Here is a 114,300-nt window from a genome sequence, read left to right on the forward strand (position 1 = left end):
TTAATAACTATGTTTATATCATCATCCAAATCAACATTGGCAAACATATCACACTTATTTAACGTTTTGCCTAAAATGAACCAAAATAAAATTCTTCAAAAACATAAAAGATCAAAATAAACCTTAAGTTAAAATGAAAAATATTAAAACATAAATGACCCAAACTCACATTTAGCTAAACGACCTTTTAAGTCATGTTTATGATATTATCTAATTAGTTTAAAATATAAAAGCATTTACACTAATGTATTCAGATTAAAATCTTAGAATAATCACCAAATGCATTTCTGTTTATTTTTAGAAAGAAAAATATAAGTAGCATACTCTTTATAACAAAGGCATTTTTGTAGTACTATGTGAAATTCGTGTGGAATCTATCAAATGATGTGAGCCATATTTTTTATTTATTGAATGTTATTTTTATTTAAATTTAACATATTTTAATTGATATTAAAAACTAAAATGTATGTTATTAACCTTTATGTATGTTTCTGGAAATACTAGTCTTTCTAGTAATGTAGGACCAATCTCAGGCTCAAATGGATATCAATCCAGTTGGATCTAAAAGGATGGCAGGGCATTCTGAAAGTACTTGTTGTTTACAGCCCCTATTTTTACGAAGTACATCCCTCCTTTCTCTTTATATTTTTAACTATCAATTATACCTTTTTTATTTGTTAAAACATAGTTCCAAAATTAATTTTTGGAACAATATATATTAATTTAGGAAAATAATTTCTAGATTTACTTTCCAGAACTGATATATGTTGTTCGTAAAGTGATTTTTGGTAGTCAATAAACAAAATATGAAATATCAAAAGTACCTTTCCTTCATAAGCTACAATAGTTGTTAATCTATAATTGCTGAACAAATACTTATTTCAATTTTAATTTAGAGACAAATAACCCATATATGAAATTTCCAATGGACAAAACATTCAGACACACTTAGGATGTGTCAGCTTTGTTATTGATAAATTTTAGTTTTTTATTAGCCGAGAGAATTAAACCCACGACTTTTCCAGTATTATGTGAACAAGGTTTAAAGAATAAAAAATAAGAATGAAGATTGAGGTTTAAAACTAGAGTTTAAACAATAACAAATGTAGGATGAAAAAAAAATAGATTTAAAAAATAACAAACTTGGGACTCATAAGTTGTTCTAGAAAGTAGTTCATGGAATTATGCATTTTGTTAAAACATAGTTCCAGAAATTACATTCCAAAATTGATATATTTTGTTCAAAAAATTAATTTTCAAAATCTATGTTTTAAGAATTAAGAGAGTATAATAGGCAATAAAAATATAAAGAGAATGGAGGGTGTACTTAGCATGTATGGGTGTAAATAGCAAGCAACTTACATGAATAACAGCCACTGAAAATTAAAGCTCTGAGTTCGGCCAACTGGAGAGAAAAAAAAATCATTTTGAGTTTTCATTTTTGGTAAAATCCAAAAATAACTGAATTACCTTTCGGTCAAGGAAAAACAAGTAATTATTTTCACAAACCAACTTAAAAGGGATGAAGGCATACAGTTGATTACGTTGGGACTTTCTTTAATAAATCTAATTACCAATTTACTATAATAAGTTTTGAAACCATTTAGTCATTTACCTTTCTTTCTTTTTTTTTTTTTTACAGAGAAAGATCTTATTTCATTTCATTCAAAGTAGGACAGATGATACAATTTGGAATATGATCGAACACATGGGTGCAAGCATATATAAGACAAGGATGTTCTTGCTAACGAATGAGCAACATTATTTACTTGTTTCCTTACAAAATTCACCAACGAGTTTGGAATAAGTTAGAACAAAGATTTACACTTTGAGATAATGATGTTGAAATCCGTTGTGCTATTCAAAGTGCCTGAAAGTCCATCAACAACGAGTTTGCAATCTGATTCCACCACTATATTTTGAAAGCCAAGATGTTTATAGTTGTTGCTCTCTTTATAAAGTGTGCTGAATAGAGAAACTCCAGTCCTTGGCCTTCAAGTTTCTGATGTAATTTATTAAAGTAGCATGATGTAACGAATTGACTCAGAAGAGATCATCTGCATTACAAGCATAGAGTCAAATTCACAAATTAAACCATTTAAATTTGATTAGTAAAGTGATTCAAAGTCAACAAATCCAAAAGGGCTTTGATTTTACTCCTAATCAAGCATAATGGCCAGACTTCAACTTCACCTCGATTAATCTCAGCATTCCTCAGCTCGAGTTCCAAATAAACCAACAAGTATACAGCGGCAAATCCCTGGTTATGTGCACTTTTATATTGTCAATGAGGCCATGAGTCACTTTTTTTTTTTATCGATAAATATTAATTGTTAGTTTTTATATGAACATATCTAAACTCACACATCTATCATCTTTTCTTCTGACTTTCACTCATACACCAATCTTATATCTCCAATGAGCCGCTCTTTGATATCCTGAGAAAAGAAATCATTTTGCAAATTATCAAACAATACTAACCAGACCCTTCTAGCTTTGATATAATCTCGAAGGGCATACAGCGGAGACTCTTCAGCAATACCACATCTATGAGGCTGTGACAACAACAAAATCCAAAGAAATGTGACGGTTAAAACGAAGGTTATATTGGTTTGCACCAATAATTACCTAAGGAAGTGTTTAATATTCTCTATGGGATTTGTAATTTCTAGACATGGGACCAAGGTTCATGACAAGCAAGTTGGGTGGTAAGCTATTAAAAATCGTAAGAGTTATGTAAGTTATGACAATATAAAACAACTCATCATCTACTTTTGTTTTGATATAAAAGTTCAGAAGACATGTGCTACAAAATATAAACAACTGAATTATAAGGAGAGACATTAAGTTATGTGAATTCTCGAAATATAATTACTCAAGTTTATTACAGAAATCATTAAACAAAAGCTTATTACAAAAAGAATGAATATAATATAACTTATTCAAATTATGTCATTTCTCTTCCCTTAATGAAGTACGTAAAATCACTTTAAAAAAATGAAGTATGTAAAACCAATATTTGAAGCATTTTATTCAAAATTATTATGCTACGATAAAGTCATTTTATATAACAAATTAATTCAAGTATTATAGCTAGAGAATTATTCAAAAGACAAAACATTTATAATATAGCATTTTGATCCATTCAATTAGCGAGAACAAGGGATTAAGATTTATTATTATATTATTAAGTATTTGTTGATTTTGTCTATGGTTAATATTTATTAATAAACATGTCTAATCACTTTTAATGAGTTTTTTTAGTTACATTCACAAAGTTAGAATATGAAATTTTGTTTAAAAAATTTAAACTAAGTTCTACTTAAACCAACACAATGTTGGTAAGTCAAGCAGTTAATATTTAAAACTATTTAATTTATAAATCAATTCAACAAAAAAAAAAAGAAAAATCAAGTATAAAAACTAAATATATTGGAAAACATCGATATTAGATTAAATTGATTTTTAGTTTTAATTTTAAAAATCATTTCAGTCCAAACTAAACAAAATTTATGCATGTTTATTGTAAAACTACATATATACTTATGAGTGACTTACCAACATTGTGTTGGTTTAAAATAATCCTAGCAGGTGATAAAAAAATCTACCCAATATCGACTTAAAAAATTCTAGTAGGTATTGACAAAAATTAGTGGAGATATATTCCCGACATTGACCATGACTATTTTTAGCCAACGCCGGCTTAAAAAATCCTAGCAGGCGTTAACAAAAAAATCTACCCAATATCATCTAAAAAATAGCTTGGTTGATGTCGACTAATAGAACCTATCCGATGTCGGCTGAAAAACATCATTAGTTAACATTGCCTGAAAAATCCCTAGTCAAAGTTGGCTAAAAAATAACTCTGACCAATGTCGGACAAAAAACTCTATCCAACATCGGCTATAAAATAGTCTTGGCCGATGTTGGCTAAAAAATAACTCTGACCGATGTCGACCGAAAAAACTCTAGTGGATGTCGACTGTAAGAACCTAGTCGATGTCGACTAAAAATAGTCATGCCTGATGTTGGTCAAAAATACCTAACTGGTGTTAGTAGAAAAAACCCTAGCCAACATCAACCAAAAAACCTAGCTAATGTGGTTAAGAAATAGCTCTGGTAGATGTCAACCGAAAAACCCTAGTCAATGTCAGCAAAAAAATCCTAATCGGCGTCAGCTAAGAAAATCTAGTTGACATCAGCCAAAACACCCTAGCTAACATCGACTAAAAAATAACCCTAGCCGATATTGGCTATAAAATAACTTTGGTTGATGTTGGCTGGAAAAACCTAGTTGACGTCAGCTGAAAAACCCTAATAGGTGTATACTCAAAAGTTAGTCATGCTTGATGTCAGTAGAAAAAAAAATCATTGGTCAACATCAACTGAAAAAATCTGGATGACAACGACAAAAAAAATCCTTGATCGACGCTAGCAAAAATTTTCCATGACTAACGTGAGTGAGAAAATAACCCTAACTAACATCATCTAAAAAAAATCTTAGCTGATATCGGGAAAAAATAGCTTTGGTTGACATCATACAAAAAAATTCTGACCGAAAAAACCTTGGCCAACGTTAGTGAAAAATAACTTATGTCGATATCGGTCGTAAAAACTTTGGTCACTTGTAATTGTGAGTGTTGAACGAGAAAGATTCGCAAGTAAGAACGTGAGTTAGAGTGAACATCTCCAAAAAAAGAATTTCAAATTCTATATTTTTTTAGAGAATTTAAAATTTCATTATTTTAGTCAATCAAAATTATTCATAAAAATACCAAAAATTAAATCTCCTTTCAAATACTCTATCTAAACAAGCTATTTTATCATAAATCATTTTAAATTCCTTAAAAAAATGAATTCTCCTATTTAATTGTTCCATCCAAACACACTATAAATGAAAATGGAACTAAGCACTGACACCTTGCTACATACAAACATAGAAGCAAGGGGTGGATTAAATCCTAAGTGATTCCATTGTCTAATGGGATGAAACCAAGAACTAACTTAGGGTGTGTTTGGTTTGCATTTTCATTTTCTGAAAACTATTTTCATTTTCAAAATATTAGAATTCTGAAGACATGTTTGGTTTGACTTCTTATTTTCTGCTTTCAAGAAATAAAAACACTGAAAAGTGTTTTCGAAATGAAATGTATTTTTAGATTAACGTTTTCATTTTACCCAAAATGAGGTTTCTGGTTTCAACTGAAAACGAGATTTTATTATTTTCAGTTTTTGGTTCATTTAAGAAAATATTTTCACTGAAAATGAAAACAGAAATCTAACCAAACGTATTTTCATCATCATTTTCTATTTTCAGTGAAAATGAAAACAAAAAACAGCCAAACCAAGTACCCCCTTAACTTCTCCATGGAATCAGTCTTGTGTATCTTTAAGCATTTTTTATGAGTGTAGTCGAGAAAACATTTCATTTTTTTATTTTAATTAGAAGAAACAAATATAATAATAATCAATGTTCATTTTTAACAATTAATGGTTTTGATTTTATCAGAAAGCCAAAAATCACTATTTTTTTAAAAATTAAATATTTCAATTTTAAAATAAAAAATTAAAATTACAAATTAACAAAAATAAAAAAACTAAAATTCTATTTTAGCCTAATAAAAACTCAACAAATCGGACAACCCTTAAAACTTTTCCATCATAAGAAACATATTTAACTTTCCCACACTTCAACAAGTCAGAAGAGGGGATATATGGCTATTACAACTCATTACGTTGATGGTTGTTGGAACTTACAAAGTCAAATTTTGAGGTAATTAATAAAATGATTTGAACTTTTTATATTATTAGGCCTTTTATTTTATAAAATGATTGAATATGATTATATTATATCTCTTTTTTTGGTTGTTTTTATATTATATCTCTATTTTTATGTTAGGTTCATCTATGTTCCTGCTCCTCATACAAGTGATAGACTTTGCAATGTATTGACTGACTGTTTGATGGATTGGAATATTGACACAAAACTGTCCACTATCATCCTAGATAATTGTATCACAAATGATGCTATGATTGATAAAATTAAGGATAAATTACACTTAGGTAGTTTGCTTAGGGATGGATCTTTACTTCACATGCGTTGTTGTGCTCACATCCTTAATTTGATAGTAAAAGATGGGTTGGAAGTGGTGAAAGAAGGTGTAGAAAATATTCGGGATAGTGTGGCATATTGGACAACAACACCCAAGAGGAAGGAAAAATTTGAGGAAACGAATAAACAATTGAGAATCCCTTACACTAAGAATTTGGCATTAGACTGTCCAACTAGATAGAACTCAACTTATAAAATGCTTGAAATTGCCATAGGATACGAGGATTTATTTTGTCGATTAAAGCAACGAGAGTCTCAATATACTTGTTTGCCAAGTACTTTACAATGGCAATTTGCAAAGGATATTTGTGGGAGATTGAAGTTGTTCAATACTATCACTGAATTATTTTCTTCTACTAAACATCCAACTGCTAATTTGTATTTTCCAAATATATGTGAGATTAAGTTGGCAATCAAACAATGGATTACCTCTCCTAACCCAATGATTCAACAAATGGCAAAAAATATGATGATCAAATTTGATAAATATTGGGGTGTGATTCATAATGTGATGGGAGTTGCCACTGTTTTAGATCCTAGATACAAGATGGAGTTGCTTGAGTATTATTATGAAAAATTGTATGAGCATGACTCTTTTACTCAAGTGAGGGGCATTCAACAATTGTGTTATGACTTAGTTTCTGATTACCAAATGAAAATGAACAAAGGCTCTTTTGGTAGTAATGTTGGTGATGTTACTGGTAGTGAAGTTGTTGGTGATGCATTATCTGAGTATGATAGATTTATAATAAGAAAAAAAAGGGCTAGAAATTTTTATGTTAAATCAGAGTTAGACCACTATTTAGAAGAAGATGTTTTACCAAGAGCTGTTGACTTTGATATTTTGATGTGGTGGAAGTTTAATGGTGTCAAGTATCCAACACTTCACGCAATTGCTAAGGATATATTAGCTATTCCAGTATCTATCGTAGCTTCAGAATCTGCATTTAGCACTGGTGGTCAAGTATTAAGCCCACATTGTAGTAGACTTCAATGGACTACTTTAGAGGCTTTAATGTGCGCTAGAAGTTGGTTGTGGAGTGCTGAAAATACGGGTAAAGTTTTATTCATATATGTTGTTAAATTGATATTTGTGTTTATTCAAGAACTGATACTAGTAATGTATTTTTATAGGTTCTACGAGCTATAAAGTTGTTGCTGAATGCGCTAATGTAATGAATGAAATGGTTTCAGATGATGAAGGTAAATAATGTTCTAAATTTCATTTTTTGTTATTATATAATATAAGCTTTTGTTCTAATTTTTTTATTTCTTTTATGCAGGTGAAATGATGGGTGTTGCTAGTGTCACTAATTTGGAGGAATGATTAACATTTATTTGTTGAACAATTTAAGTTGTTTCTTTTTTTTTATTATGTAATTTGAAAGAATGAAATATGTTTAAGTTGCTAAACAAAATGAAACATGTTGAAAGACAACCAACATAGTATATTAATATCTCCTTTTTTGCTAAATAGAATCATATGCTACTTATTGTTGGAAAAACATATATTTAGATGGTAATGTTTTTTTTTGTGGGAAAATAAATATGCATGTCTTAATTCCTCATGCAATACCCAAATTTTATGATTTTAATTGAATAGATTGATTTGTTTTAGTAATTTTTTAAATTATGATAATGATCCTATATTTTGAATTTGGCTTTGTTATTGTTTTTTTGTTATGAAACTATTTTTTAGCCTTTTTTTTCAATAAGTTTCAATATTTTTTCTCTTTTTTAAATTTTTTTAATCAATTCTAGCGGGGGCGGGGCGAGACGGGAAAACTCAACCTCCAACGGGGACAGGGTGGGTATGAATTTTTTAACCCTGACGAGGTCGGGGATTAGTCAAGAAGTCAGGGGCGAGGGTGGGAAATGTAATACCCGTCCCCGTTTCAACCTGTTGCCATGCCTAGTTGTAGTCCATATATTCAACTCTAAAACTATATATTGTTCACTCTTTCAATTTGTGATGCATAAATTAATAGTAAAAACGAATAATAAAAAATAAATAACAGAGAAGAGAAATATATCTTCTTTATTAATCTTGATATTTTAATAAATTCATAATTTATTATACATGTGCATTGGTTTTTCATCAACGGTTATCTTACCGCGATAGGCAAATCCTAAATTATTAATTTAATATATATTTTAAAAAATACGTGATGAAATTAGATTAAACTAAATAATAATTAGGAAAATTGAGATACCAAAGCCCAGCCTCTTTTTTTTTTCTCTCCATTGTGTGCACACATCAAAATATTGAGAGAGCGAAGTGAAAAAAGATTTGGAATACGTTTTGAACTCGCCGTCAAAAACCCATTCCAGTAGCCACTGATCGGTTTCGCCGATTCCACCGCTTCTTGTTATTTATCAGATTGTGGGGTTAAAGCCGAAGAATTTAAATTTTTTAATTTTAATGCAAGTAATGATTTTTATTCTGGTTTATACGCTCCTCCATCAATGAAGGGTTGTATCATGGCATGATCACTGCGCAAATAATCGCCTTTCCCTTCTGGGTTTTCGAGGATTTCGCGTTTGTTTCGTTGGGTCGGCGTTTCCTTTCTATTTTTTATTTTTTTTATTATTTGGGTTTTCTTTTGTTCTTTTTCTTGCCACTATTTTTTTTTTTTTTGGGGGGGGGGGGGGGGGGGGGTGATTGAAGTGATGCTAGACTTCAGGGAAGGTTTCAATGTGAAAAAATAACATTTTTGGGTTCTGGGGTTAGGCCTAGGGCTAGAAAGTTTTGGTGGGTGGTGGAGATGAAGGAGAATACTGATATTGAGGAAGGAGAGGCTTGCTATTATAATGTTGATGATGAAGCCAACATTGACCCCGATTCTTTCTCGTACATTGTAAGGGCTTGCTTCAATCTATTTTGAAAATTTCCCATTTGAATTTGCTTGGTTTATGCATGGTTTGGATGATCAATAAAATTTGTTAATTTGCCAATGTATTTGGTTCCTGGGGGAAGAAAATAGGAATGAAGAGTTGTAGAATTTCTAATTATTAAACTTCTGTCTGGAGGGACTAAATCAGTATGATACATGCTGAACACCACTATTGGCTGTTGGGCTTCATAATCATACATACATTGGGCTTCATAATCATACATACATTGTTTGTTAATGACAAAGAAATAACATAATAGAGGAGTGTCTTGAGTTTCTTGTGTGCTGACAAGCATAGTGAATCTATCTATCCTAGAATTCTGCCAATAAATATCACGAATTGATTTTGTTTGCCTAATGATGCTTTAGATGTGTATTCTGCTACTTTGTGACTGAGAAACACAATTTAATATTTACCAACATCACACACATCATCAATTACTAGGAAATAGATTTATTTGCTAAACTGTTTGTTTTTCTTGTGCAAAATGGCCTTGATGCAAGTTAAGCTTCTAGATGCTTCTTAGATTGTTGATGCTATGTCAATGTGCATTTGTATTTTTTCATCTGAGAAGGTTAGTACCTACTAATCAAATAACAGAATTAAAGATAATTGTTAAATGCTTGTTGATCTTTATGGTGCCTTCTATTGTTATGCTTCATATACCTACTGATTATTGTTGATTAATGCCATTTGCCTTTAAAGTCCTTTGTTAAAATTTTATCACAAAAATATTAGGACTAATAAATTGTTTTCTGAAGGATGAGAAGATTCAACATTTTCTTGGTCATTTTCAAAAGGACTTTGAAGGTGGTGTATCTGCTGAGAATTTGGGTAAGTGGAATAATAAAAGTCGAAGCTTGTACTGAGAAATGAAAGAGCAGTCTTTGCGTCCATGAAGTGATGTTATCAGATATGAATAATATTTTTCAGGTGCAAAATTTGGTGGCTATGGTTCCTTTTTACCTACCCAGGAGCGCTCTCCTTGTTTGTGTTCTCATCCAAGGACTCCACAAAGAAACCACAGCTCACCAGAACTTAGTATCAATCTCCACATGGAGGTATAGGCATATAGCAATATTTTTGTTTGTTTATTTTACTATTTGATACTTGATAGGAAGGTAAGATATGCTGCCAGCATATTTCAGCATAAAAATAATACAGATTGATTGAGGACAGTCAGTTATATTGTTATACAGGCTGTGTCTCATAACACAAAAGCATCTTCAAATGGGCTTCCTGCAAGGCCTGAAAATGCTTCTCATAGTTCTTATTCATTTCGTGATTTAAAAGAAGCTTCAGTAAATGATTCAGTGAAGAAAGAACAAGGAATTTCTTCCAGTGATATAGCTGAGAGGTGCACTTCGAAAGATGATAGTACAAAAAAGACAGGAAATTCAACTGACCAAAGGCCACTGAAGTTTCGAATTAAAATGAAATCTAATATCTTAGCACCAAACAATGCAGAGATATATAGTGGCCTTGGGCTTGATAACTCTCCCTCTTCCTCAATGGGGAACAGCCCTGTGGAAAGTGAAGGCATGCCACCAGTATCTCAAGAGAATGCTGAAGATTCTCCAAATGGCATTATTCAGGTAGAGGTCCTTCTCTATTTCTACGCTGTTCAATTCCATTAGAAAGATTGATGTATTTACTTCTTATTTGATGACATAGGTTATGACTTCCTTTCCTATCTCTGGGGGTGTTCTAATATCTCCTCTGCATGATAGTTTGCTCTACATGATAAAGAATGAAAAAGTTATCAGAGACAGCAAATACTTGTCTTCTCTTAAAGGTCATCAAGATACTTGTTCCATGTCTACTGACGAATCAGATTCTTTTGTGGGGGATGAACATTTGAAGAAGAAAACAGTGAGAATAATGAGAGAAAGTGAAAAACAGTTGGAATTGAAGCATACAAATGGCACCTTTTCTGAGAAGGATTTGACATTGCATACAAAGAAAAGATTAGGAAATAGAACACCGGATTGTAAAGATTTCCTCTCTAATGACTTGAAACGTACACCTCTGTCAAGTTCAATTTGTGATGCTGGTGAAACAGCTGAAGTCACTGCTAAAGCTTTTGAAGCCTCCAAGGACTTTAATGAGAGTGGAGTGCAAGGCAGAATGGTTCCCGTAGAAGCTTTGAAGGAGGAGTCATTGGAGTCAATATCTGGTCAGGATTTTGAGAAGACTGAAAAGCAAAATGCAGGAAATGGGTTTATGAAAAATGCTTTAGAGCATAAACTGGAAAATTCCCGCAAGGATAATTTTACAGACCCTATGAATAATAACATGCGTAATACTTTCATGAATAAGTTTGAATCTGATGCAGTAAAACACAAGGTAGATCATAAGTATGAGAACCATCAGAAAGTAAAGGCCGTGTCTGAGCGGAAGACTAAGTCAAAGGGTGATCTGAGTCCTGGAAAAGCTGAGGCTGTTGGAAGAAAAGATAGCTTTGGTGGTACTAATAATGCAATGGTAATTGATAAAGGGATTGCTGGCTTTGACAATACTTGTAAAAGTAAAATGAATAAGTCAATGTCACTGAAGGGCAAAAAGTTCAGTAATAGTAACGGGGATTCATTGAAAGAAAAAAAATCAGAACAGAAAGTTGCCAGTGTTGCCAGTATTGGTGCTATAAAAAACGGTAACATCGGTAATGGAAAAAAGAGTGCATTTGGGACTAAGGTAAAGGAAAGACTGAGTGGCCATAAAGTGGCCAACCAGTTGCTAGCTGGGCCATGCATCAAAGATACTTCAGCTGCACTTCCTATTGCTGAAAACAACCTTGCTCCAGAGATGATTTCATCAGCAGTAGGAGTGCCTCAAGTTATTGCGGAAGATTGGGTATGTTGTGACAGTTGCCAGAAATGGCGGCTACTGCCTAATGGTATGAAGCCAGAGCATCTTCCAGAGAAGTGGCTGTGTAGCATGCTAAATTGGCTGTAAGTTGATTGCTCATTTTGGTTGGAATTATGCATGACCATATTATGCCGGGTATATGCTTAGGCTATGATTGGATTGGTAGTAGAAAATGGAATGGAGTGGACTGGAATATAATGGAATGTGATGGATCGGAATGGAATGAAATAAAAATGATGTTCCATTGTTTGGATATTTTATAATTGAAAGGAACAAAAATTTCATTCCATTATTTGGAAAAAGGATGGAATGAAATGAGTTATTAACTTTTTAATTCCTATATTATCCTTATTATAAATGTATTATCTTTAAGAGACAAATCTCAGGACAAAATTTATAAAAGATAAAATAGTTATTTTACAATCTAAAAGCTTTGTTCCATCAAGTACACCCCAAATTTGGGGGGAAGAAAATTAGGGTGAAACAATGGAATGGAATGGATCATGATCCATCATTATGTTCCATTTCAATTTTTACAAACTAAACATTGGAACAACTTCCCCGCCCACTGCATACCATCCTTTACCACCAATCCAAACATGCCCTTAGTATGATGTTGTATTGTAAGCAACAATCAAAGACTATCTTGAATTTTGAACGTTATACAGATTATTTTACATTTTTAAAATTTATCCACATATGCATTTGTTTTTTGCTTTTCGTATTATTGCCTGCTCATTGTTCTCTGAATTTGTTGCTAGGCCTGGAATGAATTCATGTGACTTCAGTGAGGATGAGACAACAAAAGCACTTTATGCCTCATATCAAATACCAATTTCCGATGGTCAAAATAACATGCAAAGCCATGGCACTGAAACTGCAATTGGAGTGAGCTGTACTTTGCAATATGGCCTGAATCACAAAATGTCCACTTTTGATATGTTGTCTGATCGAGAAAAGAAGAAACATGTTATTAAGGAAAAGACAATGTCAGGAAGTAATAATGATGTTCTTCAGTTCCCAAATTCTGCAAAGATCAATGTTCAAGTATCTGGAAAAAATAGAAGCTTGAATGCCATGAATCATCATCCTGCTGACTTAAACCCAATGAAGAAGACAAGTTCTTCTAAACATCTTAGCAGGCTTGACAACATGATAGAAGAGAAAAACGTGCCTAAAGAGAAAGAAAAGCAAGTAAATGAAGGTACCTCATTCATTTCGGAGTTGATATGCTGTTATTTATTTTTGTGAGTAAGAAATTATAGGTATTCTAAATTAATAATTTCAATGTTATTTTCACACGTGGGCAGGTGATAGAAAGCATGCTAAGTTGAAACGTAAGATGGATGCTGATCAATATAAATTGGGAACTCCTAAGAAACCAAAAGTCGAAAATGTTTTCTATACTGATAAGCAATTGAATCCTGGCATGGACCTTGAGAAGGTGTCTCTATATTCAAGAAATGGTTTGCCAACAAAAGCTAGTGGGAAGGAAATGAGGAAGTATGATGAATATTGTTTATCTGATGACATACAGGACAGATTACCAGTCACTGTCAAGAATGAGGGAGATCATGCTCAGGTCTCGTCTGGTGGTGGGTCCTTGGATGTGAAAAACAGAAGTAAAAGTGGTTTAATGAAGAAAAGGAAATTGAAGGAGCATATGGATGATGAAAAGCATAACAACTCATACTCCTCGCATGGTGAAAAGCAGTATGGTGAAGAAGGCAATGCAAGTGAAATTAGGAAGCAAAAGAAATACAGAATTTTGAGTAAAGAGGCAAAATTAGTAACTGAAGGTGATGATAAATTGAGTAAAGATGGGATGAGGCAAGTTTGCTTGTCAGGCAATAGGGACCAAATGGCTGTTGGGACAGAAGTAAGATTTGTTGATAAAGGCAACCAGCCAAGGAAGCATAGGAAAAATGTTGCATCTCTTCATGCTTCGGACAGTATTGATCAATTGGGCAAGGGTTTGGGCTCTAGACCGCTTTCATTGGCAGCAACTTCAAGCTCTTCTAAAATTTCAGGGTCTCATAAAGCTAAAACCAACTTTGAAGATGTGAGAGGTTCACCTGTTGAATCTGTCACCTCGTCACCTCTGAGGGCCTTCAACTTGGATAAGAATATTTTGGCAATAGGAGACACTTCAGTGAAAGATGATGCTACAAAAGGTTACCTCTCTTCAGTAGGTTCAAGGAGAAGTGTTGATAATAGGGAGGGAAAGCTATCAGTAAAATTGAAGGCGGGTAGAATTTCGCATGACTTACATCCTGCATCCCACAAATTATCTTCAATAGAGGCTCGGTTTGAGGATGCTAAAGACACAGCCAGGGTCCAAGCTAAAAAATCTTCTGAACTAAAGAATAATCATTTGCTTGAAGCTGGTGTTCATGTTGAACAGCCTGGTTATTGTGCTAATGGTATACGTTATGAGGAGAAAGTAAACAAGGACAACCAGGAAAGTGAACTTTCTTGGCAGAAATCTGGTAAGGTTTCATCATTGCACCGCAAGGAGAAGGGCAGAAAGTCTGGTTCTCATGTTGGTATGAATAAGATGAAGATTTCAGTTTCAGACATTGGTGGTTATTCAAAAACAAGTGGGAAGCATGATTCAGCAGTTAATCCCAGTAATCATGCATCTGGTGCTGAGGCAAAAAATAATGCTAAATATATTTCTTTGAAGTCTAAAAGTGAAATTGACTGTATTATTCAGAAAAGTGCTTTAAGACATGGGCCAAATGAAACTGGAAAACAAACTGAGATAAAAGAAAGAGACTTTGAGAATTCAATTCTGAAGATGAATGCTCAATGTAGCACTGATAATAAGACTATCTCCCGGCAAAACCTGACTCAGGATTTTAAGGGAGAAAACAAAGCTAATCTCACTGAATCCAGAGTTGGGGAATCCAAAGTTCTCCCATCTGCAGTGGATGAAGTAAAAAGGGAAGCATTGAATGTGAGTTCTAGAACTGTACCTCAGTATCAAAAGGGAGGCATGTCTAATGAGCGTCCTGTCCATGTTTCTGGCAATGATGATTTGGCCAAGTCAATGAGAAATTATGCCGATGTTAGTAACAATGCTGGAGTTAATTATAGTTCTGGAAATTTTGCACCTGATCAGCAACTTACTTTGTCAAGTCCTTTGAGAACTAATTCCAGCCAAACTGCTACTGGCACCCTGGAAGAAGCCGCAAAACTAAAAGATAGAGCAGATAATTATAAGGTTAGTTGATCAATTCAAGATTTTTCTTAATATATAGTTTGTTGAATCTAGCATCTTTCTTTTTTGTAACTGATGGTGTAAAATACTGTTTATTTACAGAACTCCGGGTTTGACTTTGAAAGCAATGAGACATACTTTCAAGCTGGTTTGAAGTTTCTGCATGGAGCCTCTCTTTTAGAAAATTGTCATAATGAGAGTAGCAAGCATGGGGAAATGAGTCAAATGAAAATTTTTGCTACTGCAGCAAAACTTTTCAAGTAAGTAAAAATTCTGAAGCTCTAAGTAAATTGATTACTTTTTATGATCTTAGATTTCTTCCTTTATTCAGTTATTGGTCGAATGCGATTTTGGTTGTTAAAAATAAGACTGAAGTGAGTGTCAGCTCATGGCATCTTGGTTCATTAAATATTGGAATAAACACAAGTCCCACATTGGCTAGATAGTGCAAAGATAGAATATACAAGTGGGGGGTAATCCTCACCCTATGAGCTAACTTTTGGGGTTGAGTTAGTGTCAAACCCACATTCTAAGGATTAATAGCATAATGAGCTGAAAATTTTGGCTGGTTCATAAATAAGCCTAGATTAGGCTTTGATGTTCAACTCATTAGCTCATATTCCGGCCCAATAATACAAACATTTTTTTAGTAATGACAATGAGGCCTTTTAATTTGTAAATAATTAAATATAGGTCTTGTAATGACATTTTAATTGTAATTTGTAATGCTTTCAATGAATTCAAACAATGACATTAGTATAAAAATTGTTCCATTAAATGACATTTAGAAGTTTGCACTATTGTCTTTCTCACGCTATGGATGTTAGCTGGCCTTTAATTGTACAATTGAAATGTTTTCAGATGCTGTGCCCATGAATATGAAACTCACCAAGAAATGGCAGCTGCTGCTTTGGCATATAAATGCATGGAGGTGGCATACATGAGAGTGGTTTACTGTAAAAATTCTAGTACTAACAGAGATCGACATGAGTTGCAATCAACTCTTCAACTGGTTTTTCAAGGTATTGGAACGTAGTTTTCATAAAAGTGTTTATGTCTTCAGGCTTGTCAGGTATTGTTGTATGTTGATTTTGCATTCTTCTAATAAAATGTGAATTCCTGCAAAAATTAATATGGGCCTAGCCTTATTCAACCCCACCACTGAAGGGCTCTTATGCCAACCAAGGGGCCTGTTAGATATAACCATTCATGATCTTTCTTCTGATCTGACTGTGTAGCCTTGTCTTTAACATTAGTTGTCTGATGGATGTATCCATGCCTTATTAAGTGATCCAAGTCAATGATATACCACTGTTTTTTTTTTTTTACTTCAATGTTTAGGCGAATCTCCTTCATCTTCTGCATCCGATGTTGATAACCTTAACAATCAGACAGCAGCGGATAAGGCTACTTTGCCCAGGGGTACTAATACTCATGTTGCTATCAACCAAGTCATATCTGCTCGAACTCGTCCAAATTTAGTCAGGCTTCTTGATTTTGTAAGTTTTAATTGTTGATAAACCATACATTTTATTTGGAAGTTTATCTTGGCATGTTAATGTTGAAGTACCAAGGGATTGCTGTTAAGGGATCTAAGGGTTAATTGTTAGGAAATAATAATTGGAAATGTGGTTCTGTATTTAGATATAAAGTTTGACAGAAAATCAGGATGGATGTCAGCTGTTTTTGCCATGCAAGGGAAGTTCAGGTTTCAATCCATAGACAATTTCTATTGCATATCAGAGTGATTCTGTTATGTAACAAGCATTTTGTGTTGTCATACCTCATACGGGCCGTTGTCACTGACTCAGTTATAACTTTTTAATGCAATTCATGTTTTAGATTTCGATGGACAGGTGGTGGTAAAATTTCAAGGTTATACAGTATTCTTTTCCTGTCACCCTATTAATAAGCAGTTAGCTTATATGGTTATTGAGTTTCATTGTAGGCTATGAATACCGAATCTTAAGGATTTATTATGTATGTTGATAAAAAAAAAAATTTATGGAAAGTTGGGTAAAAGTTTTTGTGATTTTGCAGACTCAGGACATACATTTTGCAATGGAGGCTTCTAGAAAATGTCAGAGCACTTTTGTGCTTGCTAATGTGATCATGCAAGAAGCATGGAAGAAGGACTGTATAGCTTCTATTAGAAGCGCTATTGATTTCAGCTTCCAGGATGTAGATGAGCTTGTACGTCTGGTTTGGACTGCCACAAAAGCCATAAGTCACGCTGGTCTTGGTGGTACTAGATTATCTTGATCCTGTATATAATTTATTTTTTTGGTTTTACTTCTCAACTGAAATGGATGGCATTGTGAAAGGAAGAGGCTAAAAGATATCTACCAAGACTAGCACTTGGAAACCTGCTAAGGCGGCAGGTTGAAGGCGATTTGCTACCCTTGTGTACATTTGTACAAAATGTGATTGATTAGAAAATTTTGTAACACTTTTTCAGTTAAGGTTTTTCTTAATGTGGATATAGGGGTACAACACACACCCTTAAATTTTATGGGTTAGAAAGAGGGAAGAGGATTCCTGGCTGTCAAGTGATGCCGGATGGATATCATATATGTTAGTTCAGTGCTACATTCTTTGCTCCACTTAACTGGAGCCCCGGGAACAAGAATTTAGAGTCTGGAAAGATTAGGGAACCATTTTTGAGGGCTTTGAACACTTATATAGTAGTTATAATAGGTCCATTGTTAATGACAAACTCTCCTTTTATGTTATCATATCAAAGTTTTGAATGAATAGAAATCCTTGCAGAAACTTTCCTTGTGTGTGTTACTAAGCAATGCTAGACTTCTGTTTCCAATTCTTTGCTTTATGTTCAAGTGTTTGTCATCTTCCTCCATATATGTTATGTATAGGTTATATTGTTAGTAATTGGGATCTGGTTAACTGTTTATAGCATGGATTATTTGTAGCAACTTGAGGTGTCATTGGTATTAGTGCATGTTATCATGTGAAGAAATATTAGCCTGTAGTGAGTTACCATGCTTAAGTAAGGTTAGCAAAATTTTCCTGTTTTGACTCCTTTTGAGAATTTATTCATTTAGTTTTGATTCATGTTAGTGGAGGAGTATACAGTATCATTGGATCGCATATGGGTATATACTGAAATTTTGATTTTAACTGCCTGAGAAGTCAAAACTCTCCAATAAAATGACAACACGTGATTGAATGATAGTTTAAAAGACTGGATCATAACTAAGCTTTTATTTTATATTGTCCTGTTCCCTCTTTATTGTTGGTAGGGATGGTTTAATCTGGAATTTGTTAATCATTTCCTTAGCCTATGTCTGAAATGTTGAAAATTCCTAAGTTTTGTGTGGTCTATTTTGTATCTCGATATTCAAAAGTAAATTTTGACTTGTAAACTTTTCTCTATCATAACATGACCTAATAATGGTAATTGTAGTGGCTGATTTTGTGGTGGAGTCTGCCTCACGAGAAAGAATTTCCATCGATATAGCACATTACAGCCATACTCCTTGAGTTTTTATCAAATTACACATACATTTAACTTTTTATTTTTTCTGCACTTCGTATTTAAGTTTGAAAACAATGACTCATTTTTTTCCTTTATTATTATTATATTTTGTTCAGGTTAACCCCCTCTTTCTTTGTCGCACTGCCATTGTTTTCTTTCATATATCCCCTACAAATAAACATTGAGGGTTGAGTGCTTGAAGAGTGACACTAACTAGATAAGCTGTTTTAGCTATGCTTACCCAGCTTGCAAGACTGGTGGGATAGAAAGTAGGTGTTTGTTAGAGATAATTTTTTCCTTTGGAGAAATTGGATCTGGTTTGGAATTTGCATATATAGAGAAGAAAAAAAATGAAAAGAGGTAAAAAGAGAAAGGGGTATGCGAAACCTCATAGGAAAAAAACAAACGAAGCATCAAATTGTCTCTGATGACGACATGGTGGTCCATGACAGGTGTAAGGAGGAAAACCAAATCCAACTCCGTTTGTATGTGGTGATGGCTTTGAAGGGTGCCAAAAAAATGTTGAACTTCCTTTAAAAATCAATATATCTAATATTTAATATGTTTCCCATGGTGAGAGACATCATACACACTTACACTGTAGTCTTGACTGTCTTTTATTCTGAATTAGTGTGTGTTTGCTTTGGCTTCAACTTAATGTTGATTCTTGTCCTTTAAAAGCTTATTATTGTAGCTTCTATGTCATTTGAGTTATTTGATGTGATTTTGGTGTTGGATTTAATCAGAACTCAAATGATGTTGCAAACATGATTTTTGCGTTGGATGTAGTTGGAAGGTGTTGTTCCAACTCCCAAACACGCTCTCCGTATGTAGTTTTGTTGTTTTTGAATATTGAAGATGTTGTTCCAAAAACACTTTTGGTGTTGGATGTAGTCGGAAGATGCTATTCCAAACATGCTCTTCATATGAAGTTTTGTTGTTTTTAATTGAAGATGTTCTAAACACGATTCTGGCGTTAGATGTTGTCGGAAGATGCTCTTTCAAACATGCTCTTTGTATGTAGTTGTTATTTTTGAATAATGGTTTAGTAGATATGTCACGCGAATCTTTCATTTGTTATGGAACTCGAAGCAAGTTCCCTTTGGCCAGAATTTTTAGGTCGCTAGTTTTCCCCAATAATTGTCTTGGAATAAGTGGTCATGCTGAAATAGTTGTGTTGTTATTCTTACTATGTAATGTTGGGTACTCTATGTTCTTTGTTGGCTCAAGTGTGTTATAAAAAAAAAAAAGAAAGAAAATTCCGTGATACACATGATGTGTACCATTCCGCCTGTGCATGCATTAGGAATAAAAGTTGACAATGTATTCAAACTTGTAGATTTGAATGTTAGATGCTAGATTTTCTTGATCCAATATTATATTCCTATCACAATGGAACAAATTCAATACCTCACGTCTTTTCAAAATTAACTCTGCATTCCTCTTTTGTTCATTCTTTCTCATTCAAAATACTATTGTTTATATTTTCATTTTACCACCTTATCTTCTCTTTTGACCTGCGCGCATGTGTGTATTTATATTTGTTATTATATAGCTAGTTTTCTAGAAAGAATATTTTAACAAGTTACATGCTTGGATTTTTATTTTTTTTGAAAAAGTTGAAGCTACATCTTATTATAAAGTATTTCTTTGAAAAGATATGAGTGTTTTGTTGATGCATACTCTTTCAAAAAATATTTCAGCAAGTTATACTTTAACTGTATTTAAAGAAAATTTTAGTTATAATTTGTTAAAATACTCCTTTAAGATAAGTAGATGAATGTTTGCAATTTTCTATTATATATCTAGTTTTCTAGAAAGAATATTTTAACAAGTTACATACTTGATGTTTCTTTCTTCTTTTTTTTTTGAAAAAGTTGAAGCTACATCTTATTAAATTATTTCTTTGAAAAAATATGACTTTTTTGTTGATGCATACTCTTTTAAAAAATATTCTTTAAGATAAGTAGATAAATGTTAGCAATTTTTTTTTTGATGATTTAGAAAATTCTTTTGTATACGCACCTATCCTCACTTTTTATTTTCTTTTGATTTTCTTTTGATTTAAGGATTAAATAGAGTTACTCATTGGATGAGAACTAAAGAGTGAAGATAAAAAGTAACTCTTATGAAATTTTGATCCCTCCTCTCTCTCTTGATTTCCTTGTATTATCTTTCATGTTTATCTATCATTACTTGGATGTGATAATACCTAGTTTTGTTCATTACTGGCGCATTACACAACAGCTAGGATGCAATAATTTTTGTTATTTTCTATTCTAACTGTAGAATGCAATTTTAGTTCTTTGATTTTACTTGTACAGAAAGAACAATTTTTTTTTTTTTGAAAAAAGAGAAAATTTTTGGGGGTTCTTTCCTTGTAATTTAACCTCGGTGGGGAGAACTCTTGAACATCACGTTTGGTAAGGATGTAAACTTTTGGTTTGACTCATGACACCCTTTTGTGTGGTTCTATTTGTCTATCAATAATTTTGGTTATTTTATTTTAAAAAATTCATAATTTTAATAAAATTCTTAATTTTGCATACATTTTTTTTTATCCGATTGAACCATGGATCTAATATATTCATTTAAGGTATTATCATTAATTAATTAAAATGTCTGAAATAAAAAAATTAGGCAAAATGGAGGATTAAACTTGGGAATTTTTTAAAATATGAGGGTTAAACATTTTTATTTTAAAATAAAGAGACTAAAATCACATATTTGAAAAGATAAAAATATCAAAATTATATTTAAGAATATGGGACTAAAAGGTAAAGTGTGATAGAGATCAAAACATAAAAATAGTATAAATATAAAGATTACAATGTAAACACAACATACATTAACGTCATGTCAACGCTCGTTAGCAACATTTTTTTCAATGGCCGGGACCAAAAGGAAATTGAAAATGTTTGGATATAAGGACTAAAACAAATAATTTTTTAAGTGTAAGGACTAAAAAATAAAATTTACACAACTATAAAAATCAAATAAATAATTAAGCATATTAAAAAATTATAGAATTTGGGAAAAGCCGCCCACTTCATTCAATAGAGCTTTTGTGAAAGAGATAATAGGATTAGGAATCAGCATTTCTTGTAAATGAACATAAAGCTTACATAGTCTAAGTGTGCTATGAGGAATAGTCTTACTCCTAAGAATCTTGTAGTGGCTAGAAATAATGGTAGCAATAAACTAAATGATTCGTACATAAAGCCACAACAGGTTGCTGGAATTTCAAACCCTTTCCTTAGCAGGATAAGCACTCATTCTCTAGAATAGTATAAATGATTAATTTGTTTAGGAATAAAACAAACAGAAAGCTTCATTTTTTTGAAAGTTCGGATTTTATAATACATTTACCTAAATCTGATATTCCTTAAAAAATGAGTAAAAGAAAAATTCAAAGATGAGTTATATGTAATATGTAAAAGAATTGAATGAAGAATCTCATTTCATATACTTCAGTATTTTATTTTATTAAAAAGATACTGAATATTAGCATGATATCATTCAAATTCCAGATTGAAGTATCTTTTTGAATGCTAGCCCGAAGAGACTATCATAATAGAGGATTTTCTCATAGTGAAGTTTAAACTTAACAGATTCGACAACCACTTGTGTGATTAAGAATCTTTTATTGTTTTTAAAGCGAGCTAATGGCATATATTGGTGAAAAGTTCTTTGAAGTAATTTTCTTTAACTATTGGTCATGGCTTAATTTTTCCTAGTTTCCAATGGTTACAGTTGTATAATAGAATTTGAGAGTAGACTTAAAGGGGTCAACAGTGGATTACAACAGGTAACTGTCAAAGTAGAGATAACTAAATTTCTCACTAAAGTTGATTTTAACGTATTTAGATTTTAAAAATTAGATTTAACATACTATGAAGATTTTGTATTATATTTTAGAGTTTTCTTAATTTGAATCAACGTGTATATTCTTTTAAAATTATATTTTTTTAATAATTATATATATATATATATATATATATATATATATATATATCAATGATAAGACTTTTAACTTCATAACTAGTGTTTTACATAAAATGTGTTTAATAACAATTATGTATATTAATAACTTTTTAAATTAGATCTTATTGTGAATATAATTTCTCTTCATACTTTTAATACTCGGCAAATCTGTTTCTTTTGTGGTACATGTTATATTTCTTTTGGTACATGGCAAAGGTGTTTGACATGACTAAAAATATTCTAAAAAAAAAATAAAAATAAAAATTGTGTAACTAAAAAAATAATCCTTATAAGGACCACTAGAAGAAGTTTGCTCATATATATATATATATATATTAAATATGAAGTATTTCTACTTCCCCAAATCAGTCACTCATGGTTTTTGTATATAAAAGCTAATAAAGAGTGTTTTAAAAATAAAAATAAAAAGTACATTGTTAACATTCCTAAGAGGTTGTGGATTCCAGCTTAGCAAAGATGCATGACTTTGGAGTTTGGATGATCCATTGGCTTATATTGGAGGGAATGCAGAGCCAGTAGATATATACAAGGAAAGTTTTGCCTTAGGCCTTAAATGAATTTGTCTTTATGCCCCACTTTCTTAAAAGTCTGTTGTTCTTTTATGTGAATGTCTAACATGAGTGGCTGTTTGAAGGATGAATGGTCATTAGCCAACATGCGTGTGCTTGTTTTTTAAGCACATTATTACTAATTCACAAATTTAAATTTTTACCTAATAATCATCATTTTAACAATTTATTAAACCCTTAAAAAACTATTTGTTAAAAAAATTAATATTTTTCTCTCAACTTTCTTACCTTCCTATTTGTTAAAAAAATTGATTTTTTTTAAAGGCAAACAATTTTATTTTTTAAAAACACTCAAATTCTTCACAAGAAAAGCCGAAGCCAAGTCCAAAAGGCCCCAATGCAGTGCCAGCCTAAAAAAATGTTAGCAATAAGAGACACATATTAGTTGAAGATGACTTTTATATTAATTATTTTTTATACATATTGGACCAATTTGTTTTATTTATCAAGACTTATTTCAAATAATTTTTACAATATAAAATTATTTTATTTTAATCCTAAAAATTTAAAACTTAAGAGGAAAATGAGTTATAAAATTTTAATATGAATTTTGAAAATTTGAAGTTTTAGTGAATGTTTTGGCATAAACGGTTTTAATTAATTTTCAAAATTAAAGGTTTTGGGAGAAGTGTTAATAGAATAAATTAATACTTCTATAGAAGTATTAAACTTAAAAGATTGATTATATGTTTGGATATACACCAATTAGTCACGTCTAATATGAAATTCAAGTCAATTTGACAAAATTAATGTGAAAGCTAGTATTTGTTGCTTCTATATTAACATGAATTTGTGTAAAAATATAATAAAATTGACATGAATATTTTCGTAACAAACAGGCTACCAAACATACTGATTTATTTTTTGAATGGATGCATTGTTTACAAAATATTATAAACAATAAGTCCCTTTGGGGATATTCAATAAAAATTGTAGATAATAACAATATATCTATAAGGTTTATTATAATAAAAAAAAATCAAGTACCTACATCCTATTTGAGATAATTATTACAAAATAGATTAATCATATTCTCTATTTTAAATCAAATGAACTACTTGATCATAAAACTTTGACTTTACTAGAAAGATCATGAGAACAAAGAAAAGGTTGATAATTTGCATTATATTAGGCACCACTAAAATTTCTGCATCTCCAAAATTTCGGCATCAGAGAAATGAAAAATGCGAGTAAATGGTTAATTTAAGAAGAGAAAGCTAGAAACCTCTATTATTAGTCTACTGTGTCCACAAGCAATGGACTTATATTATTATTGCACCACCAAATTGTAGAAAAATGGGTAAGACAGTGGAAAAGTAAGGTAAACAATTGCTTGTAATTTGTTGTGTGTCATCTTTCAATGATTCCAAGACCTTTGTACTTTTTGTGAAGATATTTCCATTTCAGTAGACACTAGACAGTAGCATGCGCTTAGTAAGTATATCCTATAGTGGCAGTGTCCACCCATAAGGTTTTGTTTGTTTTTGTTTGTATCATTGCCAAGATTAGAAAACTTGTGGGACTAAAACTCCGCAAGTTATGGATGTCTGTAGCAGCTTATACGTGCTATAGTCATTTTATTAACAGTGAGCAATGAGACATGTGGGGAGAAAAAGTAGGGGAGGACTTAAGCATATGTGTGAGGGTGGACAAAGGCACCATGACAAATTACACTAGATTTGGTCTGCAGAATGGGGGCATTATTTTGGGACAATTCAGAATGGCCCTACTAGTAGCAGTCTTATATCACTCGCATAAATCTTCTTTAGCTTTGTAGGGTATTATGTACCACTAATATTGTCTAATATCACCCACATAATTCCATTGTTCTTTTTTTTACGAAAAAGTTTAAGTGGAACCTCTATGAGAGTCTATGATGGTCAGAACAAATCTCAATGCTCAAAAATCATCTAAAAAAATATTTAGGGTGTGTTTGTATTAATGTTAGGTTGAACCAACACACATTTCAATGTATTATTTTTAGAAGTAAGAATTTGGAGTTTGAATTGAACGTCCCTTTGAGGTCCTTTCAACGGAAAAATAAAAATACACTTAAATATTACTCACCAACAAGATCATTACATGACTATTAGAATTAAATTCACATATGAATTTGAACCTTACCAATTGAATTGACCTTTATTTACTCCATTATTGTTAATAAATTATAATACACAACGCCCTAATTTTATTTACATGTCACTTTTTATGTTATGGTTGATAATATCATGCATATAAGTTAATTAAGAACCGGAAAGGGGGTAAAGAGATGCAAAGTTGATGCTATGATTTTGTGGCTATAATATGATGTAGCAGAACTAGGAACTCAGTTATGGGATTCGAAGTTCTTGGACAGACAAGGGAACTCAATGAAACGAATGAATTCCGATGAGCATGGTGGTCATGCTTTTCATTATTAGAAGAAGAAATTACAAGGAGGAGGTTGATTACAGATTCTATTCAAAATATTCCCTTACTTGCCAATTACTACTTATAGTTCTCAACCACTAATTGCCTAACTTTTTTCTAACTAACAGCAGTTAACAGAATTAAGTTTGACTAACTAATTACCTTCCTAAGCCTATATCAATTCCTCCCACCCAAAAGAATCCTTGCCCTCAAGGATTAAAGTGAGGAAACTTCTGTTTCAAGTCATAAAAGAATTCCCAAGTTGCATCTTCAGGTAGCTGATGCTTCCATTGAACCAAAACTTTGGTTATAGCACGATTGCCTCTCTTGACTGTCATTCTGTCAATGATAGCTGCAGGTTCCTTCTGAGAAGTATCCAATAAAGGTGAAGGACTAAAGTTCCCAGCAGTAGCAGTACCATTAAACTTCTTTAACTGAGAAACATGGAAGACATTATGAACCATTGATCCAAGAGGCAATTTAAGCTTGTATGCAACAGCACCAATCTTGTCTTCTACTGGAAATGGATCATAGTACTTAGGGGCCAACTTTGCATTGGGTCTGGCCTGCACTGAAACTTGGCGATAAGCATGTAATTTTACATAAACCAAGTCACCAATCTGAAAACTCCTATCAGATCTGCCTCTATCTGCAAGTTGCTTCATTCTGTCCTGGGCTCTTTTCATGTGGAATTTGAGTAACTTTAACATTTCCTCACGTTTCTGCAAACTTCTATCAACCAAAGCAATCTTAGATTCCCTCAGAAGATAAGGTAAATGAACAGGAGGAGCTTGGCCATACACAATCTCATAAGGGCTTGCTTTAATAATGCTATGGTAAGTGGAATTGTACCACCATTCAGCAAGAGGCAACCACTTAAACCACTGTGCTGGAGAGTCACTACACATGCACCTAAGATATGTTTCAAGGCATTTATTCACCACTTCTGATTGACCATCAGTTTGTGGGTGATAAGCTGTAGAGAGTTGTATCTGAATCCCTTGCAAGGACATAAATTCCTTCCAAAAGTGGCTAACAAAAATAGAATCCCTATCACTGGTAATGGTGTCAGGAAACCCATGCAATTTAAAGACATTATCCAGGAAGCATTGGGCCACATTCGCAGCAGTATAAGGATGTGATAAGGCCATGAAATGAGCTGCCTTACTAAACCTATCTACTACTATAAAAATGACTTGTTTACCAAAAGAAAAAGGAAGACCTTCAATGAAGTCCATGGTGATGTGCTGCCATACATGCTCAGGAATAGGTAAGGGCTAAAGCAGGCCTGGAGATGCAGTTGTGTCATATTTACTCCTTTGGCAAATGGCACATTGAAACACAAAAAACTTGACAGCCTTGGACATGCCTCTCCAATAAACCACATTTTCCATCTTTTTCAAGGTAGCATCTCTACCTGAATGGCCCCCACAAGTTGAAGTATGAATCCAAGAGAGAATGTCCTGTCTTAGTTGGGAGTCTGAGCCAATGACTAATCTGCCTTTCCTCCTCAACTCATTCCAGACCCAAGTATAATGTTTGTGAGAAGAGGGATTGTTTTTTAAGTCACTAACAAGTTGTTGTAAGATAGGATCTTTCTGCCAGGACTATTGGATCCTAGAGAGCATGCTAGAATCAAGCTGATGAACCTGTAATGCCATGATCTTAGGGGAATCAAGTCTAGATAAAGCATCTGTCGCCACATTTTCTCGACCCTCTTTATACTCTATGTTGAAATCAAATTCCATCAACTTTACTAACCATTTTTGCTGGAATGCTGTGGACAATATCTGCTCTAGGATGTATGTCAAACTTCTATGATCAGTTCTAATGATGAACTTCTTGGGGAGTAAGTAGTGCCTCCATTTTTGGACTGCAAACACAACTGCCAATAATTCCTTCTCATATTGTGAGTTCAAACTTCTACTGATGAAGGCAATTGGGTGGCAATTCTACATTAACACAACACCTAAGCCTAGGCCAGAAGCATCCACCTCCACCACAAATTCCTTAGAAAAATCTGGTAGGGCCAAAACTGATGATGCTACTAGCCTTTGCTTCAATTCCTGAAATGCTTCTTTTGCTGTAGAAGACCAACTAAAATTTTCCTTTTTCAACATATCAGTCAAGGGTTTTGCAATAGCACCATATTGACTTACAAATCTTCTGTAATAACCTGCAAGACCCAAGAAACTCCTTAATTGCTTCAAGTTTTATGGTAGGGCCCAATCTTGTACTACTGCAATTTTTTAAGGATTCGTGGAAACTCCTTCTTTAGCAATAAAATGGCCCAAATATTCTACCTTGTCAACAACAAAATAGCATTTGGATTTCTTAGCATACAAGCAATAAGTTCTCATAGTATGAAGAACCTGATATAGATGAGAAAGGTGGTCCTCCGTACTTCTACTGTAGATGAGTATATCATCAAATAAAACAAGTAAGAACCTTCTCAAGTAATGCTGAAAAATTGAATTGATCAGCCCTTGAAATGTGGTAGGAGCATTGGTAAGCCCAAAGGGCATCACCAAGTATTCAAAGTGGCCCGCATGAGTTCTGAAAGCAGTTTTGTGAATATCAGCTGCATCCATTCGAACTTGATTGTAACCAGCTCTTAAGTCAATTTTGGAAAAAATGGTTGACCCATGCAACTCATCCAGAAGGTCTTCTACTAATGGTATAGGGAATTTGTTCTTGATAGTTGCCTTATTGAGATCCCTATAATCCACACAAAGCCTCCAGGCCCCATTTTTCTTTCCCACCAATACCATTGGACTTGCATAAGGACTGTCACTCTTCTGTATAATTCCTGACTTTAAATAGTCTTGAATCAATCCATCAATAACTTTTTGTTGTTGTTTAGCATACCTATAAGGCCTCTTGTTGGTAGGGTTAGCTCCTTGCATTAAAGGAATCTTGTGATCATGGTCAACTCGACAAGGGGGAAGACCAGATGGTTCCTGAAAAACATATGTGAATTCGAGTAACAAACTATTAATATCAGGTGGCAGTACCTGTTGACTAGTATGAGTAGTCAAAGAGTGGAGTAGGGAGCCTTCAACTGCAGATTGCAAACTAATCAGAGAGAGGTGGACACCATAAGAGATAGTTTTATGAAGATGTTGTTTTCGGGCAGTGGCCAGATTGGTAGGAGTAGCTCCTCTCAGGACATGTCTTTTTCCATGGACAAAAATTTTCATTGTTAATTTGTTGAAATTCCATGTGATGTCCCCTAATGTTACTAGCCATTCAATTCCCAATACTAAATCACAACAACCAAGAGGTAACAACATCATATCAGAAGTAAAGTTGGTATTTTGAATTGACCAAGAAAATTTTGGAACCTTTGAAGAAATCTAGACTTTATTTCCATCTGCTATAGTGACAGAAACAATGTCCATAGCTTCTGTTTGACAGCCCATATTCTGAGCTATGTGTAAGCCCAAAAATTTATGAGTGCTTCCACTATCTATTAAAATATGGAGAGGTTTCTTTCCACAATAACCAGTGAATCTCATGGTTCAAAAATTAGCTACTCCAGTTAATGCATTCACATAAATTAAAGGTTCTGAATCAGGTTCAGTAACCACATTAGCATCAGGTTGTTGAGGTCTAGGGCCCTCTTCTTCATCTTCAATTTCCAACACATGGATCTGCAATCTCTTATGTGTAAGGCCATGTTCAGGTGTAAATGGTTCATCACAAAAGTAGCATAGGCCCTTCGATCTTCTTTCAGCCATGTATGTGGGAGTTAGGTGCTTAGGTGTTTGTGGTTTGGTAGAGGGATTGATGGTTAAAGGATTGGTTGATCTAGGAGGGTTTGGAAGTAGGGGTGATTTAGGAACAAAGAAAGATTTCTGGTTCTTGACAAATGGTTTGGCTTGTGTATTGGAGAAGGAAGATTCATACATCTTTGCAAGGGAATAAGCCTTTCGAACAGAATTTGGCTGAAACATTCGAACAATCATTTGAACCTCTTGTTTTAATCCTCCTAAAAAGCAGCTAAGTTGACGCTCATCAGAAAGATCCACTCTTAATACAATTGAGTCAAACTCCTCATGATACTCTATGATGGATCCTGTCTGCCTGAGCTTCATTAAATCCGCCATGGGATCTTCATAAACATGTCCAAAACAATCAAGTAACAAGATCTGATATTCATTCCAAGAAGGCAAATTCTCCAATCCTACAGATTTTATGTAAGCACTATGCCACTACAGTGCTTTTCCTTCGAAATGAACTACTTCTAAACATACCTTGAATTCATCAGGTGTATTATCAATCGAAAAAAAAGTTTCACACTGGATCAACCACTGTTTTATTCCTTCACCATTGAATCTTGGAAAGTCCAACCTAGCCAATCAAGTCCCACAAGAATAGGGGTTGGATCTCTCACCTCTAGGTGGATTGCTTGCTGCTGGAGAATCTTGTTGCCTCTGCTGAAACATTCCGTGTATTGTTTGTTGCATGGAAGCACCGAGCTCGACAAATCTTGATTTCATTCTGCTGCTGAGACGTTCTTCCATTTCATGAAGGGAAGCTTGACAACGTGTGTTCTCTGCCATTGCTTGATCACCAAGGAAGGAACAGGCTCGATGATACCAATTGATGTAGTAGAACTAGGAACTCAGCTATGGGATTCGAAGTTCTTGGACAGACAAGGGAACTCAATGAAACGAATGAATTCCAATTAGCATGGTGGTCATGCTTTTCATTATTAGAAGAAGAAATTACAAGGAGGAGGTTGATTACATATTCTATTCAAAATGTTCCCTTACTTGCCAATTACTACTTATAGTTCTCAACCACTAACTGCCTAACTACTTTTTTAACTAACAGCAGTTAACATAATTAAGTCTAAGTAACTACCTACCTTCTTAAGCCTGTATCATAATATTACTCAAGTAAAGTTTCATGTCATTCATTTGATTGATTAATTATTTCAAAGATCAATAGCATGGAAACAGAGTTAGCTTTTAAAATTGTTTAATGGTGGCACTAGCATAAGGAAAAGAGGTGTTTGTTATTGTTACACCACTTACCATGTGGCATGTGCACTTGATAGATATTTTCTTCCTTTTTTTATAGAAAAAAAGGCATTAGCAAAGAGGTCTGTATGTGACTCTTAAACTGCATTAATTGGCGAATAATTATACTGGTGTCACAACTGATAGAGTCACAAAAATGCATCAAATGCCATGATAATGATAATGATTTGAAAGCCAATCAATCATCCATAATGGCATTGGTAGTTTGCTATGGTATATTTTTGGTAGCACTAGAAATCTCACTTCTCCAACTTGCAAATCAGCCCAGCTTTCTTGTCTTCTTGCTTCCAAACTGTTCCAAATGGAGTTTTTCCATTCTAAGGTTTAAGTATGTCACGGGCTTTAAAGAGAGTTTGGATTGGTATTTATAGATCAGTTAATAAGGACTGATTGCAATGAGAATTGAATTAAGCTTTTAATAAAGCAAAGTACTTCAATTTAGCTATGTTTGTACTTTAATTGATTGATGAAATAGAAAATGTTAGTTTTAGTGAGTGTTTTATTCCCTTTTAACAGGAAAAAAAGAGAAAGAAAAAGAATAGGCAAAGGTTATGGATGAGGTGCTCATTTTTTTTCACCTAATCCATGATACTGTTTAGTTATTAATTTAATTAGGAGGTGAGAATTAAATCTTTGACATAGTAAAAATAATTTTAATGAGGTTGATATGTAAATTTTATAACTCACACTTTAAATTTATTAAGATTTAATTATTATCTATAATATAATTTTTTCTCTCAATCATATTTTTTTTTCACTAGACAATTAAAATCTTAAAAATATTAAATCAAGTTCCGCTCAAGCAACGATATGTTAATAAAATCTTTACATAGTTTGGACATGTATAGAATACTGTTATTATATAAAAAAAAAATAGATGTGCCTGATATCTGTGGGTCCATGTGAACAACTCTTTCAAACTTTGTTAATGTAATGCTATTGACGCCGCATTTCAATCAATACTGCACATAATTCTCACACGGTTTCATCTAACCTTTTCCAAAAGGTAAAAAAGAAAAAGAAAGAAAGAAAAACATATTCACTTAACCTCATGGATTCATGTGCCAATTATGCATACTTATGACTTAGCATTACATAGGTACCAATTTTTTTAATATGTAACGTCATCAAGCTCTAAATTCCACTATAAATACAAGCATGGTTGAGAGGGTTTGGCATATAGAGTAACCAGTAGTGTGCAAAAGAAAACTCAAGCTCCCAGATTCTGTTCCAATGCCTCCCGTACCAATTTCCCCCATCAAAGTTGGGCACATTGATGATGTCCAAGAGCTAAGAAAAACCAAGCCAAGGACAATTCCTCAAAGATTTGTACGAGACTTGACAGAAAGACCAACACTCACTACACCTCTTCCCCCACCACATAGTGACATGCCAGTCATTGATTTCTCTAAGCTTAGCAAAGGGAACAAAGAGGAAGTCCTCACTGAACTTTTCAATCTTGCAACTGCTTGTGAAGAGTGGGGATTTTTTCAGGTAAATATTTATATAGTATTTGGTTCTTACTAAAACTATTACTGTTTGATAACTATTCAGACTATCATTAACTTACCGAAGTGACATTTTTTTTATCTGTGAAAATGGAAGATAGTGTCAGGAGTATATAATAATTCATACACTCTACTCAACCAATTAAGTTAGACCCCTTCACATCAAAGTTACATATATATAATTATGTGTATTTTTTTAAAACATATTCTATCATGGAAACTAATGTTTAGTACGGTCATTAGGTAATTAATCATGAAATTGACCTCAATCTGCTGGAGAGCATCGAGAACCTGAGCAGGGAGTTTTTCATGCTACCTTTGGAAGAGAAACAGAAATACCCTATGGCTCCAGGAACAGTCCAAGGGTATGGACAAGCTTTTGTTTTCTCAGAGGACCAAAAACTGGACTGGTGCAACATGTTTGCTCTTGGAATTGAACCTCAATATGTTAGGAACCCAAATCTATGGCCAAAGAAACCAGAAAAATTCAGGTAACATATATAGTACTTCCATATATTTTTAGGACGAAGCGTGGTTCCTTAGGTGGTTTAGTGTTGTTCTCGAATCAAAATTGGAGTTTTACTTCAGAAACATATGCTAACCTTAAATGTAAATATTTATTACACGAATTATCAAGATGAAACTCCAGCTTTGATTGGAAAACAACACTAAAAGTACTTAAGTATCTAAGGAACCATATCTAAGTTTTGTTGATATTTGTATTCATTTAGTCCAATGTTTTTTTATGTTAGTTAAAGAAACTTTAAAATGCTTAAACATTCATGCAGCGAAACTGTGGAAGAATACTCAGGAGAAATAAGGAAACTCTGCTATAATCTGTTAACATACATAGCTTTAGGCCTTGGTTTGAAAGGGGATGAGTTTGAGGAGATGTTTGGCGTATCGGTGCAAGCCGTGAGGATGAACTACTACCCTCCATGTTCAAGACCTGACCTTGTTTTGGGTCTGAGTCCCCATTCAGATGGAAGTGCCCTCACTGTTCTGCAGCAAGCAAAGGGAGGCCCAGTGGGACTTCAGATACTCAAGGACAATACATGGGTTCCTATTCAACCAATTCCAAATGCTCTTGTCATCAACATTGGAGACACAATAGAAGTAAGGCCGCCACTACACTTTTTCTCCTTTTTTTATTCTGTCTATAAAACTTTTAGTTACATAACATAACATAACATAACAGGTAGCTTCATTGACTTGTCTCTTTTTTTTAATGTTTTGAGTTCTTTTTCTCTCATGGATTTGATTATTGATACTAATTTGCGTTATGTATAGGTTCTTACAAATGGGAAATACAGGAGTGTGGAGCATAGAGCTGTGGCTCATGAGGAGAAAGCTAGACTCTCAATTGTGACATTTTTTGCTCCTAGCTATGAAGTGGAGCTTGGTCCAATGCCTGAGTTTGTGGATGAAAACCACCCATGCAAGTATAAAATATACAATCATGGAGAGTACAGTAAACACTATGTAACAAACAAGTTACAAGGTAAAAAGACCCTGGAATTTGCCAAGATCCAAACCAAGAACACAAACTAGGAAGTTCCCTAACTAGTTAGGAGAACTATAATTAGACTGACTAATGACTGTGTGTGTAGAATTAATTATCTACCACATAAAAGCATCATGGTCAAATCTCTCGATTCTATTTTTGTTGAAAAAGTAGGCAAAGTAATTAGTTGGAGTGATGTAGGAGGGTGTGATTGTGGGTCACATACAGAAGACTCACTGTTTCTTATTCCAAATATGTATATGCTATATATCTCTCAATGGAAACTAGTGGCATCTTATTTTATAAGCTTTATTTCCAAACTGTCTTGATATGTGGACATTAATGGTCTAAAGCACAAAAAAAGAAACCAAGAATAAAGTAGAATTAAATGACAGTACCACTTCTCTCTCCATAATATTTCTTATAAGGAAAGAAGCAGGCAATCATGTGGAGCACTTCCACACAAATATTTTATGAAAGAATCAAACAGGAAGGGGACAAAATCATTGGTTGTCTTATTGTTCTTAAGGGGAGAGCCTTTTTCTTTGTGATCAGAGAGAAAGGAGCCCCGCAAGTAATTTGTGAATGTGTTAGCTATTCATATAATTGGAGGGAAGCACCAACCAAGGAAGTTGTGATGGTTCATAGTGATGATTCTCGGCTGAAATGACATTTAGGTGCTTTAATTTAACAATCAATTAAGAGTTTAATTCTTATGTGTATCAATTAATCACAAAATCAACAAACTTATTATAAATAGTCATTTCTGACTATCAATATATTATTAGTTTGAGTAAAATTGAACTTGGATCACTTAAAAAAGATTTTGAATTAGTTTTGTGAAGAAAAAAAATATGGTTGAAAAGAGACATTCCACCATAGTTGTACAATCAGATTTTTGAAAGAAATTAGTCATTAACAAAACTTATAGACACATCACACAAATATCATAATGATAAAAAATAGTTTTTTCTAATTAAACGAGAGTGAGACAGATAATGTGAGACTTCTTAACACCCCTCTATATATGTTTGTCAAAACAAGCAAACTTACTCGAATAGGCAAGAATCAAAATAGACTATATACTCTCATACCGTGTTAAATTTATTTTAAAATCAACTAATATTAAGTGAAGTTGTTCAAAAGATATATAAGTTATATTTCGAGAATTGAAGAGGCGATGTGAAGCTTCTTTAACAATTAAGAGCATGTTTGGGAAAAATTATAATCTGTCATTTCAGCTGTTTTTACGATAGAAAAGCTGTCTGCAAAATAAATTAGCCAGCTTGAGAGCAAACCACGTTTTTCTCATGTCTATATAAGTGAGGCATACAGGGAAAAAGGATGTACCTATGTACTTTGATAGGTGGTGGCAAGACAGTAGTAGTTCAGTCAAAAATATACGAAGGTGGAGTTGGGTGGGATGGTACCTTAAGCCCATGCGTGGTTTGGTCACACTCACTAGTGAACTAAGCAACTTACACACAACACAATGTGTTGTTGTAGAGCAAAGGTTTAAGGCATAAAATGCTGCCTAATAAAGTTGCAACATGAATATGCTGCTTAACTAAGTGGGAAGTAAAAATATCAACAAAAGTACAGCATCGAGACTGTTTGACGGTGACATATTTACTCAGTACCACGATTAAACAAAGAGGCAAGTTACCTTAGTGGATCCTACTTAATCAGGCCACGAATCCACAAAATCGTCTTCCACTATAGCAATATAGTAGTCACAGTCATATAATTCAACTTACCTGAATAAAAGTTATACCCCATTTTTTGTTTGATCTAGAGACTAGTATTCAAACCAATTGATTACTTTGAATGGGGATTTGTTTTTTTAATAAAAAAATGGGGTTAGGAGGAGATTGTCATGATTTGTCTGATTGTGTGTTACATAACGCGTTTTAGTTCTATCAGCTAAGCCTAAGCCTGCTAATTTGTTCTGTAAAATTATGCATCTTTTTGAAGAATATTTTCAGATATTTAATGAGTCCTTCTAATCAAAGGACTCAACCCATCATCTCCCATCATTTTCTGATTCTCTAATTACAAAATAACACATCACCAAGAAAAATTGGGTCACGTTTGATTTGAGGATATATTTTTTGTTTTCATTTACTGTAATAGTTTTAATTTTCACATTTTCAAGGTAGAGAATTTTATTTTTAATTAAAAGTTATTTGTTTTTCAATTAAAGTAAAACGGAAAGTACAATGATATCAATCCATAAATAACATGCATGGCTCAAAGAAGAGCATACAGAAATACTACCGATACATTCTAATCCTCATTTTTCATACACTTTATGTGACATCCTTTATCTCGATATATATATTTATATAATTAAATACATGAAAATTTAGAATTACATAAAATGATTTTATTCAATAAACATAAAGGAGTTCACGTGGGTAAAATGTTCACATTCATGTTAATCATCAAATAAAAAACTTATCAAATAAGGGTATGAAAACATCTCCGGCCTAAAACAAACTCATCCAATTTTTTTTTACAAAAGAAAAACAAGTTAAACAGCAGAATAACATAAATCAACATATTCAGAACATTATGCAAATATTATAAAAACTCATGCCCCAATGTCACATCTTATCAGAGTGTTGTGTCGCAGCGTCCTCTAGCACGAGATTCTTTAAATGCATGATTCAAGCACAAACAGCATACAGAGAGTGAGTTATTACATTCCTAAATAGGTATAGATAAACGAAAACACATATATATAATATAAGTATAACAAGTTCAACTTAGCACAATTCACATCATTTTACCACTCATTGTGTAGCATCGTTTGTCCCAAGGATTTAATCACAAAATCACATTTCACACATTCACATTAATCACATGTTCAAAACAACACATCTTAAGTACAACACAACATCTTACACTCACATAATTCATTACCCACCATCACGTAACATGTCACAATTATCATTGCACGTGTGTTATGCAACAAATATACTAAGACTCAATCTTATATGCAATGTGCTACCATGTCAACGAAAAATCTCATCGGACACTTAGGAGTACATGATAAGACAGACCACACGCTAGTAAATCAGGTCACTCTCACTAGGTAAAATCATAGGAAGACCAGTCAGGGTCACTCTGAAGAGTCCGTTAGGGCCTCTCTCTTTTGAACCCAAAAAACATTTTAACACACAGACTCTATCTATGAACTATACAAAACACACGAATCCTCAATTGTTCTCAAAATAATTTTAACTCTTCATGTTTCAAAGTGATTCAACTCGTCGGGTTCTCACAGTGGATCTCATCACAATATTCGTCGTGCATTAGCTTGCTGCTCTTAAAGGGTCTTACAGTCGTTTGATTGTACGGTTCATAACTCATAACTAAATTCACACAACATCTCAATGCACATGTGATCTCATAATTTAACACATTTTTAATTTGTCACTTACACACAGTTCATCACACTTTCATAATTCCAAGACATCATGTTATCACACCTCATGCATCATATACATATCATACAATAATAATATTAATATGTTATGTTCATATGACTAATCATATCATTAAAATAGACATTTAAAATCATACATGTGTCACTAGAGTTTGAACTATGCAATACACACAACTACTCAACTATTTTCAAAATCGTTTTAACTCATTGAACCTCAAAGTGATTAGACTCATCGGGTTCTTACAGTGGAGATTATCATAAAACTCGTCGTGCATTAACTCGTCGCCCTTAAAGGGTCTTACAGTTGTGTAATTGTACATGTCATAACTCACAACTCAATGTGTAAAAAATCTCAATACACATGTATTTTATAATTCAACACATACTCAATTTATCACATACATTTAATCTTAATCACAATGTTATAATCTCAAAGCAACATATTATCACACGTCATGAATCATATACACATCACACAGTATTAATATTTACATGGCACAAAACATGTATCTATTAAGTCGAACTATATTATTTTCAATTAAAAAGAGTTAATAAATAATTAAACTAAAAATACATTAAAAGTATTTATCGTTGAATCTAATATATTAATTTCCTTCAATTTAATTTTATTATTTGAACTATTAATTCCTAATTTATTTTAACAATTCATATACATATATATGTGTTATAATCAACATGTAATAAGCTTATGAGACCAAAACATGACAAAGAACGTTCCAACATTCTAATTTACACGCTAATCTAGTAAATCTTGTTCAAAACACAAACGAGTTATACAAAAATACTTCTCACAACATAGGGAGTAAAACCTCTCAAACAATTCACATAATCATATCAAAATCATACGTTCAAAAACATGAAAACATCAAGGGCAGTCAATTTTATTAACCAATTCCCATCAGGGCATCAATTGGTCTGTCAAACATAACAATCTCGTGATTATAATCATAAAGGCAAAATTATAATACAATAAACATCCTAAAACAAATCCCAATTTGATCCTCTAAGGATCCCTACACATGCTCATTTTAATCTCAATTTTGATAAATTCATCTTTTACCTTTAAGCAAGTTCACATGTGTAGTTTGGCAGCAATAAGGCATCTCTAACGGTTCCTTAAGATTCCTCAAGCTTTTCCTCTGGTTGTTCTGTTAGGGTTTCTAATCGTTAGAGAAAAGAAGAAGGGATTGAAACCTCAATTTTAGTATCTCTGTATGAGGGACATTTCTCTCTCTATAGACATTATTTCATAAATCCCAACGGTGGGAATGTGTGATAATTAGTTCCCAAGGTTGTGTGCAAATTTTAGGACAATCCAATGGTTAATGAGTCAAGGATCATAGTTTTACTAGAACAAGTTCGGATATATAAGAAAAAAAAAGGTTTTGAAAAAGAAAGAAGAGATAACGAAATTGGATGGTAGAGAGAGGGTAGAAACATATCGTAAATATAAAAGCTGATCAAATATGACTTTATTTATAGCTAAGGTAATTTACTCTATTTTTTTATTTTATAAAAATGAACTCTATTTTATTCCCTATCAAATGAATAAATAAAATATTTTTTTATTTTCTAAAAATATATTTATTTTATTTATCTTAAAATCATTATTTTAATTGATAAAAATATTTATTTACTTTTTTAATTACAAAAGCCTTATTATTTTTCTAAAATTGTATTTATTTTTAAATAAAACTCTTTAATTTATTTTACGAAAAATAGGGTGTTACACTTTCTATCATTATATAAAAATTATTGAAAATTCTAAAATTTTGTAAATATTATTTCTTATTTAATTAATCTTATTCATAATTTTAAATTTTTCAATAATTTTTAATCAATATTCAATAATAAAGTGTTTCAATCCTTTTTTAATAATGTTAGGTTGTCATTTATAATCTAAATTTATTAGACAAAAAGAAAAATTCTAAGATAATTTTTATAATTGGACTTGGACATAATCTTCATGAGTTCTCTCATGCTCAAATTTTGTGTAGATCCAAAGTCATAAGTGTTGACCAAAGTCAACATAACAAGTTAGCTCAAGCGTAAGATCAACAAATCACATCTTTTGTGGAGATTTCTCATGCTCAAATTTTGTGAAGATCCAAAGTCATAAGTGTTGACCAAAGTCAACATAACAAGTTAACTCACACGTAAGATCAACAAATCACATCTTTCTTAAGAATAAAGTTACTTCACAAAAAAAAATATGAAATTATTTACAAGACATGCCTTGGATCATATACCAATAAAGTTAGCTCAATGTTGATGCCCAGATATATTGTTATTCTCACTATAATATATCTTGTCACTCAAGTAAAATTATTATTGATTTAGGATTAGAGTGTATTTTTCAAATACTTGATCTCTAGGGCAACTTAGTGTGTTTTTGGTTAAAATTTAAGAGTGTGTATAGTCACATCCAATTCACAAGTACTCGAGGTAGCTTCCACACCATTAAATACGCAAGTCTAAGGGAGAAGACACGGAACCAAACATGCACTTAGCTGTGCCAAAATCTTAGCCGACTTCATGAAATCCAGACCTTAGTCTTTCAACATATTAGGACAAGTCAATTTGAACGAACCAAACAGTCCACTTCGAAAAAACACCATCACTTGATTTCAAATTTGTCATTCACATTCATTTCCAACACATCAACCTCGTTTTTAAAATCAATATGTTATTGCATATTTCAGCTAAACCGGGTAAGTGGATCGTAACCAACTTACTGATCGAACAATTTTACGAAACGTGGAAACCAACACCGATTTTTTTTGTCATTTTTTGAACCCCTAAAGCTGCAATGAGGAATCATTCATTTTGACCAAGTTATCACCCATGTATGAGGAACGTGAAAATAATACCCGGGCCTGTAGTTGCAACCATTAAGTTACTAGATACTACCCACTATAAAATAATTGAGTGCTTACGCATGTTTTTTTTCTTCTTATTCCTAGATTCGATCACAACGTGCTATTACTACCATGATGTTTCATTTCCATCACTACTTTGAGCAAGAGTGGACATTGAAACCTGAAGTTTGAGGAAGGTGACCTCTACAACTACAAGTGGACGGGTCCCATTGTCCAATTTGAGGAATGTTCTACGTCACATGACCCAACAATGATTAAATAATTTGTAGCATTGGAAATTTTAGACCAAGTTTAACCGTTGGGAGGAAAAAGTGCTTTTAGCCCCAGAAGGAACATTCACATTTATCAAAGAAAATTGCTTGGTTTTTTCTTTTCCTGTTTAGTTAGGCAAGCAAATGCAGCCGTTTATTTTGCTTCATTCACTAGAATTTGGCACCAAATATCATTCGACAAGTTTGCTCAAGTTCAAAATATCACTTGAATTTAGCCATAAAAGAAAATATCAGTTTAATTTGAACCACTTTCTAGACATATTCACCGTCACTAAAAAACAAGTGGTTCTTTACGATCTCTTACCCACCTCTTTGTATTCCCTACGATTTTTCTCTAGTAATTATGGCTTCTCGAAATAAAATTGTGGGCATTAAGAATTACGGTTTTGATAGAAACATCTTTAATCAAGAGATTTTCTTTTCTTTCGTAAATGTCAGATACAGCATAGTACCACGTTAAATCTATTATAACCTTTCATATTTTACACAACTTCTATACAAAATATAATAACAACAATTATTAATTATATATGACACATTAGTATCACTGATATCAATTAAACATTTCAATTAAAAATATTAAGCTAAGACTTTAAAGTAGACTTTTTGCAACTATATAATCTCGTATAATTGTAGCACCCTAAGAACAATAGCCTTTTTTTATGCTTTATGCAACTTTTACAATAAAAAAAAAATAAAAGTTCAATGGTCAAATTCAAATATGGATGATGCTTCGTTAATATCAATTGAATGTCATATAAAAACAACAAGCATATCAAACTTTAGAGTGGTTTACGAGTATGATAACAAGTTTACAAATATCTCATTAATTAACATTGTATTTTTTACCACATTAGTAATAAACAACGAAAAATGACATTCAGTCTAATTAAAGTTTAACGAAATTACATATCATTTTTTGTTGCCTGAAAATAAATATATTTTTTTTCCTCTTCACATACCTCTTTAATTTATATAATAACATAATATCATGTTCCTTTCTATTTCATAAGCCAATTATTTTTTGTATTTTTTAAATATTTAAGTCAGGTCGGTCATCTAGTTCCATGGTCAGTATCTCTTCTATACCTGTAAAATTTTGTAAACCTAATAGCATTTCATAAGAACTTGAATTTAACCTTCATGTTAGCAATCATTTTAAAAATAAAAATAAAAAACAAAAGACGTAGCTAAAACTTGGTGTCACTTGTTGTCAATTTTTTAAAAAATTAAAAATTAATACTACCACGCCGATCGTGTTAAGTGCCTCATAGAGTGCAACCTTACATGAACACTAATCTAATTTAGTTTCCAAAAACCCAAAATTACCAATTTAATTTCCAAAATTACGATGACAAGCCATGATCGTTATAATTTCAGTAGTTAAATTTATAAGTGATATTTCCTGTCCTAATTTGATGTATTGTTCGAATTCAGAGACTTATAAATTTTCACCCAAAATAACTTTGCATTGCCACATAACCCCCCGGGCTATAATTTTGAGTTTTGCATGGGAAAAAAAAAACTTATTGAGTATAATCTCATTTCGTCACGCCTTAGTGTGAAACATCCAAATATCCAGAGATGTGAAAGTATAGATCCATTCTCTCGGCATTATCACAGAAAGCATTCACCGGAAGAACATAGAAAAGTCGACCATGACGACATGCACAATCTTGAAATCCTTGAGATACCCATTCACTTGATGGTTTTGAAGACGACAATCAAACTACAATTTAACTGAAACTAGGGTTACACGATTTCTATTTCCTTTATGGGGGTTGGGTGAAATAATTAACACAGGCATCAACTAAGTTGTCATCATATGGAACTGCAGCAATCAAAATGAAAAGGAAGTGAAGGTACCAGTGAGCTGGTCCTACTTATGGAATTCATTACAACTTCTCCAGGGGCACACATCTACAGTAGTAATCCATACCTGGATATGGAGGCAAAATGTACAAGCACTCGCAGACCCTCCTTCCAAGGAAACTATGGAGAAACTGATAATTTGCATGTTCAAATATGATGCTCTTGTTTTGCTGTTTGTGGCAACTGCAGTAACCACCACTTTAGCAAAATCGTCAAGACCACATCACGCCAAGTACCTGAACAAATTTGCATTATCTTTGTCTCTCTCCAAGTAGTCTCGAGAGATCAAATCTTCAATCCGCTTCTTAATTGCCTTGACATCAGGCTGTGCAAATGCAAATTCATTATTCCATATCAAATATTCAGGATTTTGAGCATCGGGTACAAACAGAGTGAATTATGGGGTGGAATACAAACCTTGAACATGCGACCTAACTGCTCAACACACTCCATTACTAACTGTTGGTAATTTAACACCTTTCGACTCTTCATAATACGCACAATTGAGGCATCAATGGCATATCTTCTGTCTTTGTCAACATCCTCAATTACTTTTTTCTTCTCATCAACAGGAGGAAGAGGAATCTGCATGATGAATTACATGTTAGTCTCACTCAAAAGTCAGTAAACTGAATAGAAAAATCAAGATAAGTACACAATTAGACAACATTTTTAAAGATAACTGCACCTTGATTCTCCTCATTTTGTCTGTAAATTTTGAATTAAATTCAAAATAGTCGGTAGAAGATATTGTTTTCGTGCTCGGTTCCTTGTTAAGAATCTTGTACTTGGCACATGACAAGGAGTGGAGCAGTCTAATAACATCGTCATCAGATAAGTTTAACTGAGACATTATCTCCGAATAACTCAGTCTATCTGAGGAATTAAATAGAAGCAATGCCGAAGCCTATCAAAAAGCAAGAAACAACATTGGGTAAGTAGAAAGAAATCTATACAAATATCTGTAGACGTACAAAATGAACAATTAAGCAATGACGATATAAAAATACACTTCAACATATAAGAACAGTATCAAAAATAACCTGGTAAGTTGTTACAATCAGCTCCACAGTTTTTGGATCGAATTTCCCACTAATGTTGCAGGTTCCCAAGGAATAAATCCAAGTAAGTTTCCTGTGCTTAGTTTTTGTTTGATAAAATTCCTTGAAAACTTCAACACATCTAACCTAAAATATGTAAGAGGTGTTAATCGTAAACCAAATTGAACTAATCTAGTTAAGTTGAATTAAAAACACTGGGCCAATAAATTCTGAACAGTTATTATCAACAACCAAATACCATTTCTGCTGGAAGATTGAGGTCAAAAGATTTGTAACTGGGCCAGAAGCCAGTCGTCAAAACTGTAACTGTCAAGTCTATTCCAGGGTCTGCATTAGGATTATTGCTTAAATACTCCTCAAAGCTTGTTTGATTCTCCTTTGCCAATGTCAAATCTGTAACCTGGTTAAAGCCACACAACCAAATGAGTTTTCTTTTGTCATTCTACTTATGTAATTGAATATAGTATACCAGCTCCATCTACAAAGACTTGAAAAGACTAACCATTCCTTCCATCTTCGAGGTAAATTGACCACCACATTGTTGCTTCAGTTTTGTCAAAATACTTCTCTCATGATCATCATTGGCACTCTTGTCAAAAAGGAGCCTTCGAGCAAGCTTCTTCCTACAAGCAATCACACAAGCACATGTTTGACTATTCTTTTACAAGCATCTTACAGTAGAGGAAAAAAGGTAATGATGACACCCAAGTTAGCCACAGAAAACAGAACTTCAATGACGCCACCGTATCATCAATCATGTCACAAAGATGCAACAAAGTTTTGTTTATCATAAAAATAATACAATGAGAACTGTAAGGCATGAAAAGCAATCAAATCCCAAAACACCAAAACCAAAGAGGATATTGTCTGGCATCCATACTATTAATTTATAGAACAAGAAGACATTTTTTATCTTCAGTTCTTGTCCCAAAAACTACAAAATGTTTGAAAGATAAGCTAATATAAAGGTATATGGTTGTAAAGGTAACTATAGAAGTAAAATTTCCAAATAGTTGCAATCCACTCTCTTCATTTTCCATATACCACCCCACTACTATCTATAAGTTTCCATCTTAACTATATTTTTATCTAGAGTTTTTCACAAAAAAAATAATCAGCCGCTTTTCTGTTACATGCAAGAAGAAATAATAAAAAGCTTTGGGACAACATCAAGTTTGGTTCTTAAAAACAATTCAGAAGTAAAATAGCAAACAACTTGAGAAACATTTCCAAAATGATCATTTTTCTATTCTAAGCTGTTTTACCTATAAAATTCAGCAAACAAATCTTTGTCGCTAATATAGGCAAGCAACTTGACAACCTGCAAATGAAACAGAAGAAATCTCAATCTCAAAACCACAGGCATCATGTTTATTAAAGTATATGGTACACATTGACTGATGTATTGCAGACCTTTTCAAGAGTTTCTTCAATTGCTTCATCACTCAATTTTTCACTTCCTCCTTTCTTAAGAATATTGTCACAGAAAGTGGCAAGCAGTTCTGCACTTGAGCTTCCAGCAACACCCTTGTTGCAAAAGATCTCAAAAGCCTCCTTAAGAGCCTATAGGATAAAAACTTTTTAGATAACATATTAATTCAACGTAACAATTTCAAAGTTATTTTATGATCATAACCTTGTGGAAAAGTGTATGATTTTGGAAACAATCATTCACATATGCCAGGTACTTGTCATGCAGCTCAATCACCTTCCGAACAAAAACCTGAAAAAAAGAGATCAATTTCAGTGTTCAAAAATGAACAAAACAACAGTTATACTATACAATTAGAAAACTAGGAGATTACCTGCTCTTGTAAACCAACAATATCCTTTTTCTCCGCCTGTAGACAATTTCATTTAAAGGGTAACAGAAGGGTCAATACTGAGACTTAGGATTTAAAAATCAAGCATATCACTCTTTTCAAGATGATTGCCAGAGAGGACAACCCTACCAACAAAAAATAAAGAAAACTACACAACAAATAAGGAATAATACCTTCTTGGTACTCACTGCATCTTCAGCCAACTTCACTAATGCCATGCCTTCAGCGGTCACATGCTGTGTTGTGGAACGCGAGAAACCATATTATAAAAAAAAACATCAACAGCAAAAGGAGAAAAGGACAAGACCTCAATTTTAGCTGATATACAGAAGGGAAGAAAATAGTAAATCTAGGTTCCATATCACAACCTGCTTAAATATACTGGAAACAGGATCTAAACCTCGGGGTATTTTAGAAAAGAGCCTGAACATCCTTGACAAGTCTTCAACCTAACCATTAAAAAAAACCATGAGATTATGATAAATTAAAATAGTGGGATAATTTCAAAATACTTATGAATATCATGAGTAGGAGAAGTTTAAATTGACCTTGTCATCTCTTAGTAATGCATGACATCCAGAATGCTCCTTTTCAAGGAGTTGGTTTGCATATACAGATAACAGTTCATGTTGAACTTTCTAAAATAGAAAACAGACAGAAGAGTTCAGAAACTAAAAAATGGAAGCATAAAAAATCATCATAAACATAAATAATTGTTTTCTTCAAGTTGCCAAACATTACTCCATTCAACACAGTAGAAGACCAAATAGCAGAAATAAGGGCAAACCACACCTCTAATAACTTTGGCTCACTGCTAGAGTGCAAATAATGGGCAACCCTATCTTTCTCCCGTTTTAAGCACTCCTCAGCCTGTAATGAAAGACACAATATCAAACAGAAGCCATACAAATACAATATTGTAAATGAATAAACCAATTAATGTAATCACCACAAAGAAATAATACCTTGAGCATATAGTCAGGACAAGAATCTTCTAGGATCCAGTTTGAAGCTTTTCGAGAATAATAAGCAGAAGTGTCTTTGAGCATGGCAGCTTCAAAGTCATTCTCATAGTGATCCATTTGCCCCATTCCAATTTCAACAAATATATCTAATACATTCTTCAATAAAGCTCGGTCAATCTGCTCTCCTTCACGTTCTTGATCAATCTTTGAACAAAAAAGATAGGTTAATAATTAATCTACATTTTTAAACATTGAAATTCTAGTATAAAAGAAAGGAAAAACATACAAGGGAAATCACTGCATCTCTCACTTTCCCGTTTAGTTCCTTGTAAACCTGGAAATATAAAACCCATACATTTATCTTGTAATGAAGCGGCAATAAAATGAAACAAAAACATATGAAAGCAATCTGGTTAGCAGTAACACAACAAATCTAGTATGTATTTATGAGTTCTGACATGAACAAGAATAACTATTAAAAAAAATTGACATAGCATTATCTATGGTTCAGCTGTAAATTTGTAATACTACACCATTTAAGGTATATAGTAAAATTACCAAATCACGGAAGCAAGTCAACCCAACTTCATTAAGTGGCGGAAGTGACCTTCGAGCAATAAAGTAGCGGTCCAAGTAGTGAAAGAAACGAGAAAGCCACCTAACCATAATTTTATGGTTTGCCCACCTTTTTACAAGTTCTCTTAACATAAATTCATCATGCTTCTCTCTCAAAGATGGTAATACCTGGACCAAAAAAGTGATACTAATTTATGAAAAGTTGAGAACAAAACTATTAACAGTAAAAGATAAAACTGTAAAAAAATAGAAAACAGACTTTTAAAAATTTAGTGACTAAAATTTACTAGAAATTAAATGTCACATGACAACTCCCCCAATCCAAAAAAAGAAATCAATTCATCATGGAATATGTCAGCTATCAGAATTGTTGATTTTGAAAGTGTCAAGTGTCAACCAGATATTGCTTTTAGGGTGTTAAAAAAAGGGTATCTTTATAAGACAAAAGACCAATCAAACTTTGGGATTAGGCTTTTTAAAGTGAGAGATTCACATAAGAGGAAAAAGTGATGAGTTATAAGCACTAAATTGAAAAATTAGTGGTTGATATTGTAATGAAAATGCATGCAGATGTATAGCAAACTATGAAAAATGAAGTTGTTTAAAATACCCTTGATTTTATTTTTTTCAAAAACAGATATAATTCCTTACCTTTACTTTTACAGTGAATTGCTCACTTTTACAGAAGTCAAATCCCCAACTTGCTCATCTCCCTCAGTCTAAATCTGATACCATTGTCGGTGGATCTGACTCTAAGCCTGCCCACCAGTGCAACTACCTACCACTTATTATTCTTTAGAAAATAAGTCCTTTTTTTATCAGCAAAAATATGTAATATATATATATATATCAGTAGTACAACTGTACAAGTAGTACTAATATTAGGACATCCCAGTATGCATGTTATCTATGTAAGATTATGGTATGGAAATATGCTTAAGATATTAGAATACCATAAACCCCATCCCTGGGTACACTGGAATACCCATTACAAAAGAGTATCTATGGTCTAATCCCTCCCTTGTACAAGAATCCAGATTTAATATTACTGGCCTAAAAGTGGAATGGCAGCTCAAAATTGTTATCTAAATATCTAAGCCGCATCTAGCAAAAGAAAATAGCATCCTTAATCAATTCTGTCCATTAAAATCCTTATTTGAGAATACATTTTTGTTTCTGTGATTCCAAATCCACCATCTGTTTTGGACTATTCCTGATGCCTTGCAGTAAGAATGTTGTAAAAAGTGTTCCTTGGGTGATGCAGGGAACACAGTTACAACTTCTGTCCATGCAAGGCTCTCCCACCATAAAGGCATAATTCTTTGGCAACCAAAAAATGTGTGGGACGCTTCCTCCTCCTGACTCAAACAAAACGGGCAGTTGTAATCATCTAGCTGCACATTCCTTCTCCTTAGGTTTGCTCTTGTTGGTAGTTTATCCCTCACCAACCTCCAAACAAAGTGTGCTACCTTGCTTGGAATTTTCATTTTCCAGATAAGTGTGAATGCCCTGTCTTCTTTCTCATCCGACACAACTTCACTAAGCAAACGATATTCACTTCCCACTGAGTACACAACCCACTCACATCCCTCTTCCAAATCCATTTGTCTTGTTGGTTAGGCTGAACCCTAAACTCTTCAATATCCTCAATAAAGCTAACTACTAGTTTCATCTCCCCTTCCAACATCATTCTCCACCACTCAAAATTCCATTCCGACAATTCTCCCACCTCAACGCCCATCTGTTGAATATTGTGATGTTGTTGTTGAGATATGCAATATAGTCTTTGGTACTTCTCCATCGAAGATAACCCTTCCTCCCTCCACCTATCTTCCCAAAACTTCACTCGCAACCCACATCCTATTTTCCACTTCACACATTCATTGAGCCACCCACCTTCCTCCTCCGAACCCCACACAAAACACAAGTCCCTCCACCATATTTACTCATTGTGGTTCCTTCTTGCCTCATCTAGGTTTCACCATCCCCCATACTTCGACTCCAAAACCTTGTCCCAAAGAAACGATTGTTGGAGAGGCACCAGCTTATCCACCACCTTAGGTACCCTGACAAAGGAAAAGAAAAAAATAGGTATTGAGTTAAGGATTGACTTTATCAAAGTCACCCTTTCCCCAAAAGATAAGTTTCTCTGTTTCCACTCACACTTATAGAGGTAATCGAATCCCATATCTCACTATGCCTTGGGTTTGCCCCAATGATTCCTTGGTAAGAAAAAGGCAATGACAAGAATCTATAGATAAGGTATCCCGCGACGGACCTGACCCACTGATCTGATCTCCCAAATGCCCCAAAACTGCTCTTAGCGAAATTTATTTTCAAATCCGACACCAACTCAAAGCTCCTTAGCATTGCTTTGATTGCCTTCACATTGGGCATGGTTGCTTCACCAAAAAATATCGTGTCGTCAGCATATTGGAGTATGTTGATTTCCACCCCATCTCTACCTGCCAGGAAGCCTTTGAACAAATTTTTCTTATGTGCCTCCCTCATCAAACCTGTTAGACCTTCAGCAACAATGTTGAATAAAAAAGGGGCTAGTGGATCCCCCTACCTGAGTCCTCTTTGAGGAGAGAACTCGTCAGTGGGAAATCCATTCACCAGGGCTGAGACAAAAGAAAACTTCAAACACCCATCAATCCATATCACATTTCTCGCAAAACCACATCCGCCTCAGCATATAGATGAGGAAATCTCAGCATACAGAATCATATGTTTCTCATAGTCAACTTTAAATACTAGACAGCTTTTCCTCCCCCTTTTTGCTTCATCAGAAACCTCATTAGCAATCACCACAATGTGCAAAAGATGTCTCCCCTCTATAAAGGCGCTTTGCCATTCATCAATAATGGTAGCCATGACCTTTTTTAGTCTTTTAGTTAGGATTTTCGCAACAATCTTGTAAATACAGCCTATCAGAGAAATAGCTATATAATCATTTAAATTTTGTGGATCCTGAACCTTTGGAATCAAAGCCAAGAAGGATGCTTTACTGCCTTTCGGAAAGTGTCCATTTGCATGAAATTCGTCCAAGAAACGCAAGACATCCATTTTCATTACATCCCAGAATTCCTTAATGAACTTAAAATTTAGTCCATCAAGTCCTGGACTCTTGGAACTCCCACAATCCCACACCGCTGCCCTTACCTCATCCTCCTCAAATCTGGCCACCAATTTTGCATTTGCCTCCTGATTAATGATCTTGAATTCTACACCATCCAGCCTTGGTCTCTCAAACGATGATTCTTCAAACCTTCTCATAAAGAATTGTTTAACTTTCTCCCTTACTCTATTCGACTCCTCTACCCAACACCTGCCAATAAAAATCCCCCTCAACATGTTTTTGTGGTGTTTCCAATTGATAGTCATATGGTAGAATCTAGAATTGCAATCCCCCTCCTTTAACCACTTTATTCTTGTTTTTTTCCACATAAAGGATTCTTTTGAGTGCGCTACCACCCACACTTCTTCCTGCAGCTCCTTCCTCAACCTGATTTCCTCCTCAATTAGGTCTCTATCCTCCCCTTTCTTTTCTAGCTCATTGAGTTTTTGCTCTGCCCTCTTTAGCTTTGGCTGAATATCCCCAAACTATTCTTTGTTCCACACTTAATCTCTATTACAGCAACTTCAATTTTTCTTTTAATACAAAACCTCCCCACCCTTGTACTGAGTTGTCTCCAACAACCCCGAACTATCTTCCTAAACGATTTAACTTGAAACCAGCAGTCTAGAGTCTTTAAAGGCTTCAGGCCCCAGTTAGCAATGATTGATTTCAGCAGGATTGGACAATGGTCTGAATAACTGCTATACAATATGAATTGAGTACTTCCACTCCATTTAGAAAATACCTCTTGTCCCTTTATTGTCTATGTTATGTTCTTTGTTTCGAGCTGCCTCCTTCACTTCCAAAACATTCACTCTTTGTTTCTATTTAAAAGTCAAAACTATTGTTATCTAGTCACATTGGGGTTTGAATGTTCCAGAACATGATTTTATCTCTGAAAACCACCTAATTGAGGATACACATTTTCCTAAAAGGAAGAGAAGATGTCACTGGTATCATGCCCTACTGTTTCTGGAATCTTGTGTTGCACACTGCACAATGAAAACAAATTACATTGTGCTCATCACTAAATCTATGCACTGCCTAGCAAAGTTTGCTAATGCTCTTACTTTGGGTCTCCATGTTTGGGATGAATCTAAAGCAACTTATAATAAGCTTCTTTAGCAGGAACTTATAGGGGCTTCTTTCCCCTGTAGGATGTGTTTGTAGCTGGGCCTTGCCCTCCTATTCAGCCACCCCACCCCACCCCCACCCCCCACCCCCACAAAAAAAAAAAAAAAAGAAGATAAGGCCAAGAATATTAAACATGACTAAATGACACTGGTAGTTTAACCAAGTATGCCCCAGAAGGAAATTATCAAACCCAGTTATCACTAAATCACGTACCCAAAAGAAAAATTCAAATTTATCAATCGGATAATCATATCATATCAATAATTGCAATAACTCACCGTTGATACGATGTACTCTTCAAATGATTCCCTGTACTTGTCATACAGTTGTTGGGAATAGTCATGAGGAGGCTTCTGAGTGCACATATTGTATATGGTCCTGCAATACAATGTAAAGAGAACCAACTTACAAAAGGAAACATCCATTCAAATCAAGCAAAACAAATTTACTTGGGACACATAAAACACTCAGTGCAGCAGTGTTTGGATTATCTAATTTTGAGGTCAAAAAGGCTTTTAACAAAAAGAATCCTAAGAAAGATTTAAAAAAGTAAAGTCAATCAAACATGCACTTAGTACTGAACAAAGAATCACAGAGAGATAGATACGTGTAGAGCATCATATAGTCCTCCGAGCTGAACTGAGGCTCGGGAAGCCCTTCTAGAATGTTCTTCAGCTTCAAAATGCCCTTCTGCATAAAATCCCATCCTTGATCTAGGTCAATAGTCTTGCGCTCACTCATGGACATGCCGGCAAAACTAAACTCCAAGCTTCGACCCCAAAATCTGCAACCAAATATTCATAAACCCTCGTCAGAAAGAAAAAATCCCCAAACCTCAACCAAAAAACACTAAAAAAATTCCAAATTCAAACCAAAAACAATTTCAGCTCTCGTAAAAGGAAATCACAATAAGCAGCAACAATTCCCCCTGAACTAAAACCTAAACCTGTTCCCAAACAAGGTAAATTTCAAAATCATTCGCAGATTTCCCCAATCCTATTTCACGCAAACAACGCAATCCATTCTCAGCATCCGAATTGTGAAATCCGCGGATGACGAATCGAAGCGACGTTGCGGCGGTGGGAAAATAGGAGCAGAGAAAGATCGAGGAAGCAAGATTGAGAGGAGAAGAAAGGGCGTTTTACCGTGAAGAGAAGAGAAACCACAGACGCGCTTTGGTGAACGAATCGAAACCCTAGAAAAGGTCGAAGAAGAGGAAAATCGAGAAGGAAGAAGAAGATTATGTGCGAGTTCTGAACGACAACACAAAACCAAGAGAAAGGAAATCAAGAACCAAAAAAATTGATTATGCACCGAGTTGTATTATAGGTCCATTAAAGAAAAAAAACAAATCTATTTTACACTATATAATATAATAAGGTGGATTTTTTATTAGTCTAATAAAGGTAAATTTGTTAAAATTTATTTTTTGATAAAATAAATATTTTTTATTTTTTTATTTGTCTAAATTGCGTTTATTTAAAAAATATATTTTTTATCTGCATATTAAAAAATCTTTTTTAAAAATATTTATTTTAAAATTTAAACAAACAGCTCATTATTATTTGATTTATTTCTTTTTTCTATCTTTTATGAACTTGCTCATAATTACTACTGTTTTAACTTTTTATTAGTAATAAATTAGTACATGTTTATTTTTTATAATTAAAATTAAAATTTATGCTAAATTAAATATTCTGAATATATAAAATATATCCTAGAGTTTTAGATAGGATAAATAATTAAAATAGTTATATAAAATCATGTTTTAAGTATCTATAAAATAAAATTAAAAATTGAAATTCAATTTAAAGATAAATATAAAAATAATAGATTGAAAATGATGGGTGATTAAGAAAATAAAGATAAAAGGATGATAGTTTAAGATTGTTAAAAGGGAGAAAAAAATGATTAATTACGGGAATGATATATGGGAAATATTTAAGATTTCTATTTGAGAGAGTCGGTGAAAGAGAGGCTCATTTTTTCAAATTTTTTAATATAAGGAGACATTTTGTATAAGTTAAAATTAAAGATTTTTAGCATTATGAACAGACATGTTTGTTTTTCATTTAAAAAAAACAAGAACATTTTCAAGAAACATGTTTTTGAATCAAATATGGGATCTTTACAAAAACTGCATGCCATAATCTTTATGAAAAAATCAAAACCATAAATGCTTCATGCATTGAATTTTTTATTTTTGAGATAATCATGCATTGAATTTTTTATTTTTGAGATAATCATGCATTGAATATTACATTTGCCATTAATGAACTTTTTTTTGAAATAGTATACTTTTTTAAAAATTTTAAGATTTTATGCATTACCTTCGTGATTGGTTTTTATTTAAATTGAAATTTTTTTTGTTTATACGTATTTTTTATTAGAAATAATTTTGTTCGAGTAAGTAGGATAAATATTTTTTTTCTATGTAATCTTTCAATCCACAAAATTAAAGAAAATACTCTTAACTTATCTACCTTATGGTTCTGTATCGAAAGTTTTTCCATAGTTTTCTTATCTAATTATATATTGAGATTAAATTTATAATTTATAAAAAAATATTATTTGAAATATTGGGTATATGTATGTATCTTAAATAACTTATTCAAAACATATGCTTTTTTATCTAAGAAAGCATAAGCTTTTATTGCAACAACAAGATTATTTTGGCTTAAATTTAAGAAATCTCCACTTACATCTACATCATTTTAATTAGTTGAGTAAAAAATTAGGTGAAGGCCGAATTCGTTTTTTAAAAAACAAAAAGTAGACGCTAACTTAGAAGTTAGATAGATAGTATGGAATTGTTGTTGAAATGTTTTTTCTTTATTAAATAAAACATTTTACCCCAAATTTTGATATCCAAGTCCACTTTCCTTTTTATTCCTCATTTTTTTTGTCCAACACCAATAAAATTTGGTCTTAGTTGTTTTGTGTACAGTTTTTACTGGTTTTATAATGTTTAATATTAGCATATTTAGTATTCAAATAAAAGAAAGTACAATTATTTTTTCCATTTCATTCCTATCCCATTTTCTTCTTATTTTCCCGATATTTTTCATTATATTGTCTGTTACATCTTTTACTTTCCCCCGTGATTTTTTTATCTCTCTTCTTTCAATTTACACACTCCAAAAAAAGGAGTATAAGTTGAACATTTTCCTTTGCATACAATGGGTCAATACGTTATATAAGATATGTGTTATAATTTATCTATAAATAAATAAAATGGCATATCAAAGTGGTTATCATGGCTTAAGTTGGGACTTACTCTTTTCGTCTCGTCGTCTCTGGTTATAAAATTCTTTTAAAAAAATTATTTGTTTTTTTATAAAATTATTTTCTAATTTTTAGATATATTAATTATATTTTCTCTACATATTCTCACTTAATTATTATCTTTCCAAATGTTAATGGAAAATAATTAAGTGGATAGAGAAATAAAAAATAATAATTTTGGAATGATAGACAAATTTAGAGTAATAAATTAAATTAACTACTTAAGGAAGGCAAATTAATTAAAAGAGTGTTGTAATTAAAAATAGAAAGAAAAAAAGTAACACTTAAATCATTATTAATTTAAGTCTTTTTCACACCTTACATTAAATATTCTTTAAAAAATGATAAGTAAATACTCTTAGCAAAATGACCAAAAGACAAAATATTCATTATATATACAATTAGACAATTATTCTATCTCGGTATCACTTTTTAGATTATTAGACATAGTTTATTTTAAATATGATATCAAAGTCTCATAGATTCTTGTGTTGACTATAATTAATTTTTATGTTAAGTCACTCATAATAAACATGTAGTTTTACAATTTTATGTCTCAGTGTTTAATTCTAGGCATAAGTTACAGATGTTAAGACATCACATTAATTATGAATATAGGTATAATTTCTATAAGGTAAAAAAATGTTCTCCATAAATTAGAAACTATGTTAAGTATAATTTTTAAGAAAATAACTCTATAAGATAACAAATTTATGTTCCACCCACATGGGCATATAATGTAAGAGGTTAAATTATTGATTATATGATACCTTAACTTTATTTTAGGTCGTAAATTAGTTTAAGTATTACAAGTGGCAAAAGCACGTTCGTACGTAGTTTAAAATGCGCAGAAGCTATGGTGATTAGCTTCTCGTTCTCGTGAATCGATTTTGTAGAAACAGGAAAACAAATATGTTATTAGTGATTTCGTTAGGCAATTTTCTTGGGGGAAGGTTTTTGTTCCTTAATAAGTTAATATAGATTATAAGTCAACTCTAAAAAGCTTATTGGTATTAGCATAGTATATTAAAGTTGTATTATGTTGGTCTGAGCGAAAAACAAAAAAAAATATTATAGTAAATGATTGCAATGTAAAGAAAAAATTGTAAACATTGAATTTAAAAGAAAGGGTGTAAACAACTGAAATGTAAATAAAGCCATAAAAGAAAATGAATGATTGGAAAAATATATTGGTCAGGGACCTATTTTAAATATGAATTTCTAATATAGATACTTTCCATTTGAAGCGCGAAAACTAGCACACTTTCCTTAAGTCATAAAAACTCACATTTTATTTCAGCTGATTAAAAAAAAATAAAAGCTCACAAACAATTTGTGCAACCATTCCACCGATACAACTAATTTGGCCCAAAAATTAAAATGTATAAAGTCTTACATGATTCAACACTCTTACTTGTGTACCAAGATGTAAATTGATCCAATTAATTTTAGTGTCAATAAATAAATAAATAAATATATATATATATATTAAGTTGAAAAAGATATTTTTGTTAATTTTTAATTTTTTTAATTGTCTAAAAAAATTCATTTGGATATTTGATGAATAAGTTTTTTTCAGTATTTTTTCAAATACTACTTGAAGTAATATTTTTTAAAAATATTAATTTTTAACTTTTTATATGTTTTTATCTTTAATATATTTATCAAATTTTTTTTCTTATCATTTTAGATGAATTATGATTTTATCATTTTTCAATAATTTTATATTTTTTAATTATTTTAATAATTAATTTTATCAAACACTTATAATTTAATAAAATAACTTTTTAACTTTCGACTATTATTTGTCAACTATTTTTCAGTTTTGAGCTAACTTTCGAGTTAGTCTTATCAAATATAATCATACTTTAATCCAAATTTCCTAGCATGAGTTTAATAATATGCTTGACAACCCCTTTAATTTTTTTAACTTGTTTATGTTATTAATTATTATTTGCGTTAATAAAATTATTTGCTTTGTGAAAATAAAAATTATTTTGATAATTAGATAATTATTCAATATTATTTTGATAACTAACTTATAGAAATAAGTTACTTGAGGTATCGTGTGAAAAATAAGTTTGTATAGATGTGTATCAAATAAATTTATTTTGGTCAAAATAACTTATAAGATAGTCAAAGAGCTTATAGGGTGATCAAAATCCTTATCAAACATAGAGCAATGATTGTTATACCCATTTATTAATTTTTCAATCAAATATTGGATCTTTACAAAATCGCAATTTCTTAATACTTGTGGAAAAAAAAATCTAAATCATAAATGCTTCATGCATCGAATCTAACATTTGCCATTAATAAATTCTTACTTTTTTGGAAAAAAAAAATATTTTATTGTAAACTTTAATATTTTATCTAGCATTTTTATGATTTGATTTTTATTTAAAAAATGAGCATTGATGAATAATTTTTTTTTGCTTTTTTGTTCACAATCTTTCATTCCAAGGAAGATGCACTTAATTTATCCACTTTATAGTTCTTTATTGAAACTTTTTTCCATATATAGGCTTCTTGTACGCATTAAAGCCTTAATTATATGTTGAGAATAAATTTGTAAGAATTTTTTTAGATGTGTATTATAGATTATAGATGTGTTATAATTTATCTAAAATTAAAAAAAAAAGTTTATTTTTTAGAAAAATAACAAATCAAATTAGTTACAATGGTTTAAGTCGGGACTTAACACACACAAGTTTTATCAACTCTAATCATTATTGATCTATGTCTTTTTTTTATAAAAGTATAGGTGAGTTGAGTATTAAAAGCTTGTTTTTGAGGGTTAAAACATGTCTCAAGGTTCAATAAATACTTATATAAATACTTACATTAAATATTATTAGCAATATGGAAAAAAAAAACCATATACTATTTGGATAATTTTTTTCTTCCCTCCATATCATTGTTGAGATTAAGCTGGGCTTAGTGGAATCGATGCATGGGTTTGTAAATCCAAATTTAGGTTATACATAAATATTAAAGGTCACCATCAACTATCATATTTAAGCAATAGTGACAAATTGATGTTTGAAAATGTAAATATGTAAATATTTGAATATTTTTTAAGGAGGCTGATACTTTAGTCAATAAAAACATAAAAGTTAAATTCAAATGGCAGCCTAAAACACATAATTATAATTATAGCTAATTATAATAAATATAGCCAATGAAAACGATCCCATAGCACTCTTGATTAATGTATGTTTCATTCTTCAATTTCTTTGTCATTCCAAGGTTTGTATTTATTCTCTTATCATCAATCAAGATACATTTAGTAAAAAAAAAATCAATCATCAATCAACATACCTCAAATCATAGTTTTCATGATGATGCAATAATATCTGACAATATTTTGAGGGTAACTAATTTGCTTATAATTTATGTAATATTATGTAGTGCACTACATAATATTAAGAAAAGATTTATCGATTTAAATGAGAAAGCAATATGTTAGATCTTTCTTTACAAACATGTTTCACCTTTTTCATTTTATAAAAACTAATAAAAAATATAATTTTTGCTGATAGGTCTAAAACTTAAGTTTTAATTGTTTAACCCATAGCCGACCTTGGTATCATGGCATATTATGTACAATATATTTTTAAGGTTCAAAGTTTGTGATATATTGTTTATTACCTAAAAAAACAGTCATGTATTATTATGTATTAACACCAATTTATGCTATTAGTTATTTTTTTTTCATGACTACTTTAAAATGATTATGCCCTACTAAAAAAAACTGGTTTTAGCCAAGAAATTGATATTGCCTATTGTGGTTAAACATTTTCAAAAAATCATGAAGTCATAGATGCAATAAGACTCCACGAGTGGCAGGGCGCGATTTTATCGTGGCAAAAAGTTTTAAATTCACACAATAATATTATATTATAGAAAAAATAAGTTTCTTAAGTCATAAATATTCAAAACAATAATATTATACTTTAGAGTTAACTTATAAATGTAAATATAAATAATTTAAAATATTGAGTGAAAGAAAGAAAACAAACATATAGATCTTATGTTTAGAATTTTGTTTGAAAAAGTTGTTACATACAAGTAAAGTAATAAAAAATAATATCTTAAATGGCTTAAAAGATAAGATACCATGAGTAGTGGTTTTGAATTTATTGGAAATTTATTTTTTCTACGGTGTGCTATAAATACAATTCTAAGCTACTCGTTGATGCACACAATTATCACTTTTCTTCTCATTTTCGTAAAATACCAATATTTTAAAATTATTATTTCATCCGTCAAAGTTGTTGACAAACAAAGATCATTTTTGAAATGAATATCCATATAATCTACACACTATTGAATAATTTTTTTTATGTTTCAAGAATTCATCAATAGGTACACATTCAATATAATGTATGTTTCAATATAATTTAGATACAAAATAAATCTTTTTTTTATGTCGATTTGTGTTTTGAACACTCTTTTTTTTTCCTTTACACCTCACCATCAACCATCCACCATATCTTGAATTTGAATTGGTGTTATGAGTAGCAAATGACTTCTACTCATTGAAATTATCCTTAAACTAACACAGTTTATGAGTAGCTATCTCAAAAAAAGAAAAAGAAAAAACTAATGGACCGGTACGAACCCTTTATTCTAAACTTGCATAATTCTTTATTCCCAAAGTTGCATGATTGAGTTAACTTATATGTAGACTTATTGCACACCAAATCTGCGTTAGAGAGCCAGAATGTATCAGAAATACAAAGGAATGACATTTTAGATGACAAAGACGGTTTCCACACTAAAAGTTAGAAACATAATATTCAAATAACAACAGAAGTCTTATTTCACAATAACATAATGTTCAAACATATAAAGAAAATGAAACATATGGGACCAATATTAATTTATTAAGTCTCACTGTTTCATAAGTAATTGTAAAGAAGCAGAATTGAGATATTAATATACTCAGATAGACCACAAAACCAACCTGTCTAGATTGAAAATGCCTCATTTTTTTTTAAAACAATAAGATAACACATATCTTCCTCCTCAGCTTCAAAACCTTTATACAGCTCTGCATGCACAGTTAATGCAGTGGCTATACCTGCAAACATTGTGCCTAAAACAGATTATGTTTACTAATCATAATACAACTTGTAGCGTTTGGAGTAGGGATCATTTCATCACGAATTAGCGAGACAAAAGTAAAATACATCAGTAATGTTAGAAATGATCATGTCTAAGTTAATTATGAACTCAATTGCTGCAAATATAAGGCAATATTCCTACTCTGTAATTTCAATAATTAAGCCACTAAGTTAACTTAAATAGCCAGAATAAGTACAATGCCTTTAATTATTTTCCCTTTTTTTGTTAGCAAGCCTATTATTCTTAATTGTGTCACTCCAAGTAAAGTAGTTATAACATTCATGGATTTAATTTGGCACAATTTTTTTAATTATAAATGTTGAAGGGGCGTCATGTTTCTTTAATATTTTTGTAATTCTCCTTTTATGCATAATAAAATTGAGAAATATTATTGTAAACAGGCAAATTATCTAAACTACATGTAAAAAAGGAACTGAGATTACCAAAAACCAGAATTGTAATTAAGACCACTAAAAGAACCATAATGTTATTTTTCTGCACATCCAATATTTGCTACTAATGATTCGAGTAATTATGCTTCTAGCATACAAAATACCAACCACAAAAACCCAAACAAATTGTCTCACTCTAAATCTAAGTTGAATTTCGAAACCTCTTTCACCTATCAATCAAGTGATATTTATCTTGACTCTGTTATCATTTGCTGCATAATTTGGTTCCTACAATTAACACCAATAATATGTAACATAATAAAAAAAATCAATTTAATAGTAAAAAATATTTTAATTAGCAAAACATTTTAATAAGTAAATGAAATATACTCAATGTCAAATTGTAATCATAAAAAATAAGTTCACACAAGAAGATATAAAATACTTTCTCTTCTGTTTTTAAAAAACTCAGGTTGGTTTTGATGCTCTTAAACCTATTTGTTGTAGCAAGATTCCCAAATAGCAACTCACCAACATGAGGGATTAAAAACCCAAACATTGATTGAGATCAAGCATCCGTGAATCTAATTTGGAAACAAGCCTATTGAAATCTTGGTTCTGGTTTGCTACGAACATAATTGTGTCATCGTGGAGTGACCAGAACGTGTTGGAGGATTTAATTTGCACCTTCGATGTGATGCGAGAGTTCCATATGTACGAACACTTTACAGGAAAAAAAGAAACAAAGAAAACAAATTAGCCAATAAAGAATCTTGAGGAAAGGTTCATGAGGGCTCGAGGTGTTTGTGCGATTTCTGGTTTTAGTTTTTCTTTATCAAAGTAAGGATAATCTTCCATTTGATATTATTATGCAGAAAAACATGATCAGAACAATGAAACTAATGCCATGTCCATGAAAAATTACGACACGTAATAATAATAAAAAAAGTGGTTAGTAAAATAGATGAAAGCAATGAGGCTGAACAAAAAAAAGAAGCAAGGTTACTTACCATGCACCTGTAATATGGGTTCGATAATGGAAACGATGAAATGATATGAATGTGAATTTTATTTAAAGAATTTGGAAGGAGAAAGAAATGGAAATTCAGGAACAATTTGGTTGACGAAAGATTATGAGTTTTCGAATTTTACATGTCGTTTGCATTATGAGCATCATTAATATCAAAGAGGGTACATCAGGAGCATATTTATGCCTGCAATGAAAATTGTAGGGTTGGCAACGGAATGAGGAAAGACAAAAATGCTGCTTTAATTTGATGGAATGATGTTTAGGTGGGAAGATATGAAGAGTCAAAACCTTAATAGTGTGTTTGGATTAGGAGAATTCATTTTTTTAAGGAATTTAAAATGATTTATGATAAAATAGCTTGTTCGGATAGAGTATTTGAAAGGAAATTTAATTTTTGGTATTTTTATGAATCATTTTGATTGACTAAAATAGTGGGATTTCAAATTCTCTAAAAAAATATAGAATTTGAAATTCTTTTTTTAGAGATGCTCACTCTAACTCACGTTCTTGTTCGCGACTCTTTCTTGTTCAGCACTCACAACTACAGGTGACCAAAGTTTTTACGGCCGATATCGACAGACGTTGACCGAGGTTTTTTCGGTCAGAATTTTTTTGTATGATGTCAACCAAAGCTATTTTTTGCCGATATTGGCTAAGATTTTTTTTAGATGATGTTGGTTAGGGTTATTTTCTCACTCACGTTAGTCATGGGAAATTTTTGCTAGCGTCAACCAATGATTTTTTTGTCGTTGTCATCCAAGTTTTTTCAGTTGATGTTGACCAATGATTTTTTTCTACTGACATCGGTCATGACTAACTTTTGAGTAGACACCTATTAGGGTTTTTCAGCCGACGTCACTAGGTTTTTCCAGCCAACATCAGCCAAAGCTATTTTTTAGCCAATATCGGCTAGGGTTATTTTTTAGCCGATGTTAGCTAGGGTGTTTTGGCTGATGTCAACTAGATTTTCTTAGCTGACTCCGGTTAGGATTTTTTTGTTGACATTGACTAGGGTTTTTCGGTTGACATCTACTAGAGTTATTTCTTAACCACATTAGCTAGGTTTTTTGGTTGATGTTGGCTAGGATTTTTTCTGCTAACACCAGCTAGGTATTTTTGACCGACATCGGGCATGACTATTTTTAGTCGACATCGATCAGAGCTATTTTTTAGCCAACATCAGCCAAGACTATTTTATAGCCGATGTTGGGTAGGATTTTTTGTCCGACATTGGTCAGGGCTATTTTTTAGCCAACTTTGACTAGGGATTTTTCGGCCAATGTTGACCAATGATATTTTTCAGCCGACATCAGGTAGGTTTTATTGGTCGACATCGACCAAGCTATTTTTTAGATGATATTAGGTAGATTTTTTTGTCAACGCCTGCTAGGATTTTTTGGGCCGACGTTGGCTAAAAATAGTTTTGGTCAATGTTGTTCGAAAAGATCCTAGCCGATGTCAGCCAAACAAACCCTAGCCAACATCGGCTGAAAAATAGATTCAACCAACGTTAGTCAAAAAATAGTCCCAACTGACGTCAGCTGACAAATATTTCTGACATACTTTGACCAAAAAAAACTATTTGATGTCAACCGAAAAATAGCCTTGGTTGATGTCGGTTTAAAAACATCGTTGGTTGTGATCAGACAAAACAACCCTAGTTAAAATTATCAATATTTTGTATTTATAAATTATTAAAAATTGAAAATATTTTTTAATTAATATTTCAAAATTAGATTTTGTTTATTTTTTATAAAGTTTAATATTAAAATTTCATCTATTTAAAATATAAAATTGAAATTTTGCATATGGAGGAAATTGAATTGCCCTATCCAAACAAAGAATTTAAAATGAAAGAAATTTGAATTGATTTATCCAAACAAAGCATAAAAAATGAAGGAAATTAAGATTAAAGATATTCAAATTATAGGCATTTCAAATTCTTTGAAATTTTGAAATTCTTGATCTAAACACAAGGTTAATGTTTTTTCCTTGTAAACTGGAAACACACACAATCAGATAACCACAAAACTCACAAAGAACATAAGTAAACAAATAAATCCTAAAAGCAATAAAAATGAAGGACTTTTCGACTTCTCATGATGAAATTGAAACCTATCCTTCAACGACAACATCCATGCCCCGCACTTGACGCGTGAATCATGAGGAGCGATTTGAAAAACTGGTATTATCAACAAGTCTAAGCCTGAGGTCGGCATAGCGCGACAACATGATGGAGATCTGGTGGTCAAAGTGGAAAAGGTGACAAAAGGGAGCGGAGAGGAGCAAATGAGGGTTAGCGACCGAAGATGCACACAATGACGTAAATGACTGTGATTTCTTTTAATTTTTTAATTAAAATACATCTCATTCATTTAAAAAACAAATATTGTAATTTATAAAAGTCAATGTTAACTTTTTAACAATTTACTATTTGATTTGAACATGAGGACCAAAATAATTGATTTTTAAAAGAGGAGGGCTGAATGTCTAAATTTTAAAATAGGAGGACCAAAATTACAGATCGATAAAAATAGAAGGACCAAAATTATATTTTAGTCTTTTTATTATGCGGTCAGGATTGTTAAAGACTTGGTTACAATCATAAAATTTTGTGCCTTTACTAGAAAGTGGGCAACATGATCGGCTTGTTTCCTCGTAAAACTTACTTTAGACTTTGAAAAGGACAATATATTTGCTCTACACTTAGCTAATATAACACAGAGATCTGAAAATCCAGTAGCATTATTGTTTAGACTATTGGCAATTGTCTTGTTACCAGGCTCAAAGAGAACTTGCTCGAATCAAGTGTTGTTGTCCATTCGGTGGTGGCCTGGAAGAGAGCTTCTGCTTCTACCGGTGATGGGATTCTCGTTGAGAGTGTTGGTTTTTGCTTTTAAAAATTTGTCATGTGATCCACGAATAACAATGTCAACACCAACGGAATAGGAATCTTTGAAAAATGTTAAAAATCCTAAACAAAGTTTTCATGTCCCTAATGCTCTTCGGCCACATTGTTGATGTTGCACTTAATTTATTCTTTCAAAAGAAAATTAATTTCAACTCTCACCAAATGTTTTATTAATTTGGTATGACATAATTAGCATAGAATCATGGATTCAAAAGGAGAAAGAACCAATTTAATTCATTCTCACTGGAGCCATGTGATAATACATGTTATAACTTTTGCGAATTTGTATGTTTAAGGGTAAAGATGCGAATTTCAAGACTCCAAAGACAAAGACTCGTATCTTTGTAAAAAAAAAAAATAGTTGTGCTCTGTGGGTTTAAATTTTAAAGACTAGTTTCACATATTCAAGGTATGTTTAAGGGCAAAACTCATATATTTCAGTTAGTTTGTATTAGACAGGTAATTATTAGGGAGTATTTTAATAAATATATATATATATATATATATATATATATATATATAGGCAAGCTGAAGAATCATGACCATGATTAATTTTGTACTTAACATACAATTTTATATACAAAGTCAAGATTGTGTACGACAACAGATTTCATCATGATTATGATATTGTGATATTTTCATCATGGTTGGCTCCAAACTTTTATCATGGTCATATTAATCTATTCGAATCTGATCTTATTTGATTCAGGGTAATCATTTTTATTATTATTTGTCAATAATATATATAGTTATGTTTTTGAATAATTATATATACGAAAAAATGTGACGTACAAATAGTGAAGCAGTAATAGACACCTCTCAAGTTGTTTTACCTCACACTCAAGAATAATTATATGCAGAGAAAGATGTGACGTACAAGCACATTTAGACAAATGTTGAAAGGAAAGTTAAATATTGTTTGTTTAAATAGAGTTGCTTGTTTGTTTAGATAGAGTTAAATAATGTTTTTGTGGACAACACTATTTTCCTTACTAGTCATGCAATTGCTCAAGGAGCTTAACATCTGAGTAATCTTTGCACCATTATTTTCTAGACCTTACATTTGTTTACTGATTGTTCTATGTAAAATAGATATTTAATTAATGTTTGGCTGATAACTTTTTAATTCAATGGTTTACATTAATCACATTATGTTTGAGTTGGTCAGGTTGGTGCTAGTTCCCTTCGTTAAGTCAATCGATTATTGGCTATTAATGTTATTCTATGTGTGACATTATATTTAGTAACCTTTTGTACTGTTTTGAGCTTCTAATGTTTTCTTTGGACTTGTATTTAAGCTTCATACGGATGGTACCAATTAATTTATATATAAAATATTTTTTACCATTGTTAGTTTATTATCAATGTATAGAATAAAAATTACTCAAAATTTCTTTTGCCGTAGGAATATCAATATATTATGAGAGAACTTCAAAATCCCAATTCCTCATGGTGCACCGAATGGGTTCACAATCAGATTTAATGGGAAGAAATCAATTGCCGAGAAAATGTGGCAACGTCAAGCGACTATTTTTTTGTGTAAGAGAACAATCTCATAGTGTATTTACTAGAGAAGGAAATGATTTGCTTATCATTGAAGACTTTTCTCTTTAGGAAGTTTTGCCCAACGAGTACACCATCAATCTCCATACCTTAGATGGTTGACATCCTAAGGTAGTCATCGAAATGAAAAATTATCTTAAGGATAGCAACAACTTTGTCTATATTGTTCTGAAGGAAGGAATGCCGATCCATGAAGTTCCACCAAGGAAAGAGAACTTGCTCACCAAGCTCAAGCTCAACCTCTTCAAAGAGTATCTTGTCCCTGAGTTGATTGAAGACATGCATAATCTTTTTTTTTTGGTTGAACACTATGTGTCATTATTGTTGATGGTTGTTTTTTTGGTTGAACTTTGTGTCATTAGTGTTGGTGGTTAAGTTGTGTTTTGGTTGAACATATGTGTGATTAAGTTATTTTTTGGAGAACATTGGACGTAGTGTACCGACCTGGTTATGATGTTAACTTTAGTTTTTCTAACACCTATTCAATTTGTTTTTGTTCTTTCAATTTTTGTCTTTTAGGTGCATTTTCCGTTTCCTTTTAATTTTTCTGTCAAAGTTCCTAGTTTGACCTCCACGAATGTCTTCGTAGTAAACACATAGATTGATAATAATTTAAAACATATTGGCTCTCCAAAGGTCATTTAAAATCTATAACTAAAATTATTACAATTTAAAAACATAAATTTAAAGAAAAAATATAAATAAATCTAGGCCCGATATCACAACCTATCAAAGTATTAGAAACCATAAGAAAACACATTATAAATTAAAGTTTAAGTCTCTCTTTGAGAATCATCTTCAACATGGTAATGGTACTAAGTCTTACTTGCAAATAGGAATGAACCCAAACACAAACAAGACAAAAAGATATGAGAGTAAGATACATCTCCCATATATAACAAATTAAGTATTTTAAACAATTAAAACAAAGTATCATCACACTAACAAAATATAGTCACATAATAATTTACATTCTCATAGACACACATGCATTATGATGTAGATTCTATTTAAGACTCTATATACATGTGTTATCAATAAAACACTTTTGAAAGAACCTAGAAGAACATGCAATTCCCATATTTTCACGCCATGGAAAACCCGACAACACACTCTCACTAAGATGAGACTACCGACGATGTGTTAGGGTTATCCTCATTGCAAGGATATTCCAACTCATGGGATCAACATGAGTCGCATAGAGATTCCAAACCGAATAACCATAAGGACAGAACCATACTTCAGCTTATTCATGTCATCCCTGGTTAGCTCAGTAACATCTTATAGTAGTAAAGTTAATATCAATTTATTCTTTCTTTTTAATTTCTTATATGTTTTAGAAAATATCTTATAGGAAAATACTTATTTTTTATTACACATATATGAGAAAAAAAAAACTTTAGTGGGGGCAATTGCCCCCATACACAATAAGTGGATTTGTTTCTGAGGTGGCATACCCAGTGCTTAACATTGAAAAATATAAACATCACACAACAAGAAAAAGTAATGTTATATCAATTGCAAGTGATAGCTTGACTTAATTATAAATTAATTAGAATAACATATGTAATATGTATAGGCTTGCAAGATCTTTCCTGAACTTAGTAGTAATCATGTATTTTTTGCCCTAAGCAAGAATAGGAAAGTCACCTACAAAAGTAAAAGGATGAGCGTGGTGCATAATTGATTTGTGAGAGAGTTGTTTTTTTTAAATAAAAAAATAAAAAGAGATGATTTTGCTCACAAAATTAGGAGGTTAAGCACCCACCAACACCTTACATCTTCTTCTCAATGTCCATCTACATGTGCATATTCTCTGATTTGCAAGTTTTTGTCGAATCCTATTGCGTTCGATCTGTAATGCAATGCAAGGCTTCAAATTATCATTGCAAAAACAAAAACAATAAAATTGGATTAAAAAAATAAAGGATTTGAGAGATCGTAGGTGAAGGAAGAAGGAGGTGAGACAACTTTGAGGCTATGTGGAAGAATTGGTACTAAGTCGTGGGAGGAAAGGTCTATGATAGAAACCCTAGGTGTGAGATTAGGAAAAATGCAAAGCACACTAAAAAGAGATAGGGCAAGTCATATACCAAGGCACGCCAATTTTTATCGGAGGTGTGACACCTTCTATCCTAACATGCATATAAATAAGTGGAAAAAACATATAAAATGCAGAATCTAATTAAATCAATTTTATTCAATAAAATAGTAAGTGAATCCACGTGGGTAAAATATTTATATTCACTTTATTGTTGTCAAATAAAACTTCTTAGAAACATTTTTGGCTCAAAATAAGACCGTTCAAGTTTACAAAAGAACTCAAGTTAAGTAGCAAAATAAAATAAAGTTAAATGACACGTTTGGAACATCATGCAATTAAAACAAAAACCTATGTCCCAATGTTACATCATATTAGAGCATTGTGTTTCGACGTTCTCCAACACGAGGTTCCTTAAAGTAATTCTTCTAGTCATTTGCTCCCACAAACACAAGATTTGAGATCATCACAGGATCCAAACACAAACAACACACGAGGAATGAGTTATCACATTCCTAAACAGGTAGAGATAAGCAAAGACACACACACACACACACACACATATATATATATATATATATATATATATATATATATAGTATAAGTATAACAAGCTCAACTTAGCACAATTCATATCATTTTATCACTCATTGTGTAACATCATTTGTCCCAAGGATTTAATCACAAATTCACATTCCACACCTTCACATTAATCACGTGTTCAGAACAACAAATCTCAAGTACAACACAACATTTCACACTCGCACAATTCATTACCCATCATCACGTAGCAAGTCATAGTGATCATTACACATGCGTTATGCAACAGATACACTAAGACCCAATCTTATATGCAATGTGGTACCATGTCAGTACGAGGGAGCCTAGGAGTACATAACAAGACACACCACACAATGAGTATGTCTGGTTACTTTCACTAAATGAAGTTATAAGGTGACCAGTCAGGATCACTCTGTTTAGCGAGAATGCTCCAACCATATGGGATCAATATATACTTAAAAGAACACTCAAACCGAGTGTATTTACCCTAAGGCCTAGACTCTAAAGAATCCGTTAAGGACTCACCTTCTTGATTCAAGTCCAACCCTTAAAACAACTTTTGCTTGTAGACACTACTAATGAATTATACAATACTCATGATCTCATACTTATTTTCAAATACATTTGACATAATGCCCTACAATTTAACACTTTAGGTTCCTAACTTGGAACCCTACACTTTCCTTTTAACACCTCACGTATTGGGCTACAATTTAACACCTCATGTTCCTAACTTGGAACCCTACACTTTCCTTTTAACACTTCACACATTACGCTACAATTTAACACCTCAGGTTCTTAACTTGGAACCCTACACTTTCCTTTAACACCTTGCGCATAAACACTTGTCTCAAGGTAAACACCTGTCGAGTTATTATACAATTCACAACTCAAGACACAAGTAATGTCACATAAAGTATTAACCATACACTTATTTACAACCATATCCCATGTCCACAATTTAACACCTTCCAATGTCACAATCCATCATTACATGTTCTCGTATATCTCACGAATTAACACATGCTCAACTTATCACTTATACTCAATTTCAATCACAATTTATAATATACTAATAGTGTTTCATATATAAACACACATAATATATAAATAATTAAAAACACAAAAATTCTAATCATGCATTTACAAAGTAAAATATAATCAAACAAAATTGCACCAAGGATTCACTAAAACTTTTGAAGAACCTTATAGTTAAATAGACTTTGGCCAATTTTAAAGAATAACAATATGAAACAATATATAAACTCATAGTAAATATTAAAACTAAAACAATAATCGAAAATATCATTCTGTTAGGCTATTCTAATTCCAAATTATAATATTAATTCCAAACTATATATAAAAAACCCTAAAGAGCACGAAAAGGGGAAAATATGAAATCAATATCTCACTCCCTCTTACGGTAAATCTCTCCTTACTTAATTTCATCAATTCATGCTAATTAGAAAATACCCAATTTTTAGGTTTCACATTCAACACAAGAATATATCAATTTCACAATAATTTCGCATCGAGACATCAATTAATTCGTTAAACACAATCAATTCGCGAATAAAAGAATAAGAACAAAATTGAAATTCATAAAACAATCCAAAATAACCCAAATTTTATCCTCTAGGGATCTATACACATGTTCATTCTAATTCCCAAGCGTGAGTAATTCATCCTTTACCTTTAAGCAGACTCACATGTGTAGTCTAGTAGTGACAACGACAGTTCCCTAAGATTTCTCAAGCTTTTCTTTTGGTTGCTCTGTTAGGGTTTCCAAGCGTTAGAAAGAAGAAGAAAAGATTAAATCATCAATTTCACTGTCTCTATGCAAGGGGCATTTTTCTCTCTCTGCATACATTATTTCGCAAATCCCAACAGTGGGAATGTGAGTGAATGAGTTCTGAAGGTAATGTCCAAATTTTGGAATGATCCAACGGTTAATGAGTACGAGATCGTAATTTTACTAATATAAATTTAAGCGTATGCGAAAAAAAAGGATTGTTGGGATGAGAGAAGAGAGAATGAATTTGGAAAAAAGGAAAATCATACAGACGTATTATAACCGTAAAAACTAACCTAATATGTCTCTGTTTATAATTAAGATACTCTGAACTTATTATTTACTCAATTTTTTCTTTATTTAATTATTTTATAAAAATAAACTCTATTTTATTCTTTTATTACATAAATAAATAATTAAAATATCTTTTTATTTTGTAAAACATCTTTTACTTTATTTATTTTCTAATATTATGAAACTCTTATTTTAATTAATAAAAATTCCTTTATGTTATTTGTTTAATTTCTTAAAACTTTATTAATTTTTAAATAAAACTCTTTTTATTTATTTTATAAAAAAATTGGGTGTTACATGAGTTGAGTGCTACAGTGTTCTAGATGGAGAGAGTGGTCATGAGGGTTTAAGCAAAGCAAACCACGAGAGAGACCAAGACTCAGAGTAGGGGAAGGGTTGATGAGTGAAAATTTAAAAATGATATAAAGCGCTTTTATAGAAGGTGATGTGTGTATTTTTTTTTTTTCTAAAAAAATATGTCAAAGTAAGGCGCTTTTCTAAGTTGGCGCAATATAGTTGTTTAGATAAGCACTATGTCAAATTTCCATACTGTAATGTAACACTTTTTAAATAAGTGTTGTATAATTGTCGCTATATAATTACATTTCTGGCGTAGTGAGCCCCTCTTTCATCCAACTGGAATAAACATAACTCTTGATTTATGAAACAATATAAACATATGTCTCTTCTTTATCTTTTCATCCTTCACATTTTGTGAACAATCTTATACAAAAGGGGTTAAAATACACAAAAGTGCAAGAAACAATTCAATCCTCCTCTCGTGTATTCTTTGTTGTTTTTTTTTTTTTTGGAATTGTTCATCATAAACTCAAAATATAAATTATGTGTTCTAAAGTATTTATGTATTATGAAATTTAGACATAATATAATTTATATATATTTCGAAATATAAAATAAACATTCATATTATGTACTGCACATAAATACTACTTATAATTTAAATTGTTCGCTACAAATATAGAATATAATTTATACATTTAAAAAAAAATTTATTATAGAATTTAATCATATAAAATTAAATATTTATTTTATACAGCACACAAAATATAAAATAATTATATAAAAATAAATATTTATATTTGTACAGTACACATGTAAAAATATTATTTTTTTTAAAACATAACAAGAATAGGAAAGATAAAGTATACAATTATAATATTTTCATAAAATATTTTAATTAACTTGCAGAGGACTTATCTTTGGATTACATTGGGCTGTTTGTTGCTGTGTAGGGTTAAAATTTAAACCAATAGTATAAATCCGTTTGTTCTTACTTAGAAAGTTAGAATGGAGTTAATCAATTAACCCCTTTTCTTATTATATGCACTTTTTTTTATGTAAAGAACAAGGTAAATTGCTTTTTTTAATATGTTTTTTTATAAAAAAATTTGGGACTCACCACCTCAGACACTTGCCAAAGGTATAGAAAACAGAAGACAAATACGAAAAACTTCTTACCTTTAAAAATGCGCAGGTGCACTTCCAATCTGACACCTTTTACAGTTTAACTGCCACTTTTATCATTCCATTTTTTCCAATTTCACAAACTCACTCACAGAATTTTCCCTTTAGCAATTCGCACCTTCATAATAATCATTCATTTTCCCTATTCGATTTTTTTTTTAAATTTAAATTTCTATGATTTTATTTTATTTTATTTCTTTTGTTTTTCGTCTTCGGGGATAAATCTCTCGGTTTTCTCAAACTAGTTTCTTCTGATGTTTCAATAGGGTTTCGAATTTTCCTCTGTTTCCCTCTTAGACTCTCTCTCTGCTTTGGTTTTCTCAGATTTTTCCAAGTTCGCGGCTCTTCCAGGTTGAATTTGGTAGGTTTTTTCAATTTAGGGTTAGGGTTTTGTGCGTTCTAGTCAATGGTTTGTTGCGTGCACATTTAATTAACTGTTTTTTTTCCATTTCCGTACCCGCTTCAGTTTCTTCGTAGGTTCTGTTGCAGTGAGAAATGGGCACTTTCTCCTTTTGATTTTCCCGTCGAATCAAGCATCAAAATCCGAGCTTTTTCTTTTTTGCAAGTGGTTTTTTTGATTTGGGGTAGATTTTTTTCTTTCTTTTTTTGGGCTTCGTAGTGCATTGAATTGGCGCGGCATTCACTTGAATTTGCAACGTGGGAGCCGGAGCTGCGATGAAGTGTGGTGCTTGGAGGGTATTCTCAAAGTAGCACTTAATTCGAGGTTGAATGTTTGGTCAGAGCATGGATTCTGCAAGGGATGCTGCGGGTGGTGTGGCAGGGACAGTGCTAATTCCCATGCGTTTTGTGTGGCCATATGGAGGAAGGAGTGTGTTTCTCAGTGGTTCTTTCACACGGTGCTTAATTTTGTTGATTGTTTCATGAACGTCGTAATGTTTTTGCTAGAATGTTTTAGTTTAATCTTGCTTATCTCTCTTGATGTAAGTTTTGGTCTGAAAGGTGGTTGGAGCTTCTACCGATGTCGCCAGTGGAAGGTTGTCCAACTGTGTTTCAAGTGATTTATAACTTGCCACCCGGTTACCATCAGGTGAGTTTATGATTGTGTTTCTAAATGTTGCGGGTGTTGTGTTTGATGGTTTTGTGGATTTGATAATTTGTATTGGCTGTTATTTAGAGAGATGTTTTGGTAACAAAACATTCCTTTAGCTTGTGAGGGTAATATTACTGACTGTACTCTATATTGCTGCTAAATAATTAAAATTATAAAATTCATGGTTTAATATGGAGTCTGGTTGATATGGTCGTAATTGGATATGGTGCTTGAGGTTATTTACAAAGGTTTAGATCCTGTTTTATTATAGTTATTTAATTTTCTTTTTGAAATGTTATTTGGTTTTGTCAATAGTTGTTATCTGAGTTTGAGGTCAGGTGCCATATGTTGCTCATGTTTGGGATTTCAAGTCGCTGATTATGATACGCACTGATGGATTTGAAAAGATGTTATTTGTAGAAAATGTTTGACCTTGATTCCTGGTGGTTGGATACTTATTATGAAGTTATTTGAATGCAGTACAAGTTTTTTGTTGATGGAGAATGGCGGCATGATGAACATCAACCTTATGTACCTGGAGAATATGGGATAGTCAACACTGTCTTATTGGCCACTGATCCTAACTACATGCCTGTTTTACCTCCAGACGTTGCTTCTGGAAATAGCATGGATGTGGATAATGATGCTTTTCGCCGAATGGTGAGAGTTAGTCTTACCTTGACACTTCTGTTTGTTTTTAGTGACATGGCTGCTCTTTGTATTCTGGCTATGCTGTACTTGTGAATGGAATTTCAAAAAGTAGGGTCAATACTATGATCTGACTGGACTCTAGAGAATGTTTTGTAACTCATTTTAGATGTTAAGATCTATGTTCCAGCAATATTAATCTATGTAGGTCTGTTGACTTTTCTCTCTGGAATGAAATTAAATATAATCTTTCTGATTCCTTGTTTGTTATAACTTGTGAACCTGGTAACTTACAATTTCTTGTTGCTCATGTTTGTTCTGTAGCATTTTATAATATGATTTCCACTCATGTCTGAAAACTGAAACTGTATCTCGTTTATTTGCATAGGATGTTTAATTGTTCAGACTTTAAGTATATTATGTTGTTCACTTAATAAGCAGGCCCGGTTGACCGATGGTACTTTGAGTGAGGTGCTGCCAAGAATATCAGATACTGATGTACAAATATCCCGTCAGCGTATTTCTGCATTTCTATCTTCACACACCGCTTATGAATTACTTCCCGAGTCAGGCAAGGTTTGGAAGTTTTACCTTTACCCTTTATTTTGGACATTATGATTTGCCTACATTTCATCAAATTTACAAACCTCAAACTTGAATCATAAAATTACTAATAGTGATAGTGACTCCTGGCCACAGGTTGTTGCTTTGGATGTTGATCTACCAGTGAAACAGGCATTTCATATATTGCATGAGCAGGTAGCTATTTTTTTTCCCTCTCAGATGAAATGAAAGTTTCCAGAGTCCTTTAAGCATATTTAGTAATGTTTGCCAAACAAATTGGTGCCATTTTAAATGTGCCTTTACCCTGGTAAATAGGTGAGAATGAACTCGTGCTTTTGAATTGCTCTATGGAATTTGACCAGTTATTTTGACAATGATTTTAAGACTTTTTCTTAATCCTTATTCCTTTATATGCATTAGCTTTCTTAGTTTTAGTGTGAATTGCTGATTAGAAATTTGCATATGCAATTTTTCTGATCTGGATAATTTGCAGGGAGTTTTCATGGCTCCTCTTTGGGACTTCTGCAAGGGGCAATTTGTTGGTGTTCTTAGTGCTTCGGATTTTATTTTAATTTTAAGAGAGGTATTTATTTTATATTTTAACAGAGGTGCATAAGTTTAGGATCATTATTTCTTTGTATTGATAAGCTTTCTGAATACAATGCTTTTATGGTGATGATTTGTGATGCTGTGATAGATAGTGTATTATATGTCATATAGATAGAAGAGGTATGACAAGTTACAAAACCTGGTAATGAAAGGAAAAGGAAAAAAAGAAAAATGTGTGAAAAACTTGTATTTTTATTCTTGAAAGCTAGTTGCTTCAAATTCCAACCAAACAGTCTACTTGTATGATTGAACAAGTGTCTTGTGCAATAAACTTCTTGGCAAAAAATATTTGTTCAGATTTGACACTTAATCATCAGTGATTGGCAGGACCAAAGTACTATGACTTGATTGGTAGAAATATTTGCATAGAAATTTTCATAATATTTGAGCCATTGGAAGTGTATATACATATCGATTGATTCTGCATGCTGCTGTTTGCACAAACCAACTTGTTGCTATGACTTTTTATTTTAAATTATTTGATGTTGGTTATGGGTACGGTGAATTGGTGTGTTAAATTCCACTTCAAAATTTGAAATCATCTTTTTGTCTTTCTTAACAATTCTAACATTTGATATGCACAATTACAATGCTGATATTTATTTTTAGCACTTTCCAGTATGATCTGGGAACCAGAAATAGTTGTTTAAAATCATCAATTTCAAGATTTTGCAGTATCGTTAAACTGCTCATTTGAATTGCATATTTTTAGACCACTTTGTCTTTTTGCTGGAATATACAGTTTATTCTTGGAATTATATGAAGATCACGATACAATTTTTACAACTTGTTTATTCATGACCTTTTTCCATTAAAAAGAATTTGTATGCAAATCTTCATCTGAAAAGAACTCATGTATCACAATCCTACTATCAAATAAACCAACTCATAAGTTTTCTTCTGTTTATGTTTATGTCAGGGACTATAATAATATTGACCTTCTACAATAGTTTCCTTCTTATCATCATAGTGATATCCACTGCTAAGCTGCTATTCACCACATCCCTTTTCGATAGAAAAATATTTTTAATTTGACAGAAGAGAAAGAAAGTAATTATGGTTTGGGCAAAATGAGGTTGTTCTCTAAATTATGTAAATACAAAAGGAAGAAAAAAAAAGAATATAAGAAAACTAAGTGTGCAACAGGGCTACTTAATCTCTGCAAGTCAGAGATGGAAAACATTTTAACATTGAGCTGAACACCAAAGAGAGGCTTTAAGACACAATGTTGTCCAAAAAGGAGATTTAATAGCATGGAAACCCCTTGAAGAGTTGAAGGTGTGTGCGTATTAGGCTCTGATTAAGTTCACCAAAGAATTGTATAACTTGCACACTGCCATAAAATTTTCGCAGCCTCCTTATTGCGAATCAACAGAATTTGTTTTAAAATATGAGGATTCTTCATCCTCTCCTAAAAAATTCCACAAAATATTGTTCCAGTGGAAAATAGCTTCCTTGCAAATTGCAAACAACAGATTTGGGTGTTGGAGGGACTTTTGGACTGTCTAAGGATTTATCAAGGAGGAATCTCTGGATATTTGGGAATTGAGCTAGGTTGCACGAAAACACACCAGAAGGAGCTAGAGTCTATACTCCATTTTCCGAGTTACTATATAGAATGTTTCTTTCTTTCTTCTCATGTTGCTGCAAAAGCAGTGACCTGAAACAAAGATGCTTATTAAACTATCATTTGGCTCAACTCTTTTTGAGCTTCTCTTCTTGATTAAAAGGAGGAGCTGGGCCAAACAAATTTTTAGGTCCATTTTCAGAGAAGCTCCAAAGAGTAAAAGTATCTCTTTTAGTGAAGAAAAAACTATAAACAGGGATGTCACAAAAGCTAGATGGATCCGCTTCTACTTTTAAGGAGAAGAGATGACTACAAAAATTAGTAGAATCCTAACTTGAGAGAGTGTGCTTTTAAATTTGTTTGCTAACTATTAAGAAGAAAAAAATTGTTGGTTAACTTACTACTGTTGATGATTAGTAGAATATATAGCTTTGTTTCTTTTGCGACCATTGTGCATCACTAGCAGTTATTCTTCAATTTTTACATGGATACCTTAAAGTTTATTTGTGTGTGCACACATGTGTAGTTTGCAACAATGCTTGTTGAAACTTAAAACTTTTTATTTTCCTATTTTCAGCTGGGGAATCATGGATCCAATCTGACAGAAGAGGAGCTTGAAACACATACCATATCAGCTTGGAAAGAAGGAAAATCGTATCTAAATAGACAGAACAATGGACATGGAACTGCATTTTCAAGATGTTTTATCCATGTACGTGTTTTTTTATGGCTTTAGTATGTCATAGGGCTCATTTTTTTATTACTTGCGTATTGTGTTTTGTAAAATATATACAAAGATGCATGTGTATAATGGTGTAACATGAGCTGCTTGAATTAATTATTGCTGTGGATTTTTTTGTTTTGTTAATTCTATCTCTGGGTAAAAGGTTAATGAGATGAGGTCAGATGTAGAGTAGTGTCTGCAACAGGCTTAAATGAATGGAAAAGAATTTACAAATTGTTAAATGGTGATTATGCACCACCATAACGGAATAGTGGTGTGGTTTTGATGTGCACTGCCGTTTGCCTCCTGCTTTGTGGTGTTTTGTGACCATAGTGGTTTATAGCGACCATGGCAGAGATGGACATTTTTTTCCTTATTTTTTTAAATCAATTTTTTAAGAGTTTTGAATAGGATTTTTAGAATCTTTCTTCACTCTTCTGCATGTTATCTTCTCCTGCTCTTTCCTGGACCTGTTGCTTCTCATTACATTCTACCACCTGCCGACAATTATGACTCCAGTGACTCAAACTCTGGTGACCAGAACTTCTTTAAACCCTGTCTGAGTTAAATACTATCTTCTTTCCTTTTTTTCTTCACAATATCTTTATCTTGTCTATCTTTCGTTTTTTATTCAGTTTTGGGGACCATCTTTTCTTTTGTCCTTTTTTTTTTTTTTCTGTTTTTATTGTATTTCTAATCCTGTTTTTATTGTCCAAACTCCATTGTAATGATACCATGACCTTGAGTGGTTATATATATTAGCCAACATATTAGGGCTTCAAATTGTAAAAAATTATTATTATTATTATTACTATTTACTGCCCATCCCATTTTCACTTGTTATTTCAGGTTGGGAAGAAATTGGCATGTGTCTACTAAGCTTTGGTCTTTTCCTTATCAAAAAAAGATAATAAAATACTGTTTCTCCTTCATTATTCTTGTTAATCTTTTGTTCTTTTTTAGTTTTGTTTCGTCAAGTTAAATTCAGTATGTTTTGTGTACCAAGTGTCTTTGTGGGTGTTTGGGTATCATTTAGGATGCATGTAAGTGGCTCAGATCCACATTCGAAGTTGAAGCAATTATTTCTAGCTTCTCTTTTTTCATAATATTGCCCTCAACGCCAATCCACCATGTTGTTTGACAGTCAAGTCATGGACCATAAGGAAGAGGATCTTGAATCTAAATTTTCTAGGGATGGAGTTGCCTATGTCTTTGCCTAGACTTATATGTGTTTGGAATCATGAAATGATTGACTGGTTTTACTAATTATCATTGTATTCTTTAATTAAAGGTACCTGTCTATTGCATTGCACCACTGTAGTACTATTAGTTCAGTATATTTGACATCCTTTTGTATGATTCTTTTATGATGCAGGCAGGGCCATATGATAATCTGAAAGATATTGCCATGAAGATCTTGCAAAAGGAGGTTTCAACTGTTCCTATTATCCATTCATCTTCTGAAGATGCTTCATTTCCACAGTTACTACATCTTGCTTCACTTTCAGGAATACTTAAATGTAAGCTTTCTTGGTAACTTTCTTTAATTGTGTTATTAGGCATGCTTGATCCTTACCAAATTGATTTTTCAGGCATTTGTAGGTATTTTAGGCACTGCTCTAGTTCCTTGCCTGTACTTCAACTTCCAATCTGTGCAATACCTGTGGGCACGTGGGTGCCCAAAATTGGGGAATCAAATCGGCGGCCTCTAGCAATGTTGAGACCAACCGCTTCTCTTGCGTCAGCCCTAAATTTATTAGTTCAAGGTGTGAACTTTTTGTCTGACCCTGAACATAGTGTATCAAAAAGAAAAGCAACAGAGAGAAAGGATGAAGAAATTGGTATCCTATTATACTTCTGAGGTATTAGGCTGATGATAGAGAGCACTGTCTTCCAGTATGAGAAGAATTTTAATGTGTGATTAATCATCAAAAGAAAACATGAATTTTATGGGGTGATACTGTTTTTTTATTCAAACATTAAAATGTAAAAGAGAAATATTTTCTTTGAGCAAAAGCTTAATTTTACTTACATTAATTCTTGCCCTGTTCTTTTGCAGCCCAAGTAAGCTCAATACCAATAGTTGATGATAATGACTCATTATTGGATATATACTGTCGGAGGTCTGTTGTGTTTTATATCCTTAATATTATATTTCATGATGCCTTGTTTGATGTACTATAATGTCTCAGTTGGTTCAAGCATTAAATTGTGCTAGCAATTCTTTGCAATGGTTTGTATAATCTAACTTTTTCACCCTGCTTTTTTTTATTGACAGTGACATAACAGCTTTGGCAAAGAACAGAGCATATACACATATTAATCTTGACGAAATGACTGTTCATCAGGTAAGTCTTTTTTCTTCTCCATTTTGCATACCTATAAACTTCTGCCAACATAACAATCTATGTTTTGAAAATTGAAAATTACAAATATGTTCTGATTTCGTCTCTTCTTCATAAATTATATAAAATTTTGTAGACCTGATCTATTTAATGAGAATTCTCGATCCAGGGATTGGTTTAATGACATTCAATGTCAATAAATAGTTATTAAATGGAGTAAGACAGACAAGCCATACTCTTGGAATAAGGGAATTCCTTTCCTATGTTAGCGTCTTTGTCAGCCTGTATTCTAAGCCAAGTTTGCATACTTTATCTATAGATATGAATGGCTTTTTTAAATGTTTTTCTTATGACCTCATTTGCATCCTTTATTGTCCAGGCTTTGCAGTTGGGCCAGGACGCATATAGTCCCTATGAGCTTAGAAGTCAAAGATGTCAGATGTGTTTGCGTTCTGATCCTCTGCATAAAGTGATGGAACGCTTGGCAAATCCAGGTGTGCTTGTTTTCCCTTTCTGATGAAAGCATGACTTTCACTTTCATTCAGTTGACTGTTCAGTGTTCATTCAAAGCTTGCTTTTTTTATTTTTTTATTTTTTTTCATATCTGGGTTAGCATTCAGTTCTTGTCAATATTCATTTGTATCTTCAAATATTGATAAAAACATCTTATTTTGTAGACTTCTACCCCCAAATTCACTGAACATGGGGAATAGAGAATTATTTTACTTTACATATGTATATATACTATATTTATGTTGTTTCTGGGTGCCATTCTCAACAATGTGATTCCAATTTCCTATGTTGACCTTGGGTTAGCTCTCTTTCCTCCAACAACTATCTGATGGTTTTCCTCAGCCATACTGAAAAAAGGAGTTCTTTTGTTTATCCCCCGTCATTGTATTGATTATTGACTTAGCAGGTGTAATGGCACCCATAATGAATGTTCACAAAAATAAAAACTAAAAATCCAGACACTAGTGGCCTGGCATATTTTTCTCCTTTTAGGCTTTAAAAACCGAATGAAAATTGACTAAAATACTCTTAAAATAATTAGTTGCTTGATAGTAGAAAGTGGACGTAAGGTGGCCTAGTCGTAAAGCTGTAATAGGACTATTTTTTTAAATCTATTTTTCATAGCATATACTATTTCTTAGGATTTTGTTAATAGAGTTGGATAGACCAAGCAGATTGAGTGTCAATATAAACAATGAAGACTTTGAGCCCAACTAACAACTGTGATCTTCAATTTGTTTGTGTTTTTTGTTAAGTTGATATTGCAGTTAAGATTTAGTTTATCCAGATTTGCATCGATTTCATTTTGAAGATTGTCCTGTTGAATGCTTTAATTGTGTTTAATGCTGGAGTCAGGTGTCAGGCGGCTTGTCATCGTGGAAGCTGGCAGCAAGCGTGTAGAAGGCATTGTTTCATTGAGTGACATATTCAAGTTCTTCATTGGTGGTTAGTTTTGGATTGGTGAATGGAGAAGTAAAATGGTATGTGCTGTGGTTATGACACTTAAGCATCCATACAACTAGCCATCATCACTTGTCCAAACCATTGAAAGTGCTTTCTACACGGTGATTTTATCTCTCATTTCATTGTAATACAATTGGATTGGCCTCTTGCTTTATTGCCTCTTTTTAAGATTTTAGGCTGAGAAAGAGGCCTGTAAATTCAGAGTATTTGATTGCCCAAAATTTATTCATCTCTCCCCATTCGTATTATCTTCAAATGTATTGTGCTCCTGACATAGATACCAGCAAGGTGGGGGAGCACAACTTCTGTAATCATTCCATGCTGTGAAGATATCAAGTTTGAAGAAAAAAAAATGAGGATGAAGATTGAGATACTGTTGTTTTATATTTCTTGATTAGTAATCCTTACTTACGGTTTGATTGTTTACCTTACTTATGAACAACTTTAGCCGGAGTAGCTTATGAATAAGGAACCGTTGCATATGAAGTTGTATCATTAGAGGAGCTGATGCTGATGTGAACAAAAAAAAATAAAAAACTATAAGCAGCAATTGTTTGTATAAGTGATCGGTGTTTATCTCATAGTGGGGCACATGATTTAAGCAACTCTCTTCAGTTGCACGGCTAATGGTAAATGTTAATGATGCATTCCAAAGCGTTGCATATTAAGGAGCATTACACTCTTGGCTTTTGCTATGCCAAAAATATACATTTCAAAGCAAGGTTTTTCAAAGTCAAATTCTTTCACTTCAACGAATGGAGTTTGGATGGGTTTATAAATTTAAAATTATAAGAGAAACATGTAAATTTAAACTACTGAAAATAATATAAATAAGTCAGGTTTAAGAGAAAAGGGATTTTTTTTGTGAAAAATTTAGAAAGGATTAATTTTGAAGTATAAATAGTTGAGACTAAAATTACTCACATTTCATTATAAGTAACGCACGCTCTAAAGAACTTGTTATTATTTTATATAAGTCATTTTATAAAATCTATAAAGCATTTAATATTTTAAGTCTACCTTAAATTTTTAAATAAGGAGAGAAAAATTAAAAAATGGTGAATTTTAAAATAAGGATAAGTTTGAAAAGTTCAAAATTTTTTTTTCTATAAATTTAAGACTAATAAGTAATTTTACCAAAGTTTCTCAATCTTTGTTAATTAGTTAAGAACGACTAAAAGAAGTAAAATAAAATAAATTAATTACCAACGAGTTATTGGATCGAGTAGTACGGTCAGATTTTCTGCAAAATCACTTACCAATAATATGATTTAAAAAAAATATAAAAGAAATTAATTTGTATAAAAGATTTAAGGCCAAAAAATGAAAATTTTACATTAAAAGAATATTATATCTAATTTAATAAGCATAATAAATACACAAGAGGTTACTCAAGTGAAGTAAGGAAGGATTTTTTCCTTAAAAAAAAAAAAAGTAGGTGAACATCTTACTTGTGTGTCATCCTCTCTTATCAAGGTTGTGTTGGTTTGAAAGAAAAAAAAGAATAATATATCAAATAAATTTGTATTATATTTTATGAGACTCATATTTCTTATACTTTATTTTAATTAAAAAAAATTCTTCTATTTCTTTCCTCTATTTATTTTCTCTAAACTAAACATATCCTACATCTTTTTACATAAAATAAATAAATAACAAGCCTAATGAATTTTAAATAAAGTATTCTTACAAGTGAGTTTTCCAACCTAGTCAACCATGAAGCATCAACGATCCATGTCAAATAAAACATTTTGTTTTTGTGCGCAATAAATCAAATTGAATTTGAACTAGAAAGGAAGAGAGTAACTACGATTTGAAGGAAGAGACGCAGACATAGGAGGTTTTCCGCCAAATTCGAAAATGGTGAAAGAAATCGAAACTCTGACAGAAGATGAAAGACGCGCACTTCGTGGAAGCAAATTCGCCCCTCTTCCCCGCCCTTCCAATTCCAAACCTAGGTTCGCTTCTTCCTCATTTTAGGGTTTTTGCCCCCTTTTCAATTTCACACTTCATTGCTAGCCCCATGATTAAATTTTTTATTTTGAATCCACAGTTTCATTACTCACCCCTTCAATTTTAGTGGGTCTGACGTGAATTTTCGATTGGTGGATTTTTGTTACAGGTTGGCTCATCCAGGTGGACCCTTGGCGACGAATAAAGCAGCGGCTTTGGCCAAGTTTCTGGAGAGAAAGCTGAAAGACCCAAATGGATTGGCGTCTATTAACCCTGATATCCTTGAACTTGCTGTCAATAATGCCAAAGAAACTGTCTATGCAAGTAACACTTCTAACTCTTTCTCTATCACTCTTCCCTCTCTTGTATGACCCTCTCTGTCTTGAATTTTAATTAGAGTGTAATCTAAAGAGTTTTTATACCATCATTTAATCATAGTTTGTGCTGACTTTTATAAAATTTCTTATGCTGAGAGTGTTTTAAAATTGCATTCCTTTTTGTGTATTAGATCAGTTATTTATATTTTATTGGTTTGATTATTAATTTGGTCCCTATGTACTTGTTGGCACTTTGCTATTTTGACCTTATGTGTAAAAATTGTAAGTTTTAGACCTTGAACGAACAAATTTAATGTGGTTTGGTCTGTGTCGTTAGTTGTCTTCTTACTCTGTTAACTTTGACAGCTGTAACAGAGCTAAAAATATTTTATGGCGGTGTAAAATCGTTCAAAAAAAATTTCTGCTGATGTAAAATTTCCAGAAGATTTTCTTCTGTGGAAAAAATTTCTAGCGGCTTAACACTGCCATTTTTTTTTTTGCTGGTGCTCTTAACAGCAGCACCATAAGCCACATTATGAAAAGTCAAAACACATTAAATTTGCTTGTGGAGGGACTATAACTTACAATTTCGATGTATAGGATCAAAATAACAAAGTGCAGACAAGTATAGGGACCGATTTAATAATAAAAACTATTTTATTTATTTGTTTATTAACTCATGGTATGAGAAATTCAAATTTATTTACTACTGTTATTTTGCGTCAAGTGTGTGTTTTTGCTGTGACTATTGTGGGAATGCTGTACTTGGCTTGTGATTATTTGATGCATATATTTATCTTCTTGGCCATGTTTAGTAGAAAAGAATAATGGTGGTTTTCTTCTGCTATTTAATAAAAAATATGGAATAGAGGAGGAATTATTTTAGTAGAACTTACCAATACAGACAGACATCAACTGGACAATCATGATTAATGTTTATACTATAGCTTGCTTGTTCTATGTGATATTTTAGTTTCTTTATCCTATGTCTTTAATTGAATTTGTGGGAGTTATTAAGTGTAATTTTTATGATTTCCTACAACTTTAGGTGGTACTTCTAATTCACGAAGAAATGTTCGGCATGTGGACTCCTTTGGTGACTCTGATTCTAAGGTTCTTTTTTCATTACTGTTAAGTGCTGTCTGAATAGTTGTTAAGATATCTGCCTTTTTCACTTTCTCAGTTTGTTTCTGATCTTGATAGGATTCTAGTGATGAAGAGCAGAATGAACTATCTGAGGTAAAGGAATGCAAGAAGAAGAAGAAGAAGAAGAAAAAGAAGAAAGAGAAAAACAAAAACAAAAAGCCAAAGGTCACTACTTGTTTATGTGACTGGTTATTTTCCTAGAGACTTTTACAATTCACCTAACCAGGTTTGTTTTGCTGCAGAATACAGAGGACCCTGGATGTGCCGTGATGAAAAAGCCTAAACAGAAGTTTAAATTCTGATCTTATTTGTACTGGCAAAATTTTGAAAGAGGATTGGAGCTCAAAATTTTTAGCCATGGTTTCTTTCCTTGCCCAAATTTGCTACTTACAAGTAACATGGAGTTTAGATGCAATATTGTGCAGGAGCTTTTGATTCGATCGACCTTTCCAACAAGCTACAACATAGATTACGAACCTTTATATATATATATTGTTAGATTCTTTCATGTTGTGAAGGTGGAGGGAATTATTGTTGAAACAAGTCCAATTTCCAAATATTAAATGGCAAAAATGCAGGTCGGGCGATGGGATTTCAAATCGTTGTTGTAATTTGTAAACATTCAATTTCAATCGGGATAAACACTTTCATTTGTCCACCCCTTCTTTTAATAGTTTTTGTGTTTTCTTTTCGTTTTTCATTTGTCTTTTTTTTGTCCCTGGCTGGTTTCGTTAATACATCATCACTTTTATTTTAGTTTTGTAAAAGGAATAAACAAAAACCCTCTAGTTTGATTTAGTGTGTTTGTTTTACTCGAATCATGCGTTCCAAAGCACGTTGAACGTGATTCAATGCCAAATCAAACACAATATTAGTTGATCTCACTTTATTTTTTGCTTTGCTGTTTGCATAACATTAGTTGAGTATATTTGGGAAGATTTCTATGGCAGAGAATTATGTACTTTATTGACCCTCTTACTAGTATTGTCTGCATTAATCAACGGTAAAAAATTTAGTATCGTTGTGTGATTCAATAAAATTAGTTTATACCCTTGTAAAGTACTGTTCTTGATGTGCAACATTTTTTTTTTATCTCTCAGACGAACTTGTTTTGTAATTATTCTTCGAGAGTCCTATAATTTCACGAGTGATTTTCATCCCTTGTGATGATCAATTACAAAATAATAAGGCAATAATATATTTACTTAATAACAAAGAATTTCAAAATTATCATGCATGACTGTTTATTATTTTTTAGCCGCACATGATAATTTTGAAATGTTTTATTATTAAATATTTTTTTTTCTATTTTGGGGTGTGTGTAAGGTGTTGCATACTTGTATTTGTTCACTGTTAATAGTGTCATTATTATTACACCACTACTACTGCCGGTTAAAGGTGTCTTTCTTGTTAAATAAGTTAGTAGTAACTGAAGCTAGTAGGTTGAGATATCAAGGGTGAATTCCAAAAAAAAAAAATAAAAAAATACTAAGGATGCGTTTGAATTTTTGGTAGGAGCAATATGTTCGAGAAAAAAAATGAATTTTGAGATAATACTTGATTATTCTCCAAAAGTATGTTTGAGACTAAAATTATACTTAAAAACTCAATTTCAAAGAAGCAGCAAACAACGTTTAGTAGGAAAAACAAAATGAAAGCAAATTCAATGGATAAAAGTAAAAGTAAGAATCCTAATCCATTGGTAAAATTACTTGGCAAATGTATTGCTCCTGATTTTTTTATACTTTTTTATGATATTCATAATAAATATTTTTTTTCGTTTAACTTTTTAATCAATATTCTAAAAACATTAATTAGCAAGACCTAAATTATTTTTTTTTCTTCTCAAAATTGCTTTTGTAACAGAAATCCAAACATTCAGGATATATTTACAAACTTAAATTTTACCCAAACTTTAAGTTTTCCAAACTTTAATTAATTAATTTAGAATTTTGTTCTTTAAGCTTGAGGGACTAAGTCCATTCACCCTTATTTATTTGAGGGGTTAGGGTTAGGGTTAGGGTAGAATGCATAACCAAAGTGCACACTACACACCATTGTTTCCCTCACACACCCATCTCTCGCTCTCGTTCGTTCTCTTCCATGTCTAGGCCAAAAACTGGTAGTTGACCCACCAGACATCCGACGCCGTCATCCGCTTCCTCAAACTTGCATAGACAGATCATCCCCTGCTTTGATTTCTTCAGCAACATGTTTCCTTCTTACCACAGGTCAGTAATTCAACCCATCAATAGCTAAAATGCTAAATAGTTCTATAAAGTCAAGTAATCTTCTAACTGTGAAAAAATTCTTCAAGTTGATGTTTAAACTTAATTTTTTTTATAAGTAGGAATAAATACAAAGTATTACAAAATGAGAAATTATACTTGTACAACAAAACATACAATTAAGAGAGATAAATGTGGATAAATTTAAATTTGAAATGTAATAAATGATAGGGTGAAAGAGAAAGATAAATTCAAAATATAATATTGTATCAATTATTGTATGTGTATCACTTCTTAGATAAAGTTTAAATATATTTTAGTTCTTGTAACTTAATGCTATTTTGTTTCTTTTTCTTACAAAATTATTTTTTTGTTTTTTGTTTTTATAAATTATATATTTTTTTAGTCCTTAAAACATTTTATATAACACTTTGAAGAGTGAAAAAAACATTATCTAAACACTGCAAAAATAAAAGACAAAACAAACATAATTTATAATGATTAAAAAAATAATTTTGTAAGAATGGAAAATAAAAAATCATTAAATTACAATGACTAAAAAGATATTTAAGCCTTAAATGGGTAAAATGCCATTTAAACCCCTAAAAGTGTATAGCATTGTTCCATTAGCTCTCAAAGAAGAACAAATTATAAAAAACAAAAAAATTCCCTGATCTGTCAATCACTTTAGTAGAAACATAAAAAATGGTATGACCTAAGTGATACTACTAACATATCTTTAAGAATAAGGTGATAATAAGTAGTTAAGTTTAAAAACTTGTTATGATTTTTTTTAGTTTCGGGACTAAAGTGATAATCCTTTACACTTTAAGGAACCAAAATGGTGTTTTACCCTTATTTAAATACATCAACTTAAGGACTAAAGTGATAAGTAATTACTTAAATAGTTTTAGAGTAAATCATCTATTTTTTTTTCTTAAAAGAGAGAGGGCGGTTTAATTCCCAAAATTAAGGAAATTCAAAACAAGTTCCTAAAAGTGTAAATCGTCAATTATATTGTTCCAACCATTACATACAACGTCTAACTTAAGTGATAATATTAATTTATATTTAGACATCATAAGTTGATTAAATTTAGAGACATATTAAATAACTTCAATTTTAGGAATTTATTTGAAATTTTCTTGATTTGGTAGACTCGTGACAAGGTTTAGGATTAGAATGGTGATTTACCTATTCATGTTCCTGAAAGCATACATAGATATCACATTAGCCCTCGAAAGTGAAAAGGTTCAAACAATAACTCTTGAACGTGCAATTTGTCATTTACTTTAGTGTAAAATTTAAAATGTCAAGTGATTTAAGTGATAATATTAACATATGTTTAAGGACTAAAGTGACAATGAGTACATAAGTTTATAGACTTATTTCACATTCTAGAGATTTATTTTGAATTTTCTTAGTTTTAGATATTAATGTGACAATTTTCACACTTTCTTTGAGGACTAAAATGGTGTCTTATCCGTTTTATTACTTTAGAACTACTTAGAGGGAGAAAGTAATACTTGGAGGATGAAATTGATGGTTTATTCCACAACCACCATACGTTAATGAAAACTGATGTCTACTACGCAGACATTTGCTACGACATGGCAACACTTTAGCATGAAATCTTGAACATTTGAAGGAAGAGGTAGTCCTTGAGTCCCTCATTGTTAGACTGATGGAGTATTTTCCTCGTATGATGAGAGCAACCCCTAAGCAGTTTAAGGAGTCTATGTAGAATGTGACTCTCTCTGTAACATTCTATTTTTCGTAAAATAAATTAAAAATAATTTTATTTTAAAATAAATAGAGTTTTATGAAAATAATGAGGTCTTTATAATTAAATAAATACAAAGAAATAGTTTTATTAATTAAAATAATAATTTTAAGGTAAATAAAATAAATATATGTTCTTAGAAAATAAAAAAATATTTTATTTATTTATTTGATAGGGAGTAAAATTGAGTATCTTTTATAAAATAAAAAAAAATAGAGTAAATAATAGGCTGAGAGAACCATAATTATAAATAGAGACATATTAAGTCAATTTTACATTTACGATACTTCTCTACGCTCTCTTCCTCTCACATTCATTCATTTTTCCTTCTTCCTCTTTCAAAATCCTTTCTTTTTTCCGCATACACTCAAACATATCTTAGTATGATCTTGGACTCGTTAACCATTAGATCATCGTGAAATTTGAAAGCTAGGTCCGAAACTCATTTTGCACACATCCCCACCATTGGGATTTGCGAATAATGTATGTGGAAAGAGAAATGTCCCTCTCACGAAGACAGTGAAATGGAGGATATGATCTCTTCTCCTTCTCTTTAATGCTTGGAAATCGTAATAGAAGAATCAAAGGAAAAATTTGAGGAATCTTAAATTGGTGACTGAAAAATGAATTTTAAATGATAAAGTGGTGAAGTGACGTGGGTTGTATTAAGTTGAACTATGTTATAAATATTTTTATAATTTATTTTGCTCATGTATTTGTTTATCCATATTTTAGTTAGAAATGTGATAACTCATTCCCTATGTGTTTTTTGTGCTTAGACCCTATGATGATCTCGAACCTTGTGTTTGTGGGAACATATGACTTAATGAATGACTTTAAAGAATCTTGTGCTAGAGGACGATGAAACACAATGCACTAATAGGATGTGACATTGGGACATGAGTTTTTGTTTCAACTCACACTTTCTACCCCAATATGCATATAAATGGGAAAAACATATGTAAAATGTGGAATCTAATTAAATCAATTTTATTCAATAAAATCGTAAGTAAATCCACGTGGGTGAAAGGTTCACATTCGCTTCACTATTACCAAATAAAACTTCTCAGAAATATTTCCGCCTCAAAATAAGGTCGTTCAAGTTTACAAAAAAAAATAATTTAAGTTAAGCAGCATAATCAAATAAAGTAAAATGACATATTTGGAACATCATGAAATTAAAACATAAACTTATTCTCTAATGTTACATCCTATTAGAGCATTGTGTCCTGGCCTCATCCAGCACAAGGTTCCTTAAAGTAATTCACCTAACCATCTACTCCCACGAACATAAGGTTCGAGATCATCACATGATCCAAACATAAACAACACACATGGAGTGAGTTATCACATTTCTAAACAGGTAGAGATAAATGAAGGCACACACACACACACACACACACACATACACACATTGTATAAGTATCACAAGCTCAACTTAACACAATTCATATCATTTTACCATTCATTGCATAACATCACTTGTTTCAAGGATTTAATCACAAAATCACATTTCACACCTTTACATTAATCATGTGTTCAAAACAACACATCTCAAGTACAATACAATATCTCACACTCACACGATTCATTACCCACCATCACGTAGCAAGTCACAATGATCATTGCACATACGTTATGCAACAAATACACTAAGACTTAATCCTATATACAATGTGATACCATATCAATGAAAAAATAACACCGGGGCACCTAAGAGTACCTAACAAGACACACCACACAATGAGCATGTCAAGTCACTTTCATTAAATGAAATAATAAGGTGACCAGTAATGATCACTCTGTTTTGCGAGAATGCTCCAACTGTGACACCCTCTACCCCATACATATATGTATTAATAATAAAAGGAATACAAATTCATAATTAATTAAAATTTTTTAAAATACATTTAAATAAAAACATTTCAAAATGGTAAAAGACTCGCATTCACTTTTCTAACATCATAAAATGACTTGTCCAATAAATACTAAAATCATCTCGGCTTAAAATAAGGTCGTTCAAGACTTCATGCAATTAATATAGAAACTTATGCCCCAATGTCACATCCTATTAGAGCATTGTGTCCCGACGTCCTTCCGCACAAGGTTCCTTAAAGCAATTCACCAAGTCATCTGTTTTCCTGAACACAAAGTTCGAGATCATCACAAGATCCAAACACAAACAACACATTGGGAGTAAGTTATCACATTCCTAACTAATAGAGAAACAAGATAACTAAATATACATATCATATAAATAAGATACAATTTAAACATAACTCACGTAATTCCACTACTTTGTCATTTAAAATTCACTTTTCAATCATCAATCACATTACACATGAATCACACACTTCGATTAAGACATAATAACACTCATCAATTTCATAATAAATAATTAGCAAGTGTTATGCAACAGATATACTAAGACTTAAGCCTATATGCAATGTGACACTATGTTAGTGGAAAACCACCCTGGGGCGATTAGGAGTACATAACAAGACACACAACAAAATGAGTATGTTAGGTCACTCTCACTAAGTAAAATCACAGGGAGACCAATTAGGGTCACGCTATTTTGTGAGAATGCTTCAACCATGTGGGATCGACACAAACTTCAAGGAGCACTCAAACCGGGTGTATTTACCCCCAAGACCTACACTCCAAAGAGTCCGTCAGGACCTCTCCCTCCAGATTCAGGTCCAACCCCTAAAATTTTTTTTGCATGTAGACACTATTAATGAATTATACAATACTCATGACCTCACACTCGTGTTTCAAACATGTTTAACATATTGCACTACAATTTAACATTGGTTCCTAAATAGAAAACCTACACTTTCCCTTTAATACTGTGCATCAACACTTTTCTCAAGATAAACACTGGTCGGGTTATTGTACAATTCACAGCTCACATCACAAGTAATGTCACATCAAGTGTTAATCACACACTTATTCACAACTAAAACTCATGTTCACAATTTCACATCTCATTATGTCACAATCAACCATCTCAAGTTTACATGTATATAACAAATTAACACATGTTCAACTTTGCACTTATACTCAATCTCAAATAACAATATTATAATCTCAAAGTAACATGTTATTCCACAATTCATCACATATTCAATTTATAGACATTGTTCATGAATTATACAATACCCACGACCTCACACTCGTGTTTCGAATACGTTTAACACATTGCACTACAATTTAACATTGGTTCCTAAATAGGAAACCCACATTTTTCTTTTAACATTGCACATCAACACTTTTCTCAAGATAAACACTGGTCGGGTTATTGTACAATTCACAGCTCACATCACAAGTAATGTCACATTAAGTGTTAACCACACACTTATTCACAACTAAAACTCATGTTCACAATTTCACATCTCATTATGTCACAATCAACCATCTCAGGTTTATATGTATCTCGGAAATTGACACATTTCACTTTGCACTACTCAATCTCCATAACAATATTATAATCTCATTATAATAATTTATCATACCTCATAACTCATATACACATCACAAAATAATAATATTTGCATGACACAAAACATATATATATAGTAAATATATATATATATATATATATATATATATATATATATATATATACACACACACACACACACACACACACACACACATAACATGTTGATCATCATCGTGGGAAAATATAGAATAAGATAATAATTTGTATAAAATAAGTCATTAAAGAATATTATTTAGAGTATAATTCACGTTAATAAAAAGAACTCAATTTAGAACACAACAATTTTTCATTGGGACATCAATTGGTTCGTCAAACATATATAATTCACAATTATAATTGTAAGGATAGAATCAAAATTTGCAAAAACACCCCAAAAACCTATTCTAATTGATACTCTAAGGATCCCTACACATGTTCTCACTACTTCCCAATTGTGAATAACTCATCCCTTACCTCTAAGTAGGCTCACGTGTGTATTTTGACAACGATAATGACATCTCTAACATTTTCTTGAGATTCCTCAAGCTTTTCCTCTGATTGTTCTAATAGGATTTCCAAGCGTTAGAGAGAGGAGAAGAGATTGAAGCCTTTATTCCATTGTTTATGTGTGATGAATATTTCTTCCTCCAAAGACATTATTATGCAAATCCCAACGGTTAAAACATGAGAAAGTGAATTGCAAACCTGGTGTCCAAATTTCATGAAGATCCAACGGTTAATGAGGTCGGGATCATAGGTTTACTGGGATAGTTTTGGGTTTCTACGGGAAAGGAAAAAGCTACGATGCGAAGTGTATTTCTCTCGGCTCCAACATGCTTTCCTAATTTCCAACGGTGAGAATGTTCAGAAATGAGTTCCAAACCTGGTGCTCAAGTTTCATGACAATTCAACGGTTAAAGAATTCGAGATCGTTGTTTTACTAAGACAAGTTTGAGTATATGTGGGAAGAAGAGAGGGTTTTGGGAGGAGGAAAAGAAAAAACAAAATTGAGAGGAATAGAAGACGTAGAGCCTATCGTCAAAACTGACCTAGCATGTCTGTGTTTATAGGTAGGGTACTCATAGCCTATTATTTATTCTATTTTTCTTTGTTTATTAATCTATAAACAAATACTCTATTTTATTTCCTATAAAATGAATCTATCAAATATCTTTCCTTTTTTTTTTCTCCTTCAAACTATTATTTTAATAAAGTTATTTCTCCTTATTTTTTTAATTATAAAAACCTCATCATTTTTTCCTAAAATTCTATTTATTTATAAATAAAAATCCTTTTTAATTTATTTACGAAAAATGGGATGTTACACCAACCATATTGGATCAACATAGGCTAAAAGTGTAACACCCCGTTTTCTTTGTTAAAAAAATTAATTAAAAGGGGTTTTAAAACAAAATAAATAAGTTTTTATTTAAAAAAATAGAGGTTTAGAATAAATAATAAATATGACTCTTTAGAAAATAAAAAGAATGCTTTAGAAAATAAGAGAGGTTTATTTATGCATTTTTTTTATTTATTTAATAGAGAGAAAATAGTTTTTTAATAATTAATAAAATAAACTAGAAAAATATGAATAAGAATTAAGTCATCTGATTTCTCACTATATAAAGAAACTTTTAACCCTAGAGCAATTTTACAAAACATTTTCTACATTTTCTGTTCCTTTTCCTCTGATGCTCAAAAACCCTAATAGAACAACTAGAGGAGGAGTTCTAGAGAGTACCAAAAATGTCACCATTGCTAACGGAGAACACTTGAGCGACTGCATCGAGGTAAGAAATGAGTTAGTCACACTTGTGGATTAGAATGAAAACGTGTAGGGATTTCTAGAGGATCAATTTTGGGTTATTTTGGACTATTTTTTTAAAATTCAATTATGTTTTTATGCTTTTATTCATAAATTGATTGTGTTCATGGGCCAATTGATGTCCCGATATGAAATTGTTATGAAATGATATGTTCTGGTGTTTGAGTGTGTTTCATGATTTTTTTTTTGCCTATTAGGAATTGTGATGGGTTATATTTAATCATTCACTATATATAATTCTTAAAGGGTGACTTATTCTAATTATATATAATTTGTACCTAGTGATAATCGTTATATAACGATTATTCTTGTCGAAGTTTGTTTGAATTTTGTTAATTATGCTTCGTGATTTTCTTTATACAAGCACATTGGAAAATTTAGGTGATTTGAAAGTCTAATGCAGCGGTGTGATACAATGTAGAAATAAAGTATATAGACCATGTCAGTAATTGTTTCAAGTCTAGACAAAAAATGAGTTTGCAACTGATATTACACATTGTGTTGAAGTCATTTTAGTGTGTACGAATTCCACTTGCATGCATTAGCTATTCTATGTTTACGGGTTCATGAATGTTACAATAATAGTTATGCTATATTAAAACAAATTAAGTACAAGAATGCGACAAAGTTAGTCTACTATTATATATATATATATATATATATTTGATTATAGGTGTATGTTTATATTATAAATTGATATTTAGGATATCATAGTTTTATTATAGCATGATTTTGAAAATGTTTATTGTCATGAAATTGGAAATATTATGGATTGATCGTTATATATGCGTATGTGTATGTTGTATCTTATGAATATTGTTATGAATGTTATGAAGATGTATAAATGAACTTGACGTGGATTAAGTGATAAATTGAGTATGTGATGAATTGTGAGATACATGTATATTGAGATATTATATGCAATGAGTTGTAAGCTATGAATTGTGCATTCACACAACTGTCAGACCCTTTAAGGATGACGAGTTAATATGTGATGAGTTTTACTATGGGAACTCGATGAGTTTAATCACTTGAGGCGCAACAAGTTAAAATAATTTTGAAAATAATTGAGATTTTGAAAACAATTGAGTAGTTGGGTGTATTGCATAATTTATAGGTAGACTCTGTGTGTTAAAATATTTTCCGGGTTGGACCTAAATCAGGAAGGAGAGACCCTGATGAACTCGTCGGAGTCTAGACCTTGGGGGTAAATACTATTCATTGAGTTAACGATTGGGGTTTTGATGTTATTTTTTGGAGTGTGTGAACTTGAGTAAGTGTGAATACTTCTGTGTGATTTGGTGAAGTGTTGTTGTTTATGTAAATTCAGCTCTATGTATTTATATGTTTCACATGCTTTAGTATTTTATTATATATGAATGTGATAACTTATTCCCGGTGTGTGTTTGTGTTTGGACTGTTTTGGGTGACGAGTTCCATGCTAGAGATGGAGAGACTTAGCCTTTTTCAGGAAAATGCTCTGATATATATGACATCAGGGCATGTGGTTTTATTTCATATGTTACAGTTTTATGAATAGTATAGTTGTTTTATGTTTTCCACTATTAGTTTGACTTCTTTTCATTTAGTATGAACGACCTTGTTTTGAGTAGAGATGATTTTATTATTTATTTGGATAAGTTCTATTATGATGTTCAAAAAGCGAGTGTGAACCTTTTACCCTTTTTGAAATACTTTTATTCAAACGTGTTTTAAAACTTTTAATTAATTATGCATTTCTATTCCTTTTATTATTAGTACATATATGTTATGTGTAAGGTAGATTGTGTCACATAAAGGAGTACTCAAACTGAGTGTATTTACACCTAAGGTCTAGAATTTGAAAAATCTGTTAGGGTATCACCTTTCTGATTTAGGTCCAACCCCTAAAACAACTTTTACATGCATACAATGCTTATGAATTATACATGCAGACACTGCTCATGAATTATACAATACCCACGATCTTACACTTATTTTTAAACACGTTTAACACATTACGTCACAATTTAACACCTCAGGTTCCTAACTTGAAACCTTACACTTTCCTTTTAACACCTCACACATTGTGCTACGATTTAACACCTCAAGTTCCTAACTTGGAGCCATAAACTTTCCTTTTAACACCTTGCGCATAACCAATTTTCTCAAGATAAACACTAGTCAAATTATTGTATAATTCACATCTCACAATACAAGTAATATCACATCAAATATTAACCACACGCTTATTCACAATCATATCCCATGTCCACAATTTAACATCTCATAGCTCATGAATTATACAATACTCACGATCTCACACTTGTTTTCAAACATGTTTAACACATTGCGCTATAATTTAACACCTTAGGTTCCTAACTTGGAACCCTACACTTTTCTTTTAATACCTCGCACATAAACACTTTTTTCAAGGTAAACACCAATCGAATTATTGTATAATTCACAACTTACAACACAAGTAATATCACATCAAGTATTAACCACATACTTATTTACAACCATATCCCATGTCCACAATTTTAACATCTCACAACATCACAATCCACCATCACATGTTTACGTGTATATCACTAATTAATACATGCTCAACTTGCCACTTATACTTAATCTTAATCACAATTTTATAATATACAAATAGTATTACATATATAAACATGCACAATATATAAATAACTAAAATAAATATTTTAATCATGAATTTACAAAGTGAAATATAATTAAACAAAACTGCACTAAAGATTCACTAAAACTTTCGAAGAACCTTATAGTTAAATAGGCTTTGGCCAATTTTAAAGAATAACAATATAAAATATATAAACTCATACTAAATATTAAAACTAAAATAATAATCGACAATGTCATTCTGTTAGCCTATTCTAATTCCAAACTATATAAAAAAAAACTTAAGAAACACGAAAACGGGAAATATAGATCAATATTTCATTCCTTCTTACAATATATCACTCCTTACTTAATTTCATCAATTTACGTTAATTTCATAATAATCGAGAATGCCATTCCGTTAGCCTATTCTAATTCCAAACTATATAAAAAAAACTTAAGAAACACGAAAAGGGGAAATACAAGATCAATATCTCATTCTTTCTTACAATATATCACTCCTTACTTAATTTCATCAATTCACGGTTAATTAGAAAAAAAACTCAATTTTTAGGGTTCACTCTCAATACAAAAACATATCAATTTCACAACAATTTCACATTGGAACATCAATTGGTCCATCAAACACAGTCAATTTGCGATTAAAAACATGCAAACAAAATTGAATTTCATAAAACAACCAAAAATTAATCCTTTATGGAACATGTTTAGGTGTATGTGGGAAAAAGAAATGATTTTGGGAGAGAAAAAAGAGAGAAAGGTCGTAGGAACGTATCCTAATTATAAAAACTGATCTTATGCATCTCTATTTATAGCTAGGATACTCTGAGCCTATTATTTACTTTATTCTTCTCTTTATTTTATTATTTTATAAAAATGAACTCTATTTTACTCTTTCATTAAATAAATAACCAATTAAAACATCCTTTTATTTTCTAAAATATCATTTTACTTTATTTATTTTTTAATACTATGAAACCCTTATTTTAATTAACAAAAACCCTTTCTTATCATTTATTTAATTTCTAAAAACTTTATTAATTTTTAAATAAAAATCTTTATATATTATATGAAAAACGGGTGTTACACAAGTGAAGGAAATGGGTTTTGTCCTTTGAAGTTGCAATTTGTTAAAGCCGTTCATGTGAAGCTGTGTGTGAGCAGGGCTACGTGGGCGTGGAAGGAGGGTGTGTATAGGAAGTGGGTTGGAGTGATGATGATGTTTTTGCAGCGTTTAGATTGCATCCCTTATGTATGTCTCTCTCGTAAGGGAAGATTGAAGAGTGTCATGAGTTTTTTGGTGAATGAGCTGGGCTTTGAGGCTTCTCATGTTGCTAGGTGTTCGGTGGTGTTGTCCTTAAGCTTTGGGAAACAGATTGTTCCGAGGGGGTCTGTTGTTCTTGTTTTGAAGTCAAAAGGAATGGTAAAGGTGAGCTTGGGTGGGATATTTAAGTGTGATGAAAAGTTGTTCTTGGATAAGTTTATATATGGTCATGATGAGAAACAAACTGAGGAGTTATTGAAGTTGTATAAGGATAAAATGACTCTTGCAGGGTGACTAGGGATCAATGTTGGTTATAGGTAATGAGTGAAATGAAGTAATCAAGCTTTGTGGTTGTGGTTTTACTGCAATCATTAATATTGTGGGAGCAAGAGTTCTAACAGCACACTATTTTAGCACATATAAGGGTAAATCGACTTTTGCAGGGTGACTAGGGATCAATGTTGGTTATAGGTAATGAATGAAATGAAGTAATCAAGCTTTTAAATTGTGATTGTGGTTTTATCGCAATCATTAATATTGTGGGAGAGAAGAGTGCTAGCAGCACACTCCTTTTAACACATATAAGGGTAAATTGATGGTGACTAGGGATCAATGTTGGTTTTAGGTAATGAATGAAATGAAGTAATCAAGCTTTTAAATTGTGATAGCCATTTTATCGCAATCATATATTAATATTGTGGGAGAGAAGATTACTAACAATACATTCTCTAATATATTTATTTTAACACGCATTATTATTGATTGATATTTATTGGAAACTACAAAATTATAAGAGAAAGTAATTTGATAATATGTGCAACCCATAATTTTTAGTATTTTTCAAAAAATTTCAATAAATAAGAAAGAATGTGTTTGAAAGAATGTGTCTAAGAGCATTTATCTTGTGAGAGATTAGACACAATGTTCATCTTCGAAAAAGACTTTAGGCAGGTGAGTATATAACCTCCATTGAAAAGATGACATGAAAGTTATAACATAAAGCTTTTGGATGGACGAGAAAAACTACATTGTTGATCCATAACCAAGCACGCATATAATCAATGTGGTTTTAATTGTAATATTGAACAAGTTTTAAAATCTTGAAAGTAAAAGTTAAAGTGCTTATTCCCGTGAGCTACCTGTCTTTTGGTGCATTACATTATTCAATCCATTTTTCTTCTGGTTTCCTCCAATTCAGCTTAAATGTGGCTAGAAAATTAGTATTGATCTTCACTGTTTTTAGGCATATTAAATGGATACATTTGCTGCCCATTTAAAGTTGGTTTTCAAATGATTGTATGGTACAAATTAAGATACGATGGATTAGGTTTGCTGACCTTTAGTATTATCTGAGTTCTATGTAATTGTTGGTTGGGTCATATCATGGCTTGATATGAAAAAATATAACCATTCTCTTCATTTCATAGTCACTGTTCCACTAGATATGTATGCTTTCACATATTTTTTGCTGTAGTAAAATGTTTATAATCTATAACGAATGTGCAATCGTTGGAAGTGAATTAAATGAATTGACTAATTAAAAAAAAGATTATTTTTTCGAATAAAAATTATACTCTAGAAGTTATTTCACTTATATATTTGCAACTAAGTCATTTTACCAGAACAAAAATTACCATCGAAGTTTTCTTTTATAATTTTTATTTTGTTAACAAAGCTCCAAGAGAAAAATACGAATAAACTGTAACGGGGTAAAAGGTGGCATTGTGCTTAAAAACAAGAAAGCTATAACTATTTGCTTCTAAATTAAGGTGAAAAACAACATCCACAGTGTGGAATCAAATAAGCTTGACAATTAAAAATGTTATTTCCACCATTTTTTGAATAAGTCTTTGAAAATAAAAAATAAAGAGAAAAAACAAAGTGATATTTTTATAATTATAATTAAAAATAAAAACTGTTTTATCAAATAAAAAAACCTGCTTGAATATGCTGAAAGTTGTCGAAATAAAAAGATCTTAATTACTAAATGTGACATTGGTCTAAGCTATGCATGTCAAACACTCCAAAAGTTTGCTGAGCATATGCAGCTCAATCGAATCTAAGATAATCCCTTGTGCACTGCACAAGTTAGTCACAAAGTACATAGCTATTCAGTTCTTCACACAGATCTCTTTGGCAACCAAATCACAGTCACAGTTTCCTCCTTTTGTTGGTGTTTTTCTGGTCCTGAGTGTTAACATTGTGGTTAACAGCCATGTCCTCAGCAACAGCTTTGTCCTGATCTTCCAGTGCTTCTTTGACAAACATGTTTAGTTTCCACAGTATGAAGTCACTCTGCATAAACTAGTCAAATTGGTGAGTAGCTCAAAAGCACTTACTAAACAAAACAACTTAGGATAGGACAGACAAACTTAAAAAAAATAAAAATGAATGACAACTAGCATGTTCGGATAGCTTTTGATTTTAGCCCCCAAAATCAGGTGAAAAATTGAAAAAGTAGAAGCAACTATTTGTTGCTCTGACTCTCTCGACTTGACTTTGGAATTGATTCTATAGGAAAATTGAATCTAATCCAAACATGCTAAACATACTTTAGTAGCTATAGGGTAGCGTTATAAACCTGACAATCAAGGTCAAGGTCGACCTGTGGAGCATCATGTTGGAAGGTTGGGTCAATCTCATGAATTATGGCCATTGCCTTGAGGAGATTATCACCATTCAGTCTGTTTAAATTTTTCTTAAGTGCCAGTTTCTCATGAGTTGATAGTTTCCTGCAATATTGCCAACACATACACATAATCAACCCAATGCCACAACATGGAAAAACAAAAAACATAGCAAACAAAAGTCATGTACTTAAAAGGATCAAATATTGCTGGACCAAATATTTGTTAATTAGATTGAACTGTGCTCGAACCTTTAACAAACTATGGATTTTTCATAGTTAATTTAGAAAAGTAAAAAACTAATTCAAAAACATTTATTTACCTAAGCAATAAACCACAAGGAACCCCAGAATGACACACTCAATATAACAGAAAATTTCAACATCATGAGTGGGACAGGCAAGTTAATGCAGTGCAGGGGTATACATTTTCACCAAATCTTCTTGGAGGTTCTGGTAAATCTCTAAAAATTCAAGCACCATTTTGAATTTAATCTCATTCATACTCTCAAGATTTTAACAAAATTTTATTATCAACGTTAAAGCCAGGACAGTAAACAAAAAGATGGCATATGATACTTGTTTATTGCAATTTGACCTTGATCACCAAGTAATACTAACTAATAAGGGACAACATCTTAAAAAAAACATGTTCACGAACCTGCACTTCTTAATCACCATTTCTTTGAGATTCTTTAACTGCTCATCAACATCGCACAGCTGAAACAACATGTAATCAAACACATTAAACATCTGATATACTTTAAAGTAATACATAAACAATTACTAATTTTTCACACACTCTAACAAGAAAATAGTAAATCAACCGCATGTCTTATATCCTTTGTCATATTGGCATAAGCAGCTTCTTCAGCAAGCTTCGCTTTCAACAGTGCACGTGCTTCTTCCTTTTCACTTTCCTGAAATAATCACAAGAAAAAGGTGAAGGTCATAGGATGACTAAAATCACTATTATTTGACTATTTCTGTATGTGAAGCCTCCAAAATTATATATAAGAAAGTTCCATTCATCCAAAATAGAGGGAAATATTTTGGAAAAGCAAATTACCGCCTGAGCAACTTTAGGTAATAGCTGCAGCCATTTCTTCTCAAATTTTTCCCGCAATGTCTTGGCCATAATGTGGATATCAGTTTTTTCATCATTGTATTTCATTGCATTCTTAAAAACCAGGGTGACATCAGAATATATCTGACGCACGTTCTTATAACCAGAACCATCCTTAGCATCCATTTTCCTTTTTATCGTACCGAAATCCATAGGCTTTTCGATAATCTAGGGAAAGAAAATTATATGAACAAATTCACTTTTAGAAGGAAACAGCAAACAAAGAACTCTGATATAAAATGTAAACTTTTAACAAGTAAAAAAGGCCACCAGTTACAATGACCAAACAATTATTTAAACATTTTTTTCTGTAAGTGTACAAGAATACATGCTTTTATGTTAAAAAATGATTTCAAATGTCATTTATATAAATATAAATAATATATTTATAGCCTTCTTTTTTTCCTAGATATTTATAGTCTAAATCAAGAGAAAAGCTTTAAAAAGAAAAGAAAAACTTAAATACCTGATAATAGTCACTCAGCCCAAGACCTTCAACATCTACAGGATCCATGAAGGGCCAAGCCCATCTATGCTGAGTTATCTGAGAAAAAATAAAAATGTATCACTATTTATTTTCTGCAGGAAACTTGGCACAGTCAATTTGGAAGATTCAACAGAAAAACGACAAAGATAACTTGTAAATTTTCTAAGTATCTTGTGATACATTTAAACCTTAGAATAACCTGCTCATATAAAAAATTTAAGTAAAAGATAAAACTAAACAAAATTATTATAAATGACTACCATTCAAAATGCCGGTCCCAGTTTTAAAGAAGCTTGAAATTGTCATGATTAGATCAAAACAAACTAAAGCTTTTTAGCAATGTATTTTTTTCTGTACAAATCACACCAAATAGTGTCTGAATATATTTACCATATACTAAAACTTGAAAATTAAAGTTTTTTTTTTAAAGAATTAGTTAGTAACACATATCCTAAGGCTTAGAGAAAATACAGTGACAAACAAAGCAAGGAAGAAATGAAAAATAAAAGTATTGCATCGATAACTAAAAGACAGTTACAGTACTTGGAAAAGAAAAAACTACATAAAATCCAGAGGGAGAATGCAAAATACTAAAATTGAAGAGCAAAACTTAAAATACATTTTTGTACATTAATGGCATGAAGAGAAGAACCAAAAGTAAAACTGTATATAAGAAAACCAAGATTAACAAAAGCAAGTGAAAAAATAAGTAAAAATTGGTTAAATATTAGGGAGCCGGGCAGGTAAATTGATGTTAGGAAACAAAGAATAACTCAATAAATGAGTAACTAGGCTGATACTCAGGTAAGACAAAGTTCTGACATGGTCAAATGGAGCCTCATAGGAAAGATGACAAGTGGGTGTATGATCCGAACTTAGTAAAGGGAAGCTATGAAATTTCAACACAAGCCCCATATGGCGAATGAGCACAACTAATTAATAGTAAAACAATTTACGTTGTCTATCATTGAAAGCTGACCAAATTCTTTTTATTGATCAATGGTTCAAGTTCAATTCATGTAGGTCCAGTAGAAAGATTATTGACTCAAGTGGTGTATGACCAATTTCCAATGTAGGTCCAAGATTGTAAATTGTAATATCTTAACCCCACAATTGAAATATGAAATACAAAAAATAGTTGCAAGGTATTTGCACTTGCCTGATGGAATATTGTGGAAAACTGGTGCATAACCTCTTTCATTGTGTTTGAAGAATTAGCTTCCTTACTTGATCCACCTTGTCGTGACCTTTTGGTGCCAATAACATGCTTCTCCTGGCTTTTGTCTTTGGCATTATTAACTTGATCATTGATGGTACTGTAGTACTTTTGAACCTCAGCAACTTGCTCCTCAAGCTGCATGCAAGACATGACACAAATAATTTTTTAAAACTCAATGTCAAGTTCAAACTTATAAATACTACATCCCATAAAAAAATTAAGGCCAATTCAAATAGCAGTCTAAGAAAAATAGAACACGGAGACTAGAAGAGAACTTTGTGGGCTTGTGAAAAATAGGACTAAGAAGAATGTTTAAGAAACTGAAAAAAGAATTTGAAAGAGAGCACATAAGAGGAAGCCATAGTTTAAATTCTCCAATCTTCTTTGAACGAAAAATGAGAATAAACAAGTGAAAGGTGAAAGGACTGAAGCTAAGAACTCTCTCTACTCTTTAGTTTCTTTGTAAAGTAAAATTTCCATTCACTATCAGAACCCTGAGTACAATAAACATTGGATGGGTGAAAAGAACACAAAATAAACAGGACAGAGAAGACAAGTAAATTAGTATTTCTATATGATGCATTTAGGTAAATAACTTAATTAAATAGTTAATGAATAACTTCTTATTACACGAATACTTATATTATAAATAAATATAACAAGAAGATTATTGGAAGAAGCTAAAATGAACTTGTTTTAATAAGTTACAGAAATTTATTGAAATACACCAAAAATAATTTATGAAAACCATACACTATTTTCTTGAGTTCAAACAAGTTCTCAGTAAACTCTAATTATCCTCCCAAAATTTGGCATAGGAACCATGACACAGATACAACTGTTCAAAAAAAGCATTAGCATTATGAAAAAATCTTCCAAGAACTTGCACGAGGTAACAGTGGTTGCTAGGTTGGCTCAAGACATATTAAACAACATAATGCCATAATGAAATGACCTCAAGACAGAAGTGCCAAAACTATTTAGCTGTCAAAGCAAATTTTCAGCATTGAAATCAAGTTTGTAGGTCCCCAAACCCTACTCAAGGATAACAAAATCCCATCCAACAAAACTTTTAAATATAACTCTTGTGCAAAATAAATCTGTTGGAGATATATTAAAGAAGAGGAGAACTGAATATTGTAAATAAAAAAAATGCACACTTTTATTGATTTCATCAGATATTGCTTAAATAGATTGAGTTAAAAACTGAAAAACAGAAAATAGAAACTAACTAGCTAAACTTCAGCAACTACGTGAAAATAAAAAATAAAGAATCAAAGCTACTGATGCACACATTTGCACACGTTCAAACACTCCTCTTTGCATCAAGTAGGTGCAAATTTCAAGTCTTTCTCTTAAATCTTCAAATCTGCTTTTTGCAAGAAGCTTTGTGAATATGTTTGCCAGTTCATCTTCAGTTTTGCAATACTTCAGTCTAACTGCACCATCTTTCTGAACATCTCTGACGAAGAGTAGTTTGATGATGAAATGCTTGGTCTTCCCATGAAAAATTGGATTGTTTGAGATAACTATAACTGCTTGATTATCAACCATGACTTCGGTACTCGTTTTTTGCTCTAAGTGCAGATCATTTACAATTTTTCTCAGCCATAAAGCATGATTAACAGATGTTGTTGCAGTGATGAACTCTGCTTTGATTGTCGATTGAGTCACAATTTCTTGCTTCTTTGAACTCAAAGTAAATATTCTTGATTCGAAGTTGAAACAAAAACCAGGAGTGTTCTTCATGTCATCTAAAGACCCAACCCAATCACTATTAAAATAACCTTGCAACTCAAAGCTTGGTGTTAGGCAAAACTTAACACCGAAGCTTACAGATCCCTTAACATATTTGAAAACTCTTTTAGCAGCTCTAAGATGAGACTCATTAGCACAATTCATAAATCTTGAAAGAAAGTTTACAACATTCATAATATCTGACCTTGTAGTTGTTAGATACATCAAGCAGCCAACCAAACTTCTATATTCAAACTCATCCACTTTAGTTGTTCCATCATCCTTGCACAACTTTTCTTTTTGACACATAGGAGTGTTCTTACTCTTACAGTTACCCATGCGGAACTTCTTTAAAATCTCCTTTACATACTTTTGTTGATAAATGAATATTTCATTTTCTATTTGCTTGATTTCTATTACGAGGAAATAAGACATTTCTCTAAGATCAATCATTTCAAAGACTTGCATCATGTCTTCTTTGAATTGTTGAATAAGCTCAATGTTGTTGCCAGTGACTAAGAGATCATCCACATATAAGGATACCACAAAAAAATTATCACTGTCACCTTTAACATATAAAGTAGACTCACTAAAGCTTTTAACAAAGCCTAGTTTCAGTAGGTATACGTCAATTATGCTATATCAGGCTCTTGGAGCCTGCTTCAAGGCGTACAGTGCCTTCTTTAATAGATACACCTTGTCTTCATCTCCTTTTGCATCAAAGCCTTCAGGTTGCTCAACATAAATTTCTTCCTTTAGGAAGCCATTTAAGAAGGCTGACTTGACATCAAGCTGATAAATCTTCCATTGATTTGTGCTGCAATGGCTAGTAACATTCTGATTGTATCTAGCCTTGCAACTGGAGCAAAAGTATCAAAATAATCTACTCCAAAAACTTGAACATACCCTTTTACCACTAACCTTGCTTTATATTTGTTAATTGAGGCATCTGCATTCACCTTCTGATGTTGAGGTCTTTCAACTAATTCCCGGGTCTGATTTTTTTCGATCTAGCGAGCTCTTTCTACATAGCATCCTTCCATTTAGGATCTTTTTCTGCTTCCTGATATCCTGCTGGTTCAAGCATAGCAACATTGCACCTCTGATATATGTCAGCAATTAATCTAGTGTTGCGAACAGGAGAATGATCAACTAACCCTTCTTGATTCAAATCATCAGTTTGCTGATTTTTTTTCATCGTTCCAACTCCACTTCTCATTCTCCATGAAGCTTACATCCCTACTTATTAGAATTTTTCTTGTGTCAGGTTGAAAAATTCTATAAGCTTTAGATGTTAGGCTATACTTGATAAATATGTTGGGCTTCACTCTTTTGTCCAACTTGTCTCGCTTAACTTGTGGTACATTCGTAAAACACAAACAACCAAAAACTTTCAGATTTTTTAATTGTGGCTTAAAGTCATACCAGGCCTCAAAAGGAGTATTTCCATCAACTACTTTTGTGGGAAGTCTATTCAACAAAAATACAACAATTGTTGCCTCCGCCCAATATTCTTTGGGAAGTTCCTTCTCAGGAAGCATACATCTAACCATCTCCATTATGGTTCTATTTTTCCGCTCATTGACCCTATTTTGTTGTGGAGTATATGGTGTTGTAAGTTGATACTCAATTCTAGCCTCCTCACAAAATTTATCAAATTCATTTTAGGTGTATTCATTGCCATTACCTGACCTCAAAACTTAATTCTCAAGCCACTTTGGTTCTCAATCCAGTTCTTGAATTTGAAGAACACACCTACAACCTTTGACTTGAACATAAGAAAATAGATCCAACACATCCGTGTATAATTGTCAATAAAAACAATGTAATATTTACTCCTATTTAGTGAAGGAGCCTTATGAGGTCCGACAACATCTGTATGTATGAGTTGCAGCTTCATGTTAGCTCTCCAAGCTTTCTTTTGAAAAGGAAGCTTTGCTTGTTTACCAAAATGACATGCCTTACAACTTGGTAGATTCAACTCAATATGGGGCAAGCCACGAACTAACTCCTTCTTTTGCATATTCAAAATTGTCGTGTGATGAAAATGACCTAACCTCTTATGCCAAGTCTCTGTGTTGGTCATAGCAGCCGTATAAGCTGCTTGTTCCTCCTTCATTAGGTCAAGTGAGAAACTCTTGCCTCTCATTTTAATTCTTATGACCTCATTGTCATACGGATCCTTGATCGTGCACTGCTTGTTCTCAAAGAAGACTTTGAATCCCTTCTCAAGTAGCTGCCCAACTCTCAGTAAATTCTAACTAATGTTTTTTACCTGTGCTACTTTCTATAATAACAGTTCCTTTCCCTTTGACAGTAATGTAATCACCATTGCCAATTCTGACTTTGGATACTTGTGAATTGTCCAAATATCTAAAGAGTTCTTCATTATTGGTCATGTGATTAGTACAACCACTGTCTACAAGCCAACAATCACTAGAGCTTGAACTGCTGCTTGTAAAACATGATGCTACGAACAGTTGCTGCTCTTCCTCTTGTTTGCTTACTGCTTGGGCATCGTTCTTCTGTTGAGAATTGCTTTTGCATATTCTTTCATGGTGGCCAAGTTTATTGCACTTCCCACACTTTACATCAGGTCTTCTCCAACATTTGAAAGGAGGATGACCCTTCTTGTTACAATGTTTGCAAGGAGGAAAGTCCCTATTCTTTTCACCAGCTGTAACACTTGGGTTGAAATTCTTCTTAAAACTCCTCCTTTTGTCTTTATCTCCTTAATTACTTTGTAAGTTAGCTTGCAATGCTCCTTCCATAGAATCTTCACTCCTCATCAGTTTCCTTTGTTCTTGAGCCTGTAAGGCATTGTGTAGTTCTGTCAAGGTGATTTTTGATAGATCTTTGCTATTTTCCATGACAAATATAGTAGCATCAAATCTTTCAGGAAAGGTTACAAGTATTTTTTGAACGATTCTAGAATCAAAAAATTCAGAACCAAGCAGCCTTATTTGGTTAGCAATGCTAAGAAGCATATTTGTGTACTCATTGATTGTCTCTGACTCCTTCATTCACTGCATCTCGAACGCACGAATTAGATTGAGCACTTGCATACCTTTAACTTTGTCATCTCCTTCATATTTAGTTTTAAGGAAATTCCAAACTTCAAATGCTGAGTTTTGGTGCATGATTCTAGTAAAAATCTCTTCTAAAACAGCGGCAAATAATGTAGCTTTTACCTTCGACTTCCTTGATTTATTTAAAGTATCACTCTTCAGCTAAGCCATGGTTGGGTTATCCGTTAAGGGAATAACTTCATAGTCTTCCTCAACAGCTTCCCAGAGATCATTCGCTTCGAGGTGGGCTTTCATCCTAGATGCCCATAATTTATAATTTTTACCCTTAAACACTGGTGGCGCTAATGTTGTAAAGGGTGTTTCAAAATCCATGTTATGGATTGAATCAAGGAAGGTAAGATTTGTTGTTGAATTACTCGCAGATCCCCTTGAGAAAAATAGCTCTTGATACCGGTTTGATGGAGATATATTAAAGAAAACGAGAGCTAAATATTGTAAATCACAAAAATGCACACTTTTATTGATTGCATAAGATATTGCTTAAATAGATGGAGTTAAAAACTGAAAAATAGAAAATAACAACTAACTAGCTAAACTTCAGCAACTAAGCTTAAGCCACTAAATGACTGGTACATAACAGTCAAACAACCTAACAACAAACTCCTTAAAACTTAGTAAATAAATTAAACGTGAAAATAAAAATTAAAGAATCAAAGCCAATGATGCACACATTTGCGCAAGTTCAAACAAAATTAAACAAGCCACTTTTTTCAAACTAAAAGTAGGTTGCCCCTCCAATTTAACCAAAATGAATAGATTGAGAATAAACAAAGCTAACAAAAAAATAAAATAAAAGATGGAAATGCGAACTTAACCCCCCTCCCCCAAAGTGAGTTTTGCCAGCTTAATGAAAAATAGTTTCATAAAAACATATTGGTAAATTGACAAATGAAAATAAAAGTATCAATTTTCATTGTAACTCAAGAAATAATCGTTAGGAAATTTTTTTTAAAAAAAGGTTACATCATACATTTATCAAATTGTGGATTAAATATTTCAGTGGGTTCATACAAGGAGTCTAATTTAGTTCTAAATGTTGAGTCTAATTTAGTCTTACACGATAAAACATCTCACTATCACTATAATATATGGTAGTGGGAGAATATTCATATTTGTTTCACATGTGAATAGAACGACAACACACATTAGGTCTATAGCCAAAACGGCAAATATTTGAATTGTGACAAGAAATAGAGCGGAAAAGAAAACAAGAATTAGCATTAGATATCAAGAAATTTGAAAGCGAATTGCAATACCATCCACACATGTGAATAATATTCCACAAATTAATTGGATCCTAGTCATAATCCTATGCATATTTAAAAAAAAGAGAAATAAATAATTTTGAATTATGAAATGAGGAGTCACCTTTTGAACCCTATTGGAATTTTCATAGACGGATTGCCAAAGTTGATTCAAATCCTCCTCTATGACATTAGGATTTGGAGCAGATACACCAAATGTTGGATCCATTTATCACAATTTCTTTTGTAGTGTGCCACTTTTCAATTTATAGGATTATATAGTTTTAAACCCCTAAAAATTTTTTCCACGTCCAAATTTTTTGAGAGGGCAATCATCAATCTAATCTAGTCTATTAATCTGATCTGAATCTGATCTAATAAGTAATACATATTAGTTATGATATTTGAACTATCTGGTTAGGTAGACCGATCGAGACACAAAATAAATGTTGGATTCTTAAGAATGGCTGAACTAATAGAGATGCACTGATTTCACAAGAACGGCCTAGGGCAATTCAACCATCACGTCATGGTAAACATTATGCTGACCGGATGTCCTAAGTCCAAGCCCAAATACCAAAAAGACCTAAGCCCAATTAATTAATTATGTTCTAGAGACTTCTACACAAAATATGGACATTTGAATCTTACATTCTCTTATTTGTATCTTTCATTATATTTTAGAATGGATTTCCTAAAATACAATGGGAGGTGTTGGATTCAATAATGAGAATGCAAGAAACAAATGCCAAAAATATGGTGTGGTAATCATCATTACACATATGCGCTATCTTACTGGTGATATGACAACTTGATTATATATCCAAATACTGAAAAGACTTAGGCTCATCTAACAATGTTCTAGAGACTTATGACACTAAAATAGGGTGTGATAATATGTATTATCTTTTAACATAGAGTAGGAAACAATTACACATATTTCTACTCTACTATGAGACCTAAATCATGTGTAATAGAACTTATAAATGGGCATAGGATGACTCTATGAGACATCTAAAAATGTTTTTTTTTTCAAGAGCATAGAAAGAAAATTAAGATAAATTTAAAAGTGTAGTTATAAAGGAGGAGAAAAGAAAGGAATTTTTATTTTATTTTTAAATTAATAGAACTTACTCCTATATTATAGATCTGAATCTTTATTTTGAACGAAAACATTTTTAAAAGCAATTATTCTACAAGAGTTTTTTAGGCTTTCTTTCTTAAACAATAACAACTTTAGGAGTTGTTTTCACTCATTAAGCCACGTGTTTTATTTCTAAATTAAATTTCATTATTTTCTTAAAACAATTATCAATAGTTAAAATAACTTTTTATCACAATATAAATTATTTACAGTAAATTTAAAGTGAATTTGTATGTTCAAAAATATTTATTTAATAAGAAATTTAATTACAATAAGATTTATATATTTAAAATATTTATTTATTATAAATTTTAGTTATTTAAAATCAAATATATAATTACACAAACTAAATTACTATTTCCCCCCTACTTTCACAATTTTACAAATTTTTCTACCCAACTACCCCCACATATTTTCCTTCACTCTTGCCTAATTTCACACATTTTGTCTTTTATTTTTATCCATAGGAATTGAACACGGTAACACAAAATTTAGAATACTTACACACTTTGTTCAATCAATTGAGTTAGACTCCCTTGATTTTCACACATTTTGTCTTGATGTTAGTTAACCATCCATTGTTGTTAATTGATTGCTTACATGGAATTTTGATTGTTGATGTGAACATGGACTATTGACATGAAAATAGAGGGGACAAAGTGGATCAAATTGGTTAGGTTAACCCAAACCTACAAGATGAAATGACCATTGTATCATGCAATTCCACTATTACATCTTGCACCTCCCATTGCAAATTTACATTTTGGAATAAACTTTTCGGGATGCAATCAGAGGTGCAGGATGATATAGGGGAAGTACAAGAAATAAATGCCTAATGAAATGGAAGATTTTGGCTTTAGATTTTGGGATTGAATAAAATGCAGGCCGATGCGAGCTTAGATTGTGTTAACAGTTTGACAAGTGCACCAAATGTTCAAGTAGTAAAACTCGAAAGTCTGAGTGTCAATTTTCACAGGGATTTTGTTTTGTACTTTTACTGTATAATTTTCAATTTGTAAGAGGTAAAGGTAAAGAGTGGTATGAAATAAGTAAAAGCATAATAACAGATAATTATAAACAATAGAGAGCAAAAGAATAAACTAGAGAATTCAATAGAATGAGAATGTTAGGACCTAACATGCCTTGTTTGCCTAGGATGTATAATTTTTGGATTTTTCTTTATCAATTAGGTGAATTTATCATATCCACATCTATTCGATTACTTGTCCCTAATGCCTCACGATGACAAGCCTATTTTATCTACCTATCTCCCAAATGTCTTTGTAAAGATTCGATAGATAAAATGCATGAAGCTTGATTCTAGATGTGTACTTTAATGCATGGACATAATGTTATCATCCTATGTCTAGCAATGATTTCATTATGATATCTTTTCTTTTTGTTCTATTAAAAGTTATCCTCTGTCGAGCATCTAACCCCTAATATAATGAAAAGATGAGCAATGCATGAGAATATAAATAATAAAAGACAATAGGATAGAAAACATCTGTGCATTGATAAATATGGAGTACATCATACATCTCTTGGCTTTTTAGGCCTGCTAGACCCTAACTAAGGTTTTAGCCTCTCATGACCATTGATGGCCTTGCACTAAAATGGAGGTATAAGAAGGGATGGAAGAAGGGAATAGAAAAATGATGGGAGAGAGAAGAGAATTCCCTAAGGAAAAGTTCTTAGGCTTTAGATAGGTATGAGAGTGCTCTGAGACTCAGTGTGTGCTTTCTCCTTGATTTGACTCTCTTTTTATAGTTGCTGAAATGGATTTGGGCCTTCATACTCGCGCTTAGCGCACTCTGCTCGCTCAGCGCAGGTGCATGTTTTCGCGCTTAGTGCAAGTGCTTGCTTGCGTGCTTAGCGCGGGCAGCGCGTTAAGCGCGCCTTGGGCTGGGCTTGATGCTAAATCCTCAACTTTTCTTCGTGATTTCTATAGCTTTTTGCTTTTAATCCCTCTAGTTTTTATATCTGCCAGTCATAATTGGAAAAACATCAATTCTTAACAATTAAACACAAATAACTATTAAATACTTTTTTTTTAAAGATATTTTCACTTTATTTTTCATTATCAAAAGCTCATTTATTTAGCAGTTAATAGATTGGAAAACTCTATCAAAATTCCAAAAAACCTAAGCCTTTATAGGGCTTGAATTTTATTTTAGAGGATCAAATTGAATTTGAAATTTTTTAGCCTAACCTATTATAGCTTGCAACTTTGCATCAGATTGGTCCATATTGGATCAGTTAGTTTTGCCAGCTCTACACAAGAGTTTGATGTTAATGTGACAATGCAAGAGACATTGATATAGACCATTGGCCTAAGTTATTGATGTGACAATAAAATTAAATTACACTTTTTGCCTCTTATTATTAAATTTATGCACATTTTGTCACCCAATTTTGCACACATGTTGTCAACTACCAAATTTATATAGTACCTCTTTTATAAGAAACAAGTGTAAAATATACTATCACTTGTTTCTTATAAAAAAAAGGACATGAGATAGTAATAATTTTTTTCATTTTAATTATACAAATTTATAAATTATATACACATTGAAATAAATAGTAATACTAAATAAAATGATAATATAAATTTCTTATCAACAAAATATTATTAAGAAAGTAATAACCAAAATAAAGGAAATGAGAAACTAACCAAATGAATAATAGTAGAAAGAAAAACAAATTAAAATAAAAGTGTCGATCATATTAAAGAAAATGATGCAAGAGTGTAAACAAAAATATATTAGGAATGGGAGGGAGAAACAAATGGTTTAAGCAAAAAAAAATGATTTATGGAGGGGATTTATCTGAATTTGTTGAACATGTGTGAGTTATTCTAAATTCTTATACTTATTTTTTTACTTCAACAAACAAAAAAAACAATTTAAGGAAAAAAAAAGATATAGGATTTTTAAAATCCATTCCTTTGCAGTGAAAAAAGTAAAAAAAAAAATAAATGAAATGAATAATAAAATAAGATGAGACTCATACTTTTACACTCATTTTAATTAAAAAATTTCATCTCAATTCACTCTTATTTGATTTCATTTTTTTTCATTATATCAAATGGATCCTTAATGTTTAATCAAATGAGAGCAGTAAACTCGAGTGAGTTGCAGACAATTAATGGTTGGCTTCCTACAAGTTTAATCAAAATTTTTTGTCTATTTTTTTTTATAACTGAGCTTTTTTGTAATTTAAAATTTTATTATTGTATTTTCTATTTTAGTCTTTATTATATTTTTTTATTCATAAAAATTAAATACAATATCAAAAAATTTATAATATTTATATATTCCGCTCAATCAATTGAATTAGACTCATTTATTTATTATATTATTTTAAATACAAAATTCTAGGAGAAAAATATACAAAGTTTTAAAAGGGAGGAACATTGTTGGATGATGAAATATGCAAATTTTATAAAGTACGCATACTAAAATTGTAATTTTGTTTCCTTACCAGGTCAGTAGCTCATGTTAGTGACTAACTGATTATGCACTGCCAAGTCATCATAAGACTACCATATCAGTAGTCCATGTCAACAGTACTACTTGCCAAGTTGGTGGTTAAAGTGCCACTTCATCTAATCGCTCCTATTGTGTGCAATAAATGAGGTAGCGAATTGGCTTGCAAACCATGCTCATTCATATGTCTTGGGGTCTAAATATCTTAACCTAACTTTTTAGTAGGTGTGTATCATTTATTCTAATGGACCTTTTCACTGTTCTTGGTACTTAGCCTTAGGTCTTATGTTTGTTGCCTTAGGTGTGTATCCCGTTTATTCTACTGTATCCTATTCATATGTCTTAGGTTGTCTTAGGCTTGGCACTTCCTTGTTGAGAAATTACTGAATGGTCTAGGACTATCACACTTGTATATGATTCTAGTCAATCTTTACATCATGCATATTTTAAGTTTTTTAATATATGTGAAAAGTCAATATCACTCAGTGTCATATTAAGATTAGTGAGGAACATAATAATTTCAAATCATATGATATTTTTTTATTATAAAAAAATATTATTTGAGGTACTTATTATAAGGTCTAATTAATTAATTCATCAATACTAAAAAAATTGTTTAATTTAATTGAGTATATTAAATTTGTCCTAAATTAATATTTATTTTCAAAATTACGCCTGTGAACAAAAATACAAACGGTTAATGGATTTTGTTTCTTTCACTCATTTAATGCTAGAAAACTGTAAGAGAAAATTTCAACTCAAACTTATTTTTGATCGAAAAGTTAAGTACTTTCAATATAGAAAATTAGAAACTATACAAGGCAAATTTTTAGTTTTTCAAGAATTTTAAGTTGAGAATGTTAATTTCTCATGTTTGGTTTGATTTTAAAAAAATATTATTTTCAAGTCGTGGATTGTTAGAAATGTCAGTAGAGTATACATATTATTTAGACAAAAAACAATTCTAAAGAAATGATGTCAAGGATATCTATAAATCATCACAGCGAAGGAGCGATGTTGTATTTTTAGAACAAGAAATACAAAATGAACACATTTTTAGAAAATAAATAGATTTTTTTTTTCAAGAAACTTATGTAAATAAAAAGATGTCTGGTAACATGGTGAACTGAGGGTCTATTTGGGTAAGTTTTTTTAGAAGTATTTATAAGAGAAGAAAAAATGAGATGAGTTTTTTTTATAAATTAAAATGAGTTATTCATTAGTTTAACATT

The 114,300-nt window shown here is 32.0% G+C and overlaps 5 protein-coding genes, 1 long non-coding RNA gene and 1 pseudogene across 13 annotated transcripts; 5 read left to right on the plus strand and 2 right to left on the minus strand.

The window, feature by feature from the left end:
* Positions 1 to 8,320: 8,320 nt before the first annotated feature.
* On the plus strand, positions 8,321 to 19,863 carry LOC100792449 (cysteine-tryptophan domain-containing zinc finger protein 3). Its single transcript, XM_003534801.5, has 11 exons — positions 8,321 to 8,970; positions 9,769 to 9,841; positions 9,941 to 10,068; positions 10,207 to 10,602; positions 10,682 to 11,958; positions 12,637 to 13,079; positions 13,186 to 15,101; positions 15,201 to 15,358; positions 15,960 to 16,120; positions 16,440 to 16,597; positions 17,139 to 19,863. Exons 1-11 carry the CDS (start codon positions 8,878 to 8,880, stop codon positions 17,358 to 17,360), a joined length of 5,025 nt encoding a protein of 1,674 aa, XP_003534849.1. The 5' UTR covers positions 8,321 to 8,877; the 3' UTR covers positions 17,361 to 19,863.
* Positions 19,864 to 31,792: 11,929 nt separating this feature from the next.
* On the plus strand, positions 31,793 to 33,943 carry LOC100820290 (protein SRG1). Its single transcript, XM_003533407.5, has 4 exons — positions 31,793 to 32,119; positions 32,377 to 32,624; positions 32,922 to 33,249; positions 33,424 to 33,943. Exons 1-4 carry the CDS (start codon positions 31,859 to 31,861, stop codon positions 33,682 to 33,684), a joined length of 1,098 nt encoding a protein of 365 aa, XP_003533455.1. The 5' UTR covers positions 31,793 to 31,858; the 3' UTR covers positions 33,685 to 33,943.
* Positions 33,944 to 41,927: 7,984 nt separating this feature from the next.
* LOC100779134 (cullin-1) lies at positions 41,928 to 52,125 on the minus strand. Of its 2 annotated transcripts, XM_003533413.5 has the most exons (20): positions 51,958 to 52,125; positions 51,420 to 51,596; positions 51,091 to 51,190; positions 46,540 to 46,725; positions 46,268 to 46,315; positions 45,982 to 46,185; positions 45,809 to 45,886; positions 45,565 to 45,654; positions 45,385 to 45,465; positions 45,190 to 45,252; positions 44,999 to 45,034; positions 44,830 to 44,916; positions 44,607 to 44,756; positions 44,459 to 44,514; positions 43,696 to 43,816; positions 43,432 to 43,593; positions 43,176 to 43,319; positions 42,821 to 43,039; positions 42,550 to 42,717; positions 41,928 to 42,457 (listed from the first exon to the last, which is right to left on the minus strand). In XM_003533413.5, exons 2-20 carry the CDS (start codon positions 51,557 to 51,559, stop codon positions 42,356 to 42,358), a joined length of 2,235 nt encoding a protein of 744 aa, XP_003533461.1. In that variant the 5' UTR covers positions 51,560 to 51,596; positions 51,958 to 52,125; the 3' UTR covers positions 41,928 to 42,355. The 2 variants fall into 2 exon arrangements, with proteins under 2 accessions (XP_003533461.1, XP_040861298.1); XM_041005364.1 differs by lacking the exons at positions 51,091 to 51,190; positions 51,420 to 51,596; positions 51,958 to 52,125 and adding an exon at positions 47,209 to 47,327.
* A 6,396-nt stretch (positions 52,126 to 58,521) lies between these two features.
* On the minus strand, positions 58,522 to 60,877 carry LOC106794463 (uncharacterized). The gene is made up of 4 exons (XR_001382505.3): positions 60,630 to 60,877; positions 60,151 to 60,342; positions 59,067 to 59,183; positions 58,522 to 58,805 (listed from the first exon to the last, which is right to left on the minus strand). It is a non-coding gene; the product is annotated as an uncharacterized lncRNA (long non-coding RNA).
* A 10,406-nt stretch (positions 60,878 to 71,283) lies between these two features.
* LOC100781819 (sucrose nonfermenting 4-like protein) lies at positions 71,284 to 80,842 on the plus strand. Of its 7 annotated transcripts, none has more exons than XM_014761906.2 (14): positions 71,284 to 71,306; positions 71,916 to 72,153; positions 72,243 to 72,344; positions 72,828 to 73,007; positions 73,434 to 73,571; positions 73,695 to 73,754; positions 74,053 to 74,142; positions 76,313 to 76,447; positions 77,835 to 77,979; positions 78,052 to 78,225; positions 78,519 to 78,582; positions 78,738 to 78,807; positions 79,184 to 79,298; positions 80,173 to 80,842. In XM_014761906.2, exons 1-14 carry the CDS (start codon positions 71,299 to 71,301, stop codon positions 80,265 to 80,267), a joined length of 1,614 nt encoding a protein of 537 aa, XP_014617392.1. In that variant the 5' UTR covers positions 71,284 to 71,298; the 3' UTR covers positions 80,268 to 80,842. The 7 variants fall into 7 exon arrangements, with proteins under 7 accessions (XP_014617392.1, XP_014617393.1, XP_006586934.1 ...); XM_014761907.2 differs by having other exon boundaries at positions 73,437 to 73,571; XM_006586871.3 differs by lacking the exon at positions 71,284 to 71,306 and adding an exon at positions 71,313 to 71,657 and having other exon boundaries at positions 71,763 to 72,153; positions 72,257 to 72,344.
* Positions 80,843 to 81,962: 1,120 nt separating this feature from the next.
* On the plus strand, positions 81,963 to 84,354 carry LOC100784500 (uncharacterized). Its single transcript, XM_003533422.5, has 5 exons — positions 81,963 to 82,238; positions 82,403 to 82,557; positions 83,599 to 83,663; positions 83,754 to 83,861; positions 83,939 to 84,354. Exons 1-5 carry the CDS (start codon positions 82,141 to 82,143, stop codon positions 83,996 to 83,998), a joined length of 486 nt encoding a protein of 161 aa, XP_003533470.1. The 5' UTR covers positions 81,963 to 82,140; the 3' UTR covers positions 83,999 to 84,354.
* Positions 84,355 to 87,554: 3,200 nt separating this feature from the next.
* LOC112997739 (uncharacterized) lies at positions 87,555 to 97,202 on the plus strand (annotated as a pseudogene).
* The last annotated feature ends 17,098 nt before the right edge of the window (positions 97,203 to 114,300 follow it).

The sequence above is a fragment of the Glycine max genome, chromosome 9, assembly GCF_000004515.6.
Source record: "Glycine max cultivar Williams 82 chromosome 9, Glycine_max_v4.0, whole genome shotgun sequence".
In the NCBI taxonomy this organism is placed as follows: domain Eukaryota; kingdom Viridiplantae; phylum Streptophyta; class Magnoliopsida; order Fabales; family Fabaceae; genus Glycine; species Glycine max.

Coding starts and splice junctions, on each gene's coding strand:
- LOC100792449 (XM_003534801.5), top strand. CDS start 8,878: ATGAAGGAGAATACTGATATTGAGGAAGGAGAGGCTTGCTATTATAAT. Junction 10,069..10,206: donor GTATCAATCTCCACATGGAG/GTATAGGCATAT, acceptor ATTGTTATACAG/GCTGTGTCTCATAACACAAA. Junction 13,080..13,185: donor AGAAAAGCAAGTAAATGAAG/GTACCTCATTCA, acceptor ACACGTGGGCAG/GTGATAGAAAGCATGCTAAG.
- LOC100820290 (XM_003533407.5), top strand. CDS start 31,859: ATGCCTCCCGTACCAATTTCCCCCATCAAAGTTGGGCACATTGATGAT. Junction 32,120..32,376: donor AAGAGTGGGGATTTTTTCAG/GTAAATATTTAT, acceptor TACGGTCATTAG/GTAATTAATCATGAAATTGA. Junction 33,250..33,423: donor ACATTGGAGACACAATAGAA/GTAAGGCCGCCA, acceptor CGTTATGTATAG/GTTCTTACAAATGGGAAATA.
- LOC100779134 (XM_003533413.5), bottom strand. CDS start 51,559: ATGTCCATGAGTGAGCGCAAGACTATTGACCTAGATCAAGGATGGGAT. Junction 45,253..45,384: donor TTTCCAGTATATTTAAGCAG/GTTGTGATATGG, acceptor TCCACAACACAG/CATGTGACCGCTGAAGGCAT. Junction 44,757..44,829: donor ATCATACACTTTTCCACAAG/GTTATGATCATA, acceptor TTTATCCTATAG/GCTCTTAAGGAGGCTTTTGA.
- LOC100781819 (XM_014761906.2), top strand. Junction 72,154..72,242: donor CTCAGTGGTTCTTTCACACG/GTGCTTAATTTT, acceptor TCTTGATGTAAG/TTTTGGTCTGAAAGGTGGTT. Junction 73,755..74,052: donor TTCATATATTGCATGAGCAG/GTAGCTATTTTT, acceptor GATAATTTGCAG/GGAGTTTTCATGGCTCCTCT.
- LOC100784500 (XM_003533422.5), top strand. CDS start 82,141: ATGGTGAAAGAAATCGAAACTCTGACAGAAGATGAAAGACGCGCACTT. Junction 83,664..83,753: donor TTGGTGACTCTGATTCTAAG/GTTCTTTTTTCA, acceptor TGATCTTGATAG/GATTCTAGTGATGAAGAGCA. Junction 83,862..83,938: donor ACAAAAACAAAAAGCCAAAG/GTCACTACTTGT, acceptor GTTTTGCTGCAG/AATACAGAGGACCCTGGATG.